This window comes from Streptopelia decaocto (genome assembly GCF_964273445.1).
Source record: "Streptopelia decaocto genome assembly, chromosome: Z".
NCBI classification, from domain to species: Eukaryota; Metazoa; Chordata; class Aves; order Columbiformes; family Columbidae; genus Streptopelia; species Streptopelia decaocto.
Window position 1 is genome coordinate 38645912 of NC_138657.1, and position 144179 is coordinate 38790090.

The 144179-nt window shown below is 40.0% G+C and overlaps 1 protein-coding gene across 2 annotated transcripts; it reads right to left on the minus strand.

Moving 5' to 3' along the window:
• Positions 1–2422: 2422 nt before the first annotated feature.
• Positions 2423–65287, minus strand: SLC44A1 (solute carrier family 44 member 1; the record flags this gene model as incomplete). 2 transcript variants are annotated; one of them, XM_082074806.1, is made up of 16 exons in its annotated part: positions 65055–65287; positions 46153–46242; positions 43465–43607; positions 38953–39089; positions 27694–27787; positions 22711–22880; positions 20824–20913; positions 18746–18873; positions 17682–17868; positions 15320–15485; positions 12048–12204; positions 11723–11806; positions 10647–10784; positions 8680–8916; positions 7167–7247; positions 2423–4955 (listed from the first exon to the last, which is right to left on the minus strand). In XM_082074806.1, the coding sequence occupies exons 1-16, from the start codon at positions 65079–65081 to the stop codon at positions 4932–4934; spliced, it is 1953 nt and encodes a 650-aa protein (XP_081930932.1). In that variant the 5' UTR covers positions 65082–65287. The 2 variants fall into 2 exon arrangements, with proteins under 2 accessions (XP_081930932.1, XP_081930931.1); XM_082074805.1 differs by lacking the exon at positions 2423–4955 and having other exon boundaries at positions 6957–7247.
• Between the last annotated feature and the right edge of the window lie 78892 nt (positions 65288–144179).

The following is a 144179-nucleotide window of genomic DNA, read 5'->3' on the forward strand; positions in this document are numbered from 1 at the left end:
CAGCAGAGATGAAATAGTTGAAAAAGCATTTAAAAATGAAATATTTAGAGTAAACTTCCATTATCCCAACAAGCAAGCTGAGTGCAAGAAATGCTTCAAATAAGTCTGTTGCATTTTGTTTCGGGAAACACCACGGGTTTTTTTCCACAAAGATGAAACAGGATTTCTGTGGCGATAATGTGACACACAAGCTGTTCAAGAATCAATGGACTAGTGATGTTTAGATTTAGTAACAGTATCTGCACAGGCAAAGCCATGATTTTAAAAACTGGGATGCTGTTAAGTATCTACTTCTAAATCTTAGAGTGTTTCTTAAAATGACTGTGCCATCTTCAATACAGCATGTAATATGCACTTAGAACCAAATGATCACTGGATAGTGATGATGAGTATATGTCTGTTACATGCATTTTATTCTGACTCTATAACATACATTCATAGAATACATCATATCCACTCAGAGCAAACCACTAAAGTGCATGCCCTGAGGGCACATTAAGTAAGCTGTCTCCAACACTGGCTGCTCAATTGCCAGAACACTGATACAGAAAGGGCTCATTTTTGCTTTATATCCCCATTTTGTGCTGAAAGAGTAAGAGCTAGCATCCCCTGCTCCCTCCATGAAAGGGAGCACTATGGAGCAGGCTAATTGCCTGCTGTGAAAAAAGCCCTTTCAGAAAGAAGTAACCACCCTGAGAAGGTGCTGTACAGAAATGCAGGGAGTGAGTCTTGGATTAAGACTTGAGTAAGCGGACCTGTGTACTCTGTGAAGGTGAGATGGAGTTAAATTTTCTTCACAGCAGCCCACATGGAGCTGTGTTTTAGATTTGTTACCAAAATAACATTGCTAACACATTTTACCTGTTGCTGAGCAGTGCTTGCACAGGGTCAAGGCCTTCTCTGCCTCTCACTCTGCCACCCCAGCAGAGTAGGCTGGGGTTGGGCACAAGGGTACGAGGGCACACAGCCAGGACAGCTCACCTGAACAGACTGAAGAAATAGTCCATACCATATAATGTCACGCTCAGCACTAAAATTGCATGTGTGTGGCTCCAAAGTAGCCATTGTTTTGAGACTGGCTGGGCATTGGTCTGCTGGTGGGAGGTGGTGATTGCCACTCAATGAACTGTCTTTATCTTGATGCTTTTGTTTTTCCATCCTTCTGGGGAGACTGAGCAAGCTACAGAGTAGGGGCTTACCTGCCAGCAAGGCTCAACCCACCACCACAATGTGCAACTAGGTTTTTCACTTCCAAGTTCTCCCTTTTAGGACACGCTTTGCTAATACAGAAAGTCCTTGGGTTATCATGCCAAGCTAAGGCCACATGTAAAACCCCACCCTGGTTTTGGCAGCTGGGAGCATGAACATAAGCTACCGGACAGGTGAAGTCACAATTCTGAGCTGGTCATACCACTTGTTTAGTCTGTGGAGCAGCACTGAAACTACTGAAGTGATGGGCTGCACTCCTAACCACAGCAAGCACAGTTATGGAGAAATACACACACACACAAAAAACCAAACACCTCAGAACTTCAGATCAGCACATGCTCCCCCTTCCATTCACTCCAGGTGACATCCTGAATCATTGCTTTGGGAAAGCATGAGCTAAGATCAGTGGGACAAATGGGAGCAGACACTGCCACTTGGCACTCCTTTGCTGAAAAAGCAATATAGAAATGAGAGAAAAAAACCCAAAAATTCTCTAGAGCTGGAAGACACAGTAAAGACAACACACTGCTGCTCAACTTCCAAATAAAACAGAGAGTAAAATAATGTGGGGGAAAAAAAAAAAAAAAATCAAACCATTTAAAGAATGGCATGCTTTCTTCCTTCAAAACCCAGCTGATCAGAGGCTATGATGCAAACCATCTGCAGAAACCAAATGCTGGGAACTACTAATCCCATTGGCTTGATCTGTCCCACGTGAAATCTCCAGTCCTCAAGCACTACTTGGTTCAGTGCACTTTTCAAGATGATTTCTGTCTTAACTGTCCCATCTCCTCCTCCTGCAGCATTATTCCCAGTGCAGCATCACTCTCTAGTCTAGACTGCTTCCCACAAAGCACTCCATATACTGGCTTTGATAATCAGTTGGCAAAAAAAGTATTTAATCCATCACAACTGGCAGACCCCAGCAACTCTACTGCCAACCTGGGACTTAAATGTCAAGTGTTCTCCCACTCCACCATCCCCACTAAGGAAGGAAAGCGGACTCTAAATTTGTCCTGAAAAGTTGTCTCTTCAGGTCTTCTGCTTATCTCCTTGCACAAGACTGAGCTGGAAGAGGGCAGCTTGTAGTTCAGCTGCAAATGAACTTCAAAGGACATGAAAAAGCTTTAAGGGGCCACTAGAAAGCCTGCATGTGGATGAAAAGCCATTTTGGCATGACTAAAAAGCTCTGCATGCCGGATACACACTCGAGAATGGCGCACATGATTTTATTAAGGACTTTGTAATTATATAGATTCGTCACTTAAACATTACAACTACCCATAGAAAAGTGTTGCCTGTATCTTTTAAACACCATGTAAATAAAACAAATTCATTTTTAAAATAGGATAAACTGCTATAAAAATGGTGCACAGTCAAGTAATACAAAAATAAAAAATTTGTTTCCAACTGCAGTCCTAGTTGCAATTACAGAGAAAAGCCCCAACCCAGGACTTCCAGTAGCAGAGAACACAAACTTGCAGAACTGGTCACGGCAGAAATTTGTTGTCAAAATTAACAGAATACAAGGCTTCAATCAAAGCACCTCCAATAGCCTCCAAACAAGATTAGTTTATCTGGAAGCAACTGGGTACATGGTAAGTCTCTTAGCCTTGGAATCTAGTTTCTAGGATTCCTCTAAGCCAGTTTTAAAATTTCAGTTGCTAAACCCCACTGATCTACACAAATATCAGTGTTTGGTGCCACTGCTGTCTTAGATACTGGTACAGCAGGAATGCTTCCTCTCCACGAACTTCAGGCTGCTCCAGAGCTACTTCTAGATAGTCTGACCCCTTCCTTGCACTGAGAGGCCTCACCAGCACACCAGTTTGAATCTCTAGGTTGAAGCTCTAGTCCAGTTAGCACTTACAACTTCCACAATTTCAGAGCCCTTCTGATGTCGGTGGAGCTACCAATACAGTTCAGTTAAATGACTGGATAACTCTGTCTTCCTGCCTCCCCAGCAGCTATCATTTCTAAATGCATTTTTATTTTCATACCTTTCATTTAGTTTGGGTTCTGTGATATGAAAAGAGTAAATCCTTTTAATTGGCTTACCAAAAGAAAACTAAACAAATTTAACTTATCAAATTACTTCTAGAAACAGAAGTGAATATTTCACTATTGCCAAAAGGTCAGAGCACTGGTTAGTTACACAGTACTACGTGGGGTTTTTTTGAACCTTCGGCAGCAATTTAAAAGTCTGATCCTTTGAAAGGAAGCATAGATAACCGCTTATGTATTAAGTCTTCATAAAATTAGCTGTGTATGTCTCTACCTAGACATACCTCTCCACTCCATCACAAAGCTTCTGTAGAAGGGCTTTACTCTTGCAAAAGATTTTCTTGAATGGAGTGATTGAACCATTGAGGCATTATTTATTTGTACAGAGCTTGTACTTAGTGCAATAAGTTTAAAAATTCTGCTCTGAAATATTAACTTTACATTAACAAAAATAGTTTTCTTAAAAAAATTGTAACAAAAGGAGTATATAGCATAGACAGATCATGAATTCTTAGCAAATACACTTTTAAGCATTTACCATTACAATATGCTGAACAATATTAGCATTCATATCTGGTGAGCTTCCAGATGGAAAAGAAATGTAAGTATCTAATAATAAAGCACGTTCTCTTGTCATTATTTGATAACTTTAGATAACTCTCCTGGCAGTTACACTTCCAAAGAAATGTTTCTCTGCCCTTTCCTGTCTTAGCTACTCGCAACAGTACATACAAATATGGATGAAACAACAGGCAAGGAATGGTCCCTTCCACCTCCCAGAGCTCTCTGGCATTAAATGAAATGAAGCATACAGTACTTTTTTCTACAGTAGTACAGTTCATTTCTCTTCCCATTCTCAGCATCTTTATATCCAGGCATGAATTAATCACAAGTATGGCTAAGATTGAGCTTTAACAATCTGTCATTTCAATTGCTCATATGGAGAATCCATACTGTTTGAAGGAGCACTGCTGAAGTATGAAGGAGGCTCCTGAACTCAAGAGGAGGATCAAGGGCAACAGGTACAAGGGATAAGTAGGGTAAAACGGGAAGTTAATTGCATATAAAAATTATCTGTCCCCATTTTGTAGTTTCTGTTTAACAGGAGATGCAAAGGTTCCCACACACCTGAATACCTGAGGAGCTGGTTATTGTGATATCTGATACTGATAAACAAAACTGTGCCCTGCCAGGCCTCTAAAGTAAAATAACTACTTACAAAGCCATTTGAACTGAATGAACTCTCATTCAAAACAACCTTTGAAAAAATAAATTTGAACCTTTTCTTGACTGGAAGGTCTTCCTCACACGTAAGTGTCCTGAATTTAATGCAAATTTAAACAAACTAAACAAGTAAAACTCTCAGCAGATTAGCAGTGTCATGGGAAATCTGTCTCTAAACCCAGTCACCATTTCAGATTATCTTTACAATGATACCTCCTCCAGATTGTAAAATACCTAGCAAATAAGAATCAACATTTCCATGATCACAATGAATAATTTTAAAAAAAGGAACAACGATAAAGCTGCTTGTAAAAGCCACCCGTATGAAAAGAGTACATGTTTCACAAAAATAATTGTTAAAAAAAGTATTAAATCCCTGTTCCTTTTCTCTGATTTTGGCTGTTTATTTATATATATATATATATATGTATGTATATATGTATATATATATACTGTTTTGGAATGTCAATGGGTTCCAATATGGCTGGCTAGTTTCAAGATGAACTTGCTCCAGAGGCCTAGAAAACAAAGTCATACAGTACAGTCTTAGATAAATGCCAAAGGACAAGGAGAAATTGAGTCAAAGGTGTCACTGGAAACTATAAAGAAAGAAGTGTGAAAAGACTTTTTTCTTGTGCTTTGATACAAGAACAGAAGGTCCTAAATGTTTCCTCATCTCTATTATTAATACCCATTGAAAATGCAACTGCACTTTGGGCACTTCACTTCTAGAACAAATTGTCATGTCTAAGAAATATCCAGATTTCAAGGAGATTAAAGGAAAACCATAAAGACTCTATTATAAATAAATAAATAATCTAATTTTCAGACACCCAATTTCAGGACTGCAAGCACTACTGATACAGAATATACTTATGCATTATCCTATTCGAGATGAAACGAAGACCTTTTATCAATGCTTTAGGGAAAGGTATCAGAAATTTCATAGCGGTAACCGCTGTGTCCCATCCTTGTCAGGAGGTGAGATCCTAGTATTTCAGTAGGAGCTGAATGCCCAAAAACGGAAGATCACTTGAGAAAACAAGGCCCAATCAGTCCCAAACAAGACAATCACATGAGCAGCAGAACTGGGAGTAATTCAGCAGGTGACACTCAGGCTGAGCCCCAAGTGCTCAGCATCTCCTCCAGGAGTCCTAAGGGGACCTTCAGCCAGTGCCAGGCTCAAGTGCCTGGAGCCCAGTTCCTAAAAGAACAAGGCCATCCTTGACTTGCAAGTGCCTGCTTTGCCCTTTTACAAGGGCAGGTGAATAAAGGTTTTGACATCCAAGCTCTAGGCAGTCAAGTACAAAAGTGCAAGTACTGATCCGAGCTGACACTGAGAAGAGCGTAAGTGGAAAACCACTTAAAGGTAACCCAGTTCTTGAATGAGGGGTTAACATAATACGATATTGGACTGATTTTTTTGTGCATGTGACTAGAGTGTTTGCACACCCAATTCTCAATCATTTAAAGGGCAGCTTTACATCTACAGTGTTTGCACCACTCTGAAAATCCCAACATTAGTGTCTATTTGAACAGCTAGAATTACTCCCAGAAGAAAACAGTAAATGAGCATAGAATTAGTTTTTTACTTGTATAAACATGACAGCATTTAGGCATAAGCAAATCTAGAAACTGGTATGTTATAATGAAATAGCAAAACACGCAAAGCTACACGTCTTTCCACTCTACAGCAGGAACCCATTCCAGCTTAGTCAAAAGTGCTCATGCAACATGGCTTCACATATATAATTGAAAAAAAATTTCTACTGTTAGTATATAGTTATTTAGATTCTATTAGATTAAAAAAAATATCCCCATGGTAAGGAAGTGAGTTAGGCCCCAAATATTCTGAGAAAGTAATGATGGAAAAATATTTTATTTCGCAAAGTCATATTGCACGATGACAAGTCATACCTTGCCCAGCCTGGCTCTCCATCATATGCTCTCAGTTCTCCACCTTCCAAACTCATCCTCCTATCTGTTATCTGTACCATGTATAGCTGTTCCTTATTCCAGGCTATTCAGACATGCAATGCCTTTCTAACAGGCACACCGTAAGTAAAACAGGCTGCAGAAGCATAGATGATGCATTGTTCACTGTCTGTGTATCTGACAGTGTGAGATGGAAAGAGCACACAAGAGACAAGCAACATAAGTAGTTGGCAATAAAAACAAACAACTGGGAGAAATGTCATTTGAGCAGGTTGAAAGGAATCACTGTATCCAGTTCCTTGGCAGTGTACAAAATAATTTGGTGAGAACTTTGAATGCCTGGTCCTACTTCGCAGCAATGTATGTGCTCAGTAGTGTTCTTCAGGCTTTTACATTGAATGTAAAATGAACAATAATCATTCAGCTCAGGGCTGAAGAGGATTAAAGTCAGAATAGTCCAACGAATTCCAGAGCCATCTTATTTTGAGAGTACTCTGCAATTGGGGCTGTCTGTGTATACCACATAACACACACTACTAATCCTAATGAAATGATACTGCCTGTGCTTCATGACACAGTTCCTTTCATCTTACTTTTACAGGTGATGGTCTCAGCTGTGACAAAAACTCTGCCATCCAGGTGATAGGCAAGCTCACAAACAGAAAAAGCAGAACATCTTGAGTGATACAGAGAACAAAAACTTCTCCTGAAGAAGTGTAGTCAGTAAAGACAAAGAGGGAGAAGAAGTAAAAGTGAAACTCTTGGAGGATCGTCACCTCCTCATCTGCACCTACCATTGGTTTTAGCTCTCTGCCCTCAGCTCCATCTCCCCGGCCAGCTTCTTTCACAGATTTCCTACTATTCTCCACAAACTCCTGAAAAACAGTAATGAAGTGAAAAGTGCTTTCTTAGAGCAGACTCCAAACATCAAATCTCATGACAAAACTTCAAGATGTAACTACTCAAAATGTCAACACAACTTGTTCTTCCCACTGTCTTGCTCAGACTTGTCCACAAAGTATCAAAAAAGCCTGCCAAATAGTCACAAAGGTGAGTAATTTCATTCCAGAAGGGAGACAGGTATTTGCCTTGTGTGCTGTTACAACTTTCACATTTGTCACACAACGATCTCCTCTATGGGGAAGAAAGGAAAAAGGGTGCTTGTCAAACAAAAAACAAACAACAGAACCGCAAACAAAAACTCTCCAGTTATTACATCCTACCCTGTGAACTGTATGTAATGTTAGAACTCCATTAAACAGAGGCACCTGGAGATAATTACTTGCAAGGTCTTGTTGATATCTCTAACTTTCCTCAACTTAAATTCTAAAATTTTTCACTGGATCACAACCACCTATCCATGAAGATCAGCAAAGGCGGTAATTCCATTTAATGTATTTTTTTCTCTTAAAGGCAAGCATTCTGTAGCGAACTGCGGTAAACTTCTGCTGGTGGTGTTTTGTGATATTGACTGCCGAATGAAAAAACCCACAATGCTTTATGATTTATCTGCGCTGTCTTCAGAGAGAGCATGCTGCATATCGCCCCTACTCTGTGGTATAAAGCAACTCATCAGCTAGTGTTTTATTTATTATATACTCTAGATTCTATAAGGTTTTACCAAAAATTTAATGTTAAGTTCTTGGCATGGTTTTCCAACAAGTAATCAGGAAAAAAAAAAATGCTAAGAAGTCATGAGAGTCTTCCTCTAGCCTACACACAGCAGTACATTTTACAGGGACATATTGTGGGGTTGCCATTTTAAAACATTGTTAGGAAAATTACCTACTCAACAACAAACTGAAGAGCTTGAGGAGCAGAATTTTTACATCTTGGTCTCTAGCTAGACTGAATAGGGAATAAGATGGGGGAATAAGGGAATAAGAACTCAACAGTGCAAAAGACCTTGACATAGCATCCGGGCTCCAGGACAGAACGTAAAACCTGTTGTCCTCCTTTGGAAAGTACAAAACCCAAGCCTTTACACCTTGTTTTGCTTCTTTCCATTCTGCACTGTATCATTTACAAGAAATGATAACCAAGAGTATGATTCTCCAAGATGACTGCTCATGTAACAGCCAGCAAATAGAAGCCAACACCAGTGACATCAAGGGAAGGAAGCATCACTACTTATCTGATGCTCATCAGATAACACCATTTGCTGATCAAGCCATGAACAAGACACCAAGGTAATCAAAGTAAAAAAAAAAGTACCATATTAAACTCAGCAAGTGAGTTCATTCCACTGTCAAAATACCCATTTTATGGAATGATATCCTTAGACTTATACAGCAAGGGGGAACTTACCATGAGAACTTTATCCATGTAGAATTCCCTCCCAGGGCTCCCATCATTGTATTTTGTATCGATGGCAAAACATAAGAAAAGGACATCAACAACCATTTCATAAATGGAAAGGAAGCAGTGAGCAACCAGGAATGCAAAGAGGCACACAATGATGAGTGGCAGCACCCAGATGGTGTAATCTCGTTGGTAATTCAGCAACATAATCCCAGCCAAACCTGTGCTGCAGACAATCAGGACCTGAAGAAGAAAGCAGAAGACAACTCTAATGGCAGAAGCCTTTTGATATTTTGTGTTGGTTTGACTGTGTTTCTTTAAGCTATATGCTTATTGGTCTGCTAGGGCTAGAACTAGAGGTTACAGATGGTACTGGTAATGACATCTTTACCTCCTGCATTCCCCACATACCAAAGAGTAAATGACATTTTATCCATTGGTCCAGCATGTGTAGGTCAGAATAGTTTCAAACACATCCTTCAATAGAAACGGTGTTTTTCAGAGCAAAGTACATTTGTATCCTGCTGTCAAAGTTCTAGTGCTATACAATATTTCTGTAAAAAATAACTTTATCCTGTCAGTTATAAAAATCCTGGAACCTGACGCTACCAATCAACTAACATGCAATTGGGTTTTTTTTGTTGGTAGGGGGAAGAAGATAGTCTTAGGAAGATGGTGCGTTTTTCACTTTGCTGGTTGAAATAACTTCCAAGCTTGTCTTATCTTTGTCTGATCTCCATATAGGGGAAAGTACATCAGAATTCTTGTGAGGTACTTCATGTAACAGTCTCCGAAGAATGACACTATACGTGACGCCCTAACAAATATTTCTCTACGTACTGGTTTGGTCTTCATGAGTAACAAAAAGACTGAAACAACTGTGGCCACTCAACAGTTTGAACATCTCAGAACCTATTATTATGAACTGCAGCTAATCACAGAAGTGTAAAATAGGTCAGCTTTACTGTATTAAGAAAATACCAGGTTAGACAGGTAGAGAAGACAGGCTGGCAGCCCAGGACTGTTTTAGCTGATAGCATTTTTCATACGCTGCACTGGTCATCTTAACATTTCTGTCACTTGCACACTTCTTCCTGAAAAGATGTCTTTCAAATTATTAGAGATGTTTCCTAACACCTTTCAGATTTCTCCATGAAATCGCGTTATGTAATTTCATGGCCTCCCTCACAAGCACCTATATCTTCATTATGTGTTTATTTCTTCTCAGATCATGTTGACTTAACTACTGGATTCAAAGTTCAGCCCACTGTACTCTAACTTAATAAAAGCAGAGGAATATAATAAGTAAGACAGTGCATTCCAGCGAGTGTCCAAATGCTTAGGCACAAGTGATATAAGTGAACTGATATTGTTTTAGTAAATAACGGCACAAAATTATTCAAAGGATAGGAATAGTTCAGTGGATTAAGCTTCCATAAAGCATATCTCCATGAGTTGAAGACCCAAAAAGCTGACTGAACATGGCAATTATTCTAGCCTCTTTTAATTCTCAGAGTAGAGGTGACTTAGTTGCTTAAGCTGGCAGTTCCTCACAGATGGCTTCTGTACTACCTCCCAGTTCAATTTTGTCTCAATAATGAGTCAATTTTCAACATAAACCTAGAGAGCCCTTATTGAACAGAAGTTACAGAAGTTACTTCCTTTCCTTACAATTCTAGGTTTTAACCATAAACCAATCAAAAACTTAAAAATTCTAACCACTTGACTAAAATAAATTTGTGCAAAATCTGTCATCTTCAGCTATTCCTTTCTAATCACTTTTACTTAATGTAAGTGGATCATCTGTTTATTCTTTCTATCCTGGACAGTCCATTCCTGATATGATGCAGCTAAATCTGATGAAGTATATACTAAGAAACAGGAACTTTAAGGCATTTCCTAATTGAGGAGCAAGCCATTGCTAAGGAAAGCTTGCTACTATGTAGGTCCATAACTGTAGACAGCAGACATACCTTTCCTAGAAACAGCATAAAATCCCCAACTGTGTTTATGGCAGCCACCCGCAAAGCATTTTCCACTAGAATGATAAAGGCATCCTTTGCTGAGGTGCAGAAGTTAGTGCTGTTGATAGCTGTGGCTGTATACGCGTTCTGCAAAAAGGAGATGGAAGATTTACTCATGGGATGATCAGGTATTTCAGACATGGAAGGGGAAGGAGAGGGGGAAAATATGGCTTCTGACTAAGTCACGTAAGTCATTATGTTAATGAATGAAGATTCCCTTGAGAGCTGTTGAATCAACAGTATGTACCAGCTGACAGAAGTTTACATAGTAGAAAATTAGTATTCTTCTCATAATTTATGCCTCAACAAGTTTATTCCAAAAGACTAATTAAACAGAATTTGAGATTTCTTTGCAGGAGATGAGCAGTGGCATAACTACAGCAATTAAATAGTTAGGAAAAATATTCTGGAAATATAAAAGAGTTTGAGAGTCATACCAGTCCTGCAAAATAATTTCTAAATACTTCACTAGACTACATTCAAGGTTAGCCAGGGCAATTTTCAAAGATTACACTGAGCTTTTCTAAATGCTTTCTTCTGATTTTACTTTCCGTACTGGTCAATAAAGCCCCTTTTACAAAGGGATCTGACCAGCCAGAATGTCACAACTGGCAACTCTTTTTCCACTTAGTAGATGATGATGACAATTCAATGTTACGTATAGTTTTTCAATTGTGTGGACCTTAAATATTAGACCTAGAAAAGCTTCACTCTCTTTTCACAGAAAACATATTTTGAAACTCACATGTAGCTTGACAGAGTGGACATAAGAGGGAACATCTCCAGCTGCTAAACAAATGGTTAAATAGTTGAGATACCATTTTCACAAAGACAAATACTGGCTATTTTTCGCCTTTGCAATGTAAGCAAAGACTAATGTGTTTTGCAGTCTAATTTCAGTAATAGAGACGAGACTCAAGTACTGTTATTCAAGTTCATTTCCAAAATACAATACACATGTGTCAGCATCAGACTGCATTCTGGGGATCAGCCTTTACATAAAACTTGAAAATCAAAAATCTTACCTGATTTAAGTAGGTCAGGCACTTTTCTAGACACCAAAGGCAGCAGATGCAGGCTTTAAGCATGCAGCGAGCACAAGCATTTTCCTAGGAAAATAAAAAATGTGAGAAAAGAATAAAACCAACGGATCTGAAGAAAACAATATTCCTTTGTCTCAGTAACTGATACTCAGTCGGTAACTTAAGTAATCTCCCTCAGTCCCACAGTCCTTTAAAGACCAAATATTTCAAAACAAGACTTTGAGCCTCTCGCGCAGATCAAGTCAAATTAGTTGTATGTATGTCAGGTCTTGAGTTTCAGTAAGAAAATGGAATCTATTTCTCTTACTTTTCCTTTAAGTTGCGTATGAATATACATGAGAATCATTCGTGGTATCTTCACTAGTGTGATAATGAAAGACCCCTTTGCTACTGTTCCTAGGTGGTAACAAACGAGGCGATTAACAGATGCCAGAATAGGAGTAAATGGCAGATTCCTTTTCTCCCTGTTGAAAAGAGAATAAAGTAGAATGAGCAGTATGTATGTAATATCATATAGAAGTGCTACAAATTCTCAATTAAAAATGTGCAAAAGGAATGTATTATCCTTATACTAGCTTTCAGGGAATGTTTTTCACTCCACGCTGACTGTCTATGTGCAAGTCACAGTTTTGGCTCTAATACAGTAATAGGAACAGGACAAGGAATGAGTATGTCACAAGGGCATTTGATGGTGTGCTGTACAAAACATTCAAAAAAACTCAGAAACAATGCTAGTGTTTTCATTTATTAGGTAAATTATTTTGTCAGATGTTTTGCCTTTCTGATTTAGCTATTATATCCTCAAGGAACAAAGTATGAAGCCTTAAAACAAACTATTTTATTGCAATATGGCTAGAATATTTTCATCTCTCAGATATATCTCTGACATAAATACATATATATATCTCAGACAAATACTCACTTTCACAGTTTTGAAGCAATTCTCTCTTTAAGTTTTTATTTCTATTTCTTACCAAGGAAGACAGTTCTATTTCTCTCCAAAAGAACAGCTCTATTCAACATTTTTTAAATGGCTCGTCTTCTTTATTAGAGATATGAACATAATAATAAGCATATTAAAGGAACAAGTGCTAACATTCCAAACATAAACTATCCCCCCAGCTTGAGAGAAAGTTACCTTCACATGAGTTTCATTCAAAAAGTAAAGTCTTCATTCAATGAAACTAACATCTGCATAACTTAATCCTGAGATATTAATGATTATAATAGGTTTACCCTGCATTTTTTTCCAGTTAACTTTGAGAGCTCAGGTGGTGGAAGCCAAATACTATTCCCCTTTGGGCACAGTCACATAAATTATCTGAGCTGTAGACACAGGTAATCCAACCACTTCCTCCTTTTGAGGCAAATATAACTGAGGGCAGAATCCATAATGCAGAACACCTTGATGTCTCTTACTGCCTGAGTTGAAAGGAATCCATCTGGCTAAGGTGAATGAATAGTGAACCTATATTGACTTCATCTCATTTCCTGTGGAAAGCTGCTAATATGCAAAATAATAGGGAAGTCCAAATTAATGCACTTTGCTTTCTTACTAAGTCACATTTCAGATTAGAATAGTACCTTAAAATGAAAAAAATATATATATAACAGTAGTGAGAAATGGGTATTTAATAACTTATAATAAAAGTCCTGTTACAGAATTATAGGGTACAGTTAAAGAAGAGTCATTCACCCTCAGGTGACAAAAAAAATACATCAACTTACAGATGAAGCATACATATTGCTAAGCTATTTATTTCAATGCAAAGTCATACTCTCTCCTCTGTTTTTTTCCTGGTTCTTTATTCAATCTAGTTTAATTATTCACAAGATTACATCCCTGTAACATCCTGTAATAACTTCATAGATGTATTTCATTCGTATACTGGAGAACTCCATCATTAATGAAACAACAGAATTTCTGTCAGTACAGTAAATTAATTCCTTGCCTTTGATATTGTTTTAAAGACTAGGGCAGATAAGGTTGAATGTAATTCAGATAACAGTCTCAATTAAAGATACAAACCAATTAAAATTTAAAAATCTGAATCAGACACTTGAAAACTATTTGAATACATTATTTAAAAACTATTTTTTTTTAAAGAATAGAATCTTAAGAGCACATGGGAAGAATAGAGTGCGGTTGCTGGATACCACTAGAGATTTTTATATACAATGTTCTTCATATGAAAGTCTAAAAACACAGACCAAAAAACACTAGCTGAACACCATGAACAAAATTACTTATCAAGTTCCTGAACAATTACGTGGTGGGTTTGGGGTTTAGTGTTTTGGTTTGTTCGGTTTCTGTTTGTGGGGCTTTTGTATGTGTTTTTTTTATTATTTTTGTTGTTGTTTTTTGTATGTTTGGTTGTTTGTTTTAAGAAAGGTATCCTGAACTACCAGATCAACATGTGGAGAAGCTTCATGAAACTATACTTTTACAAAACAGGTATTAGCGTACTTGCTTCTTTTCCTTACCGAAAATATTGCCATAGCTCTGCTCTACATACCAAAATATAATACTTCAGAACACTGAAGTATCATTTATTCTCACAAAATACTAACAAGCATGTGCTACCACTTTTTTTTTTTTTTTCTGAAAAGAAGGGGACCTAAATGGCTAAAATAAGAACATTAGTTTTCATTTACTTTAGGTAAATTTTAAACAATCTTAATTTCAGGAAAGTTTTCAAATACCAGAGACTAAATCCCCACAGCTAGTTTTGCAATTCTGAAATTGTAGAATGTCGTGAGTTGGAAGGGACTCACAAGCACCACCAAGTCCAACTCCTGTCCCTGCACAGGACAACTCCACAGTTCACACCACATGTCTGAGGATGTTGTCTGGTCTCTTCTTGAATACTGCCAGGCTTGGGGCTGTGACAAATCAGTTTCTTACCTCTGTGAAGCAAAATTCTTGTGTGTGAAGGTTGGTAAAGCCATTGTTTAATAATTAATATTGCCTTCTTCAACAGCTAGCATATACATGCAGAATAGCCAGCATAACGTATGCCATGATACACAATTTAGTACAGAAATATAGCAATGAAATATGAAGCTCTAATGCACATATATTTTGTATCATTTTTTATTTGTATACAATCTTGTAAGAATCTGTTATGTAAATGATGAATCTAATAAGACCTTAAGTAATCTCGTGTAAGAAAGATAAATGAAGCACTGTAAATAATGTAAAAGGCATTGTTCTGCTATTAAAATAATAATCAATTGCTTTCAATTTTTTAATCCCTACTGAGCTTGTCAGCATTAATTATTAGCACCACAGATGACCTTCCAGTTGCATTCTGCTTTGTAAACAACCATCCATGTCTGTACAATGTGCACAAGTTACAAGGCAAACAAGATTTCAAGTCCTAAATATCAAGAACACCATATATAACCAGCAAAACAGATTATATTAGGACTTTACGTGATTTAAGAGTCAATACAATTCAGCTGCTCTCCAGCTCTGAGGACGGAAGCAAGTATTCTCCCCAAAAGCTCTGTCTCTCATTATTTCCACTAATTCCATTTCTAGGCCACTTACAGTAAAGCTGTTGAAGTTGTACTTACCTTGTAAAATAGTATGTCACAACAGCCCCTGCTACTGTCATCTGCTGACAGCCTAGAATAAACTCGCTGATCCAGATGAGTCCCACTACATGGTACCACCACATGTATTTCAAAGGACCTACCATCCGAAATTCAACAAATCCTTCTTCATTTGGGACAGGACTACCTAGAAATAAATGAGGGTCAAAAAAGGAAACAGTGCTTACATCAACTCAGAAAGAAGAAAGCATATGATATTAACAGCTCATAACTGTCCACAGCAAAACCCCTCTAGCTTCTACTGACAATTCTAAATGTCATGTTTAGGAAGACTGTTCATAAGAAAGATACAGCTTTTGAGACAATTAGTATAATGGCATTTGAAAAAAGTGCTAACAACAATATTCTGAGCATACTCTCAAAATCTCACAACACCTCTTTATATTTTTAGCCACATGGTAAAAACTTCCAAAACTAACCACCATCCAGAAGTAAAAATTGTTTGAAACATTCTATTATTAAATATAACAGAAGCATGCTTCAATTATTCTTAATTTCAGTCTGCTGCTCTGTTGATATCATTAATACAGTGAGAATCAATATTGAACTTCATAGCTCCCTACCTCTACACGTCAACAACAACAACCACTTTTGTTTCCCTTCTGGTGTTTGTGCATGTATTTCAACAATAATTGTTGCTTGAAGGTATTTACGGATATAAGGAGCAACTTCAGAGATTCTAAACATATGATTTCATACATTCAAAAATTCATTGACTCTTTGTCTAGTCTGAATAGTGATATCTTGTATTGAGACTGACAGCACATGTCAGAACCCTCCTATCCTAAGCTCTACTTCCATGTATTAACCCACACTGAGGTGTTTCATCTTCTACAACAGCTATGTGAACAGCTGATGGAATTCAGAAACATACTGAAAGTAACATGACATGTATAAAAATGCTTACTTTGAAAACCACTGTTTTGACTAAGCACTGACCACGCCTTCTCTACCTTCCTAGCTATGTTTTTTTACTTATATAAAAAAATAGTATTTTCTTGTGAATAAACTAAACTATTGAAATAATTTTGGTTTTAGTGAACAAGCTCTTTATAAGTGTAGGCTTCTTCTCATACACAGATAATGTACACTTTTCCAGTTCTCCTCATTTGGACTGATAAGGTCTGGTTGTACTGCACCAAGATTTTTCTTAACTGATATCAGTGAAGATAATGACTTCATACGGAGCTAAAAGCATAAACTAGTCTTTGCAGAATCAAGGACAATAGAAAAGCTCTGTCAGTAAAACATAATATCAGCCTAAATTCTGCTACAAATTTAGTCCCTGTGTAGCAGTCTTTAACTCACCAAGTGAACTTTCAGAGGCAAACATTTTCTGCACATAGCACAGCACATAATGAAAACTAAAAACTTCAGCAGTAAAGAGAACAAGAACACGTGAATTCTATTACCTCCATCCCTCACTAAGAATTCGGGCTATGAAATAAAAAAATACTTATCTTGTATTACCCTGAAATAGCTCTGTGACCTGAAACACTGCTACTTTTGGATCAGCAGGAGACGACAAATGTCAGAATTCTAAGGTTTTAATAATGAATGATGGTCTCTATTGCCTACAACTTCCTCAAAAATAACACAGACATCTCCCATTTTAAAAAGCAGTTGCTAGGTTTCTCTTCTGAAGAAGAATTAACTAACTCTAGAAGCTCTTGTCAGACTCTGAACACAAACAAAGCTCTCATCTTTTACACTTGTCACAGCAGGAAGAAATTGAGAATACATTGGCTGCTCTCAGAAGACTGTGTACAAACAGCAGAAAAATGTTCCTAATAAACCTGAAAAGTGCTGGAATAATATTGAACACCTAAGTTGTGAACAACTGAGAATTAGTTCCAGTATATTTACATTTTGGGAGATAGTAACTGTGTGCAACAGCCCTTTCATGACTATGTCTTCATCTGTGTGAGTACTGGCTACTATACAATACCTTATGAGATAAGCTGCAAGATTAGGATGGTTATAACTCATTTGTGTAAAATTAGAGGGAATTACTTGAAAAATTGTGATAGCTGCCTTATTATGGATTCTTGTGGTTTGCAACATGACAACTTGCATTACATCAAAAAGCTGGCCTAAGGCACAAACATACTGGGAATGCAGACTCAAAGGCACAACAACTTTCTTGAAACAAGTGTTTTAAAGTCACTGAAGCAGACAACAACAGAAGCACAATATGACAGTATGAGGTGTGTTTTGTTTTAGTTTTTTCCTAAGGGTTCCCACATGCTTTTTAACCAATTTTGCCTGAAACCATAAAAAAATGAAATGGAATTTATTGAAAATAAGCCTGCTAGCTACTTACCTGTAGTACCAAGGAAAAGCAGGACTATGATCCAGTATGACCAAAAGAGGATAAGCACAAAGAATGTCCAAAATGGCTGGAAGACTAGCAGTGGCAGGTGAATGAAGACCTTGCCGGCCACGTGGAACAAGGCAATAGTGAGAGCTACTCGTTTGCGCATAATTAACATTATCAGGAACAAGATAACCTAGAGGAAGAAGTTTCCAAATCATAGAAAATTCAAAAATAAGCATGCTACCATTTTGCACAGCTAAGATATTCAGGCACAGCAAATTAGCACATGCTTTATCTGTTAAGATCACAAGATCAAAACATAAAACCTCTATCAGCTTATTCTAGTGATATATTATTTTCAAAATTATACACTTGGAGAATTCCAATCTCACAACTATATATTTCGAATCATCATCAGCCTCAGGCTGACAAGATTAGACCAGAATCTATTCTCAATTGTATTTTTAAAACCAGTGAAATCAGCAAAATTTAACAAATAATACAATTAAAAATTTGTAATTGAACATGGTGTGATGGTCTTGTCATATATGTTAGTCCAACATTGTCAATATATAGTAGTAAAGTCAGTGACTCTGAAACAAACAGCAAGTCCTAAAGAAATAAATTTGTTTAGTAGTCAGTGTTAGTGTTTCAGTTAACAATAATACTTCTGTAAATGGAAGAAGTTTGGGAACAACCAATTTTAGAAGCAGGAATGGTCTAAGGACTTTCAAATAAACTGAAATGACTAAGTACCTTTGAACTGGGAACCTAATAAAAATCTCCTAAGTGAAACTGGGTTGGGAGACCAATCTTGTACCTATTCTTGGAAGCGCCCGTGGACATTTTACAGCAGACAAGAGTAGCTGCAGGGTTAGGAACTCTCTCCTGACTCAAAAATCAGATATTAGGGAACAATGCCTGGAAATACACACACATCAAAAATCACTGCAACACAGAAATAAAACTCTTCAAAAATGTGTGCAATATAAACTTTTCACCTGAATTAAAAAATAGAGACCACCAGGATGACAGAGCAAGAAAATAACACTGTCATTAGCAAAGCATACCGTGAAGACTGTAGCTGAAATGGCATAAATCAGGAGAGCCTGAAGATTGTCTTTGGCTATTTGAGTCTCAACAGTACTGGCAGATATTCGTTGCTTAGCATAGAGCCACCACAGGACTCCTGTACCACCTATGTTTTAGAGAAAAAATAAAAAGGATAAATGAGAGATGCTCCTTCTATGTGACTCAGTCATATTACCTAGCAACACAGAAACTAAAGAGTTTCTTCTTTTTACATCTAATCTAGTACAGAATACTCAGGAGCACTGAGGCTTAACCCAACAGGAACTTCTGAGAAGGCAGAAGTGTGTAGCTCTCCTCTGTTGCCCTTTTCTCAAGTCGATTTACTCTTTCCAGAGTCTCACCCCACTATGACCCCTTAAGAGACTTGCAGCTCTTTGACTCTGTGTTTTAGGGTGAAGTGCATGAAAGGACTAGTGATATATAATGTGAGGTAGTTTCTTCCAACCTTTGTTACAAAATCCTAGCATTACGGAACAGGCTGCCCAGGGTGGGTGTGGAGTCTCCTACTCTGGAGACATTCAAAACCTGCCTGGACACATTCCTGTGTAACCTCATCTAGGTGTTCCTGCTCCGGCAGGGGGATTGGACCAGATGATCTTTTGAGGTCCCTTCCAAAGCCTAACATTCTGTGATTTTGTGATTCTGTGAATATCATTGTCCTATTCTAGCTACCTTTCTCAGGTGCAACTTTTCTTAAATACAGGACTCCAGCCCCTTAGGGAGATAACCTTTCCCCTCTGATACATTTTTTTTCCTCTTTTGGGTACCCTCCTCTGTTCTGTTGTTATTTCTGAATCAGCTGCACAAGCTTATCTAGAGATCACAAGTCTTTGTTGAAGGTACTCCATTCAGGTCTAAAATGGAGGATGCTCTTTTGGCATCTCTCAAACAAAAAGCAAATACAGAATACGCAGCATGTATCACAAATGACATGTTCTTATTCAGTCTGTGTAATGGATGCGGTATTTTTAGAACATAATAACAGATGGCAATAAAATAAGTCATTCAATTCTCTCACTCAACATAGTTGCTCAGCTTCTAAAGAGAACAGAAATGAAAAAAACACGATTTTTTTTTTCCTTTTCTATGATCACAGATCCTCAGACCAGTAATCAGAAAAAACAAGTGATCCTGAAAGAACGTACATGGTCTGCTGATTTTTCTTCCACCCCTTGAGGTCAGGAATTGCAAGACTTAAGTTGCTAGTACTTCCTAATTTGATCACTCTATTTTTCCTTCTTGTCTACAGTCACCTGCCCATACATTTTGGCTTAGTTACTGAGTATCAATAACAGAAAACTTTAGTTTTACAAATGCAAAAGTTAATGTGATAAAACAAAGCTATTTTCATGCAAGTTACCTAATTTTGGATGCAACAATCTCTGGGCATTCCAAAGATAGCATGGCTGGTTGCATTTCATAGATAATCTAAGTTATGCAGTTATTCTGAGTCAAGTGGAAATAGAAGGATTTGATTAGAAATACCCAGAAAAGCACCAGTGCTTCCTCTTCTCAAGAAGAGATCTTAGATAAATCTACAGAGCTATTCAGAGGACTGAAGGGGCTGAGGAACATGTCAGGGTTGTATGAACACATCTACATCCCAAGGTCCCCAGAGGCTGCATAAACAGTTGCCCTTTGATTCTTGCATGCTTGATACACCTAGCAGGTGGGTATGCCATCAGACATACCCAGACTAGCTGCCTTGCTGACATGTTTGGAAAGCAGGTTAAGAAGCAGGCAACGTTTGGGGATGTGCTACAAGTCCTGTGAGGAATGTCCCATATTGCTCATGTGGGCTGTAGTGAGATAAACTGACAGGAAGCTTGACAGTCGAGTAATGGTGTGCAGCAAATCTCTAAGGAGCAATGTATTATCTGGGAGAGGACTGCAATTACAAAGGTGGTATTCTTGACACCTGTCTTGCAAGGGACTCAAAGGAAAGCTGAATGGAAATGCATGGTCTAAGATCTGTGCAGGATGCAGCTGGTCTGAGGACACAGAACACAAAGACCAAAACTGGGCACTCAGAACCTGGGAGACAAACAAGACTTACCGAGTGATCCCAGAATGACAAGAATTGTTAAAATCCAGACAAGTACTCTTGAAATGTACCTGATTATAACCATCAAAATCATGGACAACACTGCAAAAGAGACAAAATAAGTAGAGCAATTATTTCAAGTAGAAATAGTCTTCCTAATTCTCCCACTGCACTAAGATAACTGCCTTCCAACAGAATTTTTAGACAGATTTATTTTCTGAGGCTTACAAACTTGCTGCACAGACAGTGAAGGAAATTAGGCACCTCTACAACTTCTGCTTTGATACTGTTGATTAAAACAAAGCGAACGTAAATACGTTTAAATGGTACATTAAATACAAGACATAATGCGTACATACAGACAGACATGTATTTAGACAATGACAAAACAGACAGCAAGATATGATTGTACTCCGAGTCTGGTAACATAAGCACACCTACTGAGGACTAGAGCAGAATTTGCACTGAAATACACTTGTCAAACAAGTGCAGATAATGTGACAGCTGTGTATTCCAAAATGTCATGCCAATAAAAAAAAAAAAAATTACTACTCCATTTTCAACATTCAAAATGAGTTCTTTAGCAAGCTTTGTTCTTATAGCTACACTGCCATTCAGGAGCTGCATGTTAAAAGCTAGATACGATCTCAGCCAACTGAGATTTAGTAAGTGGTGTCTCTAAGTGCACACACATATTTTTGCATATACATATTTGTGTGCAGCAGTTACATGAGAGACACTGAAACCTGCCTTTCTGAATCATACAATCTTACCCATTGCTTAGAAGTAAAGAAATGCTCTTTAACTATGAACATATGAAAAATACTTTTAAATTGACTGTCTGTAAAACTCTGTACTAACTTCTGACTCTAACTGAACAGTAGCACTACTAATCAGCCACTAGCTTTCAGATTCAGAACAGTCTTTCTACCATTACTATCAAACACTGCAACTGTCAAAAATAAACAGGCTTTCAGTTACAGTTGAAAATACACTTTTTTTTTTTTTTAAAGCATCCTCTTAAAAAAACAAAAAAAAAACAATGGCCAACTGAAAACAAAGGACCTCTTTATCTAGTACAGATTCACAGTGTCTCTTTCTAAACCCACACTCCTCATACACTTGGCTGGTATCTAGAGCCTCCTATTTTAGGATTTCAGATTTTATAGTTTGTAGGAATAAAACAGATTCATTAGGAAAGTAATTTACGTGGGTAAGTAGCATTCCAACTTCATTCACAAGACTTTATTAAAAGAGCACTTCAGTCTAGTGCAATGTGTCTATAGGCCAGAGACATAACTGTAGAAATTATTCAGCACCTCTGTACTGCTGGGAATTTCCAACTCTTTAGACAGGCTGAGATTTTCAAAGGCCTGAAGTTTAAGTGGAAGAAGGGGGCAGCATACAATACAGCAAATGGGCACCTAAGTTTCTGGTTTTGCTTGCACAATTATGTGAAGTGAAACAAACTAAATGCCCTACATCCTAGAAAAGGGTGCTATTGTGCATTTCTCACATTGTCCTTTTTATTTGGAAAGGGTTTATTTCGACTAGGGTTGGCAAAAAATGAATATTACAAATGGGAAAGGAGAATATTATAATAAAAATTAGGAGAATGGGGATGGTCCGTTAACTATACCAAAACTAATGCTGGCTAATCAACAGCCACACATCATCTATCTCATAATCAGTGGAGGAGGAGAAAAACAGGAATTCATATGTATATTGCTTCTGAATATGTTATCCAGCTGTAAAATAAAATTTTAAAAAAGCATTCTGGACCATCTTCTAAGGGCTCTTTGCTATCGTACATGGATTTTGCTCATATTGTGGGTAGAGGGTGTTAACAATCTCCTAATGCAGTACTAAGAAATAGCTAGTAATGAGAAAAAAAATTACCTAGTGATAACAAGCAAAGTCCCATTATAATCTCTTTGCTGGTCATAACTCCACTAATCAGCCTGTGTAAGACACTACTGTCACTGACAAAGGTGATCAGGGCCTCTGCAAACTTGGCATAGCAGGAAATGTTCACAGGAGCACAGCGATGGAAGAATGGAATAGGTGCACTGGTGACACAAGAAAAAAAAAATCAGAAAAAAAAAATTACTCCTACTTAATATAAATGCCACATCAACAAACAAATGAAATGTGAATAGATGCAATCATTCCACCCTCATAACATCATAACCAGAAACCATGTGTTGAATGCACAAGTGCTGCTGGAATGAGGATGATCATAATGGGAAGTGATGCAGTTCTTACAAGTAACCCTGTGGGGTTGAAGTGCACAGTCCAATAGGAAATTATTACACTCCCACCCTTAAACAGCAAGTCTCAGAAAATACATGTTCCTATTTCCACTGAGCATCTCTCATTGAAGTGTCAGGTGGTGAACCAGCAGCTGAAGCAATGCCTTTCACTCATGTTAGAACGGAATACTGGCCCATATTTGCAGCAAAAGATATCCCAAAATGACAGTACTCTTCTTGCAAGCTTACATTTTATGCTAAGACATCAGCACTTATAAATGCTGCCAAGCAAAACCAATGTATCTCTTCTTAAATTTTTATCCATACTAAACCTTCTCTAGTATTGAATATTACAATCACATAGTCTACTTTCACTAGCTTTGTTAAAATCAGGCACAATATTCTTTGCAAAGCATGCGAAAATGACTCTCTTATTTCATTATTCCTGAACTGTTTTGGAAGCATCCTCCCCAAAAATACTGATGTTATGTACTAAACTTTGCTGGATGCTCAACAGAAACTGTTATGTCCATCAGAGGAAGATACAACAGAGCAAAAACTTCACTTTAAAGGTGGGTAATTTTGTTTTCCAAATGTTTTCCATTAAGTAGTTGCCTTTCTTGCTCATAACTATATCAGATCTCAAAGTGACCTATTACACCTTTTGATCTATCTTCCCAATTGCACTTAAGACACATGTTCCATGAATTGCATGTTAATTCCTGTAACTGAAACCAATGAAAGAAATGTCTTTTGTATTAAGTCAGTCTTTTCTTCTAACCTCCGTATTTGTGTCATGCTGCCCAATCTTCCTTACTTAAGATTTCAGTGGATTATAGCAGCAACGCACATTATCTTTTGTAGCTTCCCCATTTCAGCAATGACCTATAAACCAGCAATTTTCTGGACTCAATAACCATTTGTTAAGCCCAGGCCAGTACAAAATTGTGTCATTTAAAACATGTAGTGAGTAAAACAGCTGTCTCAGGTACATCCTTTATACACATTCTTTGGTGGGGGGGAAAAAAGGACCACGTGATAGATATCATGAGAATGTAATTATTCTGTACAGAATTCGGCAGAAACTATGATCACCTGCCATATCTTGGTACTTAGTAGACCCTAGTTTTTTGTCTGAAGTAACTGATGATTGCAAAATATCGTTTCAAATTTATGGTGCTGAATATGTAAATGAATTTGGAGATGCTCATATTGATGGTCTACTTTTGGGTAGTGATGAAGACAGCAGTTAAGCACAGCAAAGTAATTTTGACCTAGTCACAGCTGTTAAAAACCAAATTAAACCCATTATGATGGCTGCCCTATTTAAAAGATGGCCCATGTATCATCTCAGTCTCTTATGACATAGCCTCTTCTGGAATACGCCACATAATGCAGTTCATTATCTGCAGTAACACGGGAAATGACGGAAATTGGAGAGGTTTATTTAATGGTCAATTGCTCCAGCTTTGCAGAAAACCCAGAGCATTTAGAAGTTGTCAATGTCAGTAATGAAACTCAAATTTTGAGCTTGGAGTAGGCAAAGGACCCTCCTTCCTACATCCAAATACAAAACTATCCCTTTTGAAATGGGGAACTAATGGGATGAAAATACTGTTTGAAAATACTTCCCAACAGATGCTTTTTGAGTACCAGTTTATATTAGTCATCTAATGCCCCTTAAGCTATAGCAATTTCCCTATACATTCTAAGTTACTTACTTTCATGTGCAATAACTAATTTCAAACTTTGTTGTGATTTTTTTAAAAATAGGTTAGTAGTTCCTACAGGCTTTCTTAAGTAAGTGGGACTCCTGAGAATCCACCTTTTGAGATCTGCTGCTGTTTCAGTGGTTCTGACTGAATGAACAGGCAACATAAGTGTCTTCCTTAATAAAAACTACAATAATAGATCTATTCTCCATGACCTGTGCTATTTTAAATGGGCTCTTGATTTTAACTAGGTATATTACATACTGAAATGGAATTACAAGTTTCTGAGAATAACAATATGATGCTTAATCCTGGACAAGAGTAAAGCCAGCAGATGACAGTGTTGAAAACTGTATCTTTAAAGCAATATTCAAATGAAGTTAAAAGAACCATTTGATTGTTCATGTACTAGATTTCAGAAGAGAGTGTTCTCCTCTCATTACTATATCCGGGCATTTACAGCAACCTGTGTGTGGGGAGCCGGGTTGGAATGCCACTGCTAGGTGTTCTTCATAACCTCTACAGGGAAGCCCCTTGCTGCAGCTCAGCTGGTTGACAGATAAGACGCTGCAGGGAAAAGCTGGATTGTTTTTTCTCCAGAGTCCTCTAAAGAGCAAAGTCATGCTCTGCTGAGGCTGAGATATGCTAGGCACAGTTTCCGGAAGAAACACTATCACTGGCTGCACTGCTAGACTGTACAGCTGTGTCAAAGTTGGCCATAATGCTTTGCGCTGGAGGATCAGATTCCATTGAGAGGTAGAGCCTCAAGTGAACAGCATGAAGAAGGACGGTCATCAAATAGAAAATATCAAGGGACAGTCCTCACAGCACACACTACATCCATCCCATGGACCTAATGGGAATCAGATGATGGTTCATACCTCTGACAGATCAAGTCTGAAAACAGGAGTGTTAGGTAAGTTCTCCCTGAATGCTTCAGCCTACAGACTGTTGGGTTTTCATTTGCTTGTCTCCACAGGATTCTATTTCCCCTCCATATTACACTAATTTACTCAAATAATTTAACTACACTAATCTGAAAAACAAAGTGGTTTACAGATTCAATATTTGACTTTTGTGCCCTGGGGCATTAAGTTCAGACTTTTCAATCTCAAATTATTCAAGCATATTGTACATTTTATTCATACCAAATAAAAAAAGGGAAATACTCCACCTACACAATAGCTTTTAAAAATTAATTCGAGGTAGTTTTTGTGAGGAATTTACATAGTGTCATTAGAGCTCTGACACACTGTTCTATCCTCTCTTTTCTTATTATGCTATGTTCATTCAGACTGAATGACATGGGAACACATAGTGAGAAAAGTCAGTGTAAGATTTCATTTGTTTTTGTATTACAGCTGTAACAGCTGGTTAGTGCCATGGAACATTAATTTGCTGTGGGGATAAAATAAAAAAGAAAAAAGTTAATATTCCAGCTGCTACTTATTTTCACTACAATACAAAAAAATTATTCACTGGAGAGGCTATGATACAGACAAGAGAGACTTAAAATCAGAGTTTCTAGAACAGACACAATTATAACATTTAATAAAATCATAACAGAAAACTGTGCATAGGAAAAAAACTCTGCAGTTACAACCCACTACTGAATATGTTTGAGAAGATAAACTTTGAGAAAACACATGATTCTTCTTGAGTGAGTAGAATTACTCACAGAAGGGTGTGCAAAACAGCAAACAGATGAGATTACTTCTTTTCTCAGCAACACTGATCTCCACAGTTCCAGCCAGCACAGCTAGCAGAGTTTCTGGAGCTATGAACTTTTCTATTCTACTTCACAAAAAGCAGTCTAATATATTCTTTTAAACGAACAAAAAAAAAAACCTTAAATCAATATGTTTAAAAAAATACTCTACTCTGCTCTGGTGAGACCCCACCTGGAGTCCTGCATCCAGCTCTGGAGCCCTCCGTACAGGAAAGACATGGACATGATGGAAAGGGTCCAGAGCGGGCCACAAAATTAATTAGAGGGCTGGAACACCTCTCCTGTAAGGACAGGCTGAGAGAGTTGGGTTGTTCAGCCTGGAGAAGAGAAGGCTCCAGGGAGACATTACTGTGGCCTTTCAGTGCCTAAAAGGGGGCTATAAGAAAGATGGGGACAGACTTTTAGAAGGACCTGCTGAAAGAGAACAAGGGGCAATAGGTTTAAATTAAAGGAGGGGAGATTCAGGCTCGACATGAGGAAGAACATTTTTACAATGAGGATGTTGAAACACTGGCCCAGGTTGCCCAGAGAGGTGGTAGATGCCCCATCCCTGGAGACATTCAAGGCCAGGCTGGATGGGGCTCTGAGCAACCTGATCTGGTTGAAGATGTCCCTGCTCATTGCTGGGGGCTGGACTAGTTGACCTCTGAATGTCCCTTCCAACCCAAATCATTCTATGACTATACATCCCTCTTTTTGGTACTTGACTATAATCTTATTAGTGATTTCAGGACTGAAAGAATAAAAAATGAAGCAATTTGCTAAATTTGACTGGCTGAGACAAAGTTTAAGAAGTGAACACTGCAGAGAGCTGCATGTCAATAAATCCTTTTTCCTCTCACAGATCCAGAGTGCTCTATAATTGTCACTGATCTACACTACTGACAGACAGTTGGCTATATGGTGAAAGGCAGTAAAACAGCTGATCCTCATCACAGTGTCACTAATGTGAGACAGAAGAGAATTTGAAGATAACAGCTCAATACTCTCAATAACAACATGCACAGATAGATTGGGATTTTCTTTAAGAGCTGCTTTCACAATCCTTTAAAAACTTGTCGCAATAATACACTAAAACATCTGTCTGTAAGACAGAATATTTCTGTACTGCATATTTTCTAAAGAACTGTCAGGAGCAAAACAAATCTCTGCTCCCTGCACCCCCAATCAGACAAGATACTAATATTACCTCTCTGGAACAGGATATTTAGGACATAATTTGGCGGCCCTTGGGTCTGTAGTGTATTCTGATGGCTGTAGTTCATAGCTACACAGAGTGGATCCTGTTGAGAGAATAAAAAAAAAAAAAAAGATGAGAAAAAAATTAAAATCAAATATTCCTATTCTTCGCAAATGCTATTAAAACTGATAATAGGTCCTGATTCTACAGCTCCTTGGTGTTATTACCATGAAGTTACGCTACAGTTCCTTCTGTAATGGAACAGCGAATCAAGCCCAACACAGCCTTCAGTGTAACAGAATGACACTCCATCTAGCTTTGGGTCTTCCAACATTTTTGTATTCAAGTGGAAAAAGATAATTAATTCACAACAGAGTGTAAAAGAGAAGAAAACAAAGCGCTTTGAAGACACCACCCCTTGCTACTCCACCATGCTTTTTCTTGACCATTTTTAGTGCATGAATATTGCATAAGACAACATTCATTATAGAATGAAAACACTCAAGTGTTTGTGGTTTTGTTGTTGTTTTGGATTTTTTTGTGTGTGTTTTTGAAGTATCGCTGATCTGTAGACTTCAGGGAGAGGAAGAAAGGAACTGAACTGTTGGTTAGAAAGATGGCTGAAAAATAACACAAGCTCTGCATTAGGTGTCCAAAACTTTTACAGAAGCTGAACTGTCTCCATAAACAAACTGGTATAGCACAATAAAGATCAAGTTGGTCTGGATACATCACCTTTACTTTCCTTTTTTCCAACATTATAAACTAAGGACATTTTTATCATCCGTACAAATATTCAATACTTTCCATTACAGAAGTCTCATATCCAGAACACTTTGTAGCAACAAACTGGATCTGGATAATACATACACTTTTACTCAAATTAAACCAAGACTTTTTACAAACAGCTTTATCTTGGTCTGCATGACAACAAACAGAAGTATTATTTGTAAAAATTGTAGAGTATTATTTGCAGAAATCTTGTTTATCATTGCCACATTGCTACTACCTCTGTGAACAGACAACTTCTATTTACAGACTGAAAGAGAAGGCAAGACAGCAGCTGAGCAGGCTATCCCAGGCAGTTAAAAGCAGAAGGAAAAAGACGATTGCAGATATTTACATTTATTTTATTTTGCTTTGGATACGGACCAAAAGCTAAGTTATACAGATAGCCAAAAGCCAGCTGAACATGAGCCAGCAGTGTGCCCAGGTGGCCAAGAAGGCCAACAGCATCCTGGCTTGTATCAGGAATAGTGCGGCCAGCAGGGACTGGAGAAGTGATCATGCCACTGCATTCAGCGCTGGTGAGGCCCCACCTTGAATCCTGTGTTCAGTTTTGGGCCCCTCACTACCGGAAAGACATTGAGGTGCTGGAGAGAGTTCAGAGGAGGGCAACGAAACTGGTGAGGGGTCAGGAGCACAAGTCTGATGAGGAGCGGTTGAGGGAACTGAGGCTGTTTAGCCTGGAGAAAAGGAGGCTGAGGGGAGACCTTATCACTGTCTACAACTACCTGACAAGAGGTTGTAGCATGGAGGGTGTTGGTCTCTTCTCCCAAGTAACAAGTGATAGGACAAGAAGAAATGGCCTCAAGTTGCACCAGGGGAGGTTTAGCTTGGGTATTAAGAAAAAATTCTGCATGGAAAGGGTTGTCAGGCATTGGGACAGGCTGCCCAGGGAAATGGTTGAGTCAGCATTCCTGGAGGTGTTTAAAAGACGCATAAATTAGGTTCTTAGGGACACGGTTTAGAGGTGGACTTGGCAGTGTTAGGTTAACAGTTCGACTCTTAAGATCTTTAAGGTCTTTTACAACCTAAATGATTCTATGATTCTACTCTATGGCTCTATGACAAGAACAAGAAGTTCTATAGGAAGAAGTGGGAAGGGCTGCAAGTGGAGAACTGTATACAGATTGATAACACTGAATGTTCAGTCCCAGCTTGGTAATTTTGCCATTCAACACTACCAGTGTTGAACCACAGTTTAAGTATTTTAGGCAGAGGACCCCACATCTAAATAAGCCTGAGGGACACAGCTGATCTTTGGTTCCTTGTGACTTCAGCAGCTCAGGCAGAAGAGCAAAAAGGGTAGGCTCTGCTATGGCCAGGCAAGGAGGTTCAAGGCTCTTTGCACAAATGTGTATCAGAAGACCTTTTGTTTGGATCACAAATGTAAGCCAAGTAAAACCAAATGCTACATCCCAATCTGCACACAGGACACAAGCCATTCAAGTAGGACTTGTAGACCAGGGTAACCCAACAAACCCCTGACGCTGGAGGAAACTGGAGACACCTCGCCACATCCCCCTGGAATCCCATGCCGTGTTCCCTCCTGTCATGCAACGGAGCAGTGGATGACTCTGGCTGCCATTGTCATCTCTTACCTGGGAACTGCTCCTGGGGCTCCTTTGGATCTCTTCCCTTCTGCTGTCTACCTCACACAGTGTCTTTCTTTAGATTCCATGACACGCAGAAAAATATTTTCATGGAGCTTACCATGTAAGGGACATTAACCATCCTGCATCTAATGAAGCTACCAGTTCCAGTGTCCATAAGATTTATTTCTCCTTTTGTCCTACATAATCAGGTAGAATAAATTTCTACTACTCTGATAAACATATATTTCTATTTTGAAAACTTTCTAAATTCTCTAATACTGTGTAGGAGAGTTTTGCAACTCAAACGTGTGCTTGAGTAATGTCACTTTACACCAAGCTTAAACTGATTTCTTAACAAAAGAGTCCCTGTGCATCAATAAATAAAAGTTTTAATTTTGTGAGGTGATAGTGGGAAGAATGGAATGCTTCGCCAAACCTTCTACCCCATACTAGTTATTCTGGGTTAGTAGAGACTGTCTTAGCACAGCCAGTCTTATTATTGCTGCTGAGTTTGCAAGGCCTGCAAAAGCTTAAAGGAGAATTTGAATCATCTACCTTACTGAGAAAATCAGTTTACCAAAGACACTACTATCATTCTTAACTTACTATCACTCATAAATGTTTGAAAAACATTATGGGTAGAATTCAGAGAATAGACTAAAATAATCATTAAAGTAATACATCTTTTGCTTCCCACAGCAATGCATGTATTTCTTCTGGAAAAAACATTAGGCGAATGACATCTAACTGTACTACAGAGATTGGATTTGAGATCCCAACATGTAACCTTAAATAAAAATATTTCTAAACTATGCAGAACAACAGTTGTCAGGCTACTGGTGAGCACAGAGTTTACTGGTCCCACAGTGCTGTATGTGGTGCTTTCACCTACAAAGTATTACCTTGGAGACAAAACACGCCTCCTGTTCCATGGTCTCTCTTCCATGAACAGAGTTGCTCCGGCCACTGGTGTATTTGGGGGCCATGATTGAAGCAAAGTACATCAAAAGAAAAACTTCCCCTTCAACCTTAACCTAGCCTTGAGAACAAAAGCCACCATTTCCTTTAAAAGAATTCCTTCTGTTTTGGCTAGACTTGGATTAGTAAAGAGCTGCATAGTCATTATCTCTGGTATTCCTAAAAGCACCTGCATTTAGCCCAAATTATGTAAAGATGCTGTAGAAATCAAGGACAAAGATGAGGGTTCAACCTCTTACTTCAAAGATTCTTTCCACCTGAGAAGGCAAATTATTAAAGGTCTCGTGTGCTCAGAGGGCACACTGCACAAAACAAGAAGACATAACCCCCTGCTTTCCACAGCAGTACAGTAAATAGGAAGTTCCATACTAAACCGAGGTGGTTAGATAAAACTACCTGTAGAGACTAGTGCTCCAATACAGATTTTCTTCCTCTATTTGCTGTGTTGTAAACAAACACACAAAACCCCTGCTACATTGCCATCAATATCAAAGTTTACAGTGAGAGACACGGAAGACTGCCTAAGTCATCTGCTAAGAGGACCAGATGACAGAGGAAACTACTGACATTAATCCTGCCTGAATGGCAGTGGTGGAATGCACACCATGGGTTCTGGATCCTGTTCTGAGCTGCTGAGCAGTGCCTACCCATCTGTCAACACTGTTGGCAGGAACTAAAACAAGGATTTTCAGATCTAAAAACATGGATTCATATACAGAGTCAAGGATTTACACAGAAAAATACAGAAATATGCAGAGATACCTGGGACAGCTTCATTACCGGGAACCGAACAGACACCTTTGGAGCTTGGTAGTATGATCTGATTAAGTTAGGCATGGCTCAAAGCAGCTCCACATACCACTTTTCACAGGCATGAGGGACTAGAAACCACGGTTTTGTTAATTTATATGAACTTCCATGTGTGGTCTCACCATTCTGACTGATAGTCTTCATGTATTGTTCATGTATGTGACATAACTGACTTTTAAAAGAGCATACAATGAAGCAGATATTGTAGTTAAAAAACTCAACATCTTATTCCATTTAAAGCATTTTATCTTCCCAAGCAATATCTTTCATCCATCAGTAACATAAATCCTCTAACACAGGAATCAAACTCCAGGTAATCACAGATACAGAAATGTGCAGAAATGTTAGCAGGAGTGAGACTCCGTAAATCACAACTACTGGCCTCTGTACATTCAGCCCAGTGCTAATTCCTTGTGGGTTCCAGGTGTTGTATGAGTGTCACGGATTAAAACATAGTTAACATTGTGAATATATGACTCATAGATTACTATGCTTGACCAACCCACACAATACAAGCTAGAGGTATTGCCAGCTGGATATTGACAGAGGTCGAATTCACTGGTATTTAGGAAGGACAAGGCTACCAGATTCTCACAACGATGAAATTCTTCACACTTTTAAACTTTTCTCACTCTAGAGCTTGCCCCAAATCTCTCTCTTGGAACTCTGTCAGCTCTAAATTGTTAATCTGAACCATATTACCAGTGCAAAGCTTCATGCAATGAGACAACTTGGTACACTAGCAATAATTGCGTATTATCTTAGCATATTATGGACTAGCAATACGGAATAGAAAAGTGGAAGCTCCATACACTGGCTCATGATTCTGTAGGGAATTCTGCTGCAAATTCCACAGGCAAAAACCACAGTAAGGTAGTATACCAAGCAAAACTTCCACAGAATGTGGTAAGTTACCATCCACTGATAACACAGCACAGTGCTGCATGACCTCAGAACAAGCGTGTCTATGGGGAGCAGTAACAAGACCATCTCTTCATGAACTCTTGCTGAGTGAAAAAATGTTCAGGCCATCATGAAAGGAAATAACACTGATGCTGACAAGACTTTCTTCATTCTTTGTCTGCTAGGTCTGACAACTGTAATCATACTCCATCTACAACTATTAGGAAGTAACTCTAGTCAGAACACAAGCACTAAGAATAGATAAAGTTTAGGCTTGTATAAAATTCCTATTTCTCTATGGGTTTTTAGAACAACAAAAACATTCCAGAGGCAGACAAGTTCACATTTGATGCTTCACTTAAGAATGAAGTAGCATTTATCTTTGCACAAATTAGCATCAGAGGTGGAAATGAGTGAGAAAACAAGAACTCTACTTCTTAGCCTTTGATTTGAATATGGTCTGAAGCAGTAGTTAATATGGGAGCATCAGAGGACTGAACAAACATATCTAAACATTGCAGCTATGACTTTTGCAAATGGTGTGGAAATAGAAGCAGAAGGCCAAACAAGGCTAGAGCTGAACTCTAATAGCTAAATCAAATTTCTGGGCCCTAGTAGAACCTAGAAAAATACTGATGCCTTGTGATGAGCAAAAAGGTACAGGGCAGACCACTTTGCAGTCAGGACTCCTCAGATTAATGTGACAGATTTGTTCTCACTGAAGAAAACAAGCTTCATTCTCTACATCTATCCACTGCTGCCTTCCAGAAGTACAGTGTGTGTTTCAAAGGAAGGGAAGTAAGGATTGTATACATCTAAACTTCTAGTTGTTGCAGAGAGACATACCATCACTTCTTTAAAAGAGTGAGCATCAGAGGGCAGGAGAAATTACAGCTTGCTTTTATAAATACAAGTGGGACTGAAGCAAAAGTAAGTATTTTCCAGCGTCTGCAAGAATGTTCCAAGAAAAATAACAACACAACCCCACTACTTAGATCTTTAAATGCCTCCAGAATCAAAGACCAGCAAGAGAACTACTGAGCTAGTTAAGCACAGTTGCTGTTACAACTAACTGTATGTTGTTGTTGTTTTTTTTAAAAAAAGAGTCAGAATTCATATACCTGTATTTTGATTTGTAGTTAAAAAGCCCAGGCTATTACCCATTCCTCCACTCATATTTCTTCCAGTGCTAAATAAAACAAGCTATTCTGGAATCAAATAAAAAAATCCATCTAGTCCAGTAGCAGATGTCTCCCCTACTGTATCTTTAGCTCTCCACCACTCTTTTCTTGTGATCATCCTTGTTTCCCTTCTGTGCACACATGCTGAGAATGTATTTGTGTGTATTAATTTAAAAAAAGTTAAGAAAACACTTTGCCAAGAAAGGGCCAGAACACAGCCTTTATGATACCAACAGAGCATGAGTTTAAACAAAATTCAGTCCTTATTTTTTTCTCTTCAAAATTAACAGACATTACACTTTTGGTCAATGCTTTCTCCTCTACCTAATCCTCTCACTATCCTTACTAGCTTCACAATCTCTTTGTCAAGTAGCAATAACCATCTCTAAGTAAAACACTAAATGCATACCAATGGTTGTTTCAAAACATTCCTTTCCATTTGACATTTTATTCCACTGAAATTGAGATCAGATTTTTTTCATTTAATTCTAAATAATTCAGTAGCTGCAGCAAGATTTATTACCTCAGTGTTCCTCCCCCTTTCCAAATGATTTATTAATGTAATCAATAACACAACACAATATTCCTGGAGGACTCCACATGCAGCTACTTTCTGTTGTGAAAATGGTTTCAGTTTGACTAGAGGATCCATTTCCAACACAAGACAACCCTAACAGGCAGTTCTGGTAACAAAGCAGAAGGGCAGTGGATGACTTCCTATCTCAAAACCAATCACACTGTACTTTTATTTGAATCATTCAAAAAGTGACACACAAAATTAACATACCCAGGCTCTCAAAGACCTGATGATGCAGAATCTCTTTATCCATAAGATGCTCAGACCTAAACAGGCCTCAGTAAAATCACAAGCAAAGGATTAAGTTTTTACCAGCACACTTTCACTTCAAACAGTGTGTGTGGGATACGAAAATAAAAATTATGGAAGCTGGCAGCAAGCAATGGAACTGCTGTTTCTAAGCTACGTACCAACGGTAGCTGCAAAGATATACTTTGATAATTACGTCTTCATCTGTAGTTATCTTCAGACAAAAGAAAAATTGGTTTTGTGGCTCCTTCCCATAACTCAGGAAGATGACCTGTTCTGTCTTGGCCAGACTGATTTCCTTTATTGATTTCTTTCTGGTCACTATCCATAGCAAACTTAATGTAGCTTTACCTCTGGTTCTAAGTCCACCCAGACCTCAACTAGCTTGGCCTAGCCACAGAATTCTTGACAACTGAGATGCCTGCCAACATGTTGTAAACAAGAAATTTCACTTTAGGTTCCTAAATCTACATCCAGTCATTTACACAATGGATAGAAATATTATTTCCCACAATGACCAGTCTGTATAGTTAACACTGAATTAAACATGACAGAAATTATGGCCACCTGTTTATTGTTCCTTTTTAATAATGTCATTTCATTATTACTTTGCCACAGCCATATATGAATTGTACCTCCAGGGATATTTTTAAATGCTCTGGCAAGTCCTTAAAAAAAGCACTGCAATATTTCATGGACACTAAATTTTGAAGCATCAACCAGCTTTCTGGAAAAAACAGCTTTCAGTCACGTTACCCAAAATACAAAATTTCTTAAAGCGACAGTACCAACAAAACCATTGAATCGCAAGTACTCCCTGCCTGAGGTGTTCTGCTGGAAGAGAAAATCCTTGGGAGACCAGCAGCAGCCAGTTCATGAAAAACAACAATCTCAGTTGTGTCCAAGCTCTACAAACTCAAGTATTGGAATGGCTGTGGGAGAACAGCATTACAACATGTTCTCAGTCAACACAGCATCTTTCTGCATCATCTCTAGGCATTGCTCCAGAACACTCCCGGATTTTACAACTTGCACCTTTGCACAGTATGAAGATCTGAGGGGTCAATGGCCCAGCTTTTTCCTTCCCTTCTTCCTCCTCTTGTTATAGGTCTCAACTGGTTCCCAGTGTTCTAGGTGTCACGTATTCTGAACAGATTAAAGGCGCACACTTCCTTGTTTTCCTAAAATCACTCAAGCTTTGTGAGGGATGAACTTCCCAGATAGGAAGGTACCACAAATGCAGGACCTGATTGTGGAAGAGCAAACAGAGTTGGGGTGGGAGTGAAGCTACTGTCCTGAAATAGTGTAGTGTTATTCACCAGATCAGCTTATTTTCCCATCATTACTGTTTCAGGAAGCCAAAAGGCTGCTTTGTAATGAAATGATCTTCAGGCCTCAAGCAAGCATTTTCCCTGCCCTAAATACTTATTTATAATCTTGCTTACAGAAAAATACAAGCTCTACTGTGCAATAAATAAGAGGTCTGCTATAATTGCTCTGAACCTTAGGGATCTGGACTTCTGTCATGCTGTGTAAAGGCAATCAAGTGCTTGTCCCACTTTGGGAAAGATATCAGAACTGATAAGCTAGCTGGAAGATCATACCTGGTATTGATAAAATCATTAATCAATATAAAGATGTTGTAGTATGTTTTACTATGTTATACCTTTTGATAAAATATGTTTAGATAAAACAACTCTTTAACTGAACTTACCATATGACCTCTTGATGGGTTGAGGCACAACAGATTATTTCTTTGGGATGGAAGGGTTCTTAAACAGTAATTTATGAAATAATTCGAAGGTACATGGACAAGTTAGGTGATTTCAGGGACGACATATAAGCCAGGTGAAAATGGCTAACTCTTCAAATGCACATGTGACAACTTACACAGACCCTATTTCCAGCACAATTGCTACCTTCAGGTTGCAGGAAGGGTTAAAGCTTTCAGAAAGGCTCAGTAGAGCAAAATCAGGAATTCACCGCATTCTCTGCCCATATATTTAAAACACTGAGGTGGTTTTCTTATTGAGTGTTAGAAGCTGCAAGCCTGGGAAAATTCAGCATTAATTATCACAAGAAACCAAACACGTATGTCTTGCCCTCCTTCTTCAGAACTAGACAGCTGAACCCAACATTCTAACTAGATATCATCACAAACATACAAATTGCAATTATGCTCTTTGCAGTAATGTTCAAACTCCTCTGATTTTCTTTTTATCCTTTTTATAGTGGAGTCTATGGTAACTTGAAACAAAGTGCCAAACATAATTCTAGTAATAATTAATTTAAACCCACTATCATAGTTACAAAATGGCTCTGAGAAAAATTATTCTGCTTACTGAATACTATAGTTTTGGTTCTAAGTCACTGTTCTTGCTCTATTGCAAAACTGAACGATGCTTGAACTTTTACTATACATATGCAACACTTAAGGTGATCTCTACTTAAGCTGTTCATTTGCTGCAAACCATCACTTTTTGGAGCCTGCACAGGTTGGTGAACATTTAAGCACAAACATAACCATAAGCATGACAATATTTCTCTGAACTGTGATTCGAGCCTTGCACAGTGTTCATCTACAAAAGGAAAGTTCAGTTTAGCTTAGGACACATTTTTGATAAGCCAAATATCATATAATGAAAGTTAGGAATTGAACTAATTAATTATTTTTTCTGCTGTAACACCACATTTCATACTTTTGACCCAGCTTCTGCAAACTAAAACAATTGCCTGCAATATTAATTTGAAAAATATATTTTTTATCTTTAGGTTTTCAAATGTAAAACACTAGGGGAGAGACAGTTAGACTGGAGAATCATGAGGGCACAGCATAGCATATTTTGGGAAGAGTGGGTTTTGGTGTCCTTTAAGAGATGGCTATACTGAACATAATTCAGGCACAGCTAATAAGAGACTTAAAAACACAGAAGCAATGTTTGTGGCAAAACGAGGCATGGATGTGTTTAATTATTTCAAGAGGTACTTAAAAAACTTCACTACTAATGACCTTGACTTCACACCAACAACTGGCCTGCATTAGTTAAGAAAAAAAAGCATGTTCAGACAAGGGTAAAGAGCAAAACTGTAGATATCAGCTGGTTTCACTGTGGGCTTGTACCTGACAACAGTGCACGTGTCCCATGAGGAAGCTCCTGTTCTCAGACCACCCGCCGCACTGTGCTGGCACAGCCGCTCCCGCAGCCCCACGCGTGCGGTGACACCACACGGCAGCTCAGCTCCCCGTTCAGGCTGTCAGACACCCCAGTGTGCAGGCACAGTGCAAAGTCAGGCCCACGGGCACTAACAATGTCCTAGGGCCACTTCAACTCGCTCTGCTTTCAAACAAAAAGTACTTGCATAACCCGTGCCAGCACAGAAACCAACAATTCATTTCCTTCTATGAAGAGTAATCAGTTTCACTGCTTTGAACTTGGTCACCCAAACTGACACATCGTTAGCCAAGTAAGTTGAAAAGACATCTTGCAACAGCATTTTAAAAGATCAAGTAGGAAAGTTCAGAACACAACGCTCCCACTTGAATAGCTGAAAACCACTGAAATTTCCTCAAATTAGGTTTTTATCTTTACTTGCTTTTGGAAAGTCCAAAAGTTGGTTACCTCTCACACGTCTTATTCCATACAGTGTTACAATACAAACTGAGCTAGTAATGTGAGTATTATCACTACAGAGAAAAAGCACTGGTCTTAGGGGACACAGAGTACAATATTTCATTTGTTAATAGTTTCCTTTATACTTCTTTGAAAATGTGTAAGAAAACAAAAACTGCACTGTAGCACTGAATGAAAGCAAAAATATTTTCACATCCCCAGTCATACTCTGTGCAGCAAGCACCATTCAATAGCAGCATTGCTCTCATTAACCCCACATACATGAGGACATTTCAACAGCTTTACTGTCCAGCAGCAATGTCAGAACAATTGCCAGAACTCCAGAGGGGTTGAGAACATACCCGGTAGTCAGACATTCCTTCACACTCTTGCTACACCATGTACTTCTGTTTTAACAATGAGCCTTCAAAACTGTTTTAGCTTAATAAAAGTATCGCATTATTTATATCGATATTTCTTAAAACATATTTCCTTTTTAGTTCACGTAATGCACAAATCTTTTCGAAATCTTTTTTTAAACATCTGGTACATAGACAAAAGCAGACATGCTTTTTGCATACCATTAGTTTCTGCAAATTTCTGAATATCAGCCAGAGTTTTTAGTTCTTTCCTTGGGCAAGCCGATACACACAAAGCAATAGACTTGATCCTCTGATGTACTAGATCAATGTTGCATGGATCCAAGAAGAACACATACCTAGGGAAGGAAAAAAAGGTAAATTATTTCCAATTTAATTAACAATTATACTTAATAAAATAAATTTTGTTTCGAAGTAAAGGATTCAGCCAAGACTAACCTCAGTGAACCTTTAGTAATCACAGGAAATTGATATTATCATAACTGTGCAGGTCAAAAGAATTCATGTAACTCAAAATATGCACCATAAATATATAGATATTTATATACTTCTGGATCACATAGAAAGGATGCTTAACTCTATCAAATTCAAGTCCATTCAAATGGTGCTGTTCATAAAAACAGCGGCATTTCTACCATGCCTCTTCACAGATAAGAGTCTAAACTTCAACAAATAAAGCTTCAACCTTAAACTTGACTTCAAGATTTCCAACTTTTTCCAAAAAAATCCCAATAAAACCCATTAGGTTATACTTATGCTGCAAAAAGTGCAAAGTCCATGGCTATTTTAATGAATGTATATAATATCAGTAATTAAGAAAACTTTTAGCTTTAGATTGACTTTCCACACCACTGGTTCGTACGATTGAACAGATTAGTTTAGTATTTATTTTGAAATAAAAATTGTTCAGATATTTCAGGTAGAACTATTCAATGTTTGAGTGCAGTATTTTAAGAAGATTCTATCTGCTAGCTTTCCATGATGAGTCATGTAGAAACCCGGTGCAGGAAGTACATATTATAGCTTCATAGCTAACATCTTCTCCTGGCTATACACATTTCATTTCAAATGCTAACCCATTGTTATTTTATTGTTCATTTCATTGTTATTGTCCACTCATGATATAATAGAGATTCAAAATATTTTCCTGTTCTGAAGCTGAACAATTGTTTCAAATTCTTAAAATTCGGATGATATACTATGCATTAAAATACTCTTCATATTATCCAATATCATCATATGAAAACACCACCGAACTGCCATATAAAATGCCATTTCTATTTCTGCAGTCCTCACGATGGGAATTCGTTCTGTAATCGATAAAAGTCCCTTCTGCTCCTAGAAAGCATTTAGGTCCTGCTTGAACTCTTTCAGTCTATAAACCAATTGCTGTCTAACCTTCCCTCATAAAAAGACTGTTCTATTATCCAGTCTCAGTATACAAGAATTATTAGTACTTGGTACAATCTTACTTCCTGGAAGTCCATCAAAACTCATGTAATCTGTATAAATATCAACTGTAATGTGGTAACAGACTACTTGTATTCTTAAAACATTTTCTTTCCTTGTCCACACCTCTAAGAAAATTATGTAGTACTATTTCTGAGCTTTTTGGTTTTTTTTACTTAATACATACTACACATCTCAGGATTCTTAGATCATGAAAGTCTAAGCAGCAAGCGCAAATATGAAAACTGTCCCAAAGATATAGACAAGTAACTGCATGTGAGCAATCAGCCACTAATTTCACAGTATTCCTTTATTTCAAAGAAAATATTTTGAGTTTCTACCAAGACATAGAATACTTGTATTAACTGGATACTCCTGTTATAGCTTTCCCCTCATGACAGCCATTTCCTACAGTTGCTATTCCATACTGTAAGGGCATGTGGAAGGAGAGTATCTACTCCTTTGAGGGTATCTGGTCAAAAGAGCCACAAACAAGAACCTGCAGAGTCAAACCTGACTAACAGATGGTAAGGGAGGTTGTGATGGGAACCAACCTGGTCAGACACACTAATGGCTAAGGATATGTGGAATGTAAGAATTCTTTCTTTCAGTAAGACTATCTAGCTAATCACCTTGCCACCTTGACAAGGAAAAGGAGGGAGACACTCAGACATAAAACTTGACCAATTAGTGTTAATGCACACAATAACCAGAAATAAATCTGGTCAATCACAATAACTGAAGGGCTATCAAGAAACTGCAGGCAGGTACTTTGCAACTGAAAAGGATGCAAACCCCAAGGTTCAAGATGCAAGGGAGGTCAGTGGGACTGTGCCAGCTGCCTAAGGGAATGTGCATGGGAGTGGATTTGGAGAGAAACAAAGATGAGGGACAGACAGAAAGGGTTGTAAAAGGGGGTGGTTGCATGTAAGCTGATGTTGGTCACTAGCGTGACTGAGCTCAGCACCTGATCACTGTAGTCTGTCCCATCCTTTTACTAAATCCTCTCTTAACTCTGCATAATTCCAGTCTCTATCCCACGTGCACAGATACTGCCAGTGCTGCAAGCACTAAGTACCAGCTACTCGGGCACAGTGTGATGGATTTGGTGACAGTAACTGGAGTCAGACGAGGAGACTTGGTGTCCCAGGCCTGTGGTGTGAGCTACGAAAGTGAGTGGGATTCCCGTGGGGCAGGAAAGGCTCTTGGCCACCAGCCACTGGGGTAGGAGAAACATGCGTCTCAAAAAAAACCAGCTACAGAGGTGAAGGGCTCAGCGTAGGCGGCTGGAGCAGGACTGTGGGTCACAGTCCATGTGGTGCTGGCTGTTGGCAGAGGCTGAGCATCTTTACCTTCCCCAAAGCGGTTGTGTGCACGTGTAACTCACCAGCAAACTCCAGGCTGTACCAGCTGGTGAGTAGGAGGCTGTAGGTCCAGGCAGAGGTGTCGGGTGGGCAGAGGGACTGTGCTGGTAAAATCCAGTCCACTTCTACAGTGATTTAAACTCAAGGGCCAAGCTATAATTTTAGTGACCAGAAGAAATTAGAGTATTTTGTAAAATAAACACTACAATTTTAACTCAAGTCTGGAAATTTAGAAACACAATGCAGCTATAGTGCCATATGCAGTTTTGACAAAAATGTGCTGTGTTAGCATACCCTTAAACAGACACATGTAATTCAAATACTGCATTGCATGGTTCAGAGACAGTTCTGACAGCAATAAAGCAGCTGCAAAGCAAAATCAAAGCAATCAAATCTGTGGCTTCAATCCATGGTCAAGAAAGACAGCAGTAAGATATTTTTTTTTTTTATTTGCTGTCTTTCCATCTTCCCGTTAAAAGAAGAAATAACTTAGTAGTGGTAGATGTTTCTCCCCATGCTGGTCTGACTTCTGTCTCACATAGGAGACTACTACAGCATTAACTGTTATATTCCAATAAGGTGTCTGAGTTTCTCCACCCTCACACAAACTTAGACATCATTTTTTTCCGAAGGTGAGATAAGTTTAAAATCATAATTTTAAAATTTGTAGTTTCTCACGACACCAGAATTACAATATTGTACTGAATATACCTGATTTTAGAAAGTGCTAAAATATTTATATAAAAAGTAGGAAAATAATGCTGCATTATGTGTAAGAAAACAAAACAAAAACTGCATTGTAGCACTGTGCAGGACTTTTAACTCCTTCAACCCTCCTGGCAGTTGTGATTAGATTAAGAAATTATTATTTTGACAGAATAAATCTGTAAAAAGTTTCAGGCTATTGTATTTAACTCAAATTCTTCTGGTAATACACCAATTACCTAGCCACATTAAATCTTAAGGCAGATATTTAGAAATCTTCAGTATAAAAACTCAGAATAAGCAGATCTTAGGAAAGGATCCTTTCAAATTAATTCATGCAAACTATGGATTTTCTGTTAGTCTAAAAGTAAAATGTGAAGTAAAAGGCTATCATACTCAGAAATTCTTTGAAGTATTCAACAATGAAAAACATTTTTATTTGTTAATTAATACCACTGTTCTAAGGTTAGACTAAATCATTTATTTTCTAAAGTCACTCAAGTTGTACAGATGCACTCTGAGCACGGGCTGGCAGACAAACTTCAACAGACATTCATGGGTTTTCAACCTGTCAGTCCAGAATTGTGGTTACTCAGCTGCAGTAGTACTGCAGTATGATGTTCTTCTGCATGACAGATACGAAATACTTGTGTTGATTCTGACCTGTAAGTATGTGTTTTAACATGACACTGCTCGATAAGAGCTGTGTGCTGCTTAAAAGCCACTTAAATATATTCTGCTTACAGTTCAAATTTTGAAGTCTCATTTTAATGTGTCATCTTCTCCTAAGCTCAATGGCAGAAAGTAAGCATACAACATCAAAAGTAAACCATTTCTATACAGATATCAAAGGTTTGGTCCCAATTCTGAGAATACATGTCATGCCTAATACCCTAACAAACAACATTCTTCAGTGGCCCGATACAATCTCATACATGAAGCGGAAGCTAGGAATGTGAAATTCCTCAATGACTTAGCTCTACTCATATTGCACATTTGTCAACATACACTCTTGTCAAGTACTGTTGCTGGTTATTACAAAAGATTTGGATTCTACAGGTGAGAAAAGTGGAGAAGGACAAGTAGGAATGAGTTAGCAGATCTCTTTTCCCATTTAATTGAAAACCACTCTCAAAGGAAGAATGGCTCTGCCTTTCCCGTTTTACACAATGAAGCAAGTGAATCACATACTTACTTCTTGTGTGTGAGGTCCAGACCACTGTTCACTATTCCTTCCACCTTGACATTTTTCTGTCCACAAATATTTCCATAACTGTCATATCCTGAAAGCAGTCTTGCAGCTGCTCCTGTAGCTATTGAAAAGCCACAAATAAAACCCTGGAGTAGAAAAAAAACCCAAAACCATAGTTTAGTAATACTCTGTTTGACAGCAGGCAAAAATTAGTTAATTCATTTGTTTCTAAGCAGAGGTTCTTTAAAAAATCTTTCAGACTGAAAAAGGAAAGACAAGAAAGATCCACAGAGAACTGTTGTGCAATTATAGAATTGAATGCAAGCCGAAAGAGGATTCAGACATCTAACACTGCATGTTATCCAAGCATAGTTAAGAATCTTGTAGGTGTTTTTTTGAGAGTCATGCTGTCAGCAAGTGGTGCATGAAGCAGAAGGGAGGCCAAGCAAAGGCAGTGAAGGAGAGCTACAGGCAGAGCTGGAGCTGTCAAGGGTTAGTATGCATCTTAGAGGATTACAGACAGTCCAGATTTTTCTTGCTTTAAGATATTTTTTTTTCTTTTCAAATTATGTGCTTTCAAAGATGAGCTAAAACAAAGAGGTCTATGTGACACAAGTTCCTTCAAGGAAATCCTCTAAAGCAAATCACCAGGTCAAGGTCATTACGGTTCCAAATGCTGGGTTCAAATGCAGGAAATAAACAGACAGAAAGCAAAAGAATACAAAATGGCTCAGACAGAGTAATATGGAAAATGGGCTATGTCAGGCAGGTCTTGCTGTGAACTTTCAGAGATATTTCACTAGCAAAACCAAGATCAAGCTGGTAACTATGAGAACAGGAGGTTGGCACAAAAGCAACACCGCTGACAGGGAGAAGTGAACCATCAGCTCACTCTGCTACCATCAATGAACCGTTTTTACAGATGAGGCAAGCTAAGAGTTGAAAACGGGAAGGAGAGGAAACAGCTGAGGCAAATGCATTTGAGCAACAGATGGCAGTGACAGGATCAGATGAGATGATGACAACAGGTAACAAAGCCGGCATAGAACAGTTAAAATGTGGGTGGTTTTAAAGGTCTGAAGATACAGGAGAGTGACCTTCTCTGATGGACAGACTATCACTATAGATAAATTCCAGACAGCAAGCTGGTCATCATCTTTCTCTTCCCAATGCACTAATGTACTTATAGACTTAATACTCAAAGTGAAAACAAGGACAAAGTGAGCAAAAGGCTGTCATAAATAATAATTAAAGCTGATTTTCTGCATTCAATTTCAATTTATTGGATCCCTTACTATTCTGTAAAGGACATATTAGCATGCATTTTACATACAATAGAACTCAGGTTTTTAGCTGGTTCAATTTTTTTTTCTACACACAGGGTAAGGGAAATCATGCAATTCCTCCCCCATCTAAGCTAATTTACAACAGTGTGGGAATTCCCTCCTGACCCATCATGGTACCTGACCCTTCAAGTGAAGTCCCCTAGAACAGTAACTAACAGGGAAAACCCAATCGGATAATTGCTCTGTATATCATATTGCTTAGACAGGAAAATCTGGAACACTTACCCACAGCAGACTAATTTATAATTGGTGGAACAGGTAGCTATAGATTGAGTAACCAGAGAACATCAACAAAAGCAGGAAAAAAAAAAAACAACCACAAGAAAGAACTGCTTGCTTCAGCAAGTACTCTGCTTTTTACAATTTTAAGATATTCACATTACAGTGAGAATATAATTAATGCTCTACAAAAAACATTATCACTTTTCTGTTTGAGGCACAGTGAACAACAAACACTCTGGGGAAAGAGAAATATTTTTTTCAATGGAATAATTCCAAAGACTAGAGACCAAGGGACAGTAGAAAAGAAAGCTAACGGTGCCCAAGTCCCAAACTCCTAAGGGCTACTGACTGCAACACAGAAGTACAAGACAGTGACAGACATTCTCTGTTTAGGAAGAAAAGCAGACACAGGTCCATGAAACAATACAAGATGAAAAGAAGTGTATTTTCAATTTTCACTAATCTACAGCTGTTCAAGTTTTGGGCTTTGTTTTGGGCTTTTTTAATACACATTAAAGTGCACGGTGTTGTCAGGCTGTCTTGAGAAAGGTTATCATTTCATCACACAGGACAAAGCTGAGATAACTTGGAAAGAAAGATTTTACCATTAGTAATATGGTTGTTCACAAGTGCTTTTACTAAGCATTCAAGAAAAAAACAACAAACAAACACAAACAAATAAACAAAAACAAAAAAACCCTACAACACCAAAAACCAGTCAACTGTTTGATATTCAGAATCTTTGTTTCTCAGCAAAAGGTTTACTGTGATTCACAGAACCACTGACCAGACTGAAAGCTACCATTCCTGGCACATCCACAGCCCCACAAGGAACATGAGTCAACTGATACCTCACCATGATGAAAATCACTTACAAATGAAACTGGAGTTTCCTGGGAAGAGGAGCTGGAACAAGAACTGGCACAAACAATAAATTATGGATGCCCAAAGGCCTCTGATAGGTACATACTACCCACTTCTGTTCTACAGCTGATGGTTAACATGCCAGTATACCCTGACCTTATCCAGTGACTAGGTTACTGAAGGGTTTTAAAACTTCTTTCTAATGAATCCAAACACTTCATCTATATAGCAACCACAGAATAGTTTGAGTTTTACTCACCATTCCTATGCAGAAGAGGATGAATAAGAGCAGCCATGGTACATCTGTGCAGCTGTGCTCCTCCAGAGGCTTCCACTCTCGCTTGGAGCTCTTGTGCAAGAAAAGAGAGATAAGGTTAACAACACTTTTTCAATTGTCTTCTGCTCATAATAGAAAAAGGCAGAAAATTATTCTCCAGGGCAGTACCATACAGCAGGAGTTATCTTTAAACTCCAATATCACTGAAGCAGCTTAGTCAAAAATAGTAGTAAGGACTGTGGCTTATGAAAGAACACTTCCAAATAAGTGCCTTCACTGGAAGGCAGATTGACAAAGAATTATTTATCCAGGAAGCATGAAGGTAAACCAGGAATTTACAGATATTACTCCACAAAAACAGTTGTTTTCACTAATTTTTTAAGTAACAGAAAAGAGAAGCTAATGGCATGGAATCAACAACATCTGCTATTGCTGTCTTCCACAGTTACCTTCCAGTAATCCACTTTCCAAGAAGAATGAAAGGTTAAACTTTTCAAAAGCTCCCAAGTTTTAAAACACTATTGTCAGGTTTAACAAGTAAAAAGCACATAGAAATAATCTAATAAATTGCTGTCAATTAACAGTTCTCTACCTGCCCAGAGGCAGCTGAGCTGATTCTGTGATTTCAGCAAAGAAATCCCTAGTAAGTAATTCCCAAGTGCCAGAAAGAAAGTTGTGTATTTAAAGACCGAAATACTCAAAGATGGAGACTCTATTGCAGTTTTAAGCAACTAAAATAGTTTGCTGCTCATGAGGTAAAATTTCTCAAGAGTGTATACAGTGCTAAGATAATTAAAGTCTGTTGAAAACAGTGGTTTTCCCATCTAGGCAAACTGCTTTTAAGAAAAAAATTACTTTAAGAAAAGCATGAGCATTGGCTGTAGCTAAAAAATAACCACTGTATGAGATTTTATTATAACAAAAATACTGATTATAGCTAATTTTGAAAAGACATAGTTACACAGAGAAGCTTTTCAATTAGTTCTCAAATACTAACTGTTCACATATGTCTACTAAGACTCAAAAAATGCACACGTTTTCATATGTGAGGAAGAAAAGGAGATTGATACAGGAAGAACACAGAACACCTCCCTTCGGAGAGCAAAAGGGGTAACCTATTCAAATTTGGAATTTCTTTTTCATCTCAAGACTCTAAAGCATCTTCAAGACTTTGTTGACAAGGTAGCTAATGTCAGTACAGTGTTAAAACAGAATGGTTGGATGAAATGTCATCAGCTTTTATCTCCAGTATCTATTTTTACAGATTTTTTTAATAACAAAAAGCTACGGCATGTAACTCATATGATACTAGCAAGATGGTTTTTTGGTATTAATGACTTTGTTTTTTTTGCTAATTCACAAAGCAACCTTTTCAAATATTGCCTGAGTGCAATATAAACGAAATCCTGCATGCACCATGCTTCAAAAAGCACTTTTTTTAAAGTAGTCTGGCTTTGCATTAGGGAATCCCATGCTACTTCTGCAACCTTTTATTAAGGAAGTTGCACTTGCAGATAATTCTAACTGTGCAAATTCACTCTGAGTTCTCAAACTTCTTTTCATTTTCCTCAATAATCAGTAGTGAGAGGTGCTAAAAGGTCATATTATGCACCTTGCTACACTCATTTAACAAAATTGTCTTCTCATCTTGGTGGTTCATACTTAAAACTAATACACTACTCAAACTTAACATTTACAACAAGATTGTGACATTTATATTGTTATAAATAGCATAATCGTAATTGCTTAAAATAAGTAAAGCTTCATGCTTCCTCTTCCTAAATCCACTCCAAGAACTCTGAATTCTGAAGAGATTTACTTTTACTTACAAACAGCAGAGATAAATACCAGCTATAGCTGCACTTCAAGAGTAAGCTGCCCTTGACAAAAGAGGGAGCAGTAAGATGCACCACATAATGTGGTTTGTTTGTTTTGTTGGGGTTTTTTTAATCCTCTCTGAACCATCTGCAAAGAAGATCTTTTAATAGGATTTTTTAAAGCCACTAGACATCCTCTGGAATAGCCCTGGCAAAGATTTAGGTTGTCTGACTAGTCACAGTTACCATAAGTGATCCATTTTATTTTCTAAGTGGACTGCAATTTATTTGTCAAAAAGAAACTTGAAATGACATGGTGTAGCACATAGTTAGAAGGTTACACAGAGGAATTCATTCTGTGACAATAGGCTATACTGTGCTCCAAAACATAATTTTAGAAAAGGAGGACAGTATTTTAAACAAGAAGTACCATTGGAGGTCACTGAAAAGGCACTAGATAGTTACCAACCTTCAGTTTAACCACCAACCATACTAACATGGTATGAAATTGCACATCTTTAAAACAACACTCCTCTCCAGTAGCCTATCCAATCTTTCTTCTCTCCAGATCTCGCTACAACCCAAGCCAGCTGCCATTATCCACCTGCTGTTTTCCTCTCAGTTGATTCCTTGTAGTCTGGATTCCAACAAAATCTTCTTCCCTAGCTTCACAGCCCTTCATCCTCATCTTTGATGTTGGTGTCAATGTCTCTCTAGTGACTGCTCCTGATTAGATGTTTACGAAGACTGTGATATTCATCCTTGGGCAACACAAACTGCCAATCTATGGTCAACTTAAGGTCTAAAAAGTATTGTTTTTTCTGCAGGCTGGAAACAATGCTTTGTCTCTGTTGCAGCTGAAATACCATAAAATTTTAGCAAACATGCTTTGTCTGCAAACCTAAATCAGCACTTCTACTTATTTCAGCCTTTCCTTCAGACAGATTACAAGCCTTCAGTATCTGCTGATACAAGAAAGCTAGATAACTTAGTGGGGAAAACAAACAAACAAACAAAAATCTATTTTATTCATGTTAAGTTTTCTCTTAAAACAGAGCTTTCATAATTTATGGTATGCTCTCTATGGATATTGCCATTAAGAAAGCATACAACTTCCCAGGCACTGTTATGACAGCACAGAGAATCAGGAGCACTAACAAATACAAATCAGAACTGCTGAGGGCAGCATATTTTTACAATTATGTCTTAATTCCACACCTAGAAAGCCAGATATCTGAAGCTAGGCTTTCCCTTGCAGAATAGAAGTATGAAGAATGCCAGCACATTAACTGTTGGCTTTTCTAGTTTAATTCATAGCTACATGGTCTCAAGCAATGCAAAACAAACAAACAAACAAACAAAAACCAGACTATTTTCTTGGTATTCATTGCATAAAATCACCTCAAAACAAACACAGAAACCTGCCCCTCCAGATTGTTTTCTCCCTGCCACTTCCAAAATATACCTTTACCACACCAAATAGCAGATCTGAATTTACATCTCTTCTGCATACTGTAATATACTTCCTTGCAGGTATCAGCCTAGCACAAAATTGATGGTAACCACTTTCACAATTGTAACAGCTGTACTGGATGCTAATATACAAGCACCCACCTGCCCAAACCAGAGTGCAACACATACATAAGAGCACAAAAAAGTGTAAAAGTATTGCGTATCAGCAGGAGACTACAGATGCAAAAAGTTGCAGAATTTTTTTCAAACACAAAGTGTCTCATGCAATGTACAATTTGAGAATGATGTGGTTGAAGCAAGAAGCCAAGTAAAGAACATCTGCAGTATTATATATATGGATAATCAAGCTCTGGATAAGTAGCAAAAAATTGAATTATATCAGGATAAATGTGGAATTTGCCATCAACAGAGGATGTTGCAACATCATAAGAAAGGCAGCAGAAATAAATCCTAAAATCCTATAAAGATCATATATTCCAAGAAGAAAATGAAACTACTGCTGAGACAGATGGGCTGAATTAAGGACAATACAGTGAATAACTGGCCTAAGAAACATCCATTGGATGATAAGGAGACCCAGAGAGAGGTAAGACCCTGGGCCTTACTTCATCTAGTGAGTTTAAGCTAGCAACTGGAAAGTATAGGACTATTTTGATTTTCATATGAACACACATGTTTTAAGAATACAGTCATGGATACATTCAGGTAGTTCGGGACAACAAATAAAACCAAACCAGAACAAGCAAATACAACCCTCACATTTTTCAGCCCAAAATAGGTCTCAGAAGAGACCCAGGATAAAGAATGTCCCATCAAAATCCTATGGAAAGATTCACTAGTCATAAGGAAGAGCAGTTTTGCGAACTGCTAACCTATCCCCAGGACTACCAAACACAGTGTTAAGAAAGCCAGTAGAAGACAAAATTGTAAAGCAATGTCCACAGCCAGCAAAGCCAAACTGAGTTAAACTTAATGAGATACCAGTTACATGAGCTACGCTATTCTGGCTCAAGAAAAGGCTTCCAAGTGCATGTGCTCTGAACTCCTGGAAGGTCCACATCCAGGACAAATTGTTCATTACCCCTACTTGTAAGTAATGCTAGAAATAGTGACCCAACATTCTTCTATTTCAGCATTTGGTTTAAATCAGTTCCACTGCAAGTTGAAAATAACAGAAAATAATACAAAAAAGTTGAAATAGTTTTTAAACAGAGATGCGCACAGATCATTTTGACATGTCGTCTTAGAAAGCGATAAATTCTGTTGTTTTAGTTTCCTTTTTTCTTTCAGCCTGCTCCTAATACAAGATGAGGAGGCTGCAAAGCATCCAGTTTTCTATTTGCAGGCATTGAGAATGTGCTTTCATATTTTCTACACTTAGAAATAGCCACTTTTTAAATACTGAATACGAGACATGGCATTTTGGGACAATCAGTCCCAGATTTACAAAGTTTTTCCAGATCCTAGCACACTGGAGGCACTTCAGCATTTGGCTCATTCCCTCCTTATCAGCTCATACCATGCTTTAAGGATATGACTTTTCAGAGCACTTAAAATTTCTGAAACTTCTGAGTTACAGTAATGCCAAACACAGACCTAGCGTATGGAAACTTCACCACTGCTTTCACCACTTACATTCATTCATTATTTGACCTTTCCTTAAAGACTGGGTAAATGAACAAAATACTTTCCCCTCACCAATACACACTGATTTTTTTAAAACACTTCTAGCCCTTAGTTTCCCTTTTACATTACATCCACCAACCCAGTTTTTAACATCTCAATCACAACAGCAACTGCACACACCTTACAAATATTTCCTCCTTAAGATAATTTACAAAATTTAAGTTGCATCTTCCTTTCTCAGAACTATTGCTTTAGTATGTCAATTACAAACATTGGTATGCATGAATATCTGAATTCCCGTTTGTTCCTCAAGATGTTGTTTATGACTATTCTTTTTAGAGGGACATAGGTTTATTTTCTTTTTAAACACAGAACCCAGGTAAAAAATAAACGGATAATTCTAAAAGCCATAGACTCATAGACCTAGTTAAGATTGATTTCCTTTAGACTTTCTGCACAGTACAATCAGATCCCCTGATATCTACCAACAGGAGAGTTCTGATCATAGTTCTTCATGCAGTGGAAACAATTCCTGTTTTTTTTTTTCCTTCTCATTTAGGTTCTCTGATATTTAAAAGTAACTCAGCTTTTGCTACAGTCCCTTTGTCTGCAGCAATGGTTTGACCTCAATCTTTCATTAAGCTCACAGGAACATAATTGAATCTTTGAATCAATTAGAACTGCTGAATTAGCTATCACTGCCAAGTTCGCTAAGTTGGATCAACGATTTTTAAGAGTTATTGGGGAGAAAAGTACTTTCCTGAAGGAATGAAATGTGCGCCAAAGGGTGGGGTGTTTTTAAACATATAAAAGCAAATCGATGACATGCACTGAAAACTGCAACAACTGCAGCCGGCATCAGTCAACAGAAAGGGCCCAATTCTTCTCCAAAACAACACCTGACCACACGTCACACAACCAACGCTTCACAAGCTGAACAAATTGGGCTACAGAGTTTTGCCTCATCTGTCATATTCATGTGACCTCTCGTCAACCAACTACCACTTCTTCAAACATTTCAACAACTTTTTGCAGCAAAAATGCTTCCACAATCAGCAGGATACAGAAAATACTTTCCAAGGCTTTGTCGAATACCAGAGCATGGATTATTCACTACAGGAATAAACAAACTTCCTTCTCGTTGGCAAAACTGTGTTGATTGTAATGGTTCCTATTTTGATCAATAAAGATGTTTCAGCCTACTTATACTGATTTAAAATTCACAGTCGAAAATTACAATTACTTTTGCACCAACCTAATACTTTTAAAAATCCTGAGGGTTATTATTACTGATGTGGCAGTTTAAGATCATTTGTTATAAAACCCCATTCTATGAACCACATTCATCTAACTACATCACCTTTCAATTCTCTGTTGTTCTACTACCTTGATGTAGAACATCTGTAGCTCAACACAGGAGAGTAAATAGAAATGACTGCTGTTTGTATATGTAAATCAACCAATTTGGATATTACTTTGTAGCCATCTATCTACATAGGAGACAAGAATCAGCTATGTAAATGGTCATTAGGAAATGCTGAAAATGTTTCAAGAACTGTCTTTTTTTGGAAGTGTGGGATGTTTCAATAGCATGTGACGTTGTGGTTTTAAACTCACTTTATGTACCTTTACAAGCTAAAGAACACTCCAAATCATGTACCGGCCTTTTCCATGAAACATACTGTGTATGAAAAAGAAGAAGCATAATTTACTCGTTTACCAAAATGTTTCCAACACAAGAATGCAATTCTCTATTTCATCAGAGAGAATGGCATGTTCCTGTCCGTGGCAGCTTTCTACACTATTCACATGATTAAGAGAAGAAATACCAGCAACTATATGTTGTCCTAAAGAAACTTCTTCCACAGATATTAACTCCAGAGCCTAATGAGGAAATGAGTCTATTACTCTGACTATTGGATGATGCCGATCCTAAAAACACCCAAAAAACCTAAACTCCCCCAAAAAACACTCATTTCCCCACACAAGTACACTTCTGAGAACAAAGGAGCAACTGAAGTAAACCAGCTCTCTGTATAAAATCTTCATGTGGTGAATGCACTCTGTTTAAGTGTTCAAAACAAAGTTTTGAAGCGTTAAAATTATCTTCAGTTCATGACTTCATAAACTATCTTATAGAAAACCTTTAGTTTACTGCATCATGAAGCCTAAGAACAGTGCACGAAGTTGCCCTAGTTAAAATGTTCACCATTACCTACAGAGTCCTGTACATGTCCTACTGGTGTCCGTATGAAGCACCAAGTAGTAGCTTACTGTGGTTTATAACAAACTGAGATGATTCCTTCAGGTTCACAACACAACTGACTTATACAGCAAATTATTGGTATACCTTTTTTCCTAGAAGAAGAACAGATACCAGCAAAACAAGACTGTAACTTTACTGAACTATACCAGCACCCTGGAAGAATGAACTAACTGTATCAATAAAAATATCTCCATTAACACATTAAAAAAAAATATTAGTCTAGATGTGTCCTGGATCTGTCTCTGGGGAAGACCAGCACTGTTCCTACCCCAAAGAGCCTGCCAACTATAGCATTCTTGTGGGAGGCAGACCCTTGAATTCCCCCAGACTTAGAATCAAAGCTAGGCGTCCTGCTTCCAGGGGCTAGTGAGTTTGTCACTGTAATACTACTACAGCCACAACTGGCAGTTGTCTCAAGAAAGGAAAATAATACACACTGCTCCCTGCAAGTGCCCTCCATGATGACACAGTTCCTCTGAATAACAAGTCCAAATGCCTTCAGGCAATTCCAAACGGGACTGGATTACACGGAACATGCAAATCATAGAAGTGTCTACCACCGGTTTTGTGGAATTTCTGCTTCAACTGAATTCCAAAACTTTATTTTTCAAATTACTGCAAAACAGATACTAGTCATGCTTTTGGATTTTACTGAAAGCCATGTGCCAGTACTTTAAATAAAAGCCCCCACATTCTTGTTTGCCTAATAACTCCACATCACCACATGTTCTCCAGTGCTTTGTCCACTGAAAAGATCCATCTGTTCTTTATACATACAGATCTCAGAGTTCCTGCTAGGAAAGTATTCTGATGGCGTAACACTTCTTTGAAAGTTATCAACCAAGGGGTAATGAATTTATACTCTCCTTCTCTTCAGAGACTAAGCATACCACCAATTCACTGCGTCCACACCTTCTACTTCACTAATGTTCTCATACTCTACACAGAATATTCATGAGTTTTCAAGATAATGTAAACAAAATTGAGAGCACATAAGGCAGCACTTATACCATTATTGATGGTGAAATATGAAAATGTTTACCTGTCCTGGTTTTATTAAAAACAAGTTTCTCTTTTAGTGGATTTCCATGTTAGCTAAAGTCTTTTTACTAACTGCAGTTTTCTGAAAAGCTAGATACGTGTTTTGGTAGACATAGCAATGGAATGCAAGGTCCTTTGGTAATGATGCATCTGTGAGACGTGCAAGCAGGAAGTGAACTGAAACTGACCAACTAAGTATTCCATCCCATTCACATGATATTTCATATAAAAGTGAGAGACCACAAGGATCTCGTCCCTTTTCCTTATGGCCGACATTAAGAGAGGACCTTGTGAGTTGTCCCTGCGAACTGAGGCCTACTGACAGACTGAATCCAGTTCCCATTGGCTGTAGCGTCCAGTCCAGAACTTCTGGGTGCTGGCCCTACATCTGCTGGAGCAGTTTGTATATTTTCTATTATTTTCTCTACTTTTATTACTAGCATTAGTAAAACATTTTTCATTTTTCCAACTCTCTTCTCTTGGTCCTTCTTCCCCTCCCAATTGTCTGTCCTTAGTGGGAAGGGGTGAGAGGGAGGGCTAGAGGGGGAGAAGGGGGCAGTGGGGGTTAACAATATATCTGCCATGGTTACCTCGACATTACCCTGAAAATTCACATGTGGAGACTTCACTTACGAATATGATATATGCTGTATTGTATATCATCTTCCACTCATCTTTTCAGTCAACTCATATTAAACATTGCTTCCAACATCCCTTGGTTACATATTTCCACCTCAGTCTACAACTTAAATATTTATCTTGAAATATAACACAGCTGATTAAATAACAAGCTGACATGATCAACACACCTGCTGAGGTTTTGAAGTTTAGAAATATGGCCATCTGCAAACAAAGGCCTGGTTTTGACCCTCAAAGTATTTAGGTATCAGTTCTTCATTATACATTAAGTACCTATTTGAAAGCAGCAATAAATAAGGACACTTTACAAATATCACAGTACTGTCTTTCAGGGGATTAAAATAATTATTTCAATGCATGTTTGGTACCTCCATGGTTCGTATTTTTAACAAAAAGCAGTCATTAAAAAAATAAAAAACCAGGCACACACAAAAATGAAAAAACAAACAAAACCAAACACACAGCAAAAAAACCCCAGTTCACCTTTGAAGATATTTTGCACATACCAAGTTACTTAATCACATTGAATTTTCTACTTTGTACATCAACCTGTCTAACAGATTCTCAGATTTTATTCTTACTACAAGAGTGCAGGTCCCAAATTACAAAACATTTTCAAACTTTGGGCTAGTAAAACATTGTCCAACTACAACACACACTTAGCTTCCAAATGTGTTAGCTTTATCACAACATGACATTAACATAAGAAAAACAAAACAACAAAAAACCAACACCACAGCAGAACTCCCCAGATAGCGATCTCTACGTAAGATGGACATTCCACAGAAAACGCTGCTCCTGTTCTTTGCACTCTCTTCTTGTATGATGAGTAGTTTTCTCTAAAAGAATTTTTTCAACCTTTTAAAGAACCTAAAGCCAGAATTCAAGACCAAAACCATCATGACTCTTAAGAGCTCATGGCCTGCACAGTACTGCTGTGAAAAATGATGTTGCCACTTACTAGAGACATTCATAGCAGTTTGCGAAGTATTCCTCCAAAATGCATCCTACATTCAAATAATAAAATCATGTACTTTTTGTATTGCATTGGCAACCCTTGCAGAAGAACTTCTACCTTTAAAAGGCAAAGGCCTACTAGTGGAGGGTTCTGTGAGGTTAGAGGCTTGTATTTGCACATTTCAACACAAACATGATCCTTGTGGCACTACATTGAATGCTATGAGCTAACGGTTGCATACTTTGGCCATGTGCTATGTGTGAAAGCCAGAAGACAGATCTATGTTGGAAATTGATAAGCCAATAGTCATGTTCAGTTACATTTAGAGGATGTCATCTGCACAATAAAAACTTCTCAGAACCTTTTTCTCCAAAGTTCAGGAATACTTTTAAGCTTACATTTTTGGGGGGAAAGGGGACAAAGCTTACACAGCTTCTTAAATACCAAATCCTGACTCATGGGTCCAAAACTTTGGCACAAGAAAACAAACCACTGAGGATTTCCGTAAGAGGGCAGCACTGGAGAACACTGAAAGCATACCAGACTATCAGGAACCAACACTAAGAAGGCCCTGTTTTATTTATGGAAAAAAGGGTGGGAGAAGAATAGAAAAGGAAATAACGTGTCAGGCCCTTAGCTTATCACATAAGCATACTTCCTTATTAGTAGGCAATTATTGTGCAGTTTTTCATAGCAAACTAGGGGGAGCCAACAAAGCATACCCAGGACATGCTTATCATGACCTTCAACAAAATACTTAAATGGATTTCCTGTTTTGTTTCTATGGAACTGTATACAACATTCATAGGTCTCTTCCTCAGTCAAATAATCTATCTGGAGAGAAGCAAGAGTGGTTTCAATTCAAAACAAAAACAAACCAAACCAGAACAGAGTTAATCTCTGCCATAAACAGTTGCTTAACTACACCACATTCATTGAGAGAAGATATCAAGCACAAGTCCCCATGTTCTGCTCACCATGACCCTCCACTATATTCTAGCAATATTACTGGTTAAAATAGTGACATCTAGAATCTAGCACATAAAAAAGCAGTAAAGAACCTCAGCTTTCCTACATACTGCAATCATGTCCTATTCTTGCAGTGTATTGCACACTGGGTGTTGAAATCTTATTAAAATAGAGAAAATTAATCTTCGGACTCTTTTCTTAAACATGCATACAGATGTTCTTGAGGCTGTTGTCACACTATTGTACGCTTTTATTCCACGTTAGAAATTTGCTTACCTAGAAGATAAAAAACAAACACACACCAAAAAAAAAAGGGGGGGGGGGGGGGAGGGGGCTAGGAAGAGGAAGCCCATCAATGCAACAAAGTATATTCACTTCAGAAGTCTGTGAAACTTTGAAGTGGCTAGAAGACCTAAACCAACCCTATTACATACTCACTAACACAGACCTGTTCTCTCAGTATAGATTCATGAAACAGAGGTAAAATTAGCAGTCAGTTTAGTCAGTGGGTAGAAGTCTCCTGGCAACACTCCACATAACCATTTTTCAGAAACAATGTGTAATACATACACAATTTTCCAACAGCTTCTTCAAATGATAGATTCAAATACACTATAACAAAGAGGCAGTTTCTGTCAAGTTGGTGTGCAAGTTTTGATTTTCATGAAAGAAACCTCTGAGGTAAGTTCAAAGGAAGAAAAATTACAATCAGCCCAAAGGAGAAATAGGCACACACAGTGCAAAGCTCACTATTAGAGTAAATGGCGTGAAGAAAGTTGACCACTTCACTACGTAAGGAACATTGACATTTCTTCATAATGAAAAGTAAAAGCAGTCAGTTGGATGATACTAAACATACCCTCACAATTAATAACCTAAAAATCTGATGGCTGACAGCATTCTAGATGTCATTTAAATTACAGTAACGTAAGCTTTGGATTTAGCATTCACTATTAACAATGTAAGATGATTTTTTCCAAAACTGTTCTTACTTTACCAAACTAGAAATAAGAAGAAATAACACTGGCCCATTATTTGATGAGCATGGTCACCTTATTAACAGGGACACAGAGAATGCTAACATGTTTAATGTTTTCTTCACCTCAGTCTTCAACACTGATGATGGACCTGAGGGCCCCCGTAACCCTGGGCTGGAAAACAGTGAGAGCAATAAACTCCCAATACATCTGGAAATTGTGTGGGATTTGCTTCTCCAGCTAGATCCCTGCAAGTCGATTGGCCCTGATGAGATTCATCCAAGGGTGCTTATAGAGCTGGCTGATGTCATTGCGAGACCTCTCTCTGTGATTTTTCAGTGCTCCTGGGAATCTGGAGAGGTCTGGGATGACTGGAAGCTGGCAAAGGTTGTCCAATATAAAAGAAGGGCAATAGGGATGACCCTGGCAACTGCAGGCCTGTCAGCCTCACTTGGGTTCCTGGCAAAATGATAGAGAAGATTGTTCTGGTAGTTATTTAAAAACATCTGAAAGACAACACAGTCATTGGTCCCAGCCAGCATGGGTTCATGAGGGCAAAGTCCTGCTTAACAAACCTATCTTCTATGACAACTTTACCCACCTAGTTAACCAAGGGATGCCTGTTGATGTGATCTTTTGGATTTCAGTAGAGTCTTTGATACTGTCTCACAGTATCCTCCTGGACAAGATGTTCAGCATACAGCTGGATAAACACACAATGAGCAATTGGCTGATGGGCGATGGCCTTAAGATGGATCCGTGCGGAACCCCACTAGTGACTGGTCACTGGCCCGACATAACCCTATGTTTAGGCTGGACATACAGTGTGAATTTTGGGGTTGTCATATGCAGGGACAGGAACTGGACTTGATCCCTGTGGAAGGATGGAATACCACATACTTGTTCTTAATCCAAAGTATCATTTCTTGAAGTGCTTAAAAGAAAAATAAAAAAGTCAATTTTTGAGTTACCTGTCAAAGTAAAGGAAATTATGTGCTACTTTAAACTTTTAAGAAGTGGCACAACTGAAAGATAGTCTAAACTTCAGAAGGAGCTAGTCCTCAGTGAGAAAACAATGAATTTGAAAGAGCACTTGCAAGTATCTATGAAGTTGAAATATTTTTTCTACGTTAAGATCAAAAGGAATTATCTACACAGGTTGTGCAGTTGTTTATGACAGCATTTGTAAAAGGACATCTCATGCTTCAGAGGAACTGAATGGAGCTCACAGACCAGAAACACATAAAAGTAGTCAGCAGCTTCATGAGATGCCTGACTCATTAGCACTGTTCTTGGATCCTGCTTGTATGCTTCATCCTTCACATCGTATCGTCTTGCCAGAGGACAGAACGGAAGCTTCAGCTACTGTCAACGTGTTGAAAAAGAAATCAAGCTGCCTAGCTCCTGAAAGTAGAATTCACAACTCATTCTGTTTCTGTTCATCAACATGGTTATTCAGCTGGTCTTCTTCCATGATTGTAGCCATGCCCACAAGGAAACAGGCATGTTTTAGTGACCCCTATATTTATCTGACTGCAAGAACCTCTGACAACTGAAGTTCTGGCTGAAGTACAATTAATGATCTGTATTGTCCATAACAGCTTGGAAGAGACACTTCTTTCGAATTTTTTTTAGAAGTTAGGAACTCCAGATTTAGTCTGTGCTGCTTTTACAGCAAATGTTCATGGGAAAGTCAATGGATTATCTTTCTTCTTCTCTTACACTGGGAAGTTCTTTTAGTCTTGTAAAAACCAAGACCACCACTAAAACCACCAAGGGTAACATGTGCTTAGTTTATCTTAGTCATGCCTCCAATTTCCAGAAGGATTTCAAGCTTCTCTTACACATATCTTGAATCAAGCCACTACAATACAAAGCTGTAAGGATAAAATAAACACACAGTATTTCTGAGTCCCAACACAAACACTAATAACCCCAATAAATTGCCTTGTTTCCCATAACTTCTTGCCAAATCAAATGCCTTTTAACTTCAGCCGCTTCAATTCAACTGCAGATAAGCAGGAAGGGAAAATGAATTCTGTATCACACCCACTCCAAGAGAAAGCAGTTTAAGGTCTGTGCCTCCTCACAGCTTGTTCCCTTTCATGAATCAAGAATTTCAGTTCCCTCAGATACAGCAATGCAAACTTTGTGGAACTGTGCTAAAAAATACATCAGGGGAGCAGTCTGAGCTACATGGTAAAGTAAGTTTGCTAGCTTAAACAACAAACAAAAAATCTGTACAAATTACTTCTATCAAACAGATTTACAGCACAGCCTAACAGTTATGATGACATGTGAGCATGAACTTCAACAGTCTTGCCAATACAGTTTTATAATGGACTAATGCTGTGAGACAGCAGACCACTGATGAAGGAGAATAATGAGAAGAAAGGGAAGAGAGTATTGCCACTTGGCTGTAGATTTAATTTTTCTTTTAATTAAACTAAAGATTTGAAATAAATGTGATTATTCCATCAGCTCAGAGCTTCAGCACCATTTGCTCAAAAAATCCCAACATTAGGAAGGGAAGATCATTTTGAAAACAGCATGGCAACAAAACTACCTGTATCAAAAATGAGTAGAAACTTCTAAAGCTTTGTTGCTGAGCAGATCCATGATGAAAGAGATGCACCTAGAGAGAAGCACCCATCTTGAGAAGCTCATGATAAACATATAGCAAGGGAGGACAGTCAGCTGAAAGGTATTGACAGTGAAGGTATTGACAACCAACAGCACTGTAAGACAGGAGATACACAGAGGTGTGGGCTTTTTTCCTCCAATCTCTTGCAAGGTTTTCATCTTATATAGGTCGACACACTTCAGTCAAACAACTACAGTTCAAAGAAGTGTTCAGATGACTCGGTAATGAAAACTGATGAAGAGTACATAGACTGCTCTAAGACAACACCTGTTAAGATATAGCTGACATTGCACAAGTTTTTCCCAACAAGCTCAAGCTTCAAGATGGTGAAAGTAAGGTGACGGCTAAATCCACTTACATAAGTAGAGAATACCACAAGCCCCTAACGAAACAAAGAGGATGACACAATTGTAATACAGAAAAGAAACAACAGGTAAACAACAACTCTAGTTGGGACGATAAAGACCAAGTGCAGATCACAGAAGATACTACACCAGGGGAAGTGAAAGAACTTCGTGCAATCATGGAATAAGACCAAAATGGGGAAAAAACAACAACAAAAAAAATCACTGGAAAGAAGTATTCCAGATTGAAGCATCTCAACAGGTAAAACAGCAGTGGAAAGAATGAGCACACTTGGAAGAACGTCTGGTATGGTTGTATTAACATGGTTCATCACAGTTCAAATTGAAAAATTTGGTAGAATAGCAGGTAAGTTAACTAATTGCAAAAAAAGACTGGAAGTATAAGCACAGACAGCAGTAGAGGAGAAGGAATAATAATTAGAGAGCAGAAGGCAGTGAAGAATAACAAGAAGACACTATTAGAGAAGCCCAGTGAGAATAAGACACCAAGTGGCAGGCATTACAGATAGTATCAAAAGCAGCACAGATGAAGGAGGGTAAGAAATGAGGGGAATCCTCGCAACTTGGCCAGAATCACAGAACATTAGGGATAGGAAGGGACCTCGGAAGATCATCTAGTCCAATACCCCTGCCAGAGCAGGAACACCTAGATGAAGTTATACAGGAATGTGTCCAGGCAGGTTTTGAATGTCTCCAGGGAACGAACCTGTAGACATCTTAATGAAGGCAATTTATGCAGAGCACAGAATTCAGTACAAAGACAGGAGAGAATGTACGACAACAAATGTAATTTTTTTCTGTTTGGGAGTTTGGAAAAGAAGAAAGAGACTAGAGTTGACTGTCAGCTTTAAGGATAGTAACTCAGAATAAAATTAGGGAGGGAATAAGATCGCAGCAAGAGGTTAAAATCAGAAATTTTGAATTAAAACAGAAAAATTGAATTAATGGGGCTTTGGGGTCAGGCTAAGCAGTTAAAGGCAGTAAAAGCTGAGAAAAAACATGAGAATTCATCACTGTAAGTAGCAGGCAAAAGTGCTGAGCAAAGGTAAACATGCCAATTCCAATCAGTATTTCCCTGGAAAGCTTTAGATTCCACAGGGGAAAAGATACAGGAAAAAGCCTAAGGCAGAGCTCTAGACAGTCTGCAACGCAAAGGAACTAGGAAATGCATTCTGGGAGAGGAAAAAAAGAAAAAAAAAAAAGGATAATTTGGGATGAAATAAGAGTTAGAAAGAAGACATCAAAGAAATCTGCCTGGTACAACAACCAGTCCCAGATTGGTGCATTATCATAAAGGAGATGAGGAGGGGGCAGTCATGACAAAGGGTCTTGGAGATGCAGTAATCAGATAGGACGGCTGGCAAAATCAAAACAGAAGTAATCATTTCTCTGAGAAACAGAAATGGAGGTTAGCAGATGAAGGTCAGATAGTCTAGGAAGCTGACAAATAAATGTAATGAGAAATCAACTTGAAAAACAAAGTCATAAGGAATGAGAGTCAGGCATCCATGATAAGAGTAGAGACTGTCAAAGACTAAGATGAAGCTACACAGAGAGAAGCAAGAACTGAGGCAACATAAAAGAATGTCTGATGGACCTCTGCTCAAGAAAGGCGTAAGAGGAAATAAAGGAGAGGGAAGTATAAAGACAATGGTAGATGAGGAACACAACATTTTTTGTTAATGATAAAAAGGAGGATAAGACAGACATTACACTCTAATGTAATGTTGTATTGTTGGTAGCAGGGTTTCTGCAATTGATATAACAGACAAAACTGTTGTTGATAAAATATTCAGCAACTAGCTTAGATTTCCTGTGGAGACACACAATTGCTTATGGCTAAGAAATTACATAAACAACCATTATTTATACTTCAGTTACATATATAGGATATAAAACTCAATTACTGTACCATATCTTGCCACACATAAGGAACACAAATGAAAGGTTCAGTAGCATTCTATTAACATCATGCACCCTGACAGTGGAACACAAATTTCACTGAAAAACAAAATCAGTTAGTTGAAACATATGAACAAGCCAGATATTTAAACAATCTGATTCTCTATTTTTTCTGCTTTTGGTCTAATGTTACCCACAAATAAGCCTGTATTTTCATCTAAGAAAATTACATAATAGCGAACAGCAATTCAAATTCATAAAGAAGAGCTAGAAAGGGCCTATTAAACACCTAAGAAAAGTAATTTGGATAGGTATCACAGAAAATAAGGTTGGAATAGACTTCAAAACATTGCTTCAAAACATCAACTTCATTCTCTGTGCTCCAAGTCTGTATCAGCTTTCCTTAGGCCACTCATGATGGATGGTTATCTAACATTTCTTTTTTAGCAAACCTCAAACATTACAGTCTCTGGAATCTCCCCTGTCAGTCTACTGCAATGACTGAATAATTTTAAAATCTCCACCAAACATTTGGCGTATATCTCCCTCTCTGAAATTCAAACCATTTCTTCATGCACCATAAAGCTGATTGCCTTCCTCTTTGCAGCAAATTTGCTGTATGGAAAGGATGTTCTCTACTGCAACTGGACTGCTCTCTGCAGTGTTTTGCATTGGAAGGACAGAAACCTTATTAAAAAAAAAGTCTGCCTAAACCGATGAGCTACAAAAACTCATCTCTGTGATGAGTCATCTGGGACAGCAAAGATGGACTTTCCCACATAAGCAGTCTGCTGGAAGCTGGATTCATCCACCACAAGTGACACAGCCAAAGGAGACTAACATTTACAAGCAAGCAAACCAGCGCCATAGCGTTAGTCATGATCGCTCATCCTACAGCCTTCAGAAAGGAGCTAAGCAAAAACCAGTATAGCCCTGGTCGTGTTGTTCAAAGGGAAAGTTAAAATTGGAAGCAGAGCTGCAAACTGGAGCGCTGGGTGGAGCTCCTGATTGTGCCTTGCTTGGCAGCACCACTCTGGGGAAAAAAAAAGGAGTCAGTAAGGGCAAAGCAGAGCAAGGGGGGAGGGGGAAGAAAGAACAATCAAGCTCGAAATAAGAGATGTGAATGGGACCAGTCACACACTGGCAAAAGGATGCAGGGAGCTACCTGAACCCTTGGCTACAGACTGGAAGGGAAGTGGGCTGGGATTAGGACAGTCCCCCTTTCCAGAGGCAGTGGCCTGGGCGAGGCCCTGGACATAGCAAGTTTCCTCCCACGCGATGGCTCCTCTTTCTGGGGTGCGGCAGTAGGGACCCGAAAGGAAAAGCTGCAGGGAAGGGGAGGGAGTGCAGAGCTATATAGAGGGGTGCATCGAGGCATGGCAGAGGGGAGGAGTGAGTGTGAAGCCATAGGACGGGGGTGCAAGGCAGTATGGGGATGGCAGGGGAGAGCTAAAGGTATGCAGCTGCAGCAGGGGACTGGAGCAAGGTATGGCAAAGATTGCAAAGCCATAGCAGGGCTAGGGGAAGAAGGGGCAAGACGATCCACAAGGGAAGCAGCACAAAGAATAGTGTGCAGAGCAATCCAGAGCGTGCAAGTGCGTAGCATGGTGGAAGTAAGGCATGGGGGGTGAACAACGGGATGCACGGCCATTAGGCAGACAGGCAGAGCTACAGAGGGGAGTTAAATGCTGCACAGTTATGTGCATGGAGGTTGGGAGAGCAGGGCATAAAGGGGTTCACAGCCGTGACAGCAGGACTATGGGAGAGCAGAGCTGTTGGCTGGGAGTGAGGGGGGAAGGGAAAGCAAGGGGTTCACATCCATGGGAGAGTACGGTTACAGAGGATTGAGGCAAATGCGTAGCTACAGAACACTGCTACAGGTGCAGCAAGAGGAAGCACAGCCATAGGAGAGCAGAGCTACAGTGCCGGGGGGCACCAGAGTGGCACACAGCCACGGAAAAGCAGAGCTGCAAGGGGCAAAAGGGGATGTAAGGCCACCAAAGAGAGCGGCTATGGGGGGCACAGGCGGGTGCACAGCTACGGGACAGCATGAGAGGCAGGTCTGGGGACGAGGGGAGGGAAGGCACAGCCACGAGGGACAGGAAGCCGGCAGGCGGGTACAGCGCGGCTCGGCAGCGAGGGGCAGCAGGGCCAGGGAGGGAAGGGGAAGGGGCAGCGGGGCTCGGCGGCGGGCGCGGGCCGCTCACCTGCGCGGCGGAGCTGCAGCAGCCCATGGCGTCCGCGGGTCTCTGCCCTGCCGGTGCCCGCTAGGCGCCAGGCGGCGGAGGCGGGCAAGCGCTGGGCATCCACTCGCCGCGACGGTCTGCCCCAGGCGAGGCGCCGCGGAAAACCGCCGGGGAACCGCCGGGCCCTATCAGGCGAGCGCGGCTGCAGCACTAGCGCCACCACGGCGCCCCCTCATCCTCCCCCCTCAGCGGCGCCGGCCGCGGCTGAGGAGAAGGGGCGGGGCCTGCGTGTGGGTGTGGCCTCCGGGGGCAGGCCCGGGCACTGCAGCGCGGGGGGTACCTGCCCAGCCGCACCGCTCCGGTTCCACCCCGCCCCGAGCTGCTCGCCGAGAGTGGTTTCCGGTGTCGCAATGGCTTTTGCCCCGTTGCCAAGGCGACGGCATAGCTGGTGGCAGGCGGCTGGGGGCAGCCCCGGCCCTGCTCTGGGGCCCTGAGGCCCTGCTGCCGTCTTTCCGGAGCCGGGCAGTGTCAGACGTTCCTTCCTCTTCTTCCTCCCAGTGCGGGCAGCATGGGGCAGATTTGAGTGGAGAAGGCGTGTGGTGGTCAGGATGGTTTCTAAGTGGCTGATGCTCTCTGAAAGGGAGAAGAGAGCTGCTTGTGTGGCCCTGGAGCACATGTACTTGCGGGCATGAGAAGAGACTTGAAGTGACTCCACTCGCTGGTAGGAGATGTTTGAGACATCCACAGCCCAGCTGGCCTGTGCCTTACACTGCCTTTGGTGTGGTTTATCCCATTCTCCAGACTAGCTCTTATCATTGGTGCAATCTGCACCCGACCACCTGAAATGGTGGTCTTGAGAGGCCACAGGAGATGTGAATCTGTCCCCTAGATTTACAGCCATATTTTTGTGGCCTGTTTTGGTAAGCTTTTTGGCCTTCCCAGAGACACAAATGCAGGTGTCATTCTTCTGAGGTGAACACCTGTGTAACTACAAAAAGCTGATTTTGTGAATGACACCTGGATGGTGCTTGCTGTGTAGTTAACTGGTATAGGTTTGGCCTCCGAACTGTAGTCTGGAGCATGTTACTAAGCCACGCAGGTGGCAACAAATGCCTCAGAGCTTCTGAACCAGCAAAGTCACTACATGGCTGCATCATGCAGTCCTCAATTTCAACAAAGGCAACAGCTTTTCTTAGAATAAGAGTGTTCACTTTGCAAGGTGGCAGTACCTCTTAAGGTAAGTTTACTGACCCAGCAAGTATGTTTGAAATGTGGTCTAACCATATTAAGTGATACTGTAAGTTAAAATATATTTGTTGTTGAATCTTAACTCTGTAGCAGGCTTAATTCTATTAATATAGTAGAAGACCCATGATTAGAAATAACGTTGCAATGACTTAAGTTTAAAATGATCCTTTGACAGGCAGAATGAGGCAAAGGAGACCTTGTAGCGAGAGGAGTCTTGTTAGGCTTTCAAAATAGGACAAAAACTGGTATGTGGGAGAGTTGTGAATCATACTTTTTTTTAGCTCTTCTCCGTTTAATGGCAAGTAACATCACTTTTCACAATTTTAATATTTTCTAATGCCTCATTAATATACCTTTTCACCACTTATATGTATATTGCTGTTATTTCTCATTGTTCTACCTCATTTAGTCCAAATATTTCTGTTGTATTCAAAGGTGTGGCCATCAAAGAACTGTTTTGCAGGAATACTCTGTAGGAGGCATGTTTCTTTTGTGATTAACACAAGAATTGACACAGGATTGACACAACCAAGCCATAACAAGAAATCCATAACTAATTCTTATGTAACTTCGGACATGTCACTTCTTTGTTCCTCAGTTTTGCCATTTATAAAATTGACTTTTTGTCCCAGTGTTTGTCTTTTTCATTAGCTTGGATAACAACAGCATGATGTGTGTGCCATAGATGTCTGTTCAGTCTGTTAAATAGACCAAATTTAATTTTTTTAAATAGGCATGTTATTTACAACTTTCATTTCAATAGTTTCATGTAAGACCTCAAAGTGTTGTCATGGTAATTCAATACTGCCTCCTACTTTTTGCCTGTAGACTAAACATATTCAGCACAATCATCAGAAGATAGTAACTGATTAAAACACAGTCTTTTCACCCCAAATTTGTGGACTCTTAGGAAAAAAAAAAAAAGCCAATAATCAAAAGCTTAGTGCAGCTGCATAGGGGGAATTGTAGTTTTATAGTGATTAAAAAATGCCAATCCTTTGTTGGCTGGGGGCGCCTTTATGGAAAAGCTGGAAACAGGCCAGAATAGTAACTGGGGTTTACTCAAGTTTGCGACAACTGTAGAAAGTATTTGGACAAATCTGAGTGTTAGAAATAATCACCAGGCTAAATGCTCTTACCTCTGCTTCTAGTCCAAGGAAATTAGTTGTGGTTTTGTCAGAGATACAGTAATAGTTTAACCATGCTTTATTTGGCTAGTCGTAGAAAGGAGAGTTAAAAGGTTCTTGCTTGTTCATGATTGTGCTTGCATTTACATTTATTCAGATTAGTATTTTGTGAAGAAACTGGAAGGGTTTGAAATGAGAATTGCAGAATCTTAATTCAGGAATACAGAAGTTGAACTTTAAGTATATACCTAAGTACATTTTTTGAATTGTGCTTTATGGATTCCTTACTGAAGCTGATTGTAATCTGCTCTAAGGCATGGTTACATCACAAGCTGCTAAAGTTCAAATTTGACTGCCCAGATTTAGTGTTAATAAGAATCTAGATTTTTTTCTATAACAGATTTGAGTCTGCCCTTCTCCCCTCAGTAAAGAAGGATGAGATTTTTTTTTTCCTTTCATTGCTGGACTCGGAATGACAGGTTAGAGTTTCTGAAGTACTGTCTGATACTGAGTAAGGGAGACAGCAACAGGGAGAAGGCCCTAAAGGACAAAAATGCCTTTAGTACTTGAGTAAATTGTAGGTTGTATTCCTTCCACTCTGGGAAGTGTAGGGAGGACAGAAAATAGATAAGAAAACATTCCAAAAAGCATGAATTATGTGATAATATTTACTTTTTCTCACCAGGTGTAAGATCCTGACCTTAGGCAGCCATATTTAAACACCTAAGGATTTTCCAAGATACAAAACTGTCTATAGCTTCTGTTCTATATTAATGAGGGAAATACCTTTAAAATATCAGTAGACAAAATTCAGACCATTTGGATATGTTCTTAAGTATGAATTTTGGGGATGAGTTTTCAAACAGGCTCAGTACCTGGCTAACTGCTCAATGAAGAGGCGGTCCAAACTTGACCTTGCTGTTAATGAAAGGGAAGAGTTGCATCATGCAGACTACAAACTGAGTACTGCACCAGCAAGGCATTGTTACAGACCCTGTGTTCACTTCCCTCTTCCAAAAGAAAAACTCAGTTTATTATCATTCTGCTGATTTCTTCCACCTACAAATAAATCTGCACCTATGAATGCTTGGTAACCACCCTGCGTTTTAAAAAATCCTACCCTATGTGCTTTCCCTCAATATTCCTGGGTTTTGTTGTTGTTTTTGTTTGTTTGTTTGTCTGAAATTTATTTAAATACAGAATCATACACATTCCCTCCATGAGGTGCCCAGAGAATAAACTGTTAGGTTTCATACATGTGTGTACTAGTGCAGAATTAGGAGTGATTCTGCTGATTTCAGCAGAATACTGATGAAAGTACAACACAAGAAGGCATTCCAGCGAACACATGGCAAATAGGATGTCAGACCATCTCTGTGAGCAGTGTGGGGGTAGAGCCCACTGACCCACTCAAAGCCCTGTGGCCCCATTATCTTGTATATTTGAGAACCCACCTGAAACTGATCGTCTTCCTGAAAAGTTCAACCAAGGCATTGCATTTTTTCACTGCTGGGGAGCTATGGCATGAATGCTTGTGTCAAGTCACACAGGACAGCAGCCAAAAAACACCGAATTGAAGCTGTATCTTACAAACTCTAGCTTGTATACTGGAGATCCTATCAGTTATAAAGTTTAGTGAGTGATCCTACTTTGCAATTAGAATGTCAGGATTCTTGCACACTTTTTCATCTCTGACTACGAGAAGTTGCATATTGCTCAGTAAGTTTGAGCTCTCACAAGTTTAAGCTAAGATTCTTTTCTTGATGCCTGTCTGACCACAGAATAACAGGTCACTTCCATGAACTTACTAGGAAAGTCAGAAAACCTGCTGTGGTTCTACTTTGTGCTGCAGTCACTTAAATTGGTCACATTAGATCTGTTTCATGTTAAGAACTGGGGACTCCATGGAAAGAGAAAAAAGCAGAGGGCTCTTTGAATGAATCAGGAGGCTGAAATCTTCTTTTCCCAGGTCTGAATCAAAATTTTGGTCCATTGTACTCAAGATGTAACTTTTTAGTGAGAGGACAGATGTGTACAGTGGAGGTCCTGTCTGTTGGTGACTATCAAAGATGTGCAATACTCATTAGAAGACTAATGTCTTGGTGTGTTGGCAAAATGGCTTTCTAAGCATATGCTTTGTGCGTATAGTTGTTCATTCCTGCCATAATGAAAGTAAAATATATATTCTTGCTATATTAACTCATGTTGCTTTACACTATTTAATACCTGTTAAATTTCATGCTGATGTTGGACACCTGTGGATAAAGAACTATATGTGGATAAAGAACACCTCCATCCGTGATAAGGTAATGGAACAGCTCATTCTGGACATATCTCCAAACACTGAGAAAAAGAAGGTTATCAGGAGTAGTCAGCATCAGTTCACCAAGGAGAAATCATGTTTGACCACCCTCATAGCCTTCTAAGATGGTATGACTGGCTGGGTAGACGAGGGAAGAGCAGTGGATAAGGTCTACCTTGACTTCAGCAAGGCTGACAACATCTCCCACAACATCCTCATAGGCAAGCTCAGAAAGTGCGGGCTGGATAAGTGCACGGTGAGATGGGTCATGAACTTGTTGGATGGCGGATCTCAGAGGGTTGTGATTGATGGTGCAGACTCTGTTTGGAGGCCTGTAGCTAGTGGGATTCCCCAGAGGTCAGTGCTAGGTCCAGTCATGTTCAACCTGTTCATCAATGACCTGAATGAAGAGACTGAGTGCAGGTTTGCTGATGATACCAAATGGGAGGAAGCATAGTTGACTGTGCTGCCATTCAGCGCCACCTGGACAGGCTGGCTGACTGGGCAGAGAAGAACCTGATGAAATTCAACAGGGGCAAGTGTAGGGTCCTGCACCTGGGGAGGAATAACCCCAGGCACCAATACAGCTTAGGGGTTGACCTGCTGGAAATCAGCAGTGCAGAGAAGGACCTTGGAGTTCTCATCAGCAACAGGTTGACCATGAGTCAACAATGTGCCCTTGTGGCCAAGAAGGCCAACAATATACTGGGTGCATTAGGAAAAGTGTCACCAGCAGGTTGAGGGAGGTTATCCTCCCAGAGTAGAGGGAGACCCCTCTACTCTGCCCTGGCGAGGCCACATCTGGAGTACTGTGTTTAGTTCTGGGCTCCCCAGTTTAGGCAAGGAATTACTGGAGGTAGTCCAGCAGAGAGCTACAAAGATGATTAGGGGTCTGGAGCATCTTTCTTATGAGGAGAGACAGAGAGAGCTGGGTTTGTTCAACCTGGAGAAGAGAAGGCTGAGAGAGGATCTTATCAATTTTTATAAATACCTGAAGGGTGGATGTCGAGAGGATGGGTCCAGACTCTTTTCAGTGGTGCCAATGATAAGATGAGGGGCAACAGGCACAGACTGAAGCATAGGAGGTTCCATATAAACAGGAGAAGAAACTTCCTTACTTTGAGGGTGCCAGAGCACTGGCACAGGCTGCCCAGAGAGGTTGTGGTGTCTCCTTGTCTGGAGATGTTCAAAACCTGCCTGGCCACATTCCTGTGCGATCTGCTCTGGGTGAACTGGATTTACCAGGTCCCTTCCAACCCCAACCATCCTGTCATTCTGTGAATGGATCATTTGACACAGTGAATCACCTGTCACACATTTACATTGTTATCAGCCTGAGCCAGAATCATGCTAGCAATTTGCTGCTGAAGTGTTCCACATCCATTATCCAAACCCCTGAAAAATCCAGTCTTCAGAAAATGTTTTTTAAAAATCTGGGCCAGTGCCATTGTTTGTGTGTGTGTGTGAGTGAGGTTGTCCAACTGATGTCATGGTAGCAACCAGAAAAAATATAAGTTGTTTCATCTTTGTAAGAAAGTTTTGTGTTGCCCACAGGAGACACACAAAGCCACGTGCAATCCTTTCTGTAGAGACAGTATCATTGTAATACTTGATTAGCCATTATGATCTCCTGTCATTTCACTCCAGGAGAGTTATGGCTCTCACACTGAGGATGTAAGACTGCAGATGGAGGACTGCCAGCTACAAATCTCTTGTAAGGCTGCTGCACTAAATCTCTTGGAGAAAAGACATTGCCTAAAAAAACACTATGCTAAAGGGACCTGCCATTTGTTTTCTTAGGGACGATGAGAAGCAAGTCTGTGGAGAGAGGTACTGTTTCATTCTACACTTGTTAATATTATGCAAGCAGGCACTCATCAAGGAAGACCCAGCTTTTTCTGAGGTTAAGACAAGAAAGGAGACATGGCAGTATTAAATGCTTTGTGTCACTCTTGCTTTCTGTATAGTCTTTTGTATGAGAGAGAAGGAGTAGACATCACTTTCTAGGGGCCAACTGAGGCTGTGATGGATTTTATAGCTTAGTTATAGTAATAGTCAAGTGGAGATTGCTAGATTGGCACAGGTCTGGACTGTTGGTTATGGAGAACATCTATGGTGGGCTCAGAATTGGCATTCAGCTCAGGTGAAGGCTTAAGAGCAAATAGTGCTTTATTATGAAGACAAACCCTCATTCATTTGCTCAGTGTAGGTGAACAGACACTGATGGAGCTCAAAATATTGATGCATATCCTGTGTGTGAGTTCCTGAAATTATTCCTTCAAAACTTTGAGGCTGAGTTAAACCAGCAAGGTGGATAGAGAGATGGGACTGTCACAGGGCTCAGCATAATTCAACTCCATACTGCAGTTGGCAGTATACATAGTGCCAATGCAGCTCGCAGTGACAGCTAACAGAAGACATGAGGGGCTTCGCACTGAATTTCACTGGACATTTTCATTCTGGAGTGGGTTTTAAAGGTCCCGGCCTCACTGCATGGTTGTTCATTGAGTCACTCATGTTCATTTTTAAAATTAGGGCATTAAAAATTTGAAAAGCAATTTATTTTCATACAATGGCCACCGATCCAATAAAAAAGTACACATATATATAAACAAAACATAAGTACATATATATATATAAACAGGCATCAAGATTCACGTTGGATCTCAATTTGCATGTTTCCTACACATGTAGATACGCTTAACTTTAAATTCATAACAAGTGCTTTGCTTAATGAAAGCCTGTACGTGATCATAAGAATGTTTGAAAATCTGGTGCTATGTTAATTTTTCTGGCTTGCAGAAAAGATGAAGACTTTCAGAAGTTCTGTGCATCCATCCGGTCCTGTTAATCTGGACTTTCTTTTTGAAAAAAAAACAGCACATTGCTTATTTAAGAAAATAATTTAAACTTTGCAAGTGGTGTGACCTAGCTGGTCTAGTTGGAAGGTTTCCATCCTTACTGGTCCTGGACAGCTGGAAAAAAGAAAAAGCTCAGATGCAGAAAAAAAATAAATCCTTGCACATCCACAATACTCACTGTGATGTAGTTACCAACAAAAAAGTATTGGCTGACAATATTCTTCAGAAGAGCAAGGCAAATTAACTTCCTCAAGCATTTTTAATTGTCAGCATTTTGTCTTTCATTGCCAGTCTTTGACTGCCTAGAGGCTATAGCTCACAAGTAGAATTTGCAGAGACACAGTTGCTTTTGGTTGTTCATTCAAACTCAGATGTATTTTACAGGAACACAATCCATGCTTTTTAGGTTTGGTTTGGTTTGTTCTGGCTACATCTGTTTCATTTGGCAAAATATTCCCCTAAGTACTGAAATAATAGCCATCAATTAAATTATTTTATAATGTATAGAAAACCAGGATTTGTCTGTGGGAATTTTGTTTCTCTCCCTTTCCCATAACCATTAACTTAACAATGCTCCAGAATGTTCTGGTTTCTCTTTGCTTTTTCCTGATGCCATTCAAACTCCAGCCTCTAGTCACCTGCACCAGTTTTTTGAGCTATTAGTCCTTCAATCAACAGTTGTTTTAAGTTCCCAGGTAGGAAAATACTTCCAAAATAGAAGCGGAAACAGTTTGCCCGCACATAATAGGCTGGGAAGCCAAACATGCTGTTGCTTCACTTGAAGATACGTCACTGTTGAGCAGGTGATGCAGAGAAATATCTCTCTTGCTGTGACATCATCGCAGTTGTGGCAGACAAGCAGAAGTGTTTAACTTCTGCTGCAGGACTAATGAGCATGTGATTAATGACACAGAACTGAGATACTGGAATGAAGGGACTCAGGCAGCAGGCTAAGGACATGGGGGAAGGTGGGGTGAGTGCTAATAACTGACTGATTATTCCTCCTGTCACTCACTGTTACCTCACTGATTAGATTCCAGAAACCTGACCAAGGCAGCTAGCTAGGCATTGACCGCAGAGCCTCTGACAGAACCTGGGTACAAACAGTGTGGCTTTATTGGTTTCCATGCTGCATTGGAAAAACCCCAGATCGGGATGCAGTGTCTGGTAGGAGTGCTCTTGTAGCTGTTTCTGGAGGAGGGAGTGGGGAAGAATGGAAAGTGTGTCACTTCGAAACTGAAAAGATTTGGTGAGACAGTTTTTGAAGATGAAAGATAGAAAACATTTAAATATCAAAAAAAGTGATTTTTAACCATGCTCTGGGAATTTCATGTACTTCAGAGAGGTGGCGTCTATCCACCAAATCTATCCAAGGTGGATGCTTCTGATAACTCATTACCAGAAAGCCTCTTGCAAGTTTTAGAAGCAGATGAGGAAATCTCTCCCTTCTTGCTTCAGATCTTCATTATGTAGAGCACAGAGCACATCTGCCTTCCCGGAGTTTAGTTTGCTGAGTTAGGTTTAGCTGTCTGAGTCCAAGGTCAGCTCCTTCACTAATAAGAGCTGTTGTAGAAAAAGCCAGAGGTGAGGGCCTGTCCCTCCTCTCCTTTGGGAGCTCCTCTTACGCTGAGGTTCTACTGCTATGCCACATCACAGCTGTGTAAGCAGACGTGTCAGCACCTGGTGTTCACCTTGGCCCAGACCCACTGGCTGGGCTGCCTGGGTTGGCATTAGACTGCTACATCTCTGGTCTCTCTGATCCTGTTCACTGCCTCTGGCCCTGATCCTGACCCAGACTTGCTGCTCTGCATCTCAGCTCATTGTTGCTGAGGTCCCTCCTTGCTCATGAGAGCCATAACAAGGCTCACGGCTACAAGCTCACCTCCCTTGCGGAGCAGCTGGCCCCCTCACTGCTTACTGATGCACTGTGCATTTCAGACAGATTGAGGGTATGGCAAGTCTGTGTTTGCAAAATAGGAGCCATGAATGAATTAATTAAAACAGTGAAATGCAGGAAAGTTTGTGAATAGACAGAGAAAACACAGGTTCTCTCTCTCTTAGATGACTTATGTTAGACATTGGACTTTACACAATAAAACCTCCCTATCAGTGCTAGATGGTGACCATCCCACAAAAGCAGATTTCAGTAGCTGTTTTTTCTGCAGTATGAAAGAAAGGAATTGACTCCATATTTTTTCTTTTTAAAAACAAAAAAAAGCTGCTTTTTTTAGTTCATCAGCTAATTACTAAGATACCGCAGATACTGGTGAAAGGATTGTGCTGCTGTTCACTCATTTTTCAAGTGAATGCCTCACTCCTTGAACAGTTGATTATGTCTGGGTTTATGATGAATGGTGGACTCTAGTATAGATCAGACATTGTGCTTCAGGTATAAAAATTCACTTCTTACAGATTTCAGGCAAGATTTATGCATTGCCACAAAGAAGTTTCAGTTTCAAGGAACCTGCTGTTTTCAATGAAAAGCTGCTTTGTCAAAGTATTTCTTCAAACAACAGGAGAACTCAATTGCAATAACAGTGATGGTAAAGTCTCAAAGAGTTTCAGTTACGATCAAGAGTCCTGCCCTCCTTTTCCAGTTTTATTCCATCATATTTGTCAAACAGCTCAACCTCAGAGGCTTTTCTAGAATCAATGCCATCCTTCTGTGAAGCTTCCCTGTGATCTGAGCCTCCAATTTCACAGTGTCTCCAAAAGATGCGTTCTGCTGCTTAGCAATGGCGGCTGGCTACAGGAAGAGGGGACTTCTTCCACCTCTCTAACGAGAGAATCTACCTTCTTCAATGCGGGAGGCTGACCTATGAAAGAATTAGGAGAGCTGTCGGTATTTGGTCCTTCTTTAGAACAACTCTTCCATGGTAGAAGATTGCTCATGTAGTATTTTGCTGTGACATTTCCACATCTTCTCAGGCTTGGAAGAATAAATAATCTCCACCTCGGCCGCTGAGCTTGCAGGAGGGATCAGTTTGTCTTATAGCACAGCTTCATTTTGTTGTGAGGAGCGTTTGTTTTGTGAGTCATCATGGAAGTCATTAAGCAGGTGTCAAACAGAGTGTGTGATACATTGCTGAAGGACAGGCAGATGAGCTACCCTTACTCTAAGCAGAGAGGGTATTGGCTCCTGCTGTTCATGTGTTTTCTTTTAGCTGGGTCTGACTGAATACCTCTTGTAGCAGTTGTTCCTCCCTGAGAGATTCTAAGTGGACATGAAGTATCCGTCATTAGCACTTGTTTGTTAAGGTAATAGTTGTTTTCTTTTGTCATAATTTCAGTGATACCTTATGTAGACCTGACTGTGACATCTACAAAGGTGTGTTCTGTCTCCTTTCTATCAGGGAAAGAAAAAAAAAAAAAAAGGAATTCTGGGAGAAAATAACTTTTTAGTTCCATTTAGTTCCATGTCTTCATCTGTTTTTCTAGTGTGCTTCACTGCTCTGGATTAGTTGTACCCAGTTCTGAGTTGTGACTCTTCTGACATGTGAAGAACTACAAATGCTTTAACTGTGGTACTGATGCACAGTGAACATCAAGCTGGTTGTCTCCATACAAGACTTTTCACAGCATGCTTTCTAGAGGCATCTGTGCTTTGGTTCACTTCTATTTAAAATGAACAACAACCACCACCACCATGCACACACATGCAAGACCTAGTATTGGCTGTGAAAAGCAGATCTTTTAACGGTACCTCAGCATGGAGAGTCAAAATTGTGAGTCCTTTAGGGTTCATCTGCAGTATAGATCCAGGAATACTGATCCGGCCTAACTGGAATTTTTGATCCTTCAGTTGGACATGTAGGAAAGTATGGCTCAAAAAAACAAAGCTGTTTACATATTTGTTTCAGGAAATAGAAGAGATGTATAGGTATAATAGGATATCTTACCTGAGTTGAATCTTTCAGATGGACCACTTAAGAGATATCTTCACCCTTCTCCTCTGTGCCACTATGAAGTACCTGCTGTCTTCAGTAATGTGTGCACTATTCAGTCCCACTTTTTCACCACTATTATTTTCCTGAATCCAATTCGTTATTGCAACAAACCCTGTCTTACTGATTCTGCTTTCAAATAATTACTAGAATTTCCTGTTCCCTGAATGAAACAGGGCAGTCTGAGAAATCAGATGGAACTGGAGGATATAATATATAATGCTGTGAAACAAGAATCTGGCATCCTTCTCTCTCCTATCAGAACCTTGCTATGTTGGGTTGTTCTAATACATGGTTTAATGACGAAGAATGTGGCATTTCTATTTTGTGTGACAGTATGGAGAAGAACAAAACCAACATGGCTGTTGATTTACATATATTTTACAGTACTGCTGTGATAATGTCAGATGCCTTTGATTCCATGTGATAAATATATGCTGTATAAAAGGAGAGAATGCCTCCAAAGGTTTTAGAAATAGCTGTATGTCACAAAGTAAATACTTTTTGGTTTACTTCCCTTTTTTTCTCCAGCTCACAGTTGGAAGAGCTCTGCTTCAATGCTCTAGCTTCAACCAGCAAACTAGCTAAAGTTAAGTGTATACTGAAGTGCAATAGAAATGCTTTTCTGAATAGCTACCTTTATTTTCCTGGGACAAGGCCGAATAGGTTTATGAGACATGGGGTTCTGAAGACACTGGACTGGACTCTTCTCTCACCTTATTTTAGTTTCACAGATTCCGATGAAATTTGCTGAGTTACAGATGTATAAGAAAGAACAAACTAGCTGCCTGCAACCAAAGCCCTGTAGCTAGCTTTACTTCCAGTAGCTTTTTTATAGCAGTCTTATTAAGGTGTAAATCAGATGCACAACTACCTAGGGACAAAGGATTTCAAGTCATTAGAGCAAGGAAGATGGAGATGGCAACCCTGGATTCCATTTGCAGCTCTGGCCCTGCCAGGTTTTTAATGATTAATTGCAGCCTTTGTTAATTAGTAATACAGCCCTGTAAGCAGCTCAACTTTTTGTATCTTTAGTCTCTCAACTGTAGTTTTCTATGTAATTGCCACCCCCTTTACAAAAGCTTGAAGAGTATTTTGCTATTGGTAAGCACTGAGAAATGCAGCGGGTAGCAGTGAGTTTACACCTGTCTAGCGTAGGAATGCTTGCTTCCAAGGCATAGGTGTAGAAGCTAATGTTTTAACACATGTGATTTTGCTCTGAAAACACGTTTCTAAACAACATGCTGTTTGCCATTTCCCTTCACAACAGCAGGCACAGAAACCTTTCTACCCTAAATGGTTTATCTCCTTGTAGAATCTGTGCACATGGCACAAAACAATAAAAATAAGGTTGCAAGATCCTGGGCAGAGAAGAGCACATATATTTCCACTGGATGCACATGATATCCTTTTCATGTATGGTTCAGGTCAGAGAACTCCATCTGACATTTGGAAAATTGCACTGAATCAGTCCAGGGGCAACACAACATGCTTCAGAGGTGGAGAGTGTTGATCACTGACAGTTCATCTAGAGAACAGTGCTGTGAAGCTTCACTCTGAGCAGGTGCTTTCCAGCTTCCCTGTGTGAATTCTGAACACAGGAAGGTCCTGCTGAACCACTACCCATATGCTGGAGATTTGGGGTTGAAATCAGGCTCACTGTCCAATAAGCCAAAGGACTAGGAAAGAACATCAGGTCTGCTGCCTTCCACTCTGCCAGTGTTGTCCTACTGTGCAGGCAATAGTTGAACCTGCTTACTGAGATCCCTGAAGACAAGTCTAGAGTTATCAGCAGTTCCAGTGTATGCTGATGAATGAACCTTAAAACTGGGCTTCTACATACTGACTTGGTCATCCTTCTCATGCACTGCTGAGCAGCATATACTCATTCTCCTTTATGCTGTGAGTGTGCAGGGAGACTACCTGGGTGAACCACGGGTACTTGAAGGTGTTCTGGCAGTGCGCATCTGCCAGCTATGGCACAATTGTAGCTGTTTGAGCCAATCCTCCTGTTCATATACTGTCGGTTAATTTTCCTTGTCGCTAGGTGGCAGAATTTGCGTTATTAAATCATGCAGGATTTTTTTCATTGCTCAGAACTACTTCAGCTCTGTCCCCGTAAATGAATTGCTAAGTCCTGATAGAGGGAGCTGTGTGAAAGGAACAAGCAGGGCTCCCTCTGAAGGATATGATCTGTCCTGCAGCTGATGGGTCACTTGCATTATGCTGGATTCAAGACCTGGGCAAATTTGACAGGTTCTCCTCTTAGTGTATTCCTTCGGGCTTTGATTTGCCAGTCTGGTGCCCACAGTGGTTCAACCCCGATTCCAGAGCACTTTTCTGTCATATATGCTGAACAATATTTGCACTTTTCATCAAGAAGAATCTGTCTCTGAGGCAGTTCCTGTAGTGCTTTTGGCTAATACTAGTGGAAATCTAAGCTCACACTGCATCACAAGGGATCATAGGGGATATATTTTTTGAGCTAAGGTAAAGCACTTAGAAAATTCAGATTTGGAAAGCTTTTTTTACTTTAACCTGTTTCTACTAAAGTGGTTTAGGTTGGTTTGAATCTCTAGGCCACACAATGTAGAAAGAACATTTAAGTAATATTTTTAATTCCCAGCACCTTCATGATAAATGGTGAATGTCAGGGGAACATGTATAACAGGCATGTGATTTTACAGAGATATTTTAAACTTACAAAGTCGAGATATGTTGCAGAAAATGTAAACATAATGATCTGTGGAGCAGCTCCTGATCAAATCAGCTTTTCATTTGATAAATTAATCTTGAAGTTTCTGTATCTTCTGTGCTTGGCCATAGCAAGGGTTGGTCAAAAGCAGCAAGATGCTATTTCCTGTCCTGGTAGATATGAAAATACTGACATGGCTGAAGGACAGGGGAGAGAACTGCTCTGCACTAGAGCTATCATGCAGCTTAGAGAAAAAACATTCTTGCCACCTTCCTTAATCCTGTAGTTGACATATTTTGTTGTCCTATACACTCTGGAGAGAGAAATTCTTCCATAATTCTCCCATTAGGATGGAGGAGGAAGGAATACAACTTGCTCACTCACCTGAATTTCTGGCTGCCCAGAAGGAAGCAAAATAATTCAGTATACGGATGGATGAAGGTATGTCTGTCTCCTCTTGCATTTCATTCCAACTAAGCAGTCATCAAACTAGTAGCAGCATTTAAGGAGAGCTTGCTAGTACGAGAATGTCTTTCAAGTGTTCACAGAGGCTGAGTGAGATTTCAAGATTTGAAGCAAAATCTTTGGACCTTGAGGAGAATTCAACTACAATAAAAAGTTATGGTATTTACTAGCTCCATTTTTGCATTTCATAGGCTTCATAATCTTCTGGACCATGTTCCCAGATCTCACTGTCTTCAGACTTGAAACTTGATTCCAACTCTGTGCCTTGAGCCCACTGAGAATTATTCTGCATGCACAGTTCAATGCTATTATCTTTCATCAGGTGTATTTCCCCTGGCTAGGAGTGTTGAAGGCTCTGAAGGAAATTGATTTGCTGTGGTGATGCAAGTAATTTTGTATTTTCTTCCTGCTTCTCTTGGGTATTTATACTCGAATGCGTTGATACCGTTCTTCTCTAGTGAGGTTTTTTTTTCCTCATTTTTCTTAGCAAAAAGAAAGAGGATTTATTATACATGAAAGTATGATACTTCAGTACTCAATGTCTTCTTTGCCTCAGTCTTTGATAGTAAGACCAGTTTTTTTCTGGGGTATCCAGCCCACTGAGCTGGAAGAAAAGGACAGGGAGCAGAATGAAGCCCCAGTAATCCAAGAGGAAATGGTTCATGACCTGCTACACCACTTAAACATACACATCTGTGGTGCCAGATGGGATTCCCCCAAGGGTTCTGACGGAGCTGGCAGAGGTATCACCCAGCCTCTTTCCATTATCTCTCAGCAGTCCTGGCTAAACGGGGAAGTCCCATTTGGCTGGAGGTTAGCAAATGTGACATCCATCTACAAGAAGGGCTAGAAGGAGCATCTGGAGAACTGCAGCCCTGCGGTCTGACCTTGATGCTGGGGAGGGCTGTGGAGCAGATTATCTTGAGTGCCATCATGTGGCATGTACAGGACAACCAAGTGATCAGGCCCAGTCTGCATGGGTTTATGAAAGGTAGGTCCTGCCTGACCAACCTGATCTCCTTCTATGACAAGGTGATGTGCCCAGTGGGTGAGGGAAAGGCTGTGGATATTGTTTTCCTAGACTTCAGTAAAGCCTTTGACACCTTTTCCCACAGCATTCTCCTGGAGAAACTAGAAGTTCATGTCTTGAACAGGCATAATCTTCAGTAGGTAAAGAACTGGCTGGATGCTGGGCACAAAGAGTTGTGGAAAACGGAGTCAAATCCAGTTGGTGGCCAGTGGCAAGTGGGGTTCCCCAAGGTTCACTATTGGGGCCAGTTCTGTTTAATCTCTTTGTCAGTGATCTGGATGAGGGGAACGAGTGCACCCTTAGTAAGTCTGCAGACAACACCAAGCTGGGTGGGAGTGTTGATCTGCTGAAAGGTAGGAAGGCCACACAGAGAAATCTGGACTGGCTGGATCATTGGGCTGAGGCCAATTGCATGAGGTTTAAAAAGGCCAAGTGCTGGGTCCTGCACTTGGGTCACAACAACCCCAGGCAGCGCTACAGGGACGGAGAAGAGCAGCTGTGAAGCTGCCTGGTGGAAAAGGATCTGGGGGTGTTGATTGACAGCCAGCTGAATATGAGCCAGCAGTGTGCCCAGGTGGCCAGAAAGACCAAGAGCATGCTGGCTTGTATCAGGAATAGTGTGGCCAGCAGGACTAGGGAAGAGATCATCCCACTGTACTCAGCACTGGTGAGGCCACACCTTGAATCCTGTGTTTAGTTTTGGGCCCCTCACTATAGGAAAGATGTTGAGGTGCTGGAGAGAGTTCAAAGAAGAGCAATGAAGCTGGTGAGCAGTCTTCTGAGGAGTATTGGGGGGAGCTGGTGTTGTTCAGCTTGGAGAAAAGGAGGCTGAGGGGAGACCTTATCACTCTCTACAACTACCTGAAAGGAGATTGTAGCAAGGTGGGCATCTCTCTCACAAGTAACAAGTGATAGGACAAGAGGAAATGGCCTCAAGTTGCTCCAGGGGAGGTTTAGGTTGGATATTAGAAACAATTCCTTCACCAAAGGGGTTGTCAGGGATTGGACCGGGCTGCCCAGGGAGGTGGTGGAGTCACCATTCCTGGAGGTGTTTAAAGGGCATTTAGACAAGGTTCTTAGGGACATGGTTTAGTGCTAGAGTTAGTTTAGGTTATGGCTGGACTTGATGATCTGAGTCTCTTCCAACTGAAATGATTCTATGATTCGTTACTTTGAGGATGCCAGAGCATTGGAACATCCTGTCAAATAGATAATCCCAGTGAAGAGTTAATACCACTTGGGACAAATAGATTTAACCTTGTAATATCAGTGAAAAAGACAACACGAGCTTGCTGTTCCTGAGGAGGGAATTTGACTCTGAAGGACTCTGTTGCAGATAGCCATCAAATTATTTGTCAGGACTCTTGCTTCCTGCTAGTTGCCATTATTTTATCTGAAAATCATCTTGCTTAATATGACAGGACTGGAAGATGAGCAGTTCAGTGAGAGCAATTTTACTGCGTTGTGAGCATTCAGTTGCTACGCATATTAGTGTAGCTCTTACAGACAGGACTGATGGCTCGGCCTTTTCTGTCCAGTCAGCAAAATAGCATTGCCTTTCCCCTCGTTCCTCTATTTTGCAATGCTTTTGCAAGCCAGCACATAGAAATCATTTGCACGTATTTAGTTAAATGGAGCAGTGCTGGACAGGCAAGGAGTTGGCATGCAGTTACCAATGAAGAGAATCTTCCTCTCTCCAAGCAGTCTCTTAATCTGCAGTGGTGGCATTGCTGAGTTACTGACCAAAGCAACAGTGTGCTAAAGAAAGGAGACGTGTCTCCAAGCCATTATGGCAGAAGAAAGCAGCACTCCATACCCCTGTATGAATACACCAATATGTGCAAATGGGTAAAAAAATGTGTATTTTAAAGCAGTGATGGGTCTGCCCTTTCACAAAGACAGACCACAGCATTTCTCTCTTCTCTGCCCTATTCTATAAGAGCATAAGAAGAGACATATTTGGTCAAACCCTAGGTTTCTTTCTCCATCTCAAGCGAAAACACAGTGCTTAAAAGCATTTAAGAACAGCACAAGGATACAGTAATATCTTCAAATACTCCCCCAGATTCTAATGAGAGGACTTGACAGGGCCACTGGGATTTTTCTACTACAGATCTTTAACTACTCTCTTTTCGGTGTGGCCTGAGTTATTTCTGCCACTGGGTAGAGTCAGCTTACAGCTTTTGCCTCATCCCAGCAGAGAGGAGAAAATGCAGAAGTTAGGCTACCCGTGTTTCAAAGAGAGCAGGGAAGCTCCTGCTGTGGTGACTTAAAAACCTTCCTGAATTGGTGTGTGGACCCTGCAGGTGCTGAGAAAGGACTGTATGGAGTGAATAGCTTTGTTTTGAATGTAAAAGTACTTCTGGCCTGACAAGAGAAAAAGAAAACAGTTAAAAACTTAAAACTACAAAGCAGATTAATAGAACCAACATTTTTAAAGCATCGTGATATTTGAGTCAAGTTCATTTTTGAATATTTGGAATAGGAAATACTGAATATCCTGCTATATGATAAATATCATTAAAGTATCTACGTAGAGCATAATGGAGAAAATGTTTCCATTAGTAAGCTCTGCCTTTTTATCTTGAAGTATAATTTGGCGTGGAAGTTGTTACATTTGAAAGCAAACGTGAATATGTTCAAAAAGTTTGAAGAATATTCAAGCAGTAAAAGCTGGGGAAATATAAAAAATGTGAAAATGTAAAAAAGGCCATATTTCAAAGGCAAATCAATCTTTCAGGGATAGTTTGCTGAATTTGGGGAGTTTGTTTTGTGGATCATGACATAGGATGATTTGTTTAGAATGATCAAACTGAAATTGCCTGAACTGACCCAATTATAACAGATTCTGTTGTGTTTTACCTCAGTTTATTAGATGCAGTTATTTCTGGCAAGCTGTGTCAGAAACTATTTCATCAGTGAAAGCTGAGAACTGGGTAAATGATTCTTTTTGCAGGCAACACTCCAGCTTTTCATGTAGTGCTCTTCAGACTGAACATCATCTGTTACGAGATTTTTTGTCTTCCGATAAATCTGATTCTAACCACACAACAATCCACAAATAAAACAATAATTCATAGTGGCTGTCAAGATTCAGAGTTCAGAAATGTGCTTCTCCTCTCTCCATTCCCAATCTTTTCCTTGATTTTGACTGATAACTCTATAGTAAAGGAAATGTTTTTACATAGTGCTTGGCACTGAGGGGCTCAGACAAGGTCTCCAGAGGCAGTTGCAGCAGAAAAATGTATATTTCAGTAGCTCTGACTCTAAGATTTTTTGCATACTTTAATCTCTTATTTCCACTGCTTAAAGTTGACAGCTAAGGTTAACTCAGTGAGTCGGGTTTGACTTTGTTATTATTACACTAATTTCAAAAAGTCATCCATCACTTTGACTCACTGAAAACGTGACTGTGTGAAGTTAGGAGACATCTACACATTTAACTGTTTTCCCACCAATTACATACGTAGTATATCAGTTCATGGCAAATGTTTTACTCTTTCTTTGAACTACTTGCCTTGTGAGCTTTGCTCAATATTTTGTGCTCTTTGATCCAGATGGAAAAAAGCATTGATTATTATTGTTGTTATTATTATTTAATTCAACTGTATTTCCCTGTTTTCATAGCCACTTTTTCTTCTTTTGCAGCCAAACTCATTTGTACACTGAGGAGAAAGCTCTTACCAGCTCACCTGCCTGTCACCAAGATGTTACTTGGATAGTATTCACCTGAGATGAAATCTGTGTCATTCCAGAAATATTTTCTCAGTACCAAACAACGTCTTTAGCTGTATAAATGTATCTCTGATCAAATCAAGGACTTCCCTAACAGATGGCTCCATGTACAGTCCTTGTTGTTTGCTGGTAAACTAAGAAGCCAACAAAATACTAAGGAGAAGCCATTTCACGGTAGTCAATAGACAGCTCTGGTGAGAGCAAAATAGCAGTCTCTCAGTTATATTGTCATGATGTCTGTTCTGTGACCCATTCTTTAATCTTTTGGAAGATGGTGTTTTTATAGCTAGGCTATTGTAGCTACCTGTCAGCGTATTATAGCAATGCAAAAGTGATCTATTGCCCATAACATCTGACTGATGATGATTCAGTGGGCTCACTGTATACAATAAATACCTTAAGGTATGAAAAAGCCCTTTAAATTGTAGATGGCTTCTGCACTCATTAACATGTTGTCAATATTTTTACTGACCTTTTGCAAAGTGTTTTGCAGTCTCTGGATGAACAGGATCCCATAGTGTCAATAGCAGTTTTTTCTTAGTGTGAGCATGAGAACAAATGAAGCAGAATCTTGAGTGCCACATGACAGTGCCACTCAGGACCTTGACAGACCAGAATGTGAGCCACAACCCTGTTTGCAGACGTTTGTAATCTGAACAGCACAAGTAACTACTCCTCCTGCTTTGAAGCAATATGAAACTTCAAAGAACATCAAAGCTATAGGGATCCAGTGCAAAGCATCATAATATTTACTTTCTCCCATCTTGAATGAGTTCATGCATCAGTGCCATGAAAATAATGCCTGACACATCCCTTGCCCTGTTTAAGATTCATGATTCAAAGTTCTTGATGAAGACAAGAATGCAATAAAGATCTGAATGTGACAGCCTGCTTTTAACTTCATTTCCTCTGGGTGTTTTGGCTTATTGTTCTTTTTCCCTGTTTCACTTTGCTGGCATTTAGACAAAGACTGAATGTTCACTTCATTGAAACGGAAGCATATCCTGCTTGCTGCATAGTTTCAAAAACAATGCGACAAGAAGGCCAGTAGAGCATTCATAACCTTGTACCTGAAAGTCTGACATGCAGTTGGTAGTGGAGAGCTGAAGGAGGAAATGAATAGGAAGGTATTATGTAAAGGGCTAGTCATAACACTGCAAAGAAAAAATTGCAAAGCATTCCCTGGGAGATAGTAAAGAGTCATTGGCCTTGGCTTGGGACTGCAATGGGACTGCAAAACTAAAATCAGGCTTGCTTATGAGTGTTTAATTCTGGCTTTTCCTTTGTAACAGGTAGGTAAAAAATTCATTACTTAGGCCCCTCGAAGACACAGGATGGAGTACTAGCCACAGCTAGGTTTGGCTGGCCAATATCAGATTAGTAGACTGCAGAAAAGATTAATTGCTTCAGAGCTGTTTTTCAGCTTTGCAGCTTTGTAGATTCAGAAAGCAGGAAAATAAGAAGTACCACCACCAAAAAAAAAAAAAAAAAAAAAAAAGAATTTTTTTTTTCCCTCCCTCAAGTCGTGCTTCACTACTTTGCTCTTCGTGGTCATAAATCTCCGCATAGAATAACATGGCATAATGCAGCTGAAGGCCTCCTGTGTCCTGCCAAGTACCTTCATGAAAGTGAAGAAACAAGGCATATGACTCTTTGCTAAAGTTCCCATTAGACAAGGGGCATCTGGGAACAGCTTCTGTGCTAACACCTGTATGACAGACGGATTAGAGCATGCATCTAGACATTTCATTTTTAAAAGCATTCACCTTCAGTTGCTTTCCTAGTCTTTTGCAAAGCCTGTCATTAACCAATTACTTGATGGAGATACTTACTGGTTGGATAGTTAGTAAGAGAGCAACATTTCTTTCAGGTGGCTGAAAGGGATATGTCCATGCCTAGGATGGCTGCTTCCACATTTACTTTTTCTACCTATTTCTACTTATTTCTACCACAATTGTTGGCTGTACCAAGTATTGTCATTATGAATTCAGTAGGAATATCTATCAGGTGTGCCCCTAAAAACAGTGAATCTCATTGTACCTTATGAAGCTTAAGCATCTGGATTAGTACATAAGAGCACCACACTTCTTTACAACCTGCAAATGCCAGTTATTACAGCTTTTCATTTATGCCATGTCTTGGATGTAGGCATAAAGCTCTACTTTAGAACTGCCTTTGACAAGCACTTGTAAGCTTCTGCTAATGCCAAATATGCCCATTTACCCACCGAGTCAACATGTTCTTGCAAAACATAGCTTCTCTTTTGCAGTTTTCAGACGTGCAATCCAGCCATCGAAGTGTTGGCTGCTCTGAATCCCACTTTCTCTGCACTGCTTAACAGTAGCAGTGTTCAGAAAGAAATCTTTGGCTTTATAATTATAAACTCAAATGGAAAGCAGGCAAAGCAGAAGGTCATTCTCAGAAGGTAGCCCTGTTCAAACGAGCAAGCAACATATGTTTTTTTTAGTGGTACTTGCCAGCGTATCAGGTAAACATAAGTCTGAATGCCTCACAATTTGTCCAGTATTGTTTGCCAGTCCCAAATGGGGCCGTGGCAGTGCTCACCTGAATTGGCATCCTCCCTGCCATGTGCATGTCTATAGGATTCTGCCAACCCCACTTGTCAGTAGTCAGTCAAATGCTACTGTGTTCATAATACATTAGTGCTTTTCTCTCATCCCATCACATTAGGTATGAATGTGAACTTGTTTGCTTCATGACCAAAACTTTGACATTTAATTAAATATTTGGCTGGAGAAAATAATTCAGTACCTGAAGCAGTCTGAATTTTTGTGGGAAAGAGTCTTTCAGAAACACCCTCACAGATTAGGCATTAGGTCTATGTTCAGGACCAGAGTACCAAATTAAGACAGTAAGAGCACAACAGCAACCAATGTTATCTCTTGCCATAGCAAACATATAGCTTGGTCTACCAGAGAAGGAAGGAATGGGAACAGTCTCCTCGTTGAATAACAGAATTGAAAGGCATCAGGGTTATACATCTCACTGCTTTTTTTTTTTTTTTTTTAATCTGAGATGTAACAGAACATGTTCAATCTGAATTTAGAGATTCAACTGATGGTCTTGTCCCTTCATTTCTCATAGGACCATAATGCTTCCTAATAGTGCCATGTTAAGAGTCTCCACTCATTTCCCAAAGAACTTTTTATTCAAAACAATATGCATTAACTCAAGAACACAGCAAAAGAAACCTTTTTGAGAACCTATTTGTAAAAAACAAACCAAACCAAACGAACAAAAAATCCTAGACCTACTCTCATTTGTATTTTTAAGGAAGAGCAAATTCCTGAGTCTGGCAAGTCTCTATAAAATAAATTCTTAGAGTACAGTGAGCTATACCATTGAAAACCAGCAGTTTATTTGTACAGGGACCTTCATGCAATGGACAAGATTTACCTGATAAGATTCATATATGTAACACTGGCTGGCAGGTGCATCACGACTTCAGAGTTTTATCAGTTCTTGCATTTGAGCAAATACAAACAGGTGCAGTTAAAGGCCCAAAGCACAGGGACTTACAGCTGGAGATAAGCTTGTTTTCAGGAGCTGCAATATATGTAAAAAAACACAGTAGGTGGAAATGTCATGCATCCAAGTCACCCAAAGAATAATCGATGTCCAGTGGCAGAGAACTACTACTAAAGTAAAAACTAGCTAATCAACTTGTTGTCATGTTATTAAGTATCACACTGGAGAGCTGTAAATCTCCTGTATCCTTCTGCTTGTTCCCAGGATACTGTTATAACGACAACTTCTTTAGATAAAAGAATTTCACAGGAGAGTGTTTTACAGAACATGTGCATCTGTAAAGCTGAATGTACTACTATGTGTATGAGGAACAACTGTACAGTGTTACTTGAATGTTAGGCTAAAATTCACAGGTATTATTTACTTTTTCCTCCTCTTTGTGTGGTTCTTCTTCTAGTCACTGTCCTATTTCTCTAGACATTGCCCTTGATTATATGAGGCAAGCCCAGACATGCTCCATGGCAAAAGAGTAAGCAACTTTGGGTTTCAGTCTCTCTGTCTTTCGACTCTTAATTTTTATTTTGCTGTCTTTGCCTATTTTGCATTCCAGGCATTTTTCCAGGAAAGTTTAGATGCAAAATGAAGTGACAGCAATAAGAATGCTATGTGTGATAAGTGCAGAATGAGCCATGATATCTTTGTTGGCCATTAGAGAGGGACCCACACTCACTGTGTCTGAGTTGTGTGAGCTTCTGCTCTGACACTGTAAGCATGGCTGGAGAGTGGATGGACTTAAACCATATTCTCAGACAAGGAAGTGAGAGACAGGATCAGCCAAAGCATGAAAGTGCTGCAAGTGATTTTAAAGATTCAAAATATATGTGTTCCAAGAAAATTCTCAGCTTCCTGAGCCCAGGCTCACGCACTAAGGAGTGGCATGGACACAAGTATGGGAAATGCTGAAGTGCTGTGGTAACAAAAAGAAGAAGATGGCTTCTAGACTTATAGATTGAAGTTTTTGTCAGCCATTTCTCAAGGAGCTTCTGGTCTTGGCTGAGTGAAAGCCAATGGGAGGTGCCATTTTTGGCTTTTGCAGGTGTGCTCATCTAGCTATAAAAAAAAGTTCACAGACAGAATGGTGTTCTCTCTGTGTATGTTCTGCAGAACCATTTCTCCTCATTTCAATCACCTGCAGTATTGCTTTGACTTTGAATCAAGACAGTTTGCTTTTGCTACAGCTGATGTCAGAAGATGACAGTGGTCTGAGAAAAATTAAAATTAATTGAGAGTAAGCTGACAGACACTTGTGAAGATGTACAGAACATGGAGGGTGCTGAGAATAAACAATATAGACCACAAACTCACCTGAATGGAGCAAGAGAGGACATTTTCTTGTGAAGTACTAGCACACTCTCAATATGCAGCTCATAACCCTGTCTCACGCTGAGGTTTAAGATATCAAAGCCAGAGAGTTAATTCCAAGTTTACTCAACTCTACTCTCTCGATGCATTTTTGAAGCATAAGAGAAAGTCATTCATTTCTGATAAGTTACGTTGCTTTGCTCATTTAAGTAAAATGACAATTGTACACATTGAAGTCATTACTATAAGAGACAGGGTTCATGTGAAGATGACTAATAATCTCAGAGCTGCTTGCCATTTACAACAGGAACTGGGAGCATGGTTCTTCGCTGTATCCCTACCCTTCCTGTTCCATTCCAGTTCCCATTTAATTAGTTTTATCCCAGTTCATATAGACCTCCAGGGAATTCTTTAAGACCCAGGCCCCTAAGTCAGACACTACATTTTTAAATGAGGATCATTTTTGCTGCCACTACTTGCATTTTGGTCTTTATAGGATCTCAGTAGGCCTCACACATCAATAGGAGGAACTTCAACGAAATGTACATGTTCAGCTTTGTCTGTAATTATCTCACAGCAACAATGAGGTTATTTCAAATGAGAATCCTAAGGATTTAGCATGTGTCACTGTTTTTTCTAGCCACTGAACAGCTGTCTTGCATATAGCCATGTTCTATGTCATTGTCAGTTTCTATCTTTTTGTAAAGATGAAAATAAAGTTCACGTGTTGCTGGGTGTTTCAAGGAACACTATGCATCTATATCAGTGGCAAATCTTTCACCTGTAGAATTTGTCTTGATTACTTTAATCCTTATTCAGCAAGGCATTTATGCATGTGCTTCACTTCAGGCACATACATAATCTTTCTTTACTTCAGCTGGATTATCCATGTTCTTGAAACCGGATTTCAAGCTTGCTCAAACTCTCTAGTTTTCTGAATAGGAGCCTCAAAATATAAAATAATGCAACACAGTGAGCTGAATACATCCCAGATGAGTTAAATGAGATGTATGAGACTCTAGAACTGGTAAGTCCTGGATTTAGGCCTGGTCTGTCTCTTCAAGCTATATTTTTTTCATTGTTTCCACAGCTTACTTCTTTTTTTAAACCTCTCCTCTTAGACACTGCTGTGGTATCTGAGTGTTTCGCAGTTTTGTAAAGTGTGATCATAAGAAGATTTCTTTTTCCTTACATCTGAGGATGCGAAGGTCCCCAGAAGCATTCGTTTCTGTATCTGTGTACATGCTTAGAAGAGTGGTGTGCTTTGTGGACATCTCGATCTCCTCTGGGAGAACATCCCAGGTAGCTGGAGCAGCCCCATGGAGCGTTCCGCAGCTGCTCTGCCTGTTCTCTGTGCTGACCGTGACACTCTCCTATATGTTGTCATCAGTTAGAGAGAGGTAATCTCTATGATAATATGAAGATCAAAACTCTCATTTTGACCTGGAGCCAGGGAAAAGAGCAAAGCCCAGAGCTGCTCTGTTCTTAGAAATCTGTGTTGCATGAGCAGATGGCCTGTTGTGTAGTAAACCAGCTGTGACTGTTTTAAGGAGCATCTGTTCTGTACATAGGCATAGCAGCTGATGCTATTTGGACTCGGCAGTCAAAAGTGCTGGGTCAATGTAGCTCAGCCTGCCTCTGATAGGATGGGTGCAGCTTCTTGCTAGTCAGAATGGAACAGCCATTTGAGTAAGAAAACAAGAAAAACAATACAGCCTTTCAACAAAAAGGGAGAGAGCACCTTACAGTAGTTAGGAAGAGGAAGGATTCAGCTAGTTAAGTACCAGCTTTACTGTGTGATTTTGGCAAATCATTTGTTTCTAGGTATTTGAGAGATAAACTGATAAATTGAGTGCATTCTTAGGCCACTGCTTGACTGGAACAGGCTGACTTCATGGTGCTTGGATAATACACACCATATGACCCCTTAGGAATCAGATGGTGAACAGTGAGTTATTTGAAGTGCTTCCTTATGCAGGCTGACTTAGTCCTCCCCAAGATGAGCCATCTGCACGTTCAAGTCAGCTGAAGTTTCAGAGATCTGAGTGGTAGATTTATTTGCATAGGGTGCAACATCAAATAGAGGAGGCTGTTGCCAGCATATTAATTAGACCAACACTTTCATAATCTGCCACCGTAACTTCATTTACTCTCTATCATGAACAGGAGTAGAGTTCACAGAACTAGATCCTCCATGTGGGAAGTGCCCCTACTTTTAATGAAATATCTACTGTGGTTATTTTGGTCTGCTTGTTTGTTGGTTAAATTTTTAAAAGTTGTCCTAAAAGGGCTCAATATTTCTAGCAGCTACTGTTGGTGAGAGTTTGTTGTGTGAGTTATTTGCATCTGAAAGAAAAGCAGCTGCTAGAAGGTGTAGATAGCTGCTGGTTAACCTTTGATGATGTGATGGCTGCTGTGAGAGATTAAGTGAGGCATTTTCTCTCAGTCTCTGCAGCCTGCGCTACACAGCCAGTCTCCAGACTACAAGGCTGTGAAAGACTCCCATCCTTGTCAGGTCAGTGGGTTATACCAGGGAAGTTTGCTGCTCTAGTTTAGCTGAGTAGCCGCTAAATTGATCTACACAGCTGTCCTCAGCAGAACTACCAGCCTCGTAAATCAACAGTCTCAGTCTTGTCTGGTTTAATTTCCACTGTGTAGGTATGGCTCCATCTGAAGAACTGTTAACATCAGAGCATAGGATGCACTATAAACTCACTCCATAGCATGCCCCAGGTCTTTTGTTTGTTTGTGCTTAATGTTTTCAGAAATTAAAAACCTCACTGGGAATTCAGGAATTCAGCCATCTTCTGACTGTGCTTCCAGCTTTGGATATCTGCTTTCTGACCCTAACATGGTCCATCTTTGTGCAGTCCCAAAGCAAGCCGTAAAAACTAGTTGTGGTGAGCCACAACACAAAACAGTATTATTGGCTATTCCTAATTATTCCCAGTGTTTGTAATACTGTCATTCCTGCAGATCTAGATAAGTGTGCTGTTGTGCTTGGCATTGTAGAGACTAACAATAAAAAAGTATTGCCATCTTAAAGATCCTGCAGTGGACCGGCAAGAATTATCAGTTCCCATTGCAACGCTATAGAGAGATTTGATAACTTTTCAAATAACAGATGAAACTGCTGTCAGAGTTTGGGACTGAAACATTTCAACGTGTGGGAACACCCAAATCCTACTCAGAGCATGAATACCCAAGAGCACTGCTCCCAGTCTCTGAAGTTCAGCTTCTGATACAGCAAGGACTGCAATAAGTAGAGCAGCTGGGATAGCGTTCATCTCTCCTGATCCTGTGCTGTGACCTGACATTGTTGTGGGTCCCTTGGAGCCATAGGCATTAAAATTCATCACCTCAAAAAACAGAATAGTGAAGTAAAAAAAAAATGAGGTTGCTTGATTTGTGTGTTTGTTTTCATTACAGTCACCATGGAAATAAATACTGAAAAATAAGGTGGAAATATTTAGGTCATTCAAAATGTGGTCTTCCCTGGTACGGAGGAGGTTGGTAGTCTTTTTTTTTCCTGCTGTTGAAGACTGACACTGAGACTGGAAGTGACAGATGATGGAAGAGAAAAGGAATGAAAGTGACTATTGTAACAAAGCCTTTGAATAAACAGCAGATGAAAAGAAACTTGAAGTAATTCAAGGCTAAAATATATGGGGTTGTTTGTGTGTGATAAGGCAAAAGATACAGCACTAGCAATTAAAGCTGAACATCAGTTCTGCAGGCTGGACTACTAATTCATTTTGGAAAACAGTGTGATAATGAAAGGTGCACAGAAAGTATCCCAGATCAAGGCTGTTGCAAAAGCAGTTTGACTTCTGTAATATTGCAAGCTTCATCTGCGACAAAATGAATTAACTTGCTTTCATTAGTCCAGTCCACACCACTGACGATGCTTCTTGGAGAACTATGCCCATATTTGCCCTTAGCTATCAAAGGCTAACAAGTTTTAATACCAGCTAAGAACTGAGCCAGAAAGAATCAGAGCAACGTAACTTCCTACACCTGTCTTACCAACCTAATTGCAACCTATCCAGATCTAATAAAAACACTGAATTTTTATTGTCAGACTTGTGAAGGGTCAAAACACAATACCTGAGGATGTTTCTAATTTGCTGTTTCTACCACTGTGCCATTTTAGTTTTCAGAAACTATGAGCTGCTCTACTGGAGGCACGTTGCAACAATGTATTGCCTGCTGGTCCCTTCTAAACATCATTAGCTTTACTTGTATCTTGTACTGTCCTTCACACCTGGGCGAGCAGGGCATAAATGCTTCCTTTCCAGTTTCAGAGCATATCAAATCTATCTGTCACCTCTTTACGCATTTGAGAATGATCAGGAAAAGTAGAAGGCAAAGCAGAATAAACATTTCTTAGCAGAATATTTAATGGCAATTTTGTCCCAGTTTGGCAAAATCAGAAACATTTGACCAATGTTACTGGAAGCAAGACATGAAATGTTTAGGGGTTTGGATGATTTCAGAAGCTTTCATATAATTTTTTGACATTTCAAATATTGTTTAATGTATTATGCCATGCCATGCTGCAATGTGTAATATGTTAAGGCAACAGAGTTTAAACAAAGCACTTCAACCTAGTCAGATCTGGGTAATTCCAGAAAGGACTTTTTTCAGATTTTCTACAGAAAATAATCTACCAAACTGTTGCTATTTGGGAAGAAAAGAATTCTGAAATATCAGAATTTTCTCTACATGGCACTACATTTCTGCATTTTGACTGCTTTTTATGGTGTAGAATTTGGTATGCTGAGACTTAGGCTAAGATATCACAAACACTATTAGACTGGTGCCAACAAAAAACCCAAAACCTGTTCCATAAGCAGTCTGACTTATGTACTGTTGCAAGCGTCCCTCCCCTTCCCAGGCTCCAGTTCTGGTATTCTCCCTCTTTCTGTTTCCTGCCTGATGCTCTCATGTGCTGGAATAAATGTCTTAAATAGATCAGAGATCTGCACTGAGTAAAAGTTAAGGAAAAAATATATGAAAGTCACATATGCACATATTTCAAGAGATCATTAACCTTTTGCTTGCTGAATTATAAACACCATGTAAAAGAGAGTCTGGCTTATTTTTTTTTTGTTTTCTAAATGAACTCAGATTTTCAGAGAGCATAAAACTCGATTGAGGCCACCTATACTACAGCAACCATCTCATGTAAAACAGAAGGAAAACTTACATGAAGTAAAAGCTGAATAACTGTATCCATATAGGATTTTGTGGCTGAATTACTAATAGCTTTGCCAACACTCCTTGCTTTGTAGGACACATTGTAGGTCTTATAACACAAGCAGAATGGTAAAGCTATAGTTTTTCATTTAATTTACCCTTTGAATGTTTTGCTGCATCTTAGTGTTTCGTGGGAACTGTTAGTTACTACTGTAATTACTTGCCTTAGTAGCTTAGGGGCCACATGTGGGCCAAAGCGCCACTGTGGTTGGAGTTGTACAAATGGAGGACAAAGTGATTGTTACTGCCCTAAGACCCTTATGGGTGCCAAAACTGAGATTATTTCTCCTTTTATATAAACTTGTACCAACCCTTCAGAGTTACTGATACCATGAAGATTTACACCACTTGTGGATTTGCCTCCTGTTTTTGTAGATACACCAGGACGTTGTAGCCTTCAAAAATGGCTGAAGAGAGCCTGCTCTTTTGCTAAGCCACAGCTCCTCTGTTTGTAGCTCCTCTGTTTGCAGCTCCAGCTGTCATCTGAAAACTTGCTGGGTAGCTCTTTTGCTGGGAGCTCCAGCTTCCCAAAGTGGTGGTCTTCACACACTGAGATGAAGACCAGGAAGACAGCTCATGTTGCTCAGACAGGGAAAGGGAAATCTGTAGTGTAGTTTGGTGCCAAAGAAGTGATTTGAAAGGCTGACAACCTTTTTTTTTTCTTGATGTCATTTTGAAATAAACTGTATTTTCAGGACACTAGTTCTGAGTTTGGCCTGGGAACTTTTAACTTTTGCCTGATTATGAAGGAAAACACAAAAGCAGATTGTGTCTTTAGGTCAATAAGTATTACAACAAGTTTTGTTAGTACCACAAAACTTATTTTAAAAAAGTAAAATATTTTAAGAATACCACAAGGCTTGGATTAACAACCATGCACAGAATGCCTCTCTGAAGAAGGTTTTAATTATGTTTTTATCTACTTTCAGAGAAAGTATTTTTTGCAGATGGTAGATTCAGAGAAAGTATTTTTTGCAGATGGCACATCTCATGTCCTAACATCAGTATATAGACTACCATGCTGGAAGATCACATGCTTAACGTTGCTAGTTTAGCAACTTATTTAACAGAAACACTTTCGAAAGAACTTACTTGGTGATGCCAAAAATTATTGCCAAATGGGAAAAGGACTGTACTGGATCAGCCTGCAAGCTCCATTCACCTAACTGCCTCATAGACAGTGGGATGAGTGGTCTCTGAAGCAGGTTAGGTGGGAAATACAAACACAAAACTGGTGAAGAGAAGTAGGATTTAGTAAAGAACAACCAGTGCTGCTCTGTTGTACTCTATCAGTAACATCTGAAGCTATAAACCCTCCACTTTGGATACCATATGCCAGGAAAATATTATGAAAGGTTTGAATTTTTGTTTTTGGCACATGAAATACTATTTTTCAGATAATAAATTGTGTAGAAGCCTTGCTAGGCCTGAAAGCTAGTCAAGCTTCGCAAGCGAGATATGGACCAGTGTGAGAGGTATGTCAAAGCTGAATGTGTGCAGATTCTGAATTATCAGGCCCACATGGGTATATCCTCTGGAATGCAGATGCTCCTCTGCCATATAAGGCCCCTTCATGGAGCAATTTATATTTGCTCTAAATTTATGTAAGCCGTAGTAATTTATTTTAAGTCAGAGTTCATACAGATAGAAGGCTGAACTCTGTTGCTCTGCATTCTCTCTTATAGAAATAAACTGCGTCTCCCTGACCTGAATCTCCAAAGTAGACTGTGTGTTTATTCCATTACAATTACTACATCAGGTATGGAAAGGAGGATAAAACTGGGCTATTTGTTTTCACCTTTGTTGGAGACAAGGGATATGCTCTTTTCTTACTAGCTTTCCTAAAAATAACTGTTCCATACAGTTTAGCTTTCTATTTAGTATTAGAACTATGGAGACTCCATGTTCATGGGCTGAGAGAAGGAAGATGAACACCACGTAAAAGCAGGGGGATTAAGGAGAAGGAAAGTTATAATTGTGTAAATCTGAGGTGACTCAGGAGTCTTTGCTGCCTCTCTTGGGCAACTCCTCTTTTTAATGGTCAGTGATGAAAATGCATATGGAGGTCCATACATGCAAGAGTTAAGAGGAGCTCATGTCCTTCTTCAGAGCCCAAATCCTGTTGGTTATAGCTTTTAATTTTAAATATTTGAAACTCTGTGCTGGTTTGTCAATGTATGGTCTTTTGGGAGATTTTTGTTAAGCCCTTGTTATCATAAATGTTTCATGAATGTTTGCACCAAGAATCAGCTACTGAAAATGCATTTTTATCTGTTTGTGCCATTGTGCTCTTTATAGTCAGTGGTGACTTCAGTTTATGAAAACTGAGAAAAGAGCACGGTGGTGTATATTTGTTATGACTTCATGTAGCATTAGCATGACGTTTGCTTTTCTCTTTTTATTCTTGATATAAACAGATATATTTTTTGCATCTCTCACCAGATAGGTTTAACATATTTTGGAAGGCCTTATGACTGTTTCATATTTTTTTAGGGTTAGAGTTTATAAGAGATGGCACAGGTTTGTCACTTATAGCAACATTCTAATATTTTTCTCTAAGCATTTTTATTTCCTTTCAATACTGGCTTCCTCAAAAATAAACCCAACCTTTCACATCCCAAATCTAATCACAGTGGAACTGGCATACTTAAGGTAAAGCCAATACTGTAAGCGTGGAATTAATTTATTACTTACTTCTATTGATTGTACAGTAATTACGAATTCTTTTGATTAGTTGTAAAATAATGGGAAAACAGTTGATAACATTTTATCAAATGGTTTATAATGCTTCCAAAGTGCTTTAAGATTTACAGTGTTATAAATGGTTACACCCGAAGTGAGTGAGAATTAAAGCTAATTGTTGCTGATCAAAAGGTTTTGGTTTTTTTTTTTTTAAATAGAACTGCTTCATTTTTTCATACAGCTGAGGTATTCTGAACCTGGGGTCTGCTTGAAAGATAATTATTTTAGGAAGTTTGAGCAGAACGTTTTGTGCAATAAGTAGACTTCCTTTCTAGCTTTTATGTTTATGAAGAAAGGTATATTTATTGCTGAGTAAAGCCTCTCAACAGGAAACACTGGAAACTTGACATCTGGAATGGAGATAATCCAGTAGACTCAATGGAAAAAATACAGTTTGGTTTAGCCAGATCATGTAGATTTGAATTGCATGTCTTGCCCATGTGTGTATTAACTGAGACATCACTAGGAGACCTGGATCTTATCTGGTGTGCAGCAGATGGGTCAGATATTAAACGGATGAAAGAGGAAAGGCTACACCAGGAGCACTAGCCTAACGGTAAATGTAGTTCATCTTTGTCATTTGCTATGCAGAGAATTTGTGAATAGATGTTATAGTATTGAAAATTTTATTGCAATTGCACCACGTTGGTATGAGGCAGCAGAGCTATGAGTTGGTGCGCAGCCTTGGGATACTGGACCTCTGTGCTCCTTGCTTTGCCATCCTACTGTTCTGCTAGTAAATCTGAGCAATTGCATATCAGCATTGTTTTGCCGACTTTGATGGTGCTATGCTGATTTACATCAGTGAACAATCTACCTAAGAGCCTCATTAAAAATCAATATGAAGTGAATCGTGTTTTGTCATCCTTGTATTTAACCCATTTGCCTTATCTGCCCTGGCATGAGATATGGCACCTAATTTGAGTGGCCAGTCTAAATTCCTTTCAATCTGTGATAATCTTTACTTAGTTTGACTTAGAAATTAATCAAACTCTGCCACAAGTAAGACATTCGGTCAAGCATGGGTCTTAACTTGGAAGCATGTGAGTGACCCTGTTGAAGTGGGAGTTTAGCATGTACTTAAGTATCTGCCTAGACAGGGAATGTAATTAAAGATCTAGAGCGATGTAATGAAATGACTTTTGACTCAGTGACTGATACCAGAATTGCATCATATTGCAAATTCAGCTTAACTTAGAACATAAATAGACACCACCATATCCCTTGTGTAGCTCTTATTTTAAACCTGAATTTTAAACCTGCTTCCACGTTTTCCTTCCATTCTGCAGAGAAGGGATGTATAATGCAACCTTCATTCAGTCTCACTAAACAGTGGCACAAGTAGACTGCTTGTGCTCCTTCTACCATCCTACAAACTTTTGCCAGAACTGTTTGTCCTTGTAATGACTTTTCCATTGTTGACTTGTGCCAAAGAAGGAAAAATTAATAATGATTATTTGTTCAAACAGGAAGAATGTGGTAAAAGGAGTGTGAGCTATGTTATGAGGACACTGGATTTGCCACTTGATCTAAATGAATGCTGAATGTAAATTAAACTTAATATATTCAGAGTTCACCCTATTTCAAAGCAGCAGCGACACATAATTAAAACATTTCTGACATGTCAGTGAGCAATGAATTACCATGCAGTGCAGCACTGTAAAGACATAACAAGCAACTCCCTGCTGGTGTATGATGTGCCAGCACATGGAAGATGACACATAGAATAAGATAAGAAATAACTCCCTAGAGACTAAGATACTTCAAGACTAATCCTGAGGTGGTGTAAGGGGCATATATCTCCACTGAATGAACTAAAGCTCAACTGATTTACAGCAGTCTGGATGCCAGCTCTTTCTCATTAGTGAACATAGATGGTGTTCTCTCTGTTATATCTTTTTCTTCTCCAGCTTAATAGAGTTACTTCATCAGCTATGTTAAGGTTTCTCCATTGCTAGCCATTGGCTGCCAAGTCTTATCTTTCCACTTAGACTGATGCTGTACCCTTCTGCTCCCCAGTCTTACGTGTTCAAACTTGACAAGTCATTCTCTCCTTTAATTGGGAACGTATCTTGACAGTGCTTTCCAGCTTGTGGTCCTCAATAACTTGTCAGGGGACTACAGAAAATCGCTACCTGTTCAGAAGGCTTAAATTTACCGTACAGGGATTTGTGCTTTCTCTGGAAAAATGGAGAGTCTGAAAATCTGTAAAGGTTTATTGTCGGAGTCCTAGTATTTGAGTTTTGCAGCCTGAGTGAGATGAGAGCAATGCATGGCAGGAGGGCAGGAAACATGCATAATTTGAAACAGGAGAGGTTCAGATTGATATAAGGAGAAACTAGCACCATGAGAACAGCCAGGCAGTGGAGCAAGCTGCTCAGAGAAGTTGTGCCATATCCATCCTTGGAGGATTTTAGAATGTGTCTGGAAAAAGCACTGAACACCCTGGTCTGATCTCATGGCTGACCTTGCTTTGAGCAGGAGGTTAGACTAGAGACCTTCCATGGTTCCCTCCAACCTAGATTATCCCATGGCCTTCATGAAGATTACTTTTAGGCCATCTTTAGCATTTTGGTGGTACTTCTGTGTTAAAAAGCACATTTATATATGCAGATATATACATACATATGATATTCATTTTTTTTAATAAGCATCACACTAGTACAAGCCTTTGCCTTGGTGTACTGGCTGCTCTAACCTCAGCAGTAGATCTACCTGGACCATTTCTTACTGTAATTGTATTGATGGTACATTCTCTAACTGCTGGAGGCATTGGAGTTGAATCTGAGTTACACTGTTGGTGCCTGTTGCCTCTTATTGTGCCCAGTTTGCATATTTGACCAAAAAAGATACAGATAGTATTTCATGTAGATTGTATTTGAATAATGGCAACTAAAAAACACAAACAGAAATCACTGATTTAACATGTCCCAACATCTCCTGGAAGCACTAACTTAATAAGTACAGTTTTCAGTAGATGTTCTTTCTTTAGCTGGACTCCCACATATCCTGTGCTTGCTTAGCTGATGTGTTCACTACCAATGCATGTTTGCAAAATCATAATTAAATGCAGACCATTTTCTATTGTTGTGTATGTGGCCTCTCTAGGAGGGCATTTATCAATGGGTGCTTTTGTCCCAGTCCTGGGGTTATTCTAGTGCAATGGAAGACACCCAGATCAACAACTGTTTGCAAAATCGTGGCTCTGAGTGGTGACAGCCCACAAGGGAAGTTTTGAACCTGCTGGTATAGTCCATGACAAGCGAGCAGTGGCAGGCAGAAGGGTTACTAGAGTTCACCAAAGGCCTGCAGAAAGCATGGATTACTCAATTCTCACAAAGCTTTTACTGCCAAATGAACAGGAGAACACTGTAGGATAAATAGCTGTTATCTGCATTTAGAGGATGCCTTCCAAGTGAGATGGAAGGTGTTCTGCCTTACAGGATTATCTGGCTGTTCATCCTGCCACGTGAAATAGCCATCCTTTGGTTGTTATAAAACACAGGCTGTCAACATAAGGCCCACAGGATGGTTTCATAAAGGCACAAGGACAATTTCTGTGGCTCTGTAGAATAAGGGAGAGGTCTGACCCAAAGCCTTTATTTATTTAGATTCACATATTATTTAGGTTCACTGATACAAGAGTTGTTTTGAAAGAAATTAAAGGCTTCTGATTATAACCAAATCCATTTTGCAAGGTTGTATACAGAATTTTGGTTACTCTCTACTCTGATACTTTCTTTTTTATTTATGGTAAGAATAATCACAGAGACTGAGATTCTGACATGGTTTCTCTCCTTTCCTTGAACCTATCCAAATACAAAAAATGTATGATGGGTGTTCCTGGGGATAAACAACACTAAATCCAACCTGATGAGAAGTAACAGTTTACCAAAGTTGATGTCAAATATTTGACTTTTGGCTCAGATGTTCAGTGTATACTTGCACAGCTTATTTGATCCTTCATGGTTTCATTACTAATTTTTGTGGGGGTGGAGCATGACAGATGTGGCAGAGAAGATAATGATGGAGCTATGACATCCACAAAAGTGTCAACATGACTCACACACCTGTTTTTATCTGTAGTTATTATACACATTTGTTGCTCTAGAGCATGCCTTCCTTGGCCATTACTTTCATTCTCCATGTCACCCTGTCCTATTACCGACCTTGCTATTATTTTGTAAACCTTTATTTGGGAAGAGGTCAGGAGAAAATAACAATTGAGAAGTTGTCTTGAATTTAACGTCTTCTCAGTTGGATGAAAAATACATATCCTACAGGTGAGGTTTTGGGATAACTCATTGCAGCATGACTTTCTTCAGTGAACTTTTCTTACTGACTTAGTCTGAGGTGGGAATGGCACAACACTTCTTTGCTCCTTTTTTATAATTTACCACCTCAGCAAACAAAGCTCAATAGATTTCACCGCTTCCTGTTTTACCAGGCCACCGCACGTCCTTTCACAGGCCATACCACACAACCCAGCAAACTCTGCTTGTTTCCATCAAGTGAAGGACAATACTTCCTTATTTTTCCACTTCCGCTTCCTAATGCCTTCCACACGTAACCCGTTACAAGACTGGTACAACTCTTGTGTGCTGCATACTACTGTTACAACTACAGAAAGCTGTCTGCCTAATTACTACCTATTACTCCAGCATAATGTTTATACTGCTCTGTTGACTTTAAAAGGCAGATTAATTCAAGAGTGACTTGGCCCAGTTCTGGTTGGCTTTCATGGTGGACCATACTCTGAACAGGAGGTTGGACTCAAGAGCTCCTGAGGACCCTTACGACCTGAATTATTCTGTTATTCTGTGATTAAGTGATATTGACTGAAAGGTGTCATCACACTTCGACAGATAATCTTCCTTTTATCCTCTGTAGTGGAAAATAACCACTAACATAAGTAAAATCGTGGATGGCTAGCATGGAATTCAGTTTGCATTGTAGTGAATAATATTGCTGAGGGTTGGTTTGTCTTTTGTTTTGTTTGTTCGTTTTATGTGGATTACTCTGTGTTTTCACTGTTATTATGTTTACTGTGGAAAATCATTACTTGCTGAAGTATTCAGTGCTTCCTGACATTTCCAACTCTGGTACCACTTGAGATTAGCAGGTTGACAGGCTCTTACTGCCTTTGAAGCTTTGCATTTGCCTAGGGAGAATATGCCTTTTTTCCCCACCCTTTGCCCGTGGTGTAATCACGAGGAGCTGAAGTGTATTTTATCTCATGGCATAGCTTGGTTTTTATTTTTAGACACTAAATCATTTCTTTGGAGTTATATTCTCCTTTATTTATAGGCATTAATGACACAGCTCTCTTTTTCACAAGACAGAGTAAGATCCTGATACTAATCTAGGGTGCTGGTGAGGGTTTTACATGAAAACACTGATGTCCTCTACAAGTGCCTATAAGCCTTGACTTACGCTGCTTACATTGAAAAAGGAAACTTAGGACCAATTTTATGCAAATGATTAACTATAAAATAAAAAAAATATTTATTCAAAGTTATACTGCTTTTTGGTAATACCTAAAATTAAAACAATACAACTACCAAATCAAACTCATGTCAGCAAGTTAACACCAGCACTGGCTTGAAATTAAAATTCCCTCCAGTATTAAGCTATTTTATGAATACAGCATATCAATCTGTATGAATCCTAGGAAGGAATTCAAGGAAGAGTCCAGTGACTCTAAAATCATGATTACAGTGTTTTACCAAAGGCAGTCAATGTAAACGGTCAAATAAGGAAACCAAAATAAATTTTGTGTCTGAACTGCAACATTAGCCTGGGTGCAAAGCCTCCTTGTAGGATGTCTGGTCTCATACACAGTTTAACATTTCCTCACTAGTTCTCTCTGTAGTTCAGGCAAATGCAGTTGGACAACTCTTGACTGGCAGTTTATAGCTCAATGATTTTTACTTTTTCAGGTTGCTCAAACAGAGAATGGAGACCATGCTTTTTTGAGTACACATATGAGGCTGTTTAGGACTGTAGAGCTTCTTTTGCAGCGCTGCTTGTCCTGAAGAATTTTTACACTACATAGAATTGCATAGGGCAAGTTATATTTTTATACCTCTTATGCCTCCATTGGTAAAGTAAAAACCTGAAAACGGTGTGGAGGGGATCATGCTCAAGATCCTCCATGGCAGCACTTTGCCCCAGTTATCATGAAATTTTTCAGTTCGGCAGTGTCAGCATCATTCCATAGAATAAAGCCTCGACTCTGAATCTAAAAAGTACAAAAGTCAGCTTTCTGAGAAAGCTCTCTCCCTTTCGTCCAGCTTCCTCATGACTGCATCCTGCCTGACATGTTAGTGACTTGTGGAAGGCTCACCCACAAGCTGGCAGAAGTAAGAGACTGGAAGGGCCCAGCTGCTAACTTTCAAAATGCAAAAGCAATGTAAACATCTTATAGGCAGAACAGTTCTCTTAGAGAAGAGGAGCTGGCCCTGCACTCGAGGAAGTCAGGACTATTGTTCAATATTACTTCTTGTTTGCAACCTCCCTTTTGGCTTTCTTCAGGCATAACAAGAGGCAGGGAAATTTGTTTGCTGATGATGCACTTTCCTGTTTCTGAGGTAGTAAATCTGAAGGTCTGGAAATACAAACCACTGAGCCCTTACCCTTGATCTTCACTGTCTCTACTTTGCATACCTGCTTCACAACCTCCAGTGCAGCAGGCTGGCACATCACAAGCTATTTTCAACTTGGCAGAGTCAGCATCTGCACATCAAATGAATCCACAGTCTCCTCTCCTTCCTTGCTGTGGATGTGTAAGTGTTAAATAAGTCTGCTTTTTGAGAAAACAGTGTGAACGTTTTATGGGCAGACAACATGATTCTCCTTGTCAACTAGACCATTCTGCAGACTTTATATTTAGGGACTCAGACTACAAGTGAATCAGCTCACTTTTTGAGTTTCATCCCAGTAGCAATAAGCAGATAGATAGCCAGTGGTTTAATATTAGCTGGATTTTCTTAGGAAATAAGACTTGAAATATGGAAAGTTTATTTAAGGCCTGCATTAACCTGCACATTTTTTTCTTTCATGCTGCAGAGCTATAGGGTTAAAATCTTTAGCATGTGTTTGCATGCAAATCCCAACTACTTTTTCTCATGAATTGTCTCATAATAATTAGAAAACTGAGTTGTACCATTTATCCACAGCACTCTAGACAGAGATTGAGATGGGAGTAAACATTTGCCTCAAGGGACAATATCCTCCACAAAGACCTCCACAAAGCTGGTGGTACAGTCACTTTACCATCACTGGGTCACATCTGGACTGCTGGACCACCACTGTAAAGATGCAGGCAAGCAGGGTTCCTCTTTCCTGGCTGCCTCAGAGGATCTGCGTGGAGATAGGGAAGGCAATGCCAGGGAAAGGCCCATGCGAAGGGTTCTGTTTATACTGGGCAGAGAAATACAACTTATCTTGGAGAGTTCTGCCATGGTAGTCTGTGTGGTTTGGGTTTCTTTACAGACACAGGTGGTTTGAAAAATATTTGCTGAATTTGTTTTAATCTGTGTTTATATATTTTCAATATTGCATTAGGAAGATATTTATTTTGAAAATCTAACACGCCAAACATGGGCTTATAAGGCTGAGAATTCAGAGATGGTCTTTCTCTGTATCTCTCCAGCTTGGAATTCAAATAGGGAAAAGCAGATCAAAACCAGAACAGACACTTCCTGAGCAGCCTTGCTAAATGTAAAATGAAATTCAGATCATAATAATATGGAGAGTGAAAGTTACTGTGCAGGTTTGCATTTGTAAGGTATTAAAGTGCTAACAAATCAGAGAATCCATAGCAAAGGCTACATGTTGACTACCCAGATGGTGAAACTACACTCCACATCAGGATCTAGATCTTTCCGAAAACTTCTGGAATTAACTGATAGCACAGTTCTGGCAGGAACCTAAAGGTCAGTGGTGCCCTGAGAATTTCTGTTAGATGGGAGTGGGAATGGGAATGGAAGTAAGAATAGGAATGGAAAAGGAATGAGAATAGCAAGGCTGGACATTACTGTCTTGTTAACTATCTTCTGAAATTTCATCAGAGACTCTGGAGTGAGGTTATGTTGTTTGGATGACATTTTATCTTAGTTCTTTCATTTCCAAGGCTCCATGCAAGAGGCACAATACAACCCTTGTTATGTTCATGTTAGTCTCAAACACTTAAAAAATGCCTGTTGGTTTACTCAGTAAACAAAAGATTGGAAAGTCCTGAAATCCAAGGCTATCTGGTAACTTTTGCTCCTAAGATACTTAGGTCTTCTCAAAGATTTTATTCCAGAAAGGAAAACAAGGATGGGTTAACTGCTTGTGCTGAACTGAGGTAGTTTCCTGAACAGAGATAAAAATGTGAACATGTGATGCTGCCCCTTTTAGATCCTATTTCTTGAATCAAAATAATTAGTTCACAGAAGCAGCAGAATTCATAAATCTTGGTTTGTTTGGATGTGCTTGCTTTTTCAACTTATATCAAAGCTGCTTTGTCAACTTACTCTTTATTAGACACCAGTAAAAGAACTGCAGAGTAAGTTTTTCTGGTCAGTTCAGTACGGCTGACTAGAGTTTTCCAGTGGTTGGGGAACCAGGAGCATCTCTGTCCCTTGTGCATCTTTTGCTGTTAACCAGTGTTTAGTACAGCCTTTCCCTTAGTGAGCATGCTGCCAGAGTCACTCTGCTACCCATTCACCTATTTTCCTAAAACATAAAGGAATTCTGTATTTTGTGATTGCTTTCACTGTCAAATTTGACTATGGGTTCTGAAGTTATTAATGAAAACACACAGATCTGTAGCACATGACCACTGAAACTTGGTTTCCCATAGGATACCACCAGGAAACATAGACCAACAGATGGGCAGACAGGGTTTTCCACTCTAAAGTGGTATGCTTACCATTTGGGCACACTTCCAACTTTTGTTGTCTTTCCAGGGCTCCATATCTGTGCCTTGACCTGCTCTGGTAAACTCAGCAGTGTGCTCTGAACCTGAGAGCTGTTAAAACTCACCCACCCTTTTCCCACCACTTTGCACACCTGCCTGCAGTCTCTTTGGTCATAACTTCATTACTATTTCTAGAGGGAAAAGTCTTGGGAGTCCTTGGTATCTGCAGGTATGTAAGATATCTCCAAGCAGAATGGGCACGCCAGGGTCAGTCTGCAGGCACCCTCCTCACAAAGTTGTAATTATGCCCATGCAGCAGGTGTGCTGTCAAAGACATCAGGCAAAAATGTACGGAAAGGGAAGGGCATCTTGAACGTATTTGGTTGTAATGAGATTCCAGATAATTTTTAAGTGAAAGGTATCGCTTTAGCCCACATGTGAATGACTATTTATGCCCTAAAAATGAGATTACATCATTCATTTCCCAGTTCAGGTGAAATAGATAATGCTGCTGAGAGAAGGCATATGCTGAAAGGAGATCTAGTAGCCTCTTTTACAGCTAAGTGTGAGAAAATTCTCATCAGTGTTTCTACAACTCACCATTCCTGTCTCCTGCTCCTCATAAACCTGGATAATAATAGACAGAGCACATATCTCTTTGGGATTCCTATGGAGAGCAATTAAAACTTTGAAGATGTAAATGTTTAACTTTGTTTATAGTCCAGCTGGAAACAGGAAATGCCAGAAGTTACATAAGCTCTCTAGGTATGAGTAAGCTCCATGTAAGCATCTGCTTCTCTTCTTGGTTAATTGTTTGGCAGCACCTTGCATAATAAGGGTCTGATTCTGACTGGGAATCAATGAGAGCTGCCTTATTATAAATGACATTAAATGATAATCCGAACTGTTGACATTTGTTGTGTATCCATAGCCAGGGCTGTAGTTCCCCCTCGCCCTGGCACTATCCTCACAGTATGGAAAGAGGCAGAGGGACTCTTTCTCTGGACATTACATTTGTTATTTCTTTATTGTATCCCCTAAGGAAAAAAAAAAAAATATAATCCAGACAAAGCACACAGTCCTGTGTCTAAGTCATTTATAAAGATATTGAAGAGTGCTGGCCTTAAGATGGATCCCTGCGGAACCCCACTAGTGACTGGTCACCATCCCGACACAACCCCATGTACTAGAACCCTTTGAGCCCGGCCCATCAGCCAATTGCTCAACCATTGCATTGTGTGTTTATCCAGCTGTGTGCTGGACATCTTCTCCAGGAGGATACTGTGAGAGACAGTATCAAAGGCTCTACTGAAATCCAAAGAGATCACATCGACAGGCTTCCCTTAGTCAACTAAGTGGGTTATCTTGTTGTAGAAAGAAATTAAGCTTGTAAACCAGGATTTTTCCCTCATGAACCTGTGTCAGCTGAGACCACTGACTGCATTATCATTGAGTGCTGTTGAAGACCAAGGTGAAGAAAGCATTAAACATCTCGGCTTTTTCTATGTCCCTGTTAATAAGGTGACCGTGCTCATCCATTAATGGGCCAGTGTTATTTCTAGTTTGCCTTTTGCCATTAATATATATTTTTAAAAGCCTTTTTTATTGTCCTTTGCAGTATTGGCCAACTTCAATTCTAACTGAGCTTTGGCTGCGCGAATTTCCTCCTTACAGTGGTGAGCAGCATCTCTGTGGTCCTCCTATATTGCCTGACATTGCTTCCACTGACCATAACATTTATTTTTTCACCTTATTTTAGAAAGAAGATCCCTGCTTAGCTAAGCCGGCTTTTTGCCTCGCCTGCTAGATTTTTGTCATTTTGGAATTGCCTGGTCCTGTGCTTTACTAGGTGGTACCAAAAAAGCAACCCACACTGATGGAGCCCAGCACCTTCAAAAGCTTCTTCCCAGGGAATCTTACTAAGTAGTTCTCTGAGCAGCCTGAAGTCTGCTCTCCTTGTATCTAGTGTAAAGGTCTTGCTGGTAGTTTCCCTCCCATTAGCATAGATTTTGAACCTGACCACTTTGTGGTCGCTTTGGCCAGGGGAGCCACCAGTCACCACTTCTCCCATGACACCCTCTCTCTTTAGTGAGTAAAAAACAGCAGAGTCCCCTCATGTCAGTTGTGTAAGGCCAAGCTACGTTGGCTAAGGAGGATGAAACAAACCATTCATGATAAAGAAGTGAAGTGCCTGTTGCCCCTCATCTTGTCATTGGGCACCACTGGAAGGACTCTGGTCTTGTCCTCTTGACGTCCACCCTTCAGGTACTTATTAACATTGATAAGGTCCTCTCTCAGCCTTCTCTTCTCCAGGATGAACAGACCAAACTCTCCCAGTCTCTCCTCATAAGAAAGATGCTCCAGATCCCTAATCATCTTTGTAGCTCTCTGCTAGACTCCCTCCAGTATTTCCTTGTCCTTCTTGAGCTGGGGAGCCCAGAACTGAACACAGTACTCCAGATGCAGCCTCACCAGGGCAGAGTAGAGGGGGAGGATAACCTCCCTTGCCTGCTGGTGACACTTTTCCTAATGCACCCCAGGATACTGTTGGCCTTCTTGGCCACAAGAGCACATTATTGACTCATGGTCAACCTGTTGTCAACCAGAACTCCAAGGTCTTTCTCTGCAACGCTGCTTTCTAACAGGTCAACCCCTAAGCTGTACTGGTGCCTGGGGTTATTCCTCCCCAGGTGTAGGACCCTACACTTGCCTTTGTTGAATTTCATCAGGTTCTTCTCTGCCCAGTCCTCCAGCCTGTCCAGGTCTCTTTGAATGGCGGCACAGCCTTCTGATGTATCAGCCCTTCCACCCAGTTTGGTATCATCAGCAAACTTGCTGAGGGTGCAACTCAGTCTCTTCATCCAGGTTATTGATGAATGGGCTGAACATGACTGGACCTAACACTGGCCCCTGGGGAACCCCACTAACTACAGGCCTCCAAACAGAGTCTGCACCATCCATCACAACCCTCTGAGATCCGCCATCCAACCAGTTAATGATCCATCTTACCGTGAACTCATCCAGCCCGCACTTTCTGAGCTTGCCTATGAGGATGTTGTAGGAGACGTTGTCAAAAGCCTTGCTGAAGTCAAGGTAGACAACATCCACTGCTTGTCCCTTGTGTACCCAGCCAGTCATACCATCTTAGAAAGCTATCAGGTGGGTCAAACATGATTTCCCTTTGGTGAACCCATGCTGAATGCTCCTGATAACCTTCTTTTCCTCCACGTGCTTGGAGATGACATCCAGAATGAGCTGTTCCATCACCTTTCTAAGGATGGAGGTGAGGCTGACTGGGTTGTAGTGTCCTGGGTCGTCCTTCTTGGCCTTTTTCAAAACTGGAGCGATGTTGGATTTCTTCCAGTCCTCAGGCACCCCTCCTGTGCTCCAAGACCTTTCAAAGGTGATGGAGAACAGCTTAGCAATAACATCTGCCAACTCTCTCAGCACTTGTGGGTGAGTCCCATCTGGGCCCATGGATTTGTGGAAACTTCAGTTTGCCTAAACGATTTCTAACCTGATCATCCTCAACCAAGGGAAAGTCTTCCTTTTGGCAGACTTTCTCTCCTATCTCTAGGGCCTGGGATTCCTGAGGGCTGGTCTTAGCAGCAAAGACAGAAGCAAAGAAGGCATTCAGTAGCTCTGCCTTCTCTGTATCCTCTGTCACCAGGGCACTCTCCTCATTCAGCAGTGGACCTACATTTTCTCTAACCTTCCTTTTGCTTCTGATGTACTTGAAAGAGCCCTTCTTGTTGTCTTTGACATCCCTGGCCAGATTTGCTTCTAAGTGGAGCCTGGCCTTCCTCACAGCATCCCTGCATACTCTAACAGCCTCCTTATATTCCTCCCAGGTGGTCTGTCCCTTTTTCCACATTACATAAACATCCTTCTTTCACCTGAGTGTTTTTGACTGGAGCTCCTTACTTATCCATGCTGGCCTCCTACTCCTTTTACTTGATTTCTTCCTCATAGGGATGCATCAGTCTTGAGCTTGAAGGTAGTGATGTTTGAATATTAGCCAGCTCTCTTGGACCGCCCTGCCTTCTAGAGCTCTATCCCTTTGGATTCTTCCAAGTAGGATCTTGAAGAGCCCAAAGTTCACCTTGCTGAAGTCCATGGTTTTAGACCTGCTTATTGACCAGCTTCCTCCGTGCAGGATCCTGAACTCCACCATCTCGTGGTTGCTACAGCTGAGACTGCCTCCAACCGTGACATCTCCAACCAGTTCTTCTTGGTTTGTTAGGACAAGGTCCAGCAGCACACCTCTCCTTGTTGACTCCTCTCCTCTATGATCTGTGTCAAAAAGTTGTCATCAATGATCTGTAGGAGCCTCCTGGACTGTGCATACTTAGATGTGTTGCCCACCCAGCAGATGTCACAGAACACAGAATTATTTAAGATAACCAATTGTAGGGAAGACAAGTAATATTTTTTAAAAGTCAGGTAATCATATAGTATAATACTACTTTCCCTTTCCATCTTTCGCCTTCCTGCTGCTTACTGCACATTCCTGCAGTTTCCCCTGGTGCTAGCATGTGGAATGTCTTGCAGATAGTTACCTTGAGTTACTGGGACGACCCTGACTAAAATAGAATAAGAAACCAGAATGTTTTAGTACAAGAAAAGGTAGAACTAAAATAGAATGAGAAATCGGAATGTTTTTAGTTTAAGAAAAGATATTTACAATGTGTTAGCCAAACTGCTAGAGCGCGTGAAAGATTAAGTAGCCCAATCGTAAGATAACTTTGAGTGCGTGAGCAGCTGGCATAAGCCAATTAAAACAGAAAGTTAAATGCATCTACAACAGCTACTAACTATAAATGTAAGTGCCTTGCGGAAATAAAGGGTCTCTTGGTTCACCCGCACTGAGAGTCTGTGCTGTTAATCCCTCACCGGCACAGGCAGTCACACACTCTTTATGAACTGACTTGGCTCATTATAAAAAGAGAAAACTATTCCAGCAGAAAAAAACCCAAAATATAAATGGAGTGCACAAGCTCTGATGAAGGCTAGAAGGAAAGTGATGACAAGCACCAATAAAAGCAGTCTATATGTTACCTCTGGCTACAAGCAGAAATGGGATGGTTCTCAGAAGAAATCTTCTGTGTGGACATCTTATGTTGGTGAAAGGTGAGAGCAGAGTGATGTGGAGAATTTTCTTCAAGAGTCATGTTTGCAGATATAAATTATTCCACAAACTACCTGGCTGAGGTCTTCCAACTTGTAACATACAGGTAAACTGGGGATGAATACAAGAGGTGCCAATGGGCCTCCTCCCCTGTCCTTTGCTTTGAACGAGCCAGGATTCCCCTGTTGGTTTTGTATGTTCAAACTGCTTCAAAAGTGCAGTTTATTAGGTGCTTGTGGTTTGTAGTATTAGCAATAGGCAGACTATGACTACAGCTGCCAACCACAGCCAGGTGGTAGCCCTATTTAACCATGGTAAGCAGGAACCATCACAGGTACATAGCTCTGACCACACAACTCCCCAGTTTCATGCACAACTGGGCAAAGTCACACTTTTATTTTAAACAAAGCTTTTGTAAGATACATCTCCTGCAAGTTTGCACAGAGCACTTGACGCTGATTTTTGAATATAAATTATTGAACATGAAATGGATATTTATGTTCAAAGCAAGGCTCACCCAGACCTGCTCCTTAACCAGAGGCAGGCAAGAAACAAATACAACTGATGGTCATTTTATTTGTGAGATGGGAATTTTAGAAGCACTGAAATAGTAACAGACAATGTTAAGTCATTCGCCAGAGGCAGCACTGATAAAACCAGGGAGTGGCACAGGATGAAAGCTCCATCCTTTCCTAGGCACTGAATGATTAGCCCAGTAGTCAACAGGGAAGTAGAACATCTTCCTTTGTATTGTCACCTTTTATTGTGTCTCACTCCTTGAGTCATCCTGTTTAGAACAAAATAATTGACAGACAAAGAAGGCAAACTCATTGGGTATATTTCACAGAATACAGATTTTTTTGTGTATGTTTTCCTGTAATTTTAAGAGTTGACAATGTTACTAAAGCTGAACAAAAGCAAATTGACTTGATGATTAACTAGAAATTATTTGAGTTAAAAAATTGAATCAAAATAAATCAATAAAATCAAAACAAACAACACATACACAAACCAACCAAACAACCCCACAGTGACAGCCTGGCATTTTGGTTTCTTCTCGCTTTCTTAGATTTACCATTCTGTGCTCCTCATGCCTATATAGAACAATGAGGAAAACTCTACTGTCCAGGACCTGAAGCTGAAAAGATTAACAAAAGTAGTCTGATTTCCAAATGTGCTGAGTATGCACATTTCCCAAGGAGGCTAGTGACAGCTACATATGATCATCAGCTCTGGAAACCTGTCTTACATTCAGAGTTTTAAAAAAGGACTTTATATTTACACTGTATTTATGTCCTTACGCTTAAACACACAAAACAGATATGTTTATGCAACCTTCAGTGGCTTTGAATACAGTATTTGGGTCAGTAGCATCTAAACTTAATAAAGCATCCAGCTGAAATCCTTCCTCCATTCCTGCTCCTTCTCTCCAACAAAACATTGTCCAAAGTGCTGAGTTAGGAACATAAGCAATTTGTGTGAAAATGTTTGCTGTTTGAAATGTCTTACGCTAAAAATTTTAAGAATAACAAAAACCAAAACAAGACCCAAGCCTAAGCCTCTTTAAAGGGTTTAAAAATTTGGGCAGACATCTCATGTAATAACTTATGTACAAGAAAGAGAGAGAAAGCGTGGCAGCTGGGTTTGCTCACCCTATGTTTCTAGCATTGTGTAAACGCAATGTTAATGGTATCAGCCACATCCTGTATTAAATAGTAGTCTCATGTACAGGAGATTGGACTAATCTTCTTCCAGCATTTGCAAAGCTCAAGGACAGGTGAGTGTCCCTGCAATTGTAGGCAGTGTTTCCAGTTGAAAGACAGATTGTTGAAGATCTGAAAGTGAATTACTGAGCTGAAAAATACTTGTTCTTTGCTTTGATTGTTTTGGCCTTTTGTAGGAGCTTCATTGTAAATACATGATTCAACACCAGACATGACTAAGGCAGCACTCACATCAAAGTGTAGTGACAATTTAGTCTTCCCAGTTTAGCTGAGGAGATGACAGCCATCTTCTGTTGGGACAGGATGGGGGGAGAGGGAATGTTCAAAGCAAAAGACTGTAGGCACAGATCAGTAGCTTCCCACACCCCTTATGACAATACTACTTCAATACTCTTTATGTGTTACCCAAAACATAGGTCACAAAGGTAGGCCATTGTGTTGGTGAGTTGTTTTGAAAACAAGAACAAGCCAAAGCCCATCTTTGGAAGATTACCAGCAGAATGGGTGGTGCCTTTATTTGTAAAGGTGTGTCTAGCACCAGGTCCAGACTTACATGGGGTTATAGTAGTGTTAGCCCTTCTCCATTTGGGTGTTGGCCACACATGATGGTCATGCTGCCTCATCGCTAAGTACTGACAGCAATTTGTTTAAATTTCCTGAGATGGAAGTCCATTATGGCTAATAAACACAAAGGTGAGGATACAGTTTCTCTCTAAACCTCAAACTACTGAAAGGTGACAGTGTATCAGTGAAAATATTTCTATACGACTGTCTTACTCTTGTATTTTTTTTTTCCTGAACACTTGTCTTTGGCTACTGTCTGAAAAAAGGTACTGGATCAATGGACATTTGGTCTGCTATATCTCATATTTGTAGCTGTACCTAGAAGTTAATATATGACAGAGTTGGATTGTTGTTGGCATCTCACGTCTCTTGTAGTGGTGGAGTTTTCATTGTGGTTTCTTTAGACAAGATATTCAAACGCATTGTGCTACTTTGGCACCTTTCTTTTTCTTCTACCCTTTCCAGAAAAGTTGCAGACGGAAGATCTAGTCCACTTTCTCTTTGTACCTCTGTAACTATTCTAGAAAAAATAAAATAATGCTCTGTTTATCAGGTTATTTTAATATCTAGCATTTTTTACTGATTGTCCTTTGAAAGAGACAGAAGTTCAGGCTTCTCTTTTAGCAACTGTCTCTCTGATGTTACACTTGTCCTGTATTGGGGATGTTTGTGGCCAAGTAACACTCTGAACTGGAGTTCTCACCACGTACTGGCAAAAATAATTACAGTTACCAAGTAGAAAATGGAAAACAGTTCCGAATCTGGGTTGCATTCAACGAAATATTTTTACTAGAAAAACAATGGGAAATGCTGTAACTTGTACTTTGCATTTCAGCACTAATTTGATAACTTGCCAACACGTCTTTTGATTTGGGGTTGAACCAGAGTGATTATTTCCACAGCCTTTGGTGTGATCGTCAAATAAAAAGTTCACTATTTGTTTTCCCCAACTTGAGAGAGACAGGTTCAGTTTCTACCTCTGCCAGTAGTTTTCAGTGTGATTGCGAACACTTCCACATTCAAGCCTCTTTTTATAAAATGAAGATAATGCTTACAGTCTCTGTTATAAAACACTTTGAGATATATGGATGAAGAACACTGTAGAAGATCTAGGTTACATATTGTCATCGAAGGGAGAATGGGATTTATGTGACTGACAGTCTCATTTTCACCCTTACTTTTTTCTGAAGGTATCTGATGGAGAACACATTAGAGCCTATGAACCAAATATAATTGAAAATCTCAGAAACCAAAACCACCGGTAAAGTGCACATCAATAGCTACAAGTTACGTGTGTCTCTGCTGGTAATGTTAAACACTACTTCATTAATAATGCATTAAAAAAGTAAAAGTAAATTACAGAGAGATTGTACTTGGTACTTGGTACTTTGATACAAATTCACTTGATCTATAGAGAATAACGTGTTCTCCTTTTCCCAGGGAACCACACTTTCTTACTGAAGTTACCGCAGACTTGAAAGAATTGTTGATTTCTAGGTAACAGAGGTTGAAAGGAAGCTCCGGAGGTCTCTGGTCTCATTGCTTATTCAAAACACGTCAATTACATCCAGTTGCTCAGGGTTTTACCCAGGTGGGTTTTAAAGAATGGAGATCCCCAACAGGTGCCTCTGCATACCTGTTCCAGGGACTGACCACCTTCATAGTGAAAAGTTTTTCCTAATACCATGTTAGAGTTTCTGAAGTTGCAGCTTGTGCCTGTCACATTTCATTCTGTTGCCTTGCACCCCAGAGCAGGATCTGGCTCTCTAGACTGTCCCTTTGATTCAAATGTACCTCACACCTCTTGTTGTAGACCAACGCATGAGCCAGAGTCCTGGAAGGCAGCCATACATAATCCATCCTGTCACTTTGCACATAAATTATCAGAGAGCTGATAAAGAACATTTATACAGCCCAGGCCATTAGTTCAAAACAGACCTGACATACTCTTTCACCTTCATGCAAATATGCCTTTTTTTAACACTCCTTATAATCACTAAACTCCACTCCAAGGCCAGCTTATTCTTAATGCTACAGCTGTAGTCTGTAAATCCCCACAGAAGAAGATCCAGTTCCTCCCGTAGGTGCCAAAGTAGATTAGTTGGAAATATTACTGCAGTGTATGCTGTAAGTAGTACAGTCCTGGGCAGGTTTCAAAATCAGCAGTCACGCCAATGATGGTTTTAAAGCATTCATTTAAAACTTTTTTTTTTTTTTAACTTAAAGACATCCTGACATCCCTGAGTTTTAAATCACTGGAGACTGGGAGGTTGTGCCAGGAAAATGCTGCTATACGTTTGCCCCCTTATTATGTTCATCCTTAGGTGCCTGCTACTGCCTGCTGGACACTGAGGAATCGGAGCTTGGATCTGACTGGTGCAGCCATTCTTATGCTCCTCTGTTAACACACAGACTTGGAGACCTTCATAGTTCTGATCTGAAAATTATGGCACAAGAGCAAATCACCGGTTACATTTTACTTACTTGTCACCAGAATAAACCATCTTCTGACGAGACCAATACATATGTCATTCCAAAATGAGCTAAAGATAACAGGATTAGGAGAATATATGTGTAAAAATCTTGACTGTAGCAGCTGTGGTCTGCATCATCTCAGTATTTACCATCTTGATAAGCCTGGAAATACCATACAAAGAGAAAAGTTACTAATAAGAAATGCCCTTTGAGTCTTGTTTTCACTTTGCTGCAGCAAACAAGCCACAGCATGAAACTGGAGACCAAATACCCGTTCTCTTTACCTGCACGGGATTGTGGTGAGACCTGGTACTGTCTTATCAAGGATACAGTTCAAGTGCTCTGAGACTTCACTTCCTCTTCACGTAGATGCTACATAGCTTAGTTTTCCACTGACTTTATTACAAAAACATTTGAGGTTACTGCTCAAGTTCAGTACTAAGATAAGCTTGATGAACTGTCAAGTCAGTTGGTAATGGGAAGAGTTCTTGGCTCTGTGTCATGGCAATCTGCATCCAGTTCCTGGCCTTCAGCTCAGGTGATGTACAGTTACATCCACAGCTGCTGGGGAATCTAGTCCAGGAGGTTCATATGCACACTACATAAGCACTTGGTGTAGTGATGCCCGGTGGGCATAAGGCACATACTGTTTTCTATGGTGGTCAACATTTTTCCAGCCTGGCAGCGTAACGTTTTTTTAGCATGAAACTGAAATGATATGTTACATGCCTGAGGCTGTAGCAGGAGAGCATCTAGAGGTGTTTTGAGGGTGCAAAACTTTCTGGGGTATGACTAAAAGATTATAAATGGCAGACCTGATGCTGTGTCATCCAGGCTACTGTTTGACCAGAGTGAGCTACATCCAAAATTATACTTAGGTCTTATATGAAAGTGAATTAGTTTGCTATCACTTACAAACAAAGAAACAAAAACAACAACAACAAGAAAACCCACACAAAATAAAAACACCAAACAAAACAAAACAGAAATAAAATGCCAGACTACATAAACTAGCATTTATTTAATGGAGACATTAGGGAACCAGGACAAGGAATGGACTAGGGAGCTGATTAATTCAGTGTAGATATGTACCATCAGAGAGTTATTGCAGATATTTTTATGGAAAGAGGAAACAAGGGAACAGTTACTGGGTGGACAGCCTTTCCCAAGGGATAGAAAAGTATTGCAATCACTCACATTCATGTAAGGTTGAAAGCAATGGTAACCCAGCCTCCTGGTAACATGAGACACATACTGGTCTCCATGTGGCAAAGAACCAGAGGCAATACACCACACACCGTGGAGGATCAAGGAGGCAGAGTTTTCCAGGGCTTTTCACAGGCAGGAGATAATCCTGATCACCAGTGTCCAATTATGCCATTACAGGTGGAGTTAGGACAGGTAACACTATGAATCTGAAGGCAACCCAAGGCACACTGAGACACTTCTTGGCTCATTTAATCCTCTGTGTAGGGGCCTGGATACTCAGCAGTCCCGACACATGCAAAATATTCCTATCTGTGGTGCAAGAACTGCACATAGTATGCACAGTCTGTTGAAGGACTTAGGTTGGTCACTTCTTGCTTAAAGCCTCTGTGGATAGAGAGGACCCAGGTTTTCTCCTCATTAGCAAGTAATCAAAGCAAAATTAACTTTTAAAATGGCACGTATAAAAATGAATAAACTTACATGTTTTACCAAAATGACCCTCTCAACACAGACTCAACCCTGTGAAGAGTTCAAGACAGGCTAAAACCTGGATTTTATTGTAGGAGAGGAAGAAGACCTAACTACAGTATGTCTTGGGGGGAAGTTTATATTTTATTTTTTAATTTAGTAACCACCATTATCTCATGGATCAATTGCAGAATCATTTATGTTCAACATGTAGACACAAACTGAATATTGACCTAATTTTACTGATCTCAGTAAAATGAACAAATCAGGTGATTAAAGATAATAGCATGTTTCTGTCATTAAATGATTGTCTCTGAATAGTGCTGGTTAAATAATTTGCTGGAAAACTCTGTGGTGAAAAAGAAAATCAAACCCAAAAATTCCTGTCAGAATATATCACCTTCTGTACTGTATTCAGTTATTAAAAATCTCCAGTTATTTGTGGATAAATTATTTATTATCTCCAGCTAATATTACTTTTACAAAGTTGTGAGTTTACTATTTGCTATTGGTGTATTCATTATCAATTTTTAATACAGAGATATTAAAGCAGTTTGAATATGCAGTACTTATAAACTGAAAAAGTGGAGTAGTTGATAAGCAGAATTGAATTGAAAGAATGAGGCAGTGTTTGTATTGTTCTGTGTCAAACAGAAGACAGGTGTTAGACTTTGGCATACATCAGACTATATGTTTTCTTTTTAGAGACGGACCAAAATCTCCTTAGATAATGAGTTAAATAATGAAAGTAATTATGGGAACGTTAATGACTAACAGCCAAGAAGCCAAGCTTAAAAGGAAAAATTGTTCCTAACTAAGCTTTGACTCTATTTTGTAACATGTTTTCTTCATGTGCATCCATTTTTAAATCAGAATAGCCACCTGCAGTTCAGAACTCCATGTAATACTTCATGCATAATGACTCATGTAGGAGTATTAATATTACGCCATGTACAAGGGAGATGCTGAGTTTTGTTATTTTTTTGTTTGCTCTTGTTCCTAAAGAAGCTGTAAAAATCGCATCAATCTAGATTGTTGCTTCAGACAATCTGCAGAGCAGTATGCCAAAGTGCCCACATGTTGAGTCTTTACAGGTTTAAAGTTTGGGGTTGAGTATGCACCAATCCCTCTTCAGCTGTGAGCATGGAATCCTGCACCAAAACTGCTGTAGACCTTTCCTAGTATTTATGGTGTCAGCATGGCTTTCTAGCCATTTTCTTTAAAATTATTCAATGATTTAGTACTTACTACTTTTTATCAATCTGAAGTTTTCTATGTCTAGGCAACAAACATGGCATCTCTAGCAAGTCCCTGATTTTCAGAGGCTGGAGCAGATGTCACAACTCTCTGCAGAATTCTGCATGGTTTTAGAGGTCTGGGTGTTATGCCTATCTGACACATGGTGCTTCTGCAATTGACCGAAGTCCAAGGGCTTGGGACTCACTAGAAGTGTCCTGCTTGCTTTAGGAATAGGGTTGGAATAACTCTTAAAGGAACGTCTTCAAACTCTTCCTTTCACGGTGACTGTACTTTCTTTGAAATACAATCATCGTTGGCAGATTACCGTGCCGTGCTAAACACTTGCTTTTGCTTTCCACTGGTACTGGAAATGCTTCTCCCAATACATCCTGGAGGGTCAGAGTGGTCTCATGAGTGAGCCTCACCTCACAGCTGAGGCAAGTTTTGTAGCCTCATCACGTAGTAGTGCCATTGCTAGTCACATCTCACAGGTTTTGTACAGGGTTTGCAAGGCCTCTGGACTGAAGCTCGCTGGGCTTGCTTTGCTGGAAATTTTCTTGCCCTGACTGGAGTTTTGTTTCTACTTTATTTAGCTGTAATAGCAATTGTTCTAATGACCATGTTTATATTTTTAGTTTTGCTTATTATTGTATGGTTTCATTATCGGTGGCACTAACAAATAGGTTTTCTGTGCAAATCAAGATGTAACTTTAACATTGTCATGTAGTGTAGAGGAATAACAGGTCTGGTATGACAGCAGAGGCCTTGAGAAGGGGGTACACAGGATGCAGCGGAATGGGCACGGAATGATAAGAGCTGAGACACAGGCTGGTTCTGAAGGTTCCAGCCCACCAATGACCCATTAATGAAATGCAGACCTGGAGGTGGGCAAAGCTCTTTGGAGAAGTAGCAAAAGCAAAAAATGTGCGAGTATTCCACATACATAAAAATATAGGGTATAGTAAACTCAGATGTAATATGGAGTTGCAGATGAGTGAAGAAAGAGCAAGGTGTGAAAGCATAATAGAAAACGTATGTGGAAAAAGAAAAAAAAAAAAGAAAACAATCAAAAAGAATGAAGGAAAGTAGAAAGGAAAAATCTACAGTGTATGCCTCCTGGCAAAGGAATTTGGATGCTGATGATTTACTCTACACCTTCCCCCCAAACTTAGTGGAAACTATCAACATTAGGACCCAGAGGAGCAGCAGAGAGTGAGTGTAACACTGGGAAAAAGGGCGGAAATGAAGAAATGAGTCTTTAACATTTTGAACTACACTGTTACGGAGACTGCTCTCTTTATAGCAACATTCTTCTCTTTTTCTTTCGTATGTAATAATTAGATCTGGACTGATAGTAATTCTTTTGTTAGACTAATAAGATTTAATTTATACTATTAATAAATCCTTATATTTATATATAAGGTGTACTGACCTTTCACATAAGATTTTGAGCAAAGCGTGGCTTAAGTATGGCTGCTTAACAGAACTTAGAACATCCTGCCTGGAGTTACCTATCAGTGACCTCAGCTGTATGGTAAGGAAAAGCCTTAAGAGTAGAGACTCCCTGTGCACAGAACTCCAAAATAAACACCTTAGATACAGGGAGAAGATCTTTAATCTGTTGATGGCTGACAAATGCAACTTTGAATTGTCTGGTGTGACAACAGAGGAGATAATTTGACACTGTTTTAAAATTATAGCAATGTAACCCCTCATAAAACTCTGCCTGATTTCCACTATGGCTTTTTTCCTATAAAGTATGATGCAGAAGGATTTCCTATGACACAAGGTACAAATCAGAGTGTAAACACATATCCGTATGCTTCTCTTTGGCACTGGCTTTGCCTACCTGAGTTGCCTCAGTTCTCCATTTAGTTGCCAGTAAATTCTGTTTTCCAGGTACTACGTGTTTGTGCATGAGTTTTTGAAGCATCAACACTGGGATTTAGTGCTTTAATTTCCATTAAAATTAATAGTTATTGTGTGGCTAAAACACTGCATGAGAAATATGAAAAATGAAAATATGTTTGGCCCCCTAAACAGCCTTTTAAAAAAAAAATAAAAAGTATTTATACACAGCTAGAAAGAGACTGGGTATCACTGTTTTCTTTTATGAGTTACTGGTAATATAGAGAGGCTTTTAATATGTGTGGTCTATCTTAATGGCATCTGTTTCTGTGGAACATCTGAAAAAAGTTGATCTTTATACTATTTCCAGTTTCTGATGCTGATCAAAAACAATAATAAAGCCATTTCTACAGAAGCTGGGAAATTACATATATTCCTGCAGGACCTGGAGGCTCATTACATCAAGCCCTCATAGTGCCAGTTGCTGGATAAAATAGTAGGATAGCTGCATTCCAGCTAAGAGGGGATGAGTTGAAGAGCAAAGATATGAGTGAGGAAAAAGAAGGAACTGAAGTGATATCCACAGAGCCTTTGAGTTCTCAAGACATGCAGTTCTGTGCTCTATGTATTGACTCACTTTAGAGAGCCTCCACATTCCTAAATCTTTTCTCCTGAAATACCAGAGCTGAATGAACAGCCAGGGTAAAGCAGAACTCCAGGAATGTATTTTCAAAGTCTAAGGAAAACTAATTTCCAGCACATTCACAGCCTTTTTTTCATCACTTCCCGAAAATGTTCTCACAGTTGGATTTTCATAGTGTGAGTACTTGCAAAATCTATGATTCACTTATTTCCCACAGCGGAAAATTAAAAGCTTGATCATACAAGTACTCCAGACATGGATAAACTTACTTTGATGCTCTATATATGTACAAAATCAGGAATCTAATACCATAAACACAAATCTGTGCAAGCCAAATTCTTGTTTAGACTCAGATATAAAATCAGAGACACATGTTCTTGCTGCTTAGTTACACAAGTTCTTCAATAGAGAACAGAACATGTGACTCCAACGAACATGCAAATATAAATTGAAGATTTGTCAAATTAATCCATGGCATTCATGCTACCTGCAGCCCAAGGATTCAGGAGATTGCGAATAAAACTTTGAAATATGAAAATGACTTCTGAGGGTTAGTGGCAGAAAATGCACAGAAGCTGAGTTCGTGAGCCTATTATTTGTTACAGAAGCAACACTGTTAGACTGCAAAAAAGCCTCATGAGTTGTTCTCTACTGCTCCCTCTGGTTGATAACAGGGAACTGTGGCTTCAAGAGAAACACTTTTCTAACTGGAAAAGGGAGAATGACTGAAAATTAGATGAAGGCCAAAAGGTGAAATATAAGAAAACTTCCTGAAAAGCCAAAGGTGTTACTTTCCCTTGGAAATAAATGATCCCAATGGGAGGTGACGTTCAAACCCATTGAAGCAGAGCCTGTTCCAGGTCTAAATTTGACCACATCCACACATGTCCTTAATGTATGATTAATGAGCCATGAGACACATACATCAGGTCACTGATGCTGACACTTGCAGATGGAGGACTTTAACATAACTCTGCGAATAATCTTATGCCTGTGATAAGTGCTGCAGAAAGGATTACATTTAGCTAAGTGCAACTGAACAAGAAGAGTGACAGGAATTTGCTTTAGGGGATTGACTCATTTATTCAGGAGAAGGAAATGATTATCATCTATTTTTTTATTTAGTATCCATAGACATTCCGAGACTTACCTGTGTGTGTGGCAAACCTATTTATATGCTTAAGACTTGTGAAATAATCCAGGCACATGATCGGGCAGAAGAGAAGAAAAACAAATTAATTGGAACTCGTTGCTCAGGGGAGCTCTGGAGCTTACGGATGAGCAGCTCTTTTTCTGCCCACCTTGACATGCAGCCAGAGGCCTGGGTGCTGTTTTGGCATGCTTCTGTGCTGGCAGCTATGAAGGATTATGTTGGGAAAAGAAAGTTATAGTGCGTGCAGGTAATCCTGGAGTGCATATCTGTAAAATAGAAAAGTATTAAGGGGCTGCAGCAAGGCACAAATCACCATGATCTTTGCTACCTGGTTTCTTTGAGGTTTTGGAGTAAAAAGAGACTTACTACTCATCTCAGCATCAGGGTAGTACACGAGGTGTTTGCACCATTCTCCCTGATCCAGCCTCCTGATTCCCTACCACTGATTTAATTGCTCATTTAATTTCAGAAAACAGCAGCAATGGACAGATGTATCAATGCAACTGTAGTAACAAGCCAAAGGGCACAGGGGAGTCCTTCATAGCCACATTGCAACTTTTACACATCTTTTGTTGACATGCAAAACTTTATGACTTTTAACCTTCCACCCTTCACCAGCTTTGTGAAGGCACATGGGGAAGCACTCAGCTGTTTCAACAACTGGGTGTTTACTGTCTTTGCAGTGAATTTTAATGGCACCATTCAAAATAGGGGGGTTTGGAACCCTGAAGGAGAGTGTTTGGCTGAGGTGAAGGCAAGAATATAGGTCAAGTGACTGTGGGATGCCACATATGAGTCTAGCAGGTATAACCAGTCTCATCCTCTTCTGGAGACAGTCTGCTAAGGCTGTTTGAATTCAACTCCTCTTTCCATTGTGAATTCAAAGTCTTTGAACTTATTTAGCCTAAATATCAAAATACTTAAGGGACAATGCCTTTGACTGTGGTATTGGTGAACTTGGAGAAAACAGCTTTTAGTTTCTAAAGGAGGATCAGGTAACTGTCTGCAGGGCATCCTGAGAGGTGCCCTCAGTCTTTGGAATTGCTCTGCCCAGCAAACAGTTCTCCCCGTGAATGCTGTTTAGATTTCAAAAGGCTATCTTTCTGGTTTGTTTGCAAAATCACACAGTCAGAAAAAAGCTCTAGAGAAAGCAGCTGTTACTTTGATTTGATAGGTCTCTGACTGCATCATGGTTACTATTATAAAACGTCCTCAGTAAATTTAAGGCTAAAATCTTGCCTCAGGTGAATAGATTTACAAGCCTCTCTGTTTCCACACTGTCTGGTGTGTTGCTACTGCAGAGGAGGCACTTTAAAAGCCCTGGGCTACTAAACAAGTTTTGGATTTCATTGTAGAGAGACTTAAAGATAGAGAGAGCCTTTAGAGCAGATGAAAACCTATGAGCAGTCATGTCAGTAAAGTCCCGTTGGTTCACCCACTGCAAAACTCCTTGAATGGTCCCACCATATTTTGCTGAAAGCATGCTCAAGATGGGCATCATGAGACGATCCTGCTAATACACCAGGGAGAACTACAGGAGCCGTGTCTCCAGCATATCTTCATATGCAGTCTGGAGAACCACGTGTGTCTCTGCATGAAAGCGCAGAGAGTTTCGGGACTGAAGAGGCCGATAAGCTCTTAGTGACATTTCCCATAACACTGAAATAGCTTTGGAAATTTGACCCTTCCATCCTTACAAAATTCCTTATATTTGCACCTAACGACTAGATTGTAGTTCAAAAATTATGCCAGTATGGTTTAGAACCCAGCTGTTCCTTGCTCCCTCTAGCATATTTAACCCTGAAAATCAGATGCCATTTTTTGTTGTTTAATGCTGAAAACAGAATTTTATATTTCCCTATTTCTGTGACTCAAGGCAGGAAGACGTGGTTCTGCTGTGCGGTCTCTTCCAGCACTTGTAATAATTAAAGAGTTCTCTATTGGGGTTACTTCAGTTCACAGTCATTACACAAATGCAGCCTGCTGCTTTATTGCCCAGCAAAATGTAGCTGCTTCTAGGCTGAAATGGAGGCAGTGTTTTAACAGCAGAGAACAGAGGATACCTGAGAACAGAAGATACCTGAGTTAAAAACGAAAAATAACTAAAGTGCATGTGAGGGTGCCTCTACCTTTTGCAGCAGTCTGCCAGCAGTGGCTAAAACCAGAACCAATGGTAGCTCAATGGCAACTTATATAAAAGCAGCTAGCATTTGAGGGCTTTGCTAAGGAAGGATCAGGAAAGGCTAAGGCAGTTCAATGAGAACAAGCACTCTCAGTGCAAATGAGAGCTCCCAGTCTTCTGGGAAGACCTTGGAAAAATCAGAGATGTTAACATGTGAGGAGTATTTCCAGTGGAGCAGATACTTGCATGTTAGGTAGATGAGGAGAAGCATAAAAGTACAGCTGCTTCTAATGCAGCAGCCATGTGAAGATCAGGGAACTGGAGAATTCTCAGTGTGCAGTGATCCTTAATATAACACATTTTGTGACCGTTTGACAGAACGTTCTGGTAAGAGCTGACGATAATCTACTGGAGCAGCTGTAATTATGGTATAAATACTTCAGGGCAAAGGTAGACTTGTTTCCTTTAGGTGTTTCCTGGGTATGTAAACAGGCATCTGGGAGAAGGAAAATCAGGGCAAGAGAGACATTTTTCTTATCATCTCTACTGCCATCTACTTTAGTTTGGTCATTTGCATTCCAGTCTCACCTCATCAAGTACCATGGTAGATGTTCATGCAGCTGCAGGCTAGGAACATTGTACATTTTTTGCAAAAAAAGCAGGTTCCTCCAAGAGATACTTAGTCAGTGGACATCACAAGCCCCTTGTACACTGAACTCACTTGCGATGGCATGACAGTCTCAGCAAGTATGGACTTGGGGCAGGCTGACAGAAAAGAAGTGCAGGTGCTCACCAGACTCTACCTCTTTGTATCAGTCAGACTCCCTCTATTCATAACAAAACAAAAAGATGGCAGTTCTGCAGCTCTCTAGGGTGGAACTATCTATCTTTCTTCCTCCATCAGCAGTTCAGTAGAGATGTATGTTAAATCTGAAAACTAATGACGATGAGTCTGCTCTGCTGAGCAGACCAGGGTATGGTCTGGGAATCCAGTTCACATTTTTTGAAACCAGAAAAGACAAGGAATCCATGTAAGTTCTGGGGTATAATAGATGACCATTAAAGTGTTGGCCTGCTGAGCCACTGCAAACTTGTCATGAATATGGAGATATAGCTCCTTAAATAAAAAGGGAGATTGAGTGAGAAAAGCAACAGTAGAGGTCTGTAGCTTCCCTAAGGTAAGAGTGATGCTTAATTTCATCTGGTAGGTTAAGGGGCAGAAATGTTTGAAGGTGGATGCTACTGTAGCAGTATTGTTATAGACAAGCATGGCGTGAGATTATAGCTCCTTTCTTATATTTGCTATATGTACAAGTGATACTGATCTGCAAGGACTTAACTGAAGCACATGTAGGAGATGCATGACTCACCCCATTTTTGCTACAGAATTAGTTCTGTGCCTGTCTTGTGTCAGCCTGTTCTGTGAAACCACTTCCTTAATTTACTTTGTCTAGATGTCATGGTTTAATCACTTGGTGTTGAAACCAATCTGGGGTTACAATAAGTCATTCACCTTATGTTTGAAAGCAGGCTGTGTGCGCAGAGTAAATTAAAGGCAAGTTTTCAGCCTAGCATCTGTATGACTTCATCAAGAATAATGTGCTGTGTTGCGGAATACATTTACATTATGTAGGACAGATTTGTTTAACAGCTCTGTGCTAAAAAGCTCCAGAAAAATGAAACTACCAGGTTTCCCATGCAGCTCAGTCCGCACTGATCAATAGGCAAGTGCACAGTTGAGGGCATACAAAAAGAGCTCTCTCCTCCACTTCACCTCTCTTCTCATGATGTAGTGAGCAGAGCTCAACAGGGGATGAGGATCTGAGCTTTAAGTCTAGCACTTTTAAACTGCCAGCTAAGAACTGAGGCCTGAATTACATTTCCATGAGGTATTTTCTCACACACTTATTTACCCTCCTTTCTCACACTTCTCCAAATATTCTTCTGTGACTACCTGGCTCAGTTGTCAATGTGAAGGACAGGCATGTGGGTGTAGGTCATTCCTATATTCCAGGGACCTTCCAAGCACCCAGATTTGGACAGAAGCTTTTGTGCAAATAAAATCCTGTGGTATGACAGACTTGAAAGCACTATGAGAGAGCAGGCTGTGAGAGGAAGAAAAGCTCTCAGGGGCATCTAGGCAGTCTGTGACCCTCTATACCTGGGGGGGCTTCATTAGCTGGATGCTAAAAAAGGCTGCTTGCAGGTAGCGCGAATAGTTCACTGTTGGCAGGGAAGAGGCAAGAAGGGCTGTCTTCTGAGCAGTGGGGGACCAGTGCAAGATTTCTTACATTCTGAGGTTCAGATGCACAGCTTTGGACTGGAGACATTGAGAGCGTGTGAAGCAGCATTAGGCAGTAGCACAACCTGCTGAAGGCAACTGAACTACAGGTTTGATGTGTTAAATGGAGCAGATCCACTTTGCCTGTGTACCTAGAAAACATGAAAAACTAGTGGCCTGTGAGGCACACGGTCTTGGAACAACACAGGCAGCCCACGACAGGCCTACTAAGAGCACATAAAATAATGCTCAGTGAATGCAGTGTTTTTTCAAGAGTTTCCCTCAGTTACCAGACTGACCAGGCTCCTAGTCTAACTTACAGATCAAAACTTGTCTCCTGAAGAACGGAGCCAGTGATGCTCAAAATCTTTGCAAACTATCCTGTGGCTGTCTCAACTTCAGTTGTATTTGAAAAGGTCCCAAATCAGCCGATATGTCTGAAAACAATGGCCTTCAGGTTCTTTATGTTAGGCTGGGTGGGCTAGCTAGGGGTGTGTGCACTCAAGAAGAAACGACAGTTTTTGAAAGATTCAGGTAGCTGAATGCACATATTGCCCTGTGTTGTCCTCTTTCAGGCAAAAAGGGCAAGCAGAAAGAAGGGCAATATGTAACCCTCAAAAAAAAAGTTATTTCTCCAAGTCTACTGCTTGCATCAGCACCACATGGCAGTGAGGAAGATGTTTGCCTACCCTATTTTGTCCCTGTCTGAATACTTGCAGAAAGCCTCTAGCAATGAGGGAAGTCATAGCAGGAAGAAGTTTGTCAGAAGGCAGAAACAGCAGCATGACTCTTAAGTAGCTGCAGTGCGGCATGATCCATCTAAATGTCATGGAAACAAAAGCTGTGCTTAAACTGAACTTACTTAATGGAGGGTCTGATTTTAATGGGAGAGGCCAGGTCAGGCTTTTGCTGTGTAACAGGTCCTAAATGGTGAAGCTGGAATGCAATTTTACTAGTATCTAACTGGTAAACTTCGATTCCTAGTATCTGAGATTTTCAGCAGTAACTTGGTCCAGATCAACTCCCCTTTTACTGACACCGGTGAAAATTTAACCATGGAATCAGGGAGCAAAGCAAGGTGAACATCTGGAGCAGTGACTACCCGACTTTTGTGCAAACCCAACACTGACTCCATGCCCTGAAATGAAATGTTAAAACGTCTGTGATTTACCACTTCAGACTAAATGTACTATCAGCTGCTCTGGTGTTAGGGAAATGGATTGTAAACACATTAAGCTAGAACTTATTTTCAAATTGCACTGTGAGGTGTCAAGCATTTCTGAAGGTGCTGTAGAACAGAAGTGATATGCTTTCAGGAATGTTATTGTCTGCCTTCCTGGACAAACATGAAGGGTTTTGAAATAATACATTCTTCCCTGAACACTCTAGAGGTTCATACCAACTTTATCTTTCCTTCTACATGGAAATATTCTTGCAGTCTCTCTGTGCTGTCCTCTATGGCAGTTGTATTCTGTTTCAGCACGTTCAGGTTGTGGGAGAGCAGCGTGTTCTGCAAGGTTAAATACATTAATATTCCTTAGGACTGGGCCACACAGTATCTGAAACAATTGTTTATTGGGCAAGACATCTGCAGAGAAGACTAGTAGATCTAGGAAAAAGGAAAGCCAAGTGTACCATGAGCTGTCACTGAAGAAGCAGCAAGGTGATGTCAGTCTTGGAGAAATGCAGACAGTCTCTCTACACTTAAAAACCAGAAGAAATTCACATAGATGTAAATTAAACGCAGGTTTAGAAACGTACTGTACTGAGCAATGACATAATGTTTTCTCCATGGGATTACTGTCATCACACCTACTGCAGTTTAAGACAGTTAAATCAAGCAAAGTCCTCATATTCAGTCGTATGTGTGTTTTGAGATGAAATTTGCCCAATGATCTCTTATACCTTGTGTTTACGAAAGATGGAAGTGGTGAGATAGGATAAACCCACTAAGGTTTTCACTCAGGTACTTTTATGTACAGCTGGTACTGTAGTTTTCTTTGGTTATAATAATCACTGTCCCCTATCTCTGGATATACTCAAAGCTCAAAAAACACTAACCACCACTGCTCTTTGTGCCCTCTAAACTGTAGTACAATTTGAAGCTCACAAGTGCTGCAATAAATTATTCACAGTTTATGGGAATTAAATTCCAGAGGAGGGAGAGGAGAAGCACACGGATAGTGAGGTGCTGCAAGCCTCTATTACAGCATCTACACTGTGCTATTCTTGACACGCACCTTGTGCTTCACAAAACAAAGGTTTCCTATGGAGCTCTGCGAGGGGAAAACAGAAAAAAAGCTGCAGATTTCTTGACTTCCCTGTGGGCCTTCAGGTTCCTTGTGCAGCTGTTTACAGAAGGGGCAGCTTTCCAGCTGGTCCTGCCTGGGGTCCCATCAGTCCCACAGCTGCTTGCTGGAGGCACATCAGCCTCTGCTCCGCTCTCCCTGGGGTGCATGTCCCTCCCCACATGCTGGCTGCCAGGAAGCTGCGTAGGAATACGAACTCCAGCACCTAAGCTGCTGATTATATATATAAAATCATACATATATATGCACACACATATACATTGTACATATATATGTGTATGAGTTGAATACTCTCCTTCACACGGTAGAAACAGTAATACAAAGGTCAGAGCCGGTCTTGGTTAGCACCAGTGTGAATCACGCAAACTCCTTATAGGAGATCATAAACAGTTAATACCTAAGACTAAAGTGAAGCTTTGTCTTCTTGTTTCTGTCACTTTAGAGATGAAAAATCTGTTAAAATACCAATTCATGTGTTAAAATTACTAAATGTAGTGTTACTATTAGTAATAAAGGTCTACAAAAATTAACTTGCAGATCAAAGAAAGCAGCAGCTTGTGCCAGTCTCAGTGCTTGGCAACCTGGAAGGCCAGGCTTCGGTTTTTTCAGTGGCAGTAACACATGCAATTTGAGCATTATTTATGTCTGTGAGGTACCTGGAAACACTGAACACTTCCACAGTGTCTATCAGCTGCAGAGCTGCCAAGTGGGGCTTTTTTGGTGGCAAGCCTGTAGAAGCACAGTGTGCACGGGCTCAGTTTCACACCCCCTCCAGCAGCTGTCAACCGTGGGGAAGGCTGGGGGGCAGGACAAGGAGGGGTCCAAGCGCGGGACCTCCACCCCAGCTCCCGCACATCACCAACCTCTTCCCCGCGGACGAGGCGTTTCGGGAGATCGGCAAAGGCGGGGGACACTGGCTCCTTTGCGCTACGGTACTGCCCGCTCCGGCCCGCTGCCGTCCCAGCCCCCGTCTCTGCCGGTGTTGTGTCTCTGCCTTGCCGAGGTCAGCACTCCCTCCAGGCTCCCCCGCTCCCCGCATTTCCTGCCCCCCTCGGACCGGCAGCACCCCCGCAGTGGTGGGGCAAGCGGGGCGCGGGGGGAGGGGAAGCGCTTCCCGCGCATGCGCACAGCCGCGCCGCGTTTCCTGAGGGCGCTGACACCGAATTACTTTTCACCTACTTCGCCGCTGCGCGTCCCGGCGGGGTAACTGTCGGTCAAGCGGCGGCGCTCAGCGCGCCTGCGCGGGGCACCCTCCCCCCGGCACCCACGTTTTGCCGCGGGGCGGCCGGGCTGTTGCCCCCGGCCAGGACATCCCCCCCATAGACACCACACACCGGCTGCTTTTCGGGGTATGGATTCCTGAGCTTGCCTGCTTTTCCAGTTCTGCTCCCCGTTGTCTCCCAAATGCAGCCCTCCTACGGCCCGGAGCTCAACCTTTCCCCGGGGAAGGGGGGGCGGCAAGAAGCCACGCAGGTGGCAGTGTCACTTAGTAGGGTCGCGTACGCTCGCCTGCCGCAGAAGCCGGTGCGTGCTATATTTGTCCGTTCAGCTCCCCCTCCCCTCCCACCGCCACTCGCTTTGCGGCGGCAAGGTTGTGTGCTTGCAGGGCTTGCACTGCAGATACCCTGCTGCCTGCGCATCTCAGGCGCTGGCAGGGAAACAGCGTGTTTGTATTTCGAGCTCAGGGTGGCTGTGCGCGGGGTTACTATCGGTCGCTGCTGGAGGGCGTACACGTGTTGTGCCGCTCGCTTTCCATTCCTTTAGAGGGAAAGGCGGGGTTCGGTGTCTCCGATCCTTCTAAACCATACTGCTGGTTTTCCTTTAAACGCGGCTAGCAAAATGGTAATGCAAACCCGTACTGCTCAATAATTTCCTTGCAAAGTAGTTTTCAGCAGCCCCCGTGGTACGCTGCGTGAATGAGTCTTCTGTTGCACGCAAGGCTTATACCAATACTGTATGGATTTTAGCGTGAAAGGATTACTTCTAGTGAGAATTTTGATCTTGGATCAAGCCTAAGTGCTCAGAAGAGACTTCTGAAACCTCTAGACCAACACCAAACCTTCCTCTCTGAGCTGGCAGTATGTGTGGAGAAAAGAGTGAAAAAAAAAAAAGATGTTCTGCAGTCTTTTCTATGAGCAAATCGAAATGCTTGCTTACTCTGGAAGAGCTGGGTGTCTCAAGAGTATGAAAACCACAGTGGTTAGGCATGCACAGCAATTTTTAAAAGACCTAAAATTGGTGTCTTGGGGGTGTGTTTACTGACACCAGACATGTGAATCCTTCAGGTAGGTTGAATTTTGTGCTTGATGGGGTTAAATACATACTTTTTGTAGGTACAGTTTTCCTGGTCATAATTTGGCCTTTTGTATTTTTTCCACAAATTTACCCTGTGGTCATTAACTAGGATAATCAGGTGAAAAGTTTGTCCCTCTGTGTTGTATGTAGCTACAGCACCACTATTCTTTGTGTCAAGCACATTGCTCTAAAGGATGATGAGGGTGACCGTAACTGGCCTGTGAACTGAAAGCTTGGATTATCCTTGGGGTTTTTTTAGCTCGGTTTCAGGCATGTTTGGAGATCTTCCCACTGTAATCACTCTCTTTCAACTGTCTTAACAGCAGGATAGGCTCTCAAAGCACAACACAGCAGTCTTCCCTTGGTGTAGAAGAGACTAAAATTGAAAGAAATTTAACGCTGCAAGAATTCGTAACATGATACACGTTCCCGTTTTTTGCATACCATTCCATAAAAGCAACTTAAGTACAATTTAACTGTTGTTAAATAGCTACAAAATATATGAACAAATCTTTTTTTGTTCTTTCATGAGCTACAGATTGCTCCTGTTTAGCTACATAAGCTGTAGCATTCACTCACCCATACTACACCATATTGCACAGCAATGTAAAATTAAGCAGTAAAAAATTTAGGAAGAATGTTTCTTTACTCTTAGAAGCAGCTTTGTTATTTGCTATAGAGTTTTCATTGTGTTCCCTCTCCGTTGTGATTTTTGGTGTTTTTCACTGAAATCCCTCCCATTATCCCCTTGCAGGCTTTATTGTTCTCTACTTCTAAAGCACTGATTCATCTCTCTCTTTCTCTGTGTACTCTGTTGTTACCAGGTCGCTGAGTAAAGTTGTTTATTGGTCATCCCAGTGCTGTACAAAGGCACAAATAAACTGAGGGAAAATATTTAGATTTGCTATGAGAAATGGGGATGGGGGTAGGGTGGCAGGAAACTCACAATTTTATCACTTTTACAGCCTCTGAAGTCACCTTCTCCTCCCTCCTGGTTGCACGGCCCACACCTGTTGTAGATTTTGCACCTGCGTTTGTTATCTTTCACTTCAGGCATGTTTAAGGGAAACTACACAACTGCAGTTTACTAACTGCTGAACTGTCTGGGGGCCTATTATACATGCCAGTGAATCTTTTGACTTCCTCATGAATACAATGTTTCAAAGTTTACACAAGCTATCATTTTTGTTTATCTAGTGGAATAAAGAGATTATGTTATTTACATTTATTCACACAATTTTACTGTCTTCTGAATTTGGTAGTGGCTGTGGGCTCACATACATACCACTGAATAAACAGTTTTTATACTTCAAAGAAGTGTCAGTGTGATTGGGAGGACAGAATTACGAGCTAAAATGGGTCTAGATAAAACAATCTTTGAAGAGTAGCATACCAGAGCTAGTTTTGCAGTCCCTTCCAAAAGATCCTACCTTCCCTGGATTGTGTTCTGCATCTGTTCTTGTGAGTGCTTGCACTTTCTGTGCTTCCTTTCCCATCTTCCTGTCCATCTGTCCTTACTCTGCAGGCCTTTGTCCCTCCTTGTGTCATTTCAGTGGTGACTCAGAGCTGCAGCTAAAAATCTCAGACTGCAGCAGCAGAAAATGTGCTGCATGCAAGAGCATCTCTCCTAATCTGTCTCACACTGATTGTGTTTGAAAAACAGGTAGACACATACACAGCATTTTCAAGCAGCATTCCTGTCCTGCTGTGTTTAAAGATGGTTTTACATTCTAATCTGGACAGTTTAAACTGTAAAGGAGCTGTTCTTGAAAAGGGCATTTTCTACCCTAGGGTAGGGAGCTCATGCTTGTCTGATGTTTCTACCAAGACTATGATGTTTCTACCATGTCTCCCCTGCTTGGAAACTAAGCTAGTTGAGCTGGAATTTTATTGTAAATTGGATGGTCTTTAAAAATAGCACAGATTTCCAATTCAGTTTACTTGGAAGTGAAATTGGAACTTTTTAGTGTGATATTAATCATCTGGCCTACAAAGGCAAGGACTCCAGTTATACCTCATGTTGGAACACCCTCGAAAGTCCTGTGGTAAAGACAGCAGGTAGGATCTTCAAGTGTTCATTTTCAGCTTCCCTTTTAGAATTAGGAATTTAGAGTTAGGAACTAGAATTACACTATTTTATCTCAAATGTGGGAGTTCCTTGGTCAGACTTTTTTTTTTTTTTTTTTTCCCAACTAGCAGAAATATCATTAACCTCCTTATGCCTAGGTCAAGACTTCAGTCATGTAACTGGGGTTTCAAAAATAGATTTCTGAAATTATTTAATGAAATCATATGTGATAAATAAGGCTGGATATGGAACTAAAGTGACTTAATTTTTTACAAGATGTTCACAGCCTGCAAATACAGTGCTCCAGGTACATGAAAAATGTTCATATGCTGCAACAAATGTCTTTGTATTTTGTGTTCACACAGTACCTGATTACACTCTGGAAGTCTTGTGCATGACTGCAGTCCAAACAATAAAATGTGTTGTGGGAATTATCATGTGTAATACATGATGATAAAAGCTTTTGCATCAGGCTGGAGGTAAAATCATAAAACAAAGTAAAAAAGAGCATAAAGGAAGTTAATTGTTGTACCATACAGTTTCCTCTCCAAGAAAAACTGAGCTCTCAGTTTCTTTGTTTTCAAATGGATGTGCAACATACAATTAAATTAGGGGGTGAATTTTTCTCTGTGCACATGAGTGTTTTTCTCAACTGAGAATTTTCTTTAAATGCTCAGACCTTGTCCCACAGCATACACACAGGCGCTGGAGGCTGAGAGACTGGCATTTGGTTACAAGAGTAGAGCTTCCAAACAACCTCTTTTGGTTGTGCCCTGCTACTGTTCAGGGTTTGTCAGCATAGTGATTGGCACTGTACAGATGTGAAATCACAGTGAACTGCAGAAGCTCGGCTATGAAAATATTCTACCTTTTAAAATCATTCTTCTATTAATATTGTGCAGCTTTTCATTTTCATGCCAAAACGGTAACACACACCAATGAGCACAATGAACAAGCTAAGTTCTCTGGCATTAACTGTTCCTTACAGCTTACAGATCTACACGTGTCTAAACAGCCTTGTGCTCTGAACAAAAGCCTTCCTATTGGAGAAGTATCTCACTTTGACTTCAGGAACTGCACTGAACTCAATAATCTCTTCTTGTTCTATGGCTGAGGAATAGCAAGGTTTAATACTGAAAGAAAACAAACAAAAAAGTCGCTGCAGCATGGCAATTTAAAAACACATAGTTATTTCAGTATTGAAACAAATGTGGAGCCCAGCCCTCTACCTAGGGAGGCAAGCACGTTCATTTTTATTACAGTAAGAGCATGGTTATTACTTTGCATCATATGCTGCTTATTTGATTTTCCCTTTTAAGCCTGTAGCACGCTCTGAGTACTATGTAAATAACAGTTCTTTCTGTGTAAAAGAATTGCTGTTCTCTTTTTATGCATAATTACCTGTTAGCAATTACGTAAAGCCTCTGCTTGGGTCTCAGAGCTGGCTTTAGAACCCCATCTGGTTGAAGAGACTAGTACAAAGATAAGAAATGCGTCTATCTAGGAGTTAGAAACACTTGAGGTATGCCTGGGAGCTTTTCTCTTATGAAGATAATATTGTCTTGATAATTCTTTTTATTGCCATTCAAAATATAAATTCAACATTTTAGTTTTGAACTGAATAAAATCCTAAATCATATTGCTGGGTCCCTGTTCTTTGCATTAATCCCAGGGCCTGCAATACAATATAGACTGAATACAGCAGACTCAAGCCTTCCCTTGTTTCCCTGGGTTTAGCCATTTTGATACTGGTGTGAAGTCATCACAGTTTGTCATGTCTTGCCAGGGTTGTCTTAGTTCAGCTGTTCCTAAAGGCAATACTGGATAGGTGAAATGGAGGCAGAATGGTCATGCCACAGAAAGACCATTTGAATTTTTAAGGTTAGTGGGTTTAATGTATCATCCTCCGTTTTCTATTCAGTTGTCAAGGTGGGGCAGGGGATACACATTGTTCCTGCCTTTACATTATCTCATTATACAGCATATGAATCCTAAGTGCGGTGCTTGATATAGTTCAGATGCAGGATATGAGTCTTGGCTAGGAGGACTGCTTTATGTGCTAATGTCATTGCCATTTAAAGAAGGGTGCAATATGCACATTTTCCCAGACCCGATATTAATAGTAAAGATATGAACTGCAATGAAAATGGATGCCAGAAATCTGGGTTTGGCTGCTGAACTGCTCACACTTGTGATCCTATTTAATCAACAATGTAGAGATGCTCTAATAATGAGTAATTTTTTGCATTCTTGACTTATTGCCTAAGCAGTTCTCTGAATCGGCCTCTAACATGCTAAGAACTGTTACAGTAAAGTACACAAGCAGCCTTCACAATTGTGTCCCCCTTGGGATCACCTGGAGCTTTGCCAAATGCAAGGCAAAATCCTTTCCCTGAAAAGAGAAAAAAGAGAAGGGTTTGTGGAGGTCCTTTGGTGCCAGTAAAACTTGTCTCACCTGAACATGCCTGAAGGAGGGAATTAATGTTTGTTTCTGTGATTGCTGCATATAAAGAAAGATATTGACTTGTGGATGGGGATATGGGTGTTATTGGTTACAAAGGTTATCTGTCAGGATGATTCTTCACTGCCATAAGGTTTTATTTCTGTTTGAATAGTAACCATGCACACTTAAAGAGAAGTTCTGTTCCATTTTAGGCCGTCTTGAATTAAGTGATGCCCAAACCTTCGGTGGCAGTTACATTTTGCAGTTTATAGCTTGACATTTTTGGTTCCATATGTACAGCAAGCAAAAGCCATTAACTCACTTTGCTTTGTATGTCTCTGCCCATCGTGGGAAGCATTCAGCTCACTTCTGCTCAGGCACTGTCAGAAAAACAAGAAAAAAGACTGTTAAGAATATCAAAAAAATCCCAAGGACAGCATGATCCAAAACCTGTTTACTTTGCCTGGGATGGTGGAGCCTCTGCTGTGCTCTGGGTGCTGCTGTACATCAGCACATGAAACTGCTGTGAGAAGGGGTCAAGGACCTACAGCTCCAAACCCCAACTGTATCTCCCCCACCTTCAAGAATATTGGCCTCACCCAAAGCAGATTAAGTTAAAGGGACATACATACTTTCATTTATTCCTGTAAGTTATTTGGAAGTATCTCTTCACATTATTTTGACATTTTCTTTTTTAGTCTGGGCAAAATTATTTTTGTCTGGAGTAAAGGTGTAGGGGAGTGACGGTCTATGTAAAGGAGAGACCTAAACCTGTCTTCTTTTACACAGTGTTGATGGATCTACACTATGCATGGAGCGCAACCTGTACATAGCTTTCCTGGCAAAAGAAATCAAATGTTGTTCATAGTAATTTATACCATGCAGTTCCTTCTCTCTTCTTGCATCTAAATGCACATGAAAATCCCAGAATCACAAGGGCTCCGTGTGGGACTCTTTAAGAATCTGTAGTAGTCACTGTCTACTGTTGTAAGGGAGTTCAACTGTTGTCCCTTTTGTTGCTTGCAGATCACTTAGAAAGGCAGCCCCATGTGCAGTGTGTTTATGAAATCTGAGTCTACATACTTTCAAGCTGTCAGACAATTGTCCTCATTATTTCAAACTTCTGTTTTAAAAAGTAATAATTGAGGCCCATATATCTATATCTATATATCTATATATCTATATCTATATCTATATCTATATCTATATCTATATCTATATCTATATCTATATCTATATCTATATCTATATCTATATCTATATCTATCTATATCGGATTCATGTAACTAGAAGTGGGTTTTTTGTCTATTTCAAGTTGAGCATCTCAGCATAGCTAAGAATGTAACGAGACTCTTCAGTTGTGGTGGATACATTATGACTAAACAAGTGATGCCAAAGTTCATGATAATTTATCATACCCATGGCCTAGTTTTGTGTGTGTTTCTCCGGTAAGAATGAAAACTCTGCAACTGATACAACCGGAAAAGAGATATTTTCAGACCATGCTGACATGTCTCAAAATGGTGACCTTCTGATTGAGTATAGGTCTTGCTTTGTAGACTTGTTTCAGGAAGGTTTAACTGCCTTCTTTAGTCAGTGTTAAGTCAGAAAGGATGGGACAAGAAGTAGCAAAAAAAAGAATGGTATGTCAAATTAGTCAGAGAAGAGACAAGCTGATGGGTGAAACAGCTAAGCTGAAAATAGAAGAAGAGTCAGACCAGTAAGAAGAGGTTGGTTGACAACTCCTGAGGTGAGTTTTAGGAAAGAGGAGGATAGAAAGCCAGAGGATTTTGCAGCACAGCACAGAAGAGGAAATGAAGCATCAGGAAAGCTTCATTTTCCTTTTGAAAATGCAATAGTTCTGTTAACAGCTGTCTGACTAACAGGAGAATCCATTTCATGTGTGCATATGGATGTGGTACAGCCGTTTGCCCAGGTTGCCTAGGAGTTAACCTACCATCTGTTTGAAAAGCTATAGAGGCATATCAGGAATGGATTACTATGAGTAATAACCATAACTTTGCAGGAAAGCTATGGGGTTTTTTCTATCTTTTTTCATCCTACTGCATATTTCAGTGTGTTTGTCTTCACTGGGCCTGACAAGGCTGATCTGCATTGCACTGAATAGTCTTCAGGGAATCATCCTGAGCAAATATTCACTCAGAGCTTGACTGAACAGTAGTTTATTTCATGCACACTGAATGTGTCCACTGAAGAATAGTGCTCAGCTGTAAATTCACTTTCTTCCTTACTAAGAAGTAGCTTCCTTGTGTAGACAAGCTGTAAGTTAGTTTGTGTTTAAACTAGCAATATAATGGTCTGTGGAGATGGAGGAATGCCTTCCAGTTATTAGGCATACTTGCATCACATCCCAGCAATTAAGTGATTTGCCGACTTGAAAAAGCAAATGCCCCATATGCGTAAGCCAGGCTTTCACACTGGTCTGCAATGGTGTGATGTAACTGAGGGTATTGAATGCACAGTGGTTTTTCCTGTTACAGAGCCCGTTCTGTGGGCTGCTGTTAACTAGCAATGGATGTTTGTACAGGCTGGGAATAGGGAAAAGTAAAGGAAGTCTTCTTTGTAGGAGAGAATATAGGAGAAATGTGCAAGGGAGGATGCAGTCTGAACTGGCATAGATACTAAATCACATTAGTTATTCCGTGGAGATAATTATCTCTGCCCAGCATGGAAACTTGTTGATATTTGGTTTTGTACTATGTTTTTTCTCAGGATAAATATGGATTAGATGGTTTAGAAACCAATCTTTTCAAAGAGGAAAGAAATAAAACTGTGCTCCAAGTAGATTTTCACAGATGTACAATTTGAACAGTTGCATTAACACCAATAGATGACTATTCATCCATTTATTTAAAGCTCATTAAACATGTAAGAAACTAATTTGAATGAGAATTTGAATGAGAATTTGAAAATCACAAACTTTGTTATGAGCGACTCAGTTTTAACCGTCTCTGATGTTGTCTTCAGCTGGCCATAGGCGTATAGTATTTGAATGTCATTTGTACGTGGCAGAAGAAAGCTTTTCATATAGATTGATTTAACAGAAGATTTTTTCCTTTAAATGTTCATGTGAGGCCTAGGTTCCCTAATGCAGCTCCAGTAGTATTGTAGCTGATTCAACTGTACTTTCTAACTAGCAGAAAATACTGCCATCTTGATCCATGAATACGTGAAAGGCTGAAATTTGCTAGTATTTTACCAGCTGGACTCGAACTCATTTTGTAAGAAAGAAAAGGGCCGATCTTGTCATGTCCGTGACTGGGGACTCTCCTTTGTTTTGTGTTTATATGGAGCTGAGCACAACTCGGCTGATATAAAATAGACACTCTTTTGATGCAGAGCAGCGGGGAGGAACTTGACTCAAAGCTGAGTGACAGTGATCTGTGGAAATGTCAGAAGCAGGGTCACGTTGTGCATTGCTTGACAGCCCCTCTCTCCTATACCATTATCTGGATTGCTGTTGCATTATCTGGATTGCTGTTGCATTCAGTCTCTACGTCATGGCTATACGCGGCTCCAAGTCAGTGCATCTTAAAGAAAGGAGAAGGGGCTGCCATCTGCTCTGTACTGCTGCTGACGGACCTCCACAGAATACTAACAGAGCTTAGCTGCTAGCAGTCTCCATCTAGGAAGCGCCTAGGAGTGCAAGTGAAAATATTCAAATTAAAAATTAACTGTGTGCAAATCAGTCCCAGGAACAAAATACTTGAAGAGCCAGGGTTTTGAGATTCTTGAGAAAGTATGTGTAAAATAAATGTGTGCCAGATTTGCGTGCAGCTGTGTAGCTCACATGTATGCAAGAGAACACGTAGTTAAGTGCAAAGTATGATGTATCACTGTTGATATTCAAAGACACAGCTCAAAACTACAGTTTATTTGTTGTTTTTCATAAAATCAACCTTTCTTTTTCTTTATTATCTTTACCAGAGTTTTCCTCAGCAAATGATTTAGGCGTGCAGGCCCACACATTCTCAAATCTTAGACACGTGCCAGAAAATTGGTCAGTGAGCATGTTCTCTTCTGAAATTGCAATATAAGTGGCTAAGGGCTGTGTTCCCAGACAGATAGATTCCATACATCAAACAGTGCTGGTTAACTATCAAACAGTGAGACCATCTATGAACAGCAGTGAGTCATTCAAGTGTCCAGGGTCGGCTCCAGCTGGTAGGGGAGCCCATAACTCCTGTACTGCTGGAAAATTTCAAAACGTGAAAGGCAGAGGCTTTTATAAAGCTCTGGTAGCAGTGACAGTACTGGCAGTAGATTTACATGGACATTCCCAAGGTGGCTGCTACTGTGTGAAAGGAGGAGGTGCCTTAAAACTCCTGACTTCTGGTCCTCCTCTAAGCAGTTACAGCATAGTGGGATTTTTTTATCGTATGTTCTCCTGTGAAAACAGGGCTTCCAGCCATGGTGCTGCTGTTGGTTTGGCACTTGCGGCTCCCCTCTGGCAGTGTGTGTACTGAGCATGTTTGTGATACAGCAGTTTGCAGGTATACTTTATAGTTATGCTCTGTTCCTTTGCAGGGAGAGTAACGTGGAAAATGAGGGTGGGAAGATCCCTTAAGAAGTAATTTTCTCCACCATGTTTTTCCAAAGTATGATCAACTGAACTTAAACTTTTCCTAACAGAATAGCTGGCCGAATTTCCCCAGAGGATGAAAAACTGCCATGGTTTGACACAGTGAGGGAATTAAAGATAGATCAATGTAAAGATAATGGTGTAAATTAAGATGGATTCCTGCTTCTTACTGTCATTGAGTGGTAGGTTGCAGTCATTTTTTCAGAGTGGCAGTATATAAAGGTTATATTCCAGCTGTAGCTCAGGGACACATCTGCACTGGGGCAAGAGCAGCTAAGCTGCTTAATGCATGGAGGATGTTCAGTTCTTGAAAAATGACCCAAAGAAACCCCTGAAAGAAGGAACCTTTCTTTTTTATTCTGGAAGGAGGTTGTTCTTGTGTAGGCAGGGTCACAATGCATCCACCAATCGCAGCTGTTCCTATTTGTCCACATGCAACAAGCTAATCAGACAGAACTGATAAAAACATGGATAGTTATTCTGTGAAAGCTCTGATTCGTGGTTGACATAAAACTGAAAATTTTGTTCTTCTCGAGGGCACTTCCTGTTTGCTTGCTGTCTTACATTTCTTTCTATTTCTTCACAGCTTTTATTGATTTTGGTTCTGTGTTTTGTTTTGTGGTGTGCATTTTGTTTGTTTTAACTTCCACTGAAAGGGTAGCAGCAAGGCTGATAGAAAGAAGGTGGAGTCCTTTTATACTTGAGTTTAGGGTAAGAAAAATTTATTTTGTTCTTTAGACAGCAGATATTTTTTCATTCTTATTGTGTTAGGAAACCCATCTCCTGTTTTCAAAGGCTAATTCTGGGGACACAGAAGCTTCAGTGAATTTCCCAGTTAGCTCTACAACCTTTGTTCTGTCTGTGCAGCCTGAGATTTCCCACTGCTACATATGATCTCATATGCAGGAATCTGTTCAGGGCACAGTGTAACATTATTTATGCAATATTATGGGCTTATATTTCTAAACTGTAATTGCACAGGGAGGAATTTTGCATAAGCTTTCTGCCATCAGAGATTTATTTGTCATGAATACTGGAGCATGTGTAAACAGATCATTAATGTTACCTTCAAACAGCACCCTAACCATTGTGCACAATGTTTACAAGTAGAAAACAGGTAAGACATTGTGGCTCCAGAGCTGTGGCTCCAGAGTGTCCCAAATAAATTCTGGTGATTGCTGGCAGCTTCAAAGGTACTCATCTCTGAGTGGCTGGACTTGATCATTCATTGAAAATGAAAAGAACCTGGGAAAATTACACTTGAATGCAATGCCCAGTCTCAAAAAAGGTTCCAAAGCAGTCTTGGAGAGCAAGAGTGAAATTCTGAACCTATCGCTTAGAGTGGGTTGTTTAAAGTGGCAGGAATTGGGACAAACACTTTCCACTTGATTAAGGACTAAAATCACCAGGCAGCTTTTCAATTCCAGCTTTAGTTTAGTTCTCAGAGTCAGTGAACTGCTTCACCTTGATGCACTAAAAGAGCTGCAGAACATGCAGATGGACTGCACAGAATCTTTATGTCCCTGAGGGGAAAGCACTAAGCCCGATCGGTAGAGGATTGAATCTGAGGAAGACTGAACTTCTATGGATAAACTTGTGGATGATAAACATCTATTGTAAAGAAGATCCCTTCTGTATGTTAATGGGAATCCATGTAATTTCTTGTCTTTTTGAGAATGAAAAGTGGTAATAGAATGGGGAAAAGAAAAATGAATAATGACCACATGGGCCTGGTTCAACCTGAAATGTACTCTGTGAAGAAGCTGTGGATCTGAAGTTGAGCTACTGAAGGAACACCCAGTTAATCAGCCTAGTGTGTGTTTGGAGGGAATACAATCCTGCAGAAAGGATAAGACCCAAAGCCCATCTGTTTCATTTCTAAAAGTGATCATAACCAGATGCATTACAAAATGGCATGTGAACACTGAAGTAGCATTAACTCCTAACTCTTTATGATTAGTGCAACATGTGATATATGAACTACTAAAAGCACTCACAGAAAAAATGTTTTACAGAATTGAGATTGTATAGGTATCCTATTTATAATAGTTTTCTTGATCATAGCTTTTTATGAGATAACACTGTTTTTGGGACCTAGATTGCAAGAATTTTTGGGATTGTATTTCATTATTTTAGTAAAAAAAATAGAATATGTCAAACCCTAAAATGTATGTTCATCTTGTAGCTAACCTTAGGAGAGCTTTATAAAATAGCATAAGAATTAGATCTGTCTTGCACCTGACTGTATGGTCTGCACCCCCTCCTCTCACTGCTACATACCCATCAGTCTTCTCATGCCTGCCATTTCTCTATATAGCTCTTTCAGAAACCAATGATTTTGGCCTGATTGCTGGGAATCATTTTCACTGCAGATTTCTTTATGGTAGGCCACAATAGGCCACACATCACCAAAGAGGGGTCCTGGAAATCTCGGTCAGAATACTTGTCCCTGGTCATAACTTCCTTTAGAAAGATAGGAAGGTCAACACTGATGAGCAACTTAAGGAGGAAGTCTGGACAGACATCACAGAATACAGCAGTTGTAACAAAATTCTTTCCTGAGTGCACAAGAAGAAAGTGGACAAGTTTTTGTAGCTATCAAGAAAACACAAACAGGTATCTCACTGCTCTTTAATTCTGATGGGGCTAATGCTGAAGACATTGCTTTTCTCAACAAAAATAAAACATTTTATTGACTGGCAAGGAAATGCCTAATTTAATGGAGCCTAGTTTAGGAAAAAAAAAAAAAGAATTACTGGAGTGTTTTGTTTCCTTTAAGGTAGTGGAGTCAGTAAAACTAGCTAATCCCTGTACAATTTTGTGCGATACTCCAAGGCCTAAGAAATGGAGGAAACAGATAAGAAGAGAAATAAGAAGCCCCAGAATTATTAGTTTTTGTGGGAGGTCTGGCTAGCATGACCAGGAGCAAGTGCAGCAGGAGACAATGTTTGTGTAAAGACTTGAGGACAGGGAAACAGAGACTGATTGTCTTGTTCTTCTCCGGAAGTACAGCACCTCCAAAATGTTGCATTGTTCTTGCTGCAGGGGCAGGTGGGAATATGCTAAAGGAGAAGCATCAAAGTGAGAAGGAGATCCTCTGAGCTAACGAGAAACAGAAGAACCTATTCCAAAGGAGGGGAAGGATCTGGATACTGAAGTAAGTGAGATGCTGGACAATAGACAATATTTCATACGTGGGCATGCCACATAGGGATGAAAACCGGCCAAGAATGATAAGAAATGACGTAGGTTAGGTACAGGAGCCTGTGTGGAAACGTACAAGAGGTTGTGAGTCCATTAAATCCCTAGGAAGATTGTTGATATCCCGACCAGTGGCTGCACAGCTTGTGGCACCAACACTGGAGGCAAGTTAAAGACAGCATTTGCAGCAATGGGCTTAGTCTCTTCAA